Raw genomic sequence first — 144,179 nt, 5'->3', positions numbered from 1 at the left:
TCTAAGGTTAGAGTTTCCTCTAGTTTCTGCCTAATGTTATCACTCGTCTGTGTCTGTAATTGGTTTCCATTTTATGTTTTAAGAGTGTAAGAAGTTATTTATGGGATGATAAAACCACTAGGAGCTACTCCACCACTACCAGATGTGAAAGTTTTTCTCAGTGTAGTTTTAATTTGCATTCTTTTCATATTAGAGGAAAAATACACTACAACATACCTTTTTTTAAATTTAATGGTAAACATTTATTATTCTGTGAACTATTTGTTCATATATTGCCCATTTTTGTATCTTGTGAGTAATTGTCTCTGTCATGTTAAAAGTTACTTATATATTAATGAGACACTTCTGAATCTATAAATCTTATATTTTTATTTTTACTTCATTCAGGATTGTTAGCCACAGTTAGGCTTTTAATAATTATATATTAAATGAATAAATACATAATTAGATGCATTTATCCAATATATGGTGTAGATATTATGTTAATGGAGATATCTTTAAATTCATGAGGAGAGATCTATAACTTCATGGGGAAGTTAGTAGACCTTTAAAGTTAACAGACGTGTTTAATCTTTAAGGTAAAGTTTAAAGCACTTTATTATTGAGCTGGAATTCTGAATTTCCAACTAAATTTTACAGCATTACTGTATCCTGAACTTGATGACATGGTGGTAAATTTCAATTGGGACTTTGACTTTCTGCCTGGCTATGCATATACCATTTAATATTTTTTTGTATGTATTTGCACCTCACTTTCTGATTTCTTAGAGTGAGGGTCTTAGAGGGAAAATAACTTAATTAATGTGCATAATAACAAGCCCATAATATAAAATAAAATATACACTTAGCAATATATAATTCATCAGTCGAGGCTTTGTCCTTTCTTCTAGACTTGTTTTCATAATTATGCTTTCATTATTTCTAATGAGCTGTCAATTACCTACGCAAATTAAGCGCAGCAGACATTAAAAGGTGTTTATATTAGTATTATAATAACAGTGCTATGATTTTATGAGATGGATGTGATTCATGCAAGCTTTTAACAAAGGGCCTATACCTAAGGCTGCTATTTATTTTTGTCAATGACATATCTGCTTTCAAGAAAAATTTGTAAATAGAATTGTAAATCTTTAATAGAAATTCAGAATCTTCCCAATTTTGTATTTTATAAGGCCACACAACTGTTGCCACAATTAGGCTGCTAAACACCCCAAAATGTGGCATTTTGGTTACTAGTGATAAGCTGAGTATGGAACATTTTCCCTTATCCACTTCTAATGTCAACATCTACTACTATGGACTTCCTTGACTCTAGCTTTGCTACTTCTTTTCAATCTATGACTAGTCCTTCATGCTCTCCCTAGGTAGGACTGCCCCAAGGCAGCTAGCCCGTACCTTAGATGACTCTTTCTTAACTTACACTAGACCTGCTAAGGGTTCATCTAACTCAGCCAATTTACTTTATATTTTTTAGGTAAAGAAATAGAATTTATCTTGTGAATAGAGTACTTTGAGATCAAACAGCGATGTGGACCCTGATTCCATCTGTCTTACCTTGTAATTCAGGATATGTACATGGCATAGAATTGTGACTTTGTTTGATTAGATTTCACTATAAAAGGTATACCATGGCTTTTATGCTCATTCACATCCTCAAAGACTTCGAATAGAACTTACAAAATACGACTCAGAGAAAGATAACTGCCGTAAAATATAGAATGTCTATATTGCTTATAGCAGTGTGTTATCTATTTGATAAGGGAAATAGTAAATTTACTTTTTCCGTATATAACCCAAACTGGAGAAATGTGTACATTTGACTTTTGGGGAAGTAAAAGTTGAAAATTTTAGTGCTATGTTAAAAAGTATTACATGACTTATGAAAACTAGCTGTTTTTCACATGCTATATAGAGAAGATGAAAGCTTACAGTTGGAGGTAAGGGGTTTAGTGCAATGTCTAGCCAGAACCAAAAAAAAAAAAACACAAAAAACTTGAGTTTGTATAAAGGGGCACTGCCAAGGCAGTAAAAAGTTCTGTTGAAAGACCACAGCAACATAATGGAGTTAACTATCAAATAGTGTGTGCATGACTGTCCATGAGAACATTATAGATACAGAGAGGAACTTTTATCTTTGGGTAGTAATTTTATTTTAAATACTGATAATATGATTCCACTAATCACTTCAGAAGTAGTGCCAAAAATTATAGTATCTTCAGGTGTGCCACAGACAACTTTCTGGGATTGATTAGTATGAGATGCTATGTAGGCTTGCTTCTTAATGAAACAGGTATAAAAAAATCCACATGTGGATTGAGTGAGCGAGCCTCATTCTCCCCACAGTCACAAGTGAGTGAGCACGATACCATGCATAGATGGCATGGAATGGAATTGCCAGCATAACACCAACATCAACAAAGTATAGACGGGAAAAGTTCCAGTTTAGATGAATGAAAGCTAACGGCTATAACATCAGTGCAGATGATGTAGAGTCTTTGATACAATGTCCTACCTCACCTAAATTAATTGGGAGTTAATTCCAATAGTAATGAAAATCCCCACTGATGTAGAATAGATAAGTCAGTTGAGAAGATAGAAATTTTAGAATCATCCCATTTACAGTGTTAGAAAACATGTATTAATAGTCAAAAATGGAAACTTTGATGGTAATTTCAACAGTCTTTATGCCAGAACAAACAGACCAACGGGAAATCATTAAAGTACTCTTTAGGAAGATGCATAAGCAATATAAGCAAACAAGCTTCTATGTACATGCTACAAAAATAAATGAGCAAGGACAAACCCTAAGTTTCTTGACTGTTTTTCTGGTTAGATATTGAGATTAACTATGAAAATTATAAATTCAATATTTTGGGGATAGTTTATGTATGCAGTGCCTAACTGTGCCTCAGTGTGCGGTAATGTTGGTTAAAAAAGACATGCAGCATTTGCTTTGGTATATACTGATTTTATAATGTCTGAAATATATAATCTAGTTGTCTAGCACAGTGGTGGGTTTGTAAAGTTGATGTGAATTGGGGGCTAAATATAGAAATCTGGGAGTTTTGCTAACAGTAAAATAGTAACTACTATATTTCCCAGACTTGCATAGAGAGAAACTGGGCAAAAAGGGCTTGCCTACTAAGATTAAAATTTATGAAATCTTTAAAACCTACTCACTATAGATAAGTTTCAATGAACTATTTCTTCTTTCATTTGTAGGAGTCTAAATGTAAACAAAATATTCCCCATAAGTAATCCTTCATAGGACATGAAAAAACAACCATAATTTATGATTCATAGAAATGTTCACTTTCTTAGTATGATGTTAATGGATTTTTTTTTGCCAGAGAAATAGAGAGTGGGAATGATGAATCATGGAAACCTGCAATTTACTTAGGATAGGTATATTTCCTTCCAACCATTGTCTTGTAAATGATATACTTGTTTTATAAATAGTGGCCTAATTGTCAAATAAAGACAGCAGGAGACACAGGCAAGGTGATTAGACCATGATGTAATCAAGACAATAAGACACATCAAAAGCATTTCAAAAGAAGGAACCAATTGGATAATTAGATACCTTGGCTACTAAACAGTAAAGTCAAAGAAACACATGGAAAAGGAAGCCATTCAACAAAACAGTTGAGTGTTTTTGTGAATAATAATAACCTACGTGTAATCTGCTTCTCTGAACAAAGGCAATAATTTCTTCTTGTTCATGATAAATGACATTGAAACAAAAAAAACGTAGGTTTGCTTAAGAATGGTGATTGAGATTTAGAGTTGGAGAATAAAGAACAAAGCAAAACATTAAATAATTGGTTTCCATCTGTTTGTGCAAATGAGGAGAGGAAGGCATGGATCTTGCACCCAAGTGAAAGATGGCCCAGGATGGCTAAGAGAAGCTATGTCCAAAAGAACAACAGAGTATTGGAGGGTACGATACTAGATTTTTAAGAAGATTTTAATTCAAAGTTGCTACTTCTCAAAAATCTCAGTTAAGGATCAAATGACGGCTAAATTCATCCTTATCAGGTAAAGCACATTTTGATGGAACTGCAGCTCCAGCTCAAGGAAAAAGCAAGATACCAAAGCCCCAGACCTAGTTCACTACGATTTGGGCTATGACCATGGAAACAACATGAGCATGCATATTGTTGCGTATTTTTTATCTCTTTTTATCTTTTTTGTTTGTCCTGCTTACTTATTTTTGATAAATATAAGCCAAGAGAATTCTTCTTCACATGGTTGTTATTGAACCCACTCAATTATCATTTTATAAAGTTTCTAGAAAAAGCAAAGAATATAAAGTCACTTTCTGAATTAAAAGAATCATAGAGAAGCCTTAAAAAACACACTAAAATTACTAGCTGGGAGCGAATGTTGTTTATAAAATTTACCAAAGGAATGAGTGCGGGAACTGGTAAGTGATATACAGAGGAAAAGTGGAGAGAGGCTACAGTTATAGTGAAAGACCATTATTTAGAGAGGTATTTTGCTGATAAGAGGCAGAGACAGAATCAACAGACCAGGCAAGTGAAAGGGGAAGTGGGTTACTATAATCTGGAAATACGAAGAAACATTTTCTTTGCTAGCTGGTTCATCTTATCCAACTTCTTAAAATGTTCAGTTTCCAGAAATATTGCTAAGGGATCAAGCTAAATACTGGTGCATGTATTAACAAATTCATGTAGGCATTCATATAAGGTTCTGAAAACAAATCAGTAAAAATAGGTTGAGTGTGCGTGTGTAGTGTGTGTGTGTGTGTATACACATGCACATTATTTCTACCCCAGGAAGCTTACTCTGTATTGAGAGTAAAACATGGAAACAGATGACTTGGGGTAATAAATGCTTACCACAATGGTAAGTGATGATTGTGAATACACCAGGTAGCAGGGAGCAGGGGAAAGTGTCTCAAATAGTCTAAGAGCAGAGCAGCCCTAGGGAATGTGTGTGTTTAGGGGGGGAGGTGGCGGGGAGAGAAACGTGTAGTGTATCCACACAACAGACATGCCATAATTTAAAAGGATAATGCCAATTTTGAATCTATGGAAGAGAAAAAAAAAAGGAAAGTGCGAAGCTATTCAAAGATGGACTGAACTGCATTTGGGAGGGTTGTGGACATTGTGAGAAAATGAGGTGGATGGAGAACTGGGTGGAGAAAATTGGTGGGATATGCAATCTTTTTGTTTTGTTTCTTTTTTTTTTTAAGTTTTAACCTAGCTATATTTTATTTGATGTGATGCCTTTCAGCTATCAAATTTATATGAGACAAAAATAATAGTAACAATTCCAAAAATATATAGTATGTGATATATTCCAGCACTGTTATAAATTTATTGAATCTATTAACTTATTTTAATCATCACCCCTCCACAAGATCACTCTACTCTCATGAGGCCCATTTTATAAATATGTTGTCACAGGATTTGAATTATTTGTCCTGTCTTTATTGGTTCCATTGGTATAATGTTATTGAACCTAAGAAAAATATTAAGAGAAACCCAGAAAACCCCCTACATCCTACACAATGACTAATTTGTCCTTGGTAATCAGGATCAAATGACCCTAGCTAAGATAACTCATTTTCCTTAGTAACACAAGAATGCAAGTGGTCAGGGGATATTTTCAGCTTCCATCTAAGGGGCTTCCAACCAATCAAACTCAAGGTTGTGAAGAAGGTGAACAAACATTGTATAAGATAGTTATTATTTGTAATAGTGAAAGAGACCACCCATACATCTCTCCCTAGCAAATGGATTCATGTATTTTGACTAAGAGGAAAATGGCAAGATATACTCACCTATTATGTGTAGCCTGTTCTACGTCCTGTAAAACAGCATCCCAAGTCCTCGGATGATGTTTCTCTAAGGTGATAACTACTAAACCTCACTAGGGCATTTCATTATCCTAACAAGCCAGCTGTTTCTGGTGATGATGTTTGTGATAAGATCAGTGAATCCCATGGGCATCAGTGCCTTTTCAAACTTTGCTTGCTGCAACATTAACATTATTCTCTTGTAAAAAGCAATGTCGAGTGGAAGAACATCAATGTGAATAAGACATACATTGAGTAGCGATGATGGCAGGGGATGTGGGGGCAGGAAAGGCAAATCTATATTTATTCCTGTGAGACAAATCACTGTCCTTAATAGAAGGGGACCAGTGCAATCAGCCTGCTCCCAGATGGCTAGTTAATACACTCATGGTGCATTATCAGGGTTCAGCTTTAGCCTCTGCTTTTGGCAACTCAGGCACTCATTAGCAGCCACATTGTTGAGTCTATGTATAGCACTCTTCTCTGTCTGTACTCAGCACACAGGCCCATATAGCAAATGCCAGAGTGCCACAGGAAAGACCGGCATTTATAGAATGTGTCATTTTTACACCTGCTTATTAAATAAAATCCAGGCAGTTGAGCTGTTGAATTTCAGTTAAGCCTTTTTCAAGGCTTTTATACAGGCATGGGTATTATGTCTACTGTATCTATTCTGAGAGGTGCGTAATTATGGCTCTGGGTCCTACTGTCTTATCATCAATAATCTCATTCTGTTCTTTATAAGCCTTTGATCACCTAAAACAACTTTCATAATATGCAAAGTAGAAAATCCGGCACTGTATCAGAAAATCGACACTGAGAAGACTTTTTATTTTTGCATTCCCTCCGAGTGTGATGTACAGCAGATTGTATTTTCCAAACATGGGGGTATGTATTCTTATACAGTCCATCTTCATCACTTATGGATTCCATATTTGATAATTTGTCCACTTGCTAAAATGTATTTGTAACATCAAAATTAATAATCTCTGTGTTTTCCTTGTTATTGACAAAAAGTTTGAGTTGCCCAACACATACGTTACCAGTGGGGTGAAATGAGGCAATGCATCGCTTTCTTGTTTCTACTCCCAGGCTGTAAACAAGTGTCCTTTTTGATATCTATGCAGTGCTATGTTTCTCTTTTTTATTTTTTGTGCTTTCTGTTGGTGATTTTGCTCTTTAAAATGATCCCCAAGTGCAGGCCTGATGTGTTGCCTAGTGTCCCTAAGCACAAGGCAGTTGTTATGTGCCTTATAGGGCAAAAACACGTTTATTGACATAAGCTTCTTTCAGGCACGAATTATAGAGCTGCTGTCTGTCAGTTTAATGTTAGTGAATCAACAATATGTACTAAACATGGTGTCTTTAAACAGAAGCACACCTAAAACAAGGTTGTGCATTGATCCTTTGATAGAAATGTATGACTTGAGGCTCCCACTATTCTAATGAAGAGATTAGGATCCGTTTCCCTCTTTGAAAATTGAATCTGCTAAGGTCTGATCTTACATAATTACTTCCCTGTATGGATGATACTACTGTGTATATTCAGCTTTATTACGTTTATTTTAATTTTACTGAAGACCTTATACTGCATCCCTATCCAACACATCACATAAAGTACCCTTAGAATCTACTGGATCATGAGGACCATATGTCAGGGAAGTTTGTTTCAAATAATTAACCTGTATTATAGCCCACAAAACTGTCAGATTTGTGGATAATTCTATGGAAAACAGTATAGTGGCTACTCAAAACATTATAAATAGAATTACTCTGTGATCCAGTAATTCTACTTTGACTATATACTCAAAGAGTTAAAAACAGGATCTCAAGGAGATACTTATGCATCTGTCTTCATAGCAGCATTATTTGCAATAGCCAAAATGTGAAAGCAACTCAAGTGACCATCCACAGAAAAATGGACAAACACAATGTAATACACCGATATGATGGGATGTTATCCAGCTTTAGAAAGGAGGGAAATTCTGACACATGCTACAACATAGACGAATCTTGAGGCCATTACGCTGAGTGAAATAAACCAGCCACAAAAAGAAGAACACCATAGTATTTCACTTATATGAAGTACCTAGGTCAAATTCATAGAAAAAGAAAGTAGCATGATGTTTCCCAGAGGCTGGAAAAAGGAAGAGATAGGCGGTTATGGTTAATGGGTGTAGAGTTTCAGTTCTGGAAAATGAAAGGAGTCCTGGAGATCTGTTGCACACCAATATAAACGCATTTAACACTACAGAATTGCACACTTAAAGGAGTTAAGATGGTACATTTTATGTTATATATGTTTTAACACAAGTATTTTGAAAAATGATCAGTGGTTGCCAGGGTTTTGGGTAGGGAAAGATGGATAAATAGCTGGAGCACAAGAGATTTTTAGGGCAATGAAACTTCTGCATGACACTCCAATGATGGATACATGATGTTATGCATTTATCAAAACCCACAGAACATTCTAATACAGAGTGAGCCCTAATTTAAACTGTGGACTTTAGTTAATAATAGTGCATTCATATTGGCCAACCAATTGAAATGATTGTACCACATTAATACAAGATGTTAATTACAGAGAAGATTATGTTGGAGAAAAAGAAATATAATAAAACTCTTTCTACTTTTCTGCTCAATTTTTATGAAATCTAAAAACTCTCTAATAAATAAAGTCTATTAACTTAAATCAATTGTCAGATTTATGAGTTTTTCTATAAATGGAGCAGAGCAGCATACACTCATGTGGTATATCTATCTCCCAAACCCAAATTTCCAAACAAGGATTATACTTTATTTATTTATTTTTTTTGCTATGACAAATGGTGTGGGGTATAGGAAAATGCCATTTACTTTAGAAGCTGTATCCAAACCTGTTTCAGACAATTAACCCCCTAGAAACTTTATTGATGTATAAATACCACTGAAATTTCTCTGGCATAATATCTCCAATTTAAGCATTTAAGGTTTTGTATGTCTCTCTCATATAATCCAATGAGCACAAAATCATACAATCCAATGAGCACAAAATCATTTACGTTATGTAACCAACAGCATGATATACTGGAAGAAATTAATGTGACTAAATTTTTACATAATATATAAAGAAAAAGCATATTAAAGTTCATATAGTCCTAAAATAACAGAGTAAAGAAGTATTGCTGTTCTTGCCTGGTAAAGTGGATGATTTCCAAGTGCATATATTAATTGGGAATGAGAAACAAAACATTTGATAAGTCAATTGGTAGCTGTGTATTTTTTTTTTTTTTTTTTTGCCAGGAGCTGTTGATTTGCTTTGTAAAGAGTTTAAATCTGGAACACATCCTGTGATTAGTGCTAACGTGATAAAGTTTACTATAATTCACAGTCATGCTTCAAAATCAATGTTGGCTTTTACTCAACCTGCTAAGGAATGAAAATGGAAATCCTGTCAGTTGCTAAATAGTTCTATTCCAACTGCACATTGAGAAACTAGGGAAATAACCACAGAATGGACCTACTATGGACCAACTGCATTACCCACTCAGGCCGTGTCCATTATTGCCTGACTTCCATAAGCTCTCACCCTGACCACAAAGGCATTTTGGGTTCTGATGGGTTGGTGTCCCCAGAAGGTCTGGGTATATCTGTTTCTCCAAAACACTTAAGTCCTCACTTAATGTTGTTGATAGATTACTGGAAACTGTGACTTTAAGTAAAATGAGGCATAATTAAACCAGTTTTATCATAGGCTAGTTGATACGAACAAGTGTCAACTTCCTGTGGCATATTTCTGGTGACAAAAACATCATGAAACTTCTAAATAAAGACCCCAAGCACTTCAAATTTTAAACATTTAAATGAATGTGAGCTATACATATATTTAAGATAGATCAATAAAAGCTGGTAAGATAATTATTTACTCAATTTTTGGTGAATCAGTGAGTGGTGACAGTTGTAGTGGTAGTGGGTTAAATCAATGGATAAATGTTTGCAAATCAAAAATTGTAAGGAGCACCTCCTGGCACCATGCATTTCAACATCAAACAATCACAAATGTGGCGAGCTTGCTGAATGCTTTCCTACTGCATCACTTATTGTCGTGCATTTATGCAATTATTGTGGGCTTTCCAAATGTTTAGTTTACAATCATTTGTATTCAATCAATCATCATTTTCCAAACTGTTTATTCCAGTTCAGGGTCTCAGGTGGCTGGAACGTATTCCATAGCTCAAGGCGGGCACCAACCATGGAAGGACATCATTTCATCACAGGGTTCGCTTACACCAACACCCACACTCACTCAGACTGTGACAATGTGGACATGCCAATTCACAGAACATGCACAGCTTTGGGATGTGGGAGAAAACTGTGGTATGTGGAGAAAACCCACACAGATATGGGGAGAATATAAAACCTAGCAAATGCAAAATATACAGCTGATAGAATAAACATCGTAATCGATATAATTCTGAAAATAAGGCAAACCACAGGAGGCTTTATTTTTTTATGGAGGTATTTAGGTTTATATATTACCTGGTAAATTCTCTGTCACCTTTGACAGCACCTCACTGAGCATGAAATTGCCAGAAAGGTGGGAAGGAATTAAGCACTGTGAGTAATATCCTTTGTAATGTCTGATAGAGAAAGGTTAAGGAAATTTTATTTGCTATAAAGAGATGGAAATAAATTAGTTGAAGACACCATGGAAAATCAGGGAGGCAGAAACAGATAGTGATAAGATCCAGGAAAGAAATATGAGATTTTAAAAAATAGGCATTTTAATTCATAGAATAATAAATGTGAGAAGAATTTTAAAGGAGAGAGTTAATGTAAAAAGCATCAAGATTTTTCAACTTAAGTTAGAAAGGGTTGGATGAGTTTATAAGACAAGTCAGTTGTTATGAGATTTTATTATTTATTTATATACTTTAGTGGGCAGGAAACAAATAAACCGAAGCAAACTTAGGACCTAGAAATCTCTTTAACATTCTGAGAAGACAGAAAGTAGAGAAGAAAAAGAGTTTTAAAGGGGTTTTCTGAAATCTTTTCTATAATCTGACTCTCTTACAAGTCATAATGATTATTGAAACATTTATATCAAGTCCTGTTCACCTTGTGTTTCTCTTTTTATGAAAAAGTGGGTTCTTGTTAGCTATTAATATATTATTATATTAATTGAATACAGGCCTTATATATTGGTAATAGAAAGATCACCTTTTGTGCTGGGAAGAAAGCATGAATGGCAGAGCAGAAGTCAATTTTTTGTGCTATAGTCTGATGAGCAGGGCTAAGGCTACATTAAGTTGAAGTCATATCACCTAGACTTTAGACCTGCAGGCATACAGTTTCAGAGATAAACCCAAGAATGAAGAGGAAGGGCAGGTGAGGTCACCACTGATCAATCACATATGTCTTGAGATGGGGGTGTGGACTTGGGAAGGGGCTGTTGGTAGCAGTGGTGGGACATCACACCTGGATGCCTGGGGGAATTTGCGCTTGACTCCACTAAGTGCACTATCCCAGTTTTATGGATCTAAGTTATCCACATCAGTTAGGAAAAATTCTGATGCAAGCCAAAGCATACCTCAAACTGGCTTAAACAATAGAAGTTAGTTACTGGATTTATTGGTTTATTTACTGTACATTCCAGGATTGGAGGTGGCTTTGGTTTGAGAGAAACTCAGAAGGTCAAAAATTCACTTAAGCGTATGATTACTTCCTCTTCCTACTGCCTCCCATGGAGTCATCTTTATCCTAATGTTGGCTCTCCACTGTGGACGCAGATAATTGGCAAGAGTGGAAGAAGGCCTGCTGCTGGAGCTGGGGATGGAGGTGAGCTTATCCCAGCCATTCACCTTCTGCTCACTGGGGAAGATTTCTCTAAGGAATGTTTGTGACATGCAGAAGAATGAAGAATGAAGAGCACAGATATCTGCTCATCCTGAAACTCCGAGTCTATTGTATGAACTCAAAGGAAACATTTTTTAAAGTCACAATTACTAGAGAGTTTTTAGAACAGAGGTCACCTGCTTTCAGACTACACCTAATTCATCATAACATTTTAAAAACATTTGTATAATTATTTACAAATAAAATTACTCATCAATTCCCCTTCTTTCCCCTACTCCCAACTATAAGCCAAGTTCAACATTTTATTCTCCTTTCTTTCCTCAATACAAGCATAGACAGTGCAGAAGCATAAGAATGGGCATAATGTATGTATCATCGGACAAGTGCTACCTTGAGCCTTAACACCTATTAGTGTTTTCATTGTCTTAAAATTATAAGACAGAGTCTATGACTGATTCCAATCTGCAGATAAGAAAAGTGGCATGACATGCAGTTGAATACTGGCAGAACTAAGATACAAACCCTGGCAACTGACTACAAATTCTTTGGTTTTAATACTTTTAAAATACTTTCTTGAAATAAATTAATAAATTGGTTATTTCATAATTACATCAATGAATGACTGAATCAACTAATGAATGAAAAATAAAAAGACACAAAATGTCTCTGTCTGCATATTCTATACATATGTGTGTTCTCCTTACAGATAGTGTGCCAAAAACAGGTTAGATTTTTAAGAAATATGATTTCAAGCTCAAACAGTGTCCTTAATTTTCTGTCAAATTTTAGGGAATTTTTAAACTACTCAGGGTCACTGTCAATAAAACCACTAAATGTGCATTGAAATTCTGTCCTTTCTACTTCAGAGGACATTTTTGTGGACCCAAGAAGACAATACATTGTAAGTACATTGGAAACTGTAAAGCATCGTACAAATATAATGTATACACCTGTAACACTTTTCATGTCGTAAAGTTGTTTCCCCATGATGAAATGTTGAAAATGTTGATGAATAATACTAGAAATATATAGTCTAGAGGTCTGCCATAATCATTACAGTTTAGAATTTTAGAGCTAGAGGCCCTTTAGAGATCATTTATTTTGAGCTCTCATTTTTCATATTGAGATTGACTCAGGGCAATTTTGTCTATGGGGCACAGGATCCTCAATATAAAACAGTCCCTGTTTGTCCTACCAGTCATTATCATGAGTGGATAATTTCAAAACCTGCTCAAATCCTCAGGTATCTTAATGTCATTGCATTAAAAGGTTAGAATGTCTGGCTGCCATCAGAGGCTACTCACATTACCCTGAGCTAATAATTACTTGTATTCAATAAGTACTCAATAAGCTTTTATTCGATGAGTAAATTGTAATTTCTTAGTAATTAGGCAGCTGACTATATCCCTTAATCTGAATAAATTAAAAGCAGCTGCTTCTGGGAAGTATCTATCCCAGACAAGGTTTAGGCTTCCTAACATGTCCTCATTACCTTCTAGCTGAATAAACTTGGCCCATTCTCTTAACTTGTCTCAAGTTACGAAGGGCTCATCTTCCATATGGTTCAAGTAAATATGGCAGTGTTTTAGGTAGATGTGGAAATAATAAGAATTTAAGGGAAAGGCAGATGATTTCGTTGGCCACACCATAATACCGCTGCATAACCAATTATCCCAAACTCAGCAGAAAGCGCTTAGTACCACGCACAACGTTCTGCAACCCATTCAGGGCAATTATACACCTGGCTGCTGGACTGTGATACCAGGTGAAATATCTCTGATACAGTTTGGCTGTGTCCCCATCCAATATCTCATCTTGAATTGTAATCGCCATAGTCCCCATGTGCCAAGGGCGGGACCAGGTGGAGGTAATTGGATCATAGGGGTTGTTTCTCCCGTGCTGTTCTCATAATAGTGAGTGAGTCTCACAAGATCAGATGGTTTTATAAGCATCTGGCATTTCCCCTGCTTGCACTCACTGTCTCTCCTGCTGTCCTGTGAAGAGGTGCCTTCCACCATGATTGCAAGTTTCCCGAGGCCTCCCCAGCCATGTGGAACTATGAGTCAAGTAAACCTCTTTTCTTTTAAATTATCCAGTCTCACGTACTTATTAATGGCAGCAAGAAAAGAGGCTAATACACTAAATTGGTACTGCAGAGAGTGGGGTGCTACTATTGATACACAAAAATGTAAAACCGACTTTAGAACTGGGTAACAAGTAGAGGTTGAATCAGTTTGGAGGCCTCAGAAGAAGGCAGGGAGATGTGGAAAAGTTTGGAACTTCCTAGAAACTTGTTGAATGGCTTTGACCAAAATGCTGATAGTGATATGGACAATGAAGTCCAGGCTGAAGTGGTCTCAGATGGAGATGAGGAACTTGTGAACTGGAGCAAAGGTCACCCTTGCTATGCTTCAGCAAAGAAACTAGTGTCACCTTGCCTCTGCTCTAGAGATCTGTGGAACTTTGAACTTGAGAGAGATGATTTAGGGTATCTGACAGAAGAAATTTCTTTCCTTCTTTCCTTCTTTCTCTCTTTCTCTCTTTCTTTCTTTCTTTCTTTTAGACGGAGTTTCACTCCTGTTGCCCAGGCTGGAGTGCAATGGCATGATCTTGGCTCATGGCAACTTCCGTCTCCAGGATTCAAGTAAGTCTCGTGCCTCAGCCTCCCGAGTAGCTGGGATTACAGGCATGCACCACCATGCCCAGCTAATTTTGTATTTTTAGTAGAGATGGGGTTTCTCCATGTTGGTCAGACTGGTCTCCAACTCCTGACCTCAGATGATCCGCCCGCCTCGGCCTCCCAAAGTGCTGGGATTACAGGCGTGAGCCACCGTGCCCAGACTAAATGCATGATTTGACTCTTAGGAACAAGATTTCTTCCAAGGTTTTTGAGGTCAGTTCCTCTCAAGGTCCTTCCTGAACTGCATTGCCTATTTATAGTTTTACTTGACCCCCTGCAAACCTTCCCCACACATAAGCCAACACACACAAATCAATATGCTTCTACATACACAGGCCTAACATGCATATCATAAGCCATACCAGCACATGCGCGCGCGCGCACACACACACACACACACACTACTTTTTCTTCTTTACTTATATAACACCTATTATACTTTACATTTTATTTTAGTGATCATACTCTTTGAAAGATTTTTATGACCTCCATTATTAATTTACATTACTATATTATTTCACTTTGAGTACATTTTTAGGCTTGAACTTATCTTTACTTTCCAATAGACTAAAGGTAGATACTTAAGCATTCAAAATACTGACATGCTGCTATTATTTTCTCTGTACCTGGTAAACTGTATTATGCACCAGCAGAAACACATAATAAACACTCACCAAAAGCATTTAGTTTAAAAATATGGTAGTTAATATAGTTAGGCTCTGTGTCCCCACCCAAATCTCATCTCGAATTTTAATATCCATGTGTCAAGGGATGGACCTGGTGAGAGGTGGTTGGATCATAGAGGCAGTTTCCTCCATGCTGTTCTTGTGATACTGAGGGAGTTCTCATGAGATTTGATGGTTTAAAACCATTTGGCATTTCCTCCCTGGCTCTCTCTCACTCTGGCAGCCATGTAAGATATGCCTTGCTTCCCTGTCACCTTCCACCATGATTGTAAGTTTCCTGAGGCCTCTCCAGCCATGTGGAACTGTGAGTCAATTAAACGTCTTTTATTTATAAATTAGCCAGTCTCAGGTAGTTCTTCACGGCAGTGTGACAATGGATTGATACAGTAATTAATGAAAATATTGCCAATTTTTATACAGAATATTGCATTTTATTAAGAGTTTATAAGTTTACAACTTCTAGATCTTACACTGATGTAATGAAAAATTTGACCAAGTAATAGCCATTTAAGACATGTATTTAAAATAATAGTAATGAATGTAAATATATTTAAACATCATATCTAAAATCATATTTAGATTCAGTTTCTGTTAATATTTAATGACTTTTCTTCTAGTATGTAATTGATAATTTTATTTTTAATTTTTTGTCTTTTCTTTTCTTTCTTTTTTTTTTTTCTTTTTGAGACAGAGTCTTGCTCTGTCGCCCAGAATGAAGTGCAGTGGTGCTATCTCCACTCATTGCAAGCTCCACCTCCCAGGTTCATGCCATTCTCCTGCCTCAGCCTCCCGAGTAGCTGGTACTACAGGCACCCACCATCACGTCTGGCTAATTTTTTTATTATTATTATTTTTAGTAGAGATGGGGTTTCACCATGTTAACTAGGATGGCCTCTATCTCCTGACCTCATGATCTGCCCGCCTTGGCCTCCCAAAGTTCTGGAATTACAGGCGTGAGCCATTGTGCCCAGCTGATAATTTTACATTACACAGAGTGGAAGCACAATACACACCATTTATTCTCTTATTTTCAATTAATGTTACATGGTGAATATTTTTACACCTTCAAAATTTTGTCAAATATATTTACACATGCATGTGTAAATCAATAATACAATTATTTAGATACCTTAGTGGAACCGTGCAATGATAGGACTAAAATAAATATATTGACAGAATATTTTCTCCCATATGGATACTTCCTTTAAGCCAAAGCTATTTATTACCAAAAAGACTGAGTGCTTATTTAGTAAGCTAAAGTTAGATATCCACAGTGCCTTCTTTATCATAGAAATTAATGAGGTGGGATACTTAATACCCCCACACAATACAGGGCGGCTGATATGTATGATACAAATTTCAGTCCTTAAAAGTTAAACTGCTCTAATATTCACTTATTAGGAGGCTCTGTGAATGAGAAAAAGAAGTTAACATGAGACAAGTTTTCTGCCCTTGGTATATGAGTGATCTATTTAAAGGACCACATATGTACCTATGAAATAGTTACAGAACCATCCCAGGGGATGAGATGAGTAGAAATGCACAGTGTAGACGCACATGGTAGTGTAATGTGGAGGTGGAGTGTCAGTTTGGATGGGTGCAACCCATGGAGGCTTCCTGCAGAAGATGGACTTAGCTCCGGTTTCTGAATAATGGAGTATGGTAGAATAACATTTATTCATGCCCTATTACACATCAGTCTTCATCTTTGGACACCTTCACAGCATCACTGTGAAACCATTCTCATTTGACAGATAGGTCTTGAACACTAACTCCACATATCTGCTCTTGAAGTGACACTGTTAAGACAATTAGAAAGAACAGGGACAACATTGAGGCAGGGAATGAAGCAAGCAAGAGCCTAGGGAGGCATGAGATCTGGGAGTGAGCCCAGGCAGGTCACAAGCCAGGTGTGTAAGAGGTGAGATGCAGTGTGATGTTTTATAGTGGGTTGACAGCATGCCTAAGATGAGATTGAATAGACACCGTGGGATCATGTTGTGGAAGACATCAAATAGCAAAGAGGGACCACTCATGACCATACCCCGTGATGCTGATTCTCCCAGTGAGATCCCATTAATGCTCTGACTGCAATTTTGCATTTGCTTAACTGAAATCTGTTTAGAAAAACAAGCTCAATTCGTTTAGAAATAAGTCTGAGGTCTGTGTACGTTTATATGTGTGTGTCTGTATGTGCAATCACAAAATCTCATCTTCTCCCTTATGGTGAAAATATAATTAATGCATTTTTCAATGATAGTGAACTGAGGGTCCTTTTATATACACCCACCCTTTCATATATTTGTAGTCAAAATGAATTATTTTCTATGTCTATTAAAAGACCTGGCTCTTGCCCTCATAGAGTTTGGGGTCTAACGGACAAGGTAAACTGCAACAGGTGCTACAGAGGAGAGGTACATGGCACCTTGACAATGTCTAATGTTAGCTCCAGGAAGTCTTCCACAAGGAAACATTTACTGATTTTAAATTTCTAGGAAGAATGGGGAAAACCTGTACAAATGCAGAAGGAAAGAATGCTTAAACTGAGGAGATAGCATAGCAGATACCCTGTGATTTGATAGATCAAGGCTTATATTAGGAATAGGAAAAATAAAACCATGTGGTTGAAGCACAGAGATCAAGAGGAAACAGCAAGTCACATGAAACAAAATATTGACAGGGCTGGATCATGCAAGGTTTGCAGGTTGTGGTAATGATCTGATTTTCACTCCCTCCCCCAAAATGAGGAGCCATTGATGAATTTTAAGTGAGTCCTGATATGATCAGATTTGATTTAAAAGAAGGAAATAGGATGAAGAGAAAAATTAGAAACTAAGTGCTAAAAGATCAATGACTGTATGAAGATAAACAAACCAAGAACCACCAGCAATAAGCATTGTTAACAGTATTGGCATGATGTAGAAAAGATCAGAGTTTTGCAGAAGGGTACAAGAGAAATGAGAAGAAAACACAGCTTCTATATCTCAATCTACAGGGAGATACAGTACTTACATTGATGAATGCAGTGCAAAGTGATACATGAGAAACTAAAGTAATTAGATTAAGATCAGAGGTTCTAGAGTCAGCCAATCTAATTTAAATCCAGGTTCTGGCACTTATCAGAGATGAGAGGCACAGCCAATTACCTAGTTGCTATGAACATCTCTCTTTGTTTCCATAAAATGTGAAGAACCATAACTCTCACTGTACAGGGCTTGGAGAAGGATTAAATAACATGATGTGGAATAAAGCATTGAGCCCAGAGCATATACAATCACTAAAGAATCTTAGGTACAACTATTTTTAAAGAATTGTCATTGCTGTTGCTATCACAATGTCATTCTTAAAATCATTGTAATCAACATTGTTTTAAGAGGTTTAATAGACACTTTTTTTTTGTATAGTCAATTTCAGAGATGATAAAAATTTGAGATGGAGTCTACCAGGAATTCTAAGGAGTATGCAACAGTTCAGAAATTAATCTGCTACAACCAACTTTTGTAGAGCTTTAGAAGTAGAGTTAATTCTCAATATAAGATAAGCACTACGATAATTCCCTTTTTACTCATAAAGAAACCGAGGTATTGAGACATTAAGTAATTTCCAGGGATCATTCAGTTTGTAAGAAGAGGAACTCGAATTTGAATGCAAGGGTCTGGCTACAGAATGGGCATGCTTAACCACTAGGCAGCAATGCCTCTATGTTAAAGTGGTCAGTGGTGAGGGTGACTAGTATAATACTGTCCTTTGATTTCCAATTTCTGCATGGTATGGTGTGCAAACTACCACATAAAAAGCCTATTCTTTTGCAAAAAATTACTTGGGAAACTCGTGGAAAAGGACATGACCCAAAGGCCATGTTATCATTTTTTCCTTTATTTAAGATCTCATCCTCAAAGATGAACCCTGGGTCGTGCATATCATGGAGCTTAATGTACTATTCAGTCACCAGGGCAAAGGAAAGCTGTATTCACAGATGGATTGTGTCTGCAGGCAGCCTTGAACTTCTCGTGTTCAGTTGAAGAAATGATTTTCTTTGGTAATGCAACAGTTGATGCAGCTGGATAGCTAGATTATTCCACAGCATCTGAACACCCACCAACAAAATGATGAAAGCTTGAGACAATTTGGTTTGTTCAGAGAAGTGTTATTGCTCAAGCTAGCCAACCGTCACTAACGTTTTTGTATAAAGCCGATAAGTTCAGAGGTCTCTGGGATGAGCAGAGGCATGTGAAATCGGAAGATGCATGCTGTCTGTATCCTTCAAGGCCAGCTCAAATGTCGTCTCCTCCCTGACTACTGGAAGCAGAATAAATGGCTGGCAAAACACTCCATGTACACTTCTATGTTAGCACCAATTCCAGCATATTAGACATGTAGCCCCCATGCCTTCTCAGAAGCACATTTTGTGGATGCTGATGAGAGTAATTTTATCATTCTTTCCTTACTCAAAGACCTTGAGCGCATATGAGAAATTGTTTTACACACGACTTGAACAGTACTGCTGGCAGTACTCTGGTTGCTCCCAATTTCCAGCTTGCTCAACCTCCCTCTCCCTGCTAGCTCAGCTTGTGGCCACCTCCTCTAGAATGCTGCATGTGGTATCATACAATGTTCAACTGAACAATTGCCCCTCTGCCTGCTGCCTCACTCCAATGCCAGTGCCCACCAATTCATCCTTTCGCAGTTATATAACCACAGTCTGGCCATGTCTCTTCATGATCCACCTGTCTCCTCCTCAAAGGGAGACGTCTTTTTTTTTTTAATTCACCAAAAGGATAAAGGATGAGAGTACAAGTGTTTTGTAGCCAAGCAGTTGTGCTTATTAGTAGATTTGTTCCAGGCTTATCAAATATATCAAAGAAGCCTTCCTTAGATCCCAAATCCGTGGCATGCAGGGGACTGGGCAGAATGGGATGGAGTTTATTGGGGTGGGGTAGGTTACTATTTAGACTCACACTTACTCTTGCTTTTCCTTTCACATCAGGCTCTCCATGAGGACCCTCTGTCACCCAACTCTTAATTCATTTATGGTGTTCTTTTTCCCTCTCATGGACTTGGTGTCTCTCACTGATTCAGCTGCCCTTATCAAGCTGTCTGAAGCACATGGATGACAGTTATAATTGAATAATTTAGTCCAGATGGTAGCCAGAGCTACTTAAATGCCTTTGTAGCAGCCACGGTAAAATGTTTTATTTATTGTTTTAATGGAGTTTCCTTTATTTAGAGATAGAAGAAATACTGGTGCAGTCTGTATCTGTAATCTTAAAAAGGAGATTATTTCCAGTCTTTAAAGAAAATCCAATATATTTTGAATCTTAATGCACAGCATCTGTATTGCTTTTGTAAGGCTATGAAAAAAAGTACCACAAACTAAGTGGCTTAAGACACAGAAATTTACTCTCTCACAGTTCTGGAAGCCAGAAGTCTGTGAGATCAAGGGGTGAGCAGTGTTGGTTCCTTAGGAGGCAGGTGAGGGAGAATTTGCCCCATGCCACGCCCCCTGCATCTGGCAATTTGCTGGCACTCTGGCACTATCTGACTTGTTGAAATATCAGCCCAAAAACCACCTTCATGGTCACATGGTGTTCTACCTGTGTGCATTTCTGTTTTCAAATTTCCCCTATTTACAGCACCAGTCATATCAGATTAGAATCCCCCCAATAACCTAACTTAATTTGATTACCTTTATAAAGACTTTCTCCAAATAAAATCACATTCTGAAGTACTGGGGGTTAGGATTTCAACATAGGAATATCTGGGGGACATGTAAAAGTTTTAAGTAAATAAATAAAACTTTGAAAAGGATAAGCAACAGATGGCTGCCCTCCTTTTATTCATATATGTTTCCTAAGGGTTATGTTGCCGTAGCCTACACATAGACACATACACAATAGGAATTTAGGATTTTTAGAAGAAAAGCACAAAACTGTTACCGACATTCCAAACTCTCAGACAAACTTGACAATTCTAGTCTCCTCCATGCAGAGATATTTTTCACAGTTTCATAAACATTGACTTGGGGTTAGGTGGATTTGGTTTTGATAGGCATATTTTTACTTCAAAATTGTATAACCTTGGAAAGTGACCTCGTCTTTTGCATTCCAACTTTCTCATCTATGAAGTTAGAATAAAAATCCACATATTTAAATACTAGATGACATATTTTCAGTGGTGCCAAGGAGAGCAAGTGATAAGTTGAAGGATTGAAATAAAGTTAGCTCTCCACCATAGACCTGTTTTATTAGGGAAGATAATGATACTTAAAGCACTCTGACAGCTCAGCGAACATAAGCGGATTAATTTATTTTTTTACTATGACTTTTAGAGAACTAAATACGATTTAAAAATTTAAACTTTGCCTATATCTGCCTTGATCTGATTATATGAGGTCTTATCTCTTTTAAATGTGTTGGGATCCTAAAGCTGATTTTATTATTTACTCTGTATCAATGTATTTTGAAGTCAGTAGATAAAGGCACAGGAAGGCAATATAGTTTGAACATACAACAAATATCTCAGGCATTTTTTTTTAAATTAGGCAGCATCTTGTAGTAGAAAAAAAAAAATCCTGGATTAGGGATCAGAGACTTGGATTAGAGTTCTGGACTTTCTACCTCCTTTAGGTACATCACTCAACATTTCTAAGTCTCTGATGTCTTTAGTTAAAATCAGATCAAATTACCTCCCTCATAATACTGTAATTGTCAAAATGGAAAATATGGGTGAAGTGCTTACTACATAGTCACCATAATATAATATAAATGTACATAGCTAGTACATTTATATTAAGCCCCACATGCACAATCTATGAAAAAGGAAACCCTTATCACTGCAACTTTCTCTATATATAGGTTTTCATAAGAGAAAATTGGTTTGAATCAGGTGTTTTAAACATTTATGACATATTTTTAGGTATAACAAAGAAGGTGCTAAGATGATTGCAGAAAGGTGTGTGCAATGAAAAATATAACTAGATCAAGCCCCAGAATAAGTAAGAATTTCAGCGCATATTTTCCAATATTAAATTAGTAGATTAAAAGCAGCTATATTGGTTCAACTTTTTATTTTCTAAACCACTTACTCCTAAAATGAGAAGACACAAATTACGCTTATTACACTCCATGATATACCTACTTTTTATAACACTTGATTTCTATATTGTTTGTATGTTTCCTCTACCAAAATGTGAGCAATTTTGACACACAAAAAGTCAGGTCTTGTATTTTAATGCCACAGATAGAAAGACAGACATTGGAGTCACACAGCTGGAATTGCTTCCAGATCTAAATTTACCTGCCGTGTAGCCTTTGGCAAGTTACTGAGGCTATCTGAACTTCACTTTCCTGACCTACAGAAGTGAGGCCAATATTTGTATTATGCCGATAGCACTGTTGTGGAGACTAGATGAATTGTACACACTTAGAACCACAATGGGCACATGGCAAGCAGCTCAGTAAGAGTTAGCTATTACGTCATTCCAAAAGGGCCCAGCAAAATCCTCAAATCTGAAATCCAGATTTCCTGAATTTTCAGATATCCTGCATCTAAAATTTATCCATTCGTGGTTCACTCACTCATTTCCTTACCCATTCTGCATTCATTGAGCACCTACTGTTTGCTGAGAATTTGTATGTCCACATAGTCTCATACCCACTTATATTCATTTTCAGAATCAACTGACATTACCTAAATAATCTCAGACACTCAGACATCCTCTACCTTGATCTTCTAGGATTCTAAAATGACTGTGAGGGTTCTTCATCTGAATATGTGTTTAGTGTTTCCTGATAAAGAAAAAAAATAAGTCTCATCAATTGTCATTACCATTATGTCAGAGACATGTGAACCAAAGCAACTCCATCTTAATTAAACAAGAGCTGGGTAAAATGAGGCTGAAACCTACTGCGCTGCATTCCCAGATGGTGAAGGCATTCTAAGTTACAGGATAAGATAGGAGGTTGGCACAAAATACAGGTCATAAAGACCTTGCTGATAAAACAGATTGCAGTAAAGAAGCTGGCCCAAACTCATGAAAATCGAAATGGCGATGAGTTTGACGTCCGGTCATCCTCACTGCTACACACCCACCAGTGCCATGACAGTTTACAAATACCATGGCAACATCAGGAAGTTACCCTATATGGTATAAAAAAGGGAGGCATGAATAATCCACCCCTTAGCATATCATCAAGAAATAACCATAAATAAATGGTCAACCAGCAGCCTTTGGGGCTGCTCTGCCTATTAAGTAGCCATTCTTTTATTCTTTTATTTTCTTAATAAACTTGCTTTCAGTTTGTACTGTGGACTCACCCTGAATTCTTTCTTGCAGGAGATCCAAGAACCCTCTCTTGGGATCTGGATCGGGACCCCTTTCCTGTAACAATTAGAATGACCTGGGTTTTAGGCCAAATACACATGGGAAAAATTATGTTTAAGACAAAATATTTCCAGAAAAGTGATTTTACAAACTCATATTGAGTAATTGGATATTGCATTTAATCTCTTCTTATGGCATTTTGATACAGTGAGAGAGAGAGAGAATGGGAGGGAGGGAGAGAAAGGGGAAGAATTAGGAGGCGAAGGGGGAGGGGATGGAAGGGGAGGAAGGGAGAGGAGGGAAGGGGAGGAGAGGAGAGAGTTCTTCCTCCAAAGCTATTTCTTAGATATTTTCAATTTTATAAATGCTTTCATTCCTCTGGCAACAGCAAAATGAACAAGCATGTAGTATGGGGAGAAATGCAGCCCCATAAAAACTGCTCCCATTGAGTGGGTGATGGCCTCCCTCGGAACCCATAAATGTTTCATCCGCAGGTACTGCTTCCTCGAAGTCAAGGCTGGGCAAGCCTAGTAAGTGCTGTTGAAATGCTGGAAGAGGCAATCTTATTTGAAGAAGGGGTCAAGGAAGCAATCCAAGCCCTGTTTCAATGACTAGGATTTGCAATGCACAGAGCCCAGTGAGTGGCACTTCAAACAAATTCTGCCACTCCATACTAGGATGCAGATGTCTGCTTTGCTGATGCCTCGTGTCCTAAAGGGGAAAAGCCATTGGCATCTTCATATGGTGAAACTGTTGACAGTGAAAGAAAGAAAAATCAAATAAATAGTGAAAGCAAAGCAAAAAAACAATATGCAGGGGATGGTGCTTGTGAAAAAGATCATTCTCTAAGAATGAAATGGAGCCTTTCCACTATAGGAAAAGGTGGACTTGGGCAATGCCTCGCACTGCTAACCCCCTTCCACTTGATCCTCGAATGTAATTAAAGTAAATTTGGCATAAAACCAAAGTCAATAACAGATTACAAGAGAAGAAAGGGATTCTGTGAACATAGCATACATCAGTTTATCATAGTCTGTATATGTTTAGGCATTAGTGTATTAGTAGTGAGGGAAGATTGAAGAAAATTTAACCATTTGACATGATCTTTTCTATATTAGAAAAATACCCTATACATATTATAGATCATGCTTAGGAAGAAATTATGACTAAAAAGCTGGAAGCAAGGAATACAAAGAGACTACTATTGGGATTGTTCAAACACAATTTAATAATTAAGAGGGTGTCTGTGTCGGGGGCAAAGATGTAGTAAATACTTAGGAGGCACAAAAATATATAAGACCTAGTCATTTGGAATAGAAATTAAGGTAGTGGGAGGTGATGACCAGATGTAAACTGTAAATAGTTTTATTCTGCATCCTATTCTCCTTTTCTTTCTTCCTTTTTTTCTAATATGACCTTCATATTTAAAAAAATGTGTATACCACACATTTGCAGCAGATTGCAATTTCCAAAAGCAATTCTACCACTAAATCTCATCACTCCTTTTATTCCTGCAATGGGATGTTGACACTTCTCCATTAATCAGTAAGATCTCCTTTACCTCCCCTTGAATATGAGCATGAGCTAGCCTTTGCATCCAGGTTCTAATGAATATTATGTGAGGTGAATGACTTTTGGTCACATTTAAGATTAGGCTATAAAAGTGATCGAGTTTGTGCTTGACCGGTTTTCTCTCAGGATAACAGCCATTGAAAGCAGTTGCCATGTTGTGAGCAAGCCCATCCATATGAAGAGGCCAAGTGTGGATATTCTAACCAATGCTTCCATCTCAGCTCTCATCTAATAGCATCAGCTTGCAGGCTTGTAAGTGATCCTTCACATAATGCCACTCTAGATGATGTTGAGGCAGAGATGAGCTATATTCACCTACCTCTATCCAACTTGCACATCTCGCAGTAAAATAAATGCTGTCGTTGCCTTTAGCTACTATGTTTTGAGGAAATACATTAGCAATTACACAGACATTCTATCATATTATGATATTGCAAGGTTGAATATTACTCATTCTTTCTTTCCAATAACATATTCTCATAAATTAGACAAACACTCAATATTAGCAAAATTCGATCAATACAAAAATCATGTTTATGGTAAATGGAGGTATAATAGAAACGTAATTAAATTTCTTAGTGATTGATGCCTATTTCAGGTGCTTATTGCTCCTGTAAGTTCACTCAAAATCTTAGTATCGGCTAGACTAGATTCTTAGGGCAGGATGATTTCAGGATCCCACACTATGTGCCCATGAGCATGACCCTTTGTGACGAAGAACCAGTCACTGCTGAGATGTCTCAACCACAGCAACAAAAAAAAGGGTTTTCCTCTATACTTATACATTATTTGGAAGATACTTTAAATTGTCACTTGTTAGGCCCATGGTTAGTTGAAAAAGACAACTTCAGATACTCTTCCTTTCTAAACTTCCATCTATAGTTTTTTTTACAATCCATCTTTGCTAACAAGTGATTTGTAGAGGATTTGAATGCCATATATGGACATTCTGATATGTAAGTGAGCAAATGACATTTGTGTGACAGTTCACAAGCTCTATGCAGATATGCTTTAGATATTTGTCCATGCCCAAATGTCATGTTGAAATGTATGTAGTTCCCAATGTTGGAGGTGGTGCGAGGTATTTGGGTCATGGGGGCAGATCCCTTATGATTTGGTGCTATCCTTGTGATAGTGACTGAGTTCTCACGAGATCTGGTTGTTGTAAAGTGTGGCACCTCCCCACCACCCCTACACTGCCACCTCTTGCTCCTGCTCCCACCATGTATAGTGCTGGCTCCTGCTTCACCTTCCACCATGATTGTAAGCTTGCCAAGGCCTCACCAAAAGCTGGGGAGATGCCAATACCATGCTTCCTGTATAGCCTGCAGAACCATGAGCCAATTAAACTTCTTTTCTTTATAAGTTACCTAGTCTTGGGTATTTCTTTATAGTAATACAAGAATGCCCTAATACACATAGAAACCACAAAACAGATCTTAATCTTCTGTCAGAGTTTCTGGGGCCAGGCACCATAAATATGTACATAACATTGCTCCTGGGCCATCAGCCTTGAGTTCACTCACTTGACTATATTTAAGGTGACAAGTGTTGGACAACAAATTCGTGGAGCAATGGCAGGACTTCATTTTCATGGGTGTGTGGATTTACTGTCATTGTAAGTAGCATTGTGTTTAAAAAGAACAAACCCTTTGGTTTAAATAGAGTGATTAAGATTATTGTCTTTGCTGTGAATAAACACATAAAGATAATAACACTACTTGGTCTGGGGTGGGAGACATCTTGGACATTAGGATCTGAATCTAATCTTTTAACAGTCTGAGGGATCTAGGAGAGGATAATAGTGTACTTGAGTAAAGAAAACTTGAGAATCTCAAAGCAGATAAACAGACTTATTCTGGCAGCCAATAATTCATGATCACCAGTCATTTCATTGAGTTGTCCAAAGTCTTTACAAGACTTTGTGTCACATAAACATAGATTCAAGTTCATGCTCAGCCATTAACTTGTTAACAATTATTTAAGCTGTAAAGCCTAATTAAATGCACTTAAAGTGTATAACAATGTGCTAGGCATGTAATTAGTACTCAGTGAACGACAGCTTCTAGAACAGCATGCCAACGGTCACCATTAAACTATGAGAACATGGCTAATGTTGTTGTTGTTATCTGAGGGAGCCGGTTTATGTAGGATGTAGTTAGAATTATTGGAGTAGGAGATTCAAAAGGTCCACAAATTAAACTCAAGGAGATCCAGGGATTAAACAAAAAGAGACACAAGAGAATGCAACAGTACTATATATAAGGTTGAGGTAGAAAAGGAAGACACAGAAGAGTTATTGATAGGAAGATATGTAGGAAAAAACAAATAAAATGGACAAGAACCATGGAAACGGAAAAAGAGAGTGTTTTACATAGAATCTTAACAAGGAGACAAAAATTTTGTCATCAGTCCATTCCACTGTATTCCATTCCCTATTTTCAGTGTGTCTGGGGACCTCTGTAGTGTAAGTGGAATATTTAGCCTAGCTAATAACAATCATAAAGCAAGCAATTAATCCTTAATATATTGGAAAGGAGTGGCTTCCCAATAGGTAGATTTTCCCTAGATGAGTGCTAGAACAGTTAATCCTTATTGTAAGTCAGCAGTGTGTTAGAATTATTTCTCTTGGAATGGATTCCTTCAACTCCTGCGGTTTTCTTCCTTATATCTAGTAACTGTCATGCTGAGTGACTAGGTGGGTTTGTTCTGGCTTGGGGAAAGACCAAATTCAAAGGGAAGTGGGGGTTCATTTCTAAAAGAAAGCATTTCCTAACAAAGCCCTGTGTGTGGGGGGGGTGGGGGGGGGTGGTTACCAACAGGGTATCTCCTGAGACAAAGCAGATACCACCTTCATTCATCTCTCAGAAGGAAATCGTCTGCATGGGACTAGAGATATTCTAATCAGCCTGCCTAATGACAAAGCCCTGTGAATCACTTTGAAAGAAAAAAAAAAAAAACTCCCCTACAATAAAGGCAAAAAGAAAGACAAATTGACAATCACTTCCCTCACTAGGGTGTGATAAACCTACCAGCTGGATTGAGACAGAGTGATTCCAGTTTTCAGAGCCCTGAGTGTGAAGACGGATGTTTAAAATTGAGTACTTGCAGATTTCTCATTCCATTTTTTCCCACAGAGATAGGCAGTCACACACACAAAAAAGCAAACCAATACGGTTGGTATTTTATTAAAATATGGATTCTACTAAAAACTGTCTAATTTATTAGATAAACATTTACAGGTCACTTGAGTTGTCTATTGGCTTGAATGTATCTCTTCTAGAAGAAGATGTATGAGTTCAGAAGCTGCCAATATTATTACCACTGTATTTTTTTATTCTTCCATAAGTTTGTGGTTTAAATTAATTCAAAGAAAGCCTTGCACAAATTTCATTTGTAAGAGGGCACATGGCCTAGTGGTCGAATCGTGGCTTTAAGGTTGTACCTAGAGTGACAATGGACTCTGGGATTGAATCTCTGCTTTGGCGTATGCTGTCTGTGCCTCAATTTACTTATCTGTAAAATGGAAGTGATAATAACAGTACCTTTCTCATAATGTTATTTATATGGTTTGGCTGTGCTCCACCCAAAATCTCATCTTGAATTGTAATTCTCATAATCCCCAAGTGTCAAAGGAGAGACCAAGCAGAGGTAATTGAATCATGAGGACAGTTGCCCCCATGCTGTTCTCATGATAGTGAGAACCGTGGAAACTGAAAAGGAGAGTGTTTTACATAGAATTTTTTTTATATATATATACTTTAAGTTCTAAGGTACATGTGCACAATGTGCAGGTTTGTTATATATGCATACATGTGCCATGTTGGTGTGCTGCACCCATTAACTCGTCATTTACATTAGGTATATCTCCTAATGCTATCCCTCCCCCCTCCCCCTAACCCCACAACAGGCCCCAGTGTGTGATGTTCCCCACCCTGTGTCCAAGTGTTCTCGTTGCTCAATTCTCACCTATGAGTGAGAACATGCTAATATCCAGAATCTACAAAGAACTTAAACAAATTTACATTTCGGTATGGTTTTGCAGTGGCTGGTACCGGTTGTGCCTTTCCATGTTTAGCGCTTCCTTCAGGAGCTCTTTTAGGGCAGACCTGGTGGTGACAAAATCTCTCAGCATTTGCTTGTCTGTAAAGTATTTTATTTCTCCTTCACTTATGAAGCTTAGTTTGGCAGGATATGAAATTCTGGGTTGAAAATTCTTTTCTTTAAGAATGTTGAATATTGGCCCCCACTCTCTTCTGGCTTGTAGGGTTTCTGCCCAGAGATCCGCTGTTAGTCTGATGGGCTTCCCTTTGATGGTAACCCGACCTTTCTCTCTGGCTGCCCTTAACATTTTTTCCTTCATTTCAACTTTGGTGAATCTGACAATTATATGTCTTGGAGTTGCTCTTCTCGAGGAGTATCTTTGTGGCGTTCTCTGTATTTCCTGAATCTGAATGTTGGCCTGCCTTGCTAGATTGGGGAAGTTCTCCTGGATAATATCCTGCAGAGTGTTTTCCAACTTGGTTCCATTCTCCCTGTCACTTTCAGGTACACCAATCAGACGTAGATTTGGTCTTTTCACATAGTCCCACATTTCTTGGAAGCTTTGCTCGTTTCTTTTTATTCTTTTTTCTCTAAACTTCCCTTCTCGCTTCATTTCATTCATTTCATCTTCCAGGGCTGATACCCTTTCTTCCATTTGATCGCATCGGCTCCTGAGGCTTCTGCATTCTTCACGTAGTTCTCAAGCCTTGGTTTTCAGCTCCATCAGCTCCTTAAGCAAGAGCAAACACATTCAAAAGCTAGCAGAAGGCAAGAAATAACTAAAATCAGAGCAGAACTGAAGGAAATAGAGACACAAAAAACCCTTCAAAAAATAAATGAATCCAGGAGCTGGTTTTTTGAAAGGATCAACAAAATTGATAGACCGCTAGCAAGATTAATAAAGAAAAAAAGAGAGAAGAATCAAATAGATGCAATAAAAAATGATAAAGGGGATATCACCACCGAATCCACAGAAATACAAACTACCATCAGAGAATATTACAAACACCTCTACGCAAATAAACTAGAAAATCTAGAAGAAATGGATAAATTCCTCGACACATACACCCTCCCAAGACTAAACCAGGAAGAAGTTGAATCTCTGAATAGACCAATAACAGGAGCTGAAATTGTGGCAATAATCAATAGCTTACCAACCAAAAAAAGTCCAGGACCAGATGGGTTCACAGCCAAATTCTACCAGAGGTACAAGGAGGAGCTGATACCATTCCTTCTGAAACTATTCCAATCAATAGAAAAAGAGGGAATCCTCCCTAACTCATTTCATGAGGTCAGCATCATCCTGATACCAAAGCCTGGCAGAGACACAACAAAAAAAGAGAATTTTAGACCAATATCCTTGATGAACATTGATGCAAAAATCCTCAATAAAATACTGGCAAACAGAATCCAGCAGCACATCAAAAAGCTTATCCACCATGATCAAGTGGGCTTCATCCCTGGGATGCAAGGCTGGTTCAATATACGCAAATCAATAAATGTAATCCAGCATATAAACAGAACGAAAGACAAAAACCACATGATTATCTCAATAGATGCAGAAAAGGCCTTTGACAAAATTCAACAACCCTTCATGCTAAAAACTCTCAATAAATTAGGTATTGATGGGATGTATCTCAAAATAATAAGAGGTATTTATGGCAAACCCACAGCCAATATCATACTGAATGGGCAAAAACTGGAAGCATTCCCTTTGAAAACTGGCACAAGACGGGGATGCCCTCTCTCACCACTTCTATGCAACATAGTGTTGGAAGTTCTGGCCAGGGCAATTAGGCAAGAGAAGGAAATCAAGGGCATTCAATGAGGAAAAGAGGAAGTCAAATTGTCCCTGTTTGCAGATGACATGATAGTATATCTAGAAAACCCCATTGTCTCAGCCCAAAATCTCCTTAAGCTGATAAGCAACTTCAGCAAAGTCTCAGGATACAAAATCAATGTACAAAAATCACAAGCATTCTTATACATCAATAACAGACAAACAGAGAGCCAAATCATGAGTGAACTCCCATTCACAATTGCTTCAAAGACAATAAAATACCTAGGAATCCAACTTACAAGGGATGTGAAGGACCTCTTCAAGGAGAACTACAAACCACTGCTCAAGGAAATAAAAGAGGATACAAACAAATGGAAGAACATTCCATGCTCACGGGTAGGAAGAATCAATATCATGAAAATGGCCATCCTTCCCAAGGTAATTTACAGATTCAATGCCATTCGCATCAAGCTACCAATGACTTTCTTCACAGAATTGGAAAAAACTATTTTAAAGTTCATATGGAACCAAAAAAGAGCCCGCATCGCCAAGTCAATCCTAAGCCAAAAGAACAAAGCTGGAGGCATCACGCTACCTGACTTCAAACTATACTACAAGGCTACAGTAACCAAAACAGCATGGTACTGGTACCAAAACAGAGATATAGATCAATGAAACAGAACAGAGCCCTCAGAAATAATGCCACATATCTACAACTATCTGATCTTTGACAAACCTGACAAAAACAAGAAATGGGGAAAGGATTCCCTATTTAATAAATGGTGCTAGGAAAACTGTCTAGCCATATGCAGAAAGCTGAAACTGGATCCCTTCCTTACACCTGATACAAAAATCAATTCAAGATGGATTAAAGACTTAAATGTTAGACCTAAAACCATAAAAACCCTAGAAGAAAACCTAGGCATTACCATTCAGGACATAGGCATGGGCAAGGACTTCATGTCTAAAACACCAAAAGCAATGGCAACAAAAGCCAAAATTGACAAATGGGATCTCATTAAACTAAAGAGCTTCTGCACAGCAAAGGAAACTACCATCAGAGTGAACAGGCAACCTACAAAATGGGAGAAACTTTTCACAACCTACTTATCTGACAAAGGGGTAATATCCAGAATCTACAATGAACTCCAACAAATTTACAAGAAAAAAACAAACAACCCCATCAAAAACTGGGCGAAGGACATGAACAGACACTTCGCAAAAGAAGACATTTATGCAGCCAAAAAACACATGAAAAAATGCTCACCATCACTGGCCATCAGAGAAATGCAAATCAAAACCACAATGAGATACCATCTCACACCAGTTAGAATGGCAATCATTAAAAAGTCAGGAAACAACAGGTGCTGGAGAGGATGTGGAGAAAAGGATGTGGAGAAATAGGAACACTTTTACACTGTTGGTGGGACTGTAAACTAGTTCAACCATTGTGGAAGTCAGTGTGGCGATTCCTCAGGGATCTAGAACTAGAAATTCCATTTGACCCAGCCATCCCATTACTGGGTATATACCCAAAGGACTATAAATCATGCTGCTATAAAGACACATGCACACGTATGTTTATTGCAGCATTATTCACAATAGCAAAGACTTGGAACCAACCCAAATGTCCAACAATGATAGACTGGATTAAGAAAATGTGGCACATATACACCATGGAATACTATGCAGCCATAAAAAAGGATGAGTTCATGTCCTTTGTAGGGACATGGATGAAATTGGAAATCATCATTCTCAGTAAACTATCTCAAGTACAAAAAACCAAACACCGCATATTCTCACTCATAGGTGGGAATTGAACAATGAGAACACATGGACACAGGAAGGGGAACATCACACTTCGGGGACTGTTGTGGGGTGGGGGGAGGGGGGAGGGATAGCATTGGGAGATATACCTAATGCTAGATGACGAGTTGGTGGGTGCAGCGCACCAGCATGGCACATGTATACATATGTAACTTACCTGCATGTTGCACACATGTACCATAGAGCCTAAAGTATAATAATAATAATAATAATAATAATAATAATAATAATAAAGTAAAAATAAAATAAAATAAAAAAACAAAGGATTGCAGAAAAATCAAATTAAATTTATCATAACATTTTGGAAAATGAAATGTTATATGTTAAAAAACTTGCATTAAACATCAGATGTAATGGAAAAAAATAAAAATAAAAAAATAAAAAAAAAAATAAAAAAAAAACAAATTTACAAGAAAAAATCAAACAAGCCCATCAAAAAGTGGGCGAAGGATATATACATAGAATCTTAACAAGGACCCAACAAGTATTGTGAGTGAGTTCATTCTCCTGCATTCATTCTCCCCATTGCCGCCTTGTAAAGAAGGTGCCTTGCTTCCCCTTAGACTTCCACCATAATTGTAAATTTCCTGAGGCTTCTCCAGCCCTGTAAAATTGTGAGTCAATTAAACCTCTTTCCTTTCTAAATTACCCAATCTTGAGCAGTTCTTTATAGCAGTGGGAGAACGGACTAATACAGTTATAAGGTTTATGTGAATTTAGATTTATTAAATATTAGCACTATGTCTAACACATGAGTGTACATAAGTGTTAAGTTCCACAAGCTCATGGTAATTACATTACCTTAAGTTGGGGCACAATTGCCATGGTCACCAGGACTAGTTTTCACACAACACAATTTAGGTATTTTTATTTTTATTTTTAATTTTATTTTTACCTTTCTCGGGTACAAGTCTCCACATGCTCTGCTCTTTGCCAGCCTTGATCTTGTGCTGAAATAAATGCAAACCATTCTGTGGTGTGATCAAGATTTTCTTAAATTTACTGATTGAGTTTATTTTTATTTATCAAAAAAGAAATATCCATATGTGTTTCCTCTCTTGTGGGTCACGAAGTTCGGGGTGATCAATCTTTCCCTGAAAGATTGATAGAATTCAACACATTCTACCACCTTTCTCTCTGCTTATTATTCACCCATTGCTCAAAGTTTCTTTCTCTTGCCGGGGGGCGCGGTGGCTCACGCCTGTAATCTCAGCACTTTGGGAGGCCAAGGCGGGCGGATCAAGAGATAAGGAGATCGCGACCATCCTGGCCATGAGATGGGGTTAAACCCCATCTCTACTAAAAATACAAAAATTAGCTGAGCATGGTGGCGGATGCCTGTAATCCCAGCTACTCAGGAGGCTGAGACAGGAGAATCACTTGAACCAGGGAGTCAGAGGTTGCAGTGAGCCAAGATCGCGCCACTGCACTCCAGCCTGGAGACAGAGAGAGACTCCGTCTCAAAAAAAAAAAAAAAAAAATTCTTTCTCTCCCTTCTTTTAAGAACCTGACACCACTGCAGAACTCTGGGGACTAAAGACATCCCTACATATATATATTCAATAACCTCCCCAAAAACCTCTCTAAAAAGTATCCCTCCTAAAAAAGCCTACATTCTGGTATCCATCTCTCTGAGACACCATGAGTAAAATAATGTTCGCTATAGATTCCCTATTTGTTCTTTGATATGCCAACCAGATAAATAATAGGAAAGAGTCTAATTTACACTTATTCAGTATTCATTCAATGAAGAAATATTTACTGAGCTTTAAGTTATGTGTTGGGGAAAATAAGTGAATATACTTGTATAGTCTCCTATTTTCATATAGGTTATACAAAAGTACACTGTTTCTATACATCGTTTTCTCCCATCATTTTGTCTTAATGATATTTCAAAATTAGTTAAAAAGCTTATGATGATTTCAAAATATGTCTGCCAATATATTATATTCCTGACATCAAAGGTGGGTCAAATTACCATCCTTAGGAATAATGGCAAGACTTAGAGGCTCGCCAATAGAGACTGACAAACAGAAGATGGTGGGAGTGAAATTGTATCCCTTGGATGATAGATTTTCAAAGTCTTCAAAGGTCTTAAAAGGCCACAAAGCTTTCACCATCATTCCTTGGGATGCTTGCTTCTCAAAACCTAGCCATTTTGCTTTCAGAAAACAAAAGATAGGGAATTTGTAGGTGTTCTAGTTGACATTGTAATTAAAGTCCAACCCAGTAGCCAGCATCAAGAATGTGCCATCCCTAGGAGAATCCCAAACCCATCTTTCAAGACACCCAAGGTAATGTCACGTGGAGCAAAAAGGAGCCATCTCCAAAGAGCTCTTGCCTAACTTGTAGACCAATGAGCAAACAGGAGATTGCTGTTGTTTTAAGTCATGATGGTATGTGCTGTTTTGCTGTACAATAGATGACTGGAGCATCTGTGAAACCATTTTAAATATCATTCTTATTTCTTGATCTGTACCCCAAATCTTCTCTTCCAGGATTCAAGTTCCATCTCCAATAAAGAGTCCACATCCAAATTAGCTTAAATATTTTCATGGCAGGTTTTATATATATTTCAGTCAGTGGAAGTTTCTATGTAAAAGTAGTGGTAAAGGTCATAAATGGCCACATAGTTTTTACCTGGCACTCTCAGAGATGCTCCCATTTTTAATGTAACTTTGACTTAGTACTTCATCCTTTGAAAGTCTGTGGCAGGTACTTTCATTCTGACATGGAACGGCAAGAATTATGCACTTAGAGTAAAAAAAACTTTCTGTGAATCAGGTCTACTGTGCATTTCTGAATTTAATATTTCTGAACCTCAATTTTCCAATGTCTAAGATGGTATTAAGCTAATGTATAGTGTTGAGAGCTGATATAAAAGTGTCTTTAAAAGTAAAAAAATGCCAAGCCCAGTGGCTCATGCCTCTAATCCCAGCACTTTGGGAGGCCGAGGCAGGTGGATCACCTGAGATTGGGAGTCCGAGACCAGCCTGACCAACATGGAGAAACCCCGTCTCTACTGAAAATACAAAATTAGCTGGTCGTGATGGTGCATGCCTGTAATTCCAGCTACTCGGGAGGGTGAGGCAGGAGAATCACTTGAACACAGGAGGCGGAGGTTGCGGTGAGACGAGATCACACCACTGCACTCCAGCCTGGGCAACAAGAGAGAAACTCCATATCAAAAATAATAATAATCATCATAATAATAATAATAAAATACAAATTTTAGATATAAATATTACTGCTAAAGACATACAAATCTTAGTGACAGGTTAGCTGCATCAAGGTAATATTTTAGGGCCATTGATTCATCATTGACTGAATAAAGATTCCAAAGTGGCCACTGTGTTTTCACTGTCATAACCCAATCTAATAAATGCTGCAGGTGCAGATCAACTAAGGAAAATTATGTTTAGCCTCTGTTTATATGCTTGCACATTTTACTGGTGCCTTTGAAAACAGATTCTATTTTGAATACGTGTTTGAAATATATATTTTAAAATGAGTTGAACAATGCTTATTCATAGGGTGTTTTGAATCTTATGACAGCTGAAGTTGATACTGACCAACCTGTGTTTCCATACCAGCTTTAAGTATATGAAATCTACAGTGATACTAAAGGTGTCAGTAATTTACTTATTATCATTAGCACAAGACTTTATGGGACATTTTAATTGCAGATCATAATGACAGAACATTTATAACCCTGTTCATTAATACATTATTTAATACAAACCTATGAAAAATTTAATTGCTGTTAAATGAAGTGTACCAGATAACATTTCAAGAGATTCAGTTCGCATTAAAAATAGGGCCGCTTAGTGTTTGATGCTATGGGGTAGTCTAGAGAAATATCACATATGGAAGGGTATTTTTTAATATGAAAATTATTTTAGTACTTAGCAGTTCAGGACATTCATGGCATTAAAAATAATTTCTAACATAGTAGGCATAGTTTTATAAATATTGTTTCGGGAGGAAATTCCTCCATCATTAATTAGCTATCTACTATTGGGCAGATTATTTAACCTCCCTGAGCTAAGTTTCCTCATCCATAAAATTGAGCAATCCTATAGTGCTTACCTGTGGCAAAGGATGTAATTTTCCACATTAAAAAACCCTCTTTCCCTGTAGAAGTCTCTAGTGGCTTCATGATCCCGGACCAGTAAACAACTACCAAATCTCAGGGTCATAAAACAATAACCATTTACTTCTTGCTAGTGCTTGGTATCCACTGGGGCTCTGTTCAGGCCAGCGGCACCCTCATACCACAACCAAGGCTGACAGGGAAGTGTAATTTGAAATATTGGTAGTTGTCGTGTCACAGGGAAAGAGAGAATGACAAAGCACACGTTTATTAAGGATTCCACCTATGCTAACTATATTTCAGTTTTGATCATACTTTATTGAGAAAAACAGTCATGTAGCCCAAGATCAGTGGGGCTTCAATAACCCTGTTTTGGCTCCAGTAACCCTCTTCTTCTTCATTAACAAACCATCATTTTGTGCAACGGAAATATGCCCAGTTACAATCAAGGGCTCCCTTAATGCTAAAGGTAGCCACATGCTCCCCATCTCTGGTATTGAAAAGGAGGTATGTTCTTTTTGCCTCATAGCCTATTGTTCTTTTATATTTTCATAAAGATATCAACTAACAGCATTCCTGTGTCCTTTTGGAATAGTTGTCTCTTGCACCATTTATGGAGGGTCAAAGAGGTGTTCCATTCTCATGAAGGAAAGGTAAACAAGTAACCTAGGCTATACCAGTTATACTCTGTTCTTACATTTGAAGCATGTGTGAATATCTCAGAGAATATAAAAATAAGTCCCAGACAAAAAATAATTTTACTCATAATTAGTTAAATGCAAATTAATAAAATGAGAAGTAAGTTCATGTCAATCAGCTGGTGAAACTTTTACAAGTCCATTAGTACCCAACTATTTATTATTACCTTTACTGTTGCCATACTGGTCCAAACTGTGTTTCCTCTTGCCTGCCCTTCTAACTGATATTTTTCTCCCATCTTTTCCCTCCTAGAATCTCTTCTCAATATGGCAAACAAAGGTGTCCTTTTAAATCTTAAGTAAGATTAGATCACTTCTATGTTTAATAACCTGAAGGATTATTAATGGATCCCCATTCCGTTCTGGTAAAAACTAAAATACTAAGATGGTAAGCGAGACCTGAAATCTTTCACCCTGTTATTCTTTTCCTCTTTTCTAACTACTCCTTGCCTCACTTGTAGCCTCATGGGCATCTTTGCTGTCACAAAAACAAACACCCAAGAAAAATTTCACTTCGGTTAATTTGTTGTTCCCTAGATCCAGCACATGTCCTGCTAGATAAATGAATGGTGAGCTCCCAGATTTCTGTGAAGTCAACAAGTTTTTGCTTGCATGTTGCTTTCTCAGTGAGAACTTCCCTTAGTACTTAAATTAAACATGCAATCTCACCATCCCCCTGGCACTTCCTATTGCTTTGTGTTTTCTTATTTTTCTCTGTAACACATCAACTTCTAAAACACAAAACATTTGTTTATATTGCTTATTGTATGAGTTGCTGCATACACGTACAATACAAAGAATAAGTTTCTACAATACAAAGAATAAGTTTCATAAGGGCACGGATTTTTTATCTCTTTTGTTCACTATCATTGCTGAAAAAAAAATTCAAAGAGTTTTTGGTTTGAAGTATATGGACAATAAACATTTGCTGAAATGACCTGAATTGCCAAGTATTATTAAGAATATAGGGAAATAGGAACTCAGTTACATGGCCAATTAGTGTATTGGTTTTCATAACCACTTTGAAGTACACTTTTGCAAAATCTGTTAAAGTTGAAGTGGATGTGCTCAGTGGTTTGGTAATTCTCTTCTAGAGAAGAAATTATCTACAAAGACATTCAAAGCAGCATTGTTATAGCAAAAACAATAGTAAAAGGAGTTATCTCTTTCTTCAATGGGGGAAGCATCTAAATATGTTGATTCATTCAGTTAAATGCTATGGAAATATTAAAAATATTAAATATCTTAAACTAGATCAGGAAAAATATATATGGATACAATTTTTTTTTTTTGACGGAGTCTTGCTCTGTCGCCTAGTGTGGAGTGCAGTGGGGCGATCTCTGCTCACTGCAACATCCGACTCCCAGGTTCAAGTGATTCTCCTGCCTCAGCCTCCCGAGTAGCTGGGACTACAGGTGGGTGCAACCACACCTTGCTAATTGGATACAAATTTAAAAATAATATTAGATGGATAAAGTTAGTTGAAAAAGCACACAAGCAGTATGATAATATTTATATATATCTTATAAAATACATGCCCTTATTTGATACTTATCAATATTGATACATAATAAAATACAAGACAGGAATGAGGATGCTATAGACCAACTTCAGGGCAGAGATTTCCTTTAGGAAAGGCAACAGGGTGAGGCTTTAGTTGTGTTTTAAATATGTTTAAAGTAAAGAAACTCAAACTATTAAAGTTTATTATATATGGTGAGCATTTGAATGCCAATTTTATTATTTTGGATAATTTGATATGAGCTTGGAACACCTTTTAATAAATACAAACGAATAGAGACATGTCTGAGGCCAGTGAACCTCAATGGCAGTGTAATGCCCAACCTTGTTTTTACTAACCCTGTTTTTAGACTCTCCCTTTTCCTTTAATCACCTAGCCTTGTTTCCACCTGAACTGACTCTCCCTTAGCTAAGAGAGCCAGATAGACTCCATCTTGGCTCTTTCACTGGCAGCCCCTTCCTCAAGGACTTAACTTGTGCAGGCTGACTCCCAGCACACCCAAGAATGCAATTAACTGATGAGATACTGTGGCGAGCAATATCCGCAATAACCAGGAATTCGTCCGATTGATAACGTCCAAAGCCCCCCATCTATCACCTTGTAATAGTCTTAAAGCCCCTGCACCTGGAACTGTTTACTTTCCTGTAACCATTTATCCTTTTAACTTTTTTGCCTGCTTTATTTCTGTAAAATTGTTTTAACTAGGCCCCCCTCCCCTTTCTAAACTAAAGTGTAAAAGAAAATCTAGCCCCTTCTTTGGGGCCGAGAGAACTTTGAGCGTTAGCCGTCTCTTGGCCGCCAGCTAAGTAAACGGACTCTTAATTCATCTCAAAGTGTGGCATTTTCTCCAACTCGCTCAGGTACAACAGCAGTGACCCAACAGCAAGGTTTTGTTGCTTTCTGCTTCTGTTCCACAGATTCCAGGGGCATCCAGAAAGCTGACCTTTCTGAGATTGGTTCTTAATAGCTTTTCCTTGACTTATTTTAATATACTGTTAATATTTTTCCCCATAATTTGCTGAGGTTAGTGAAATTTGTTTTCAGTTATATATAATCAAAAATCTCTAAAAACTTCAGTAACATTAACACCCTGAAGATATGTGCAGAGATATTTGAGAAGTATTAGCAAAATCCAAAACAGGGCTTTCAATCAAGCAGTAAACAATTTATACCTCTTTAAACATCTATTGGCTGTGTGACACTGAGAAACTCATTTTTTTTTTTTTGTATCTGAATATCAGGTTTTTTTTACAAGTAAAATATGAGGATAAATTATTCCTGCTTTATGTGGTTAAAACGTTAATCACTATATTTAATGAAAATTGCACATAGGAAGCATTCAGTTATTAGTTATTCTCTCCCTTTATAAAGTAAATAATAATAGTTACTTTCAGCTTTTTTGGCTTATGGGTCTGATCCCATTGGAAGGAACAGGAATTAATCTCTACACTCTATTGAGGAGACATTTGACACAGTTTATTTTCCTCTCTGATAGAGTTATTGCAGAAGACGTTGGCTCAATTTACATTTTCTATCTATCTCTGTTGATGTCTCTGCTGCAGACCTCCTCAAGTACTTACGGAGTGGTCCTTGACGTTTACAAAACAACTGCAGGAGAGAAGTACAAAGGCAGTCAACATGCACCAGACCAGCTCTCTGAAGAAAGAGTTAATGAACTCACTGTTCCTTGGGGAGTTTGAGGTGATAGTAAGTGGGGAGTCTGAACAGAATTAAACTGCTCTCCTCAAAACCATCAAGGACTCTCATCAGTAAGAATAAGAAGGTTTGAGATAGGGGAACTTGGCCTTGCAGTTTTTATCTTTAAAACTAAATAATTAAAGGAGACGTGGTATAGCAGGAAAATAGTAAACTCGTACTGAAAAAGCATGTTTTATAGATGTGAATCTTTCAAGTCTAGCTATGCAACTCAGAGATATTTTCATTTCAATACCTTCTATAACATGAAGGGGGCAGTCATTTACTTACCAGGTTGATTAGATGAGCATAAGATATTTTTAAAATAGGTGAAATAATTTTTAAAAATATAATCCCCCATAAACAAATTAACACTCAATTCTGGACTGGGTAAAGAGAAATTAAGAGTAGAACATACAGGATGATAAGAAGAAGAAGACAAAGATCAACTCCAAAAGAATGCAAACAGATAAGGCATTCTTCTGCCTGGAGACACCTACCTTCTACACCACAGTACAGACAGATGAATACAAAGGAGAGCACAATAATATTCCTGAATTGAAAAGACAGAGACTGGAATGCAGGGAGGAACAGGAGGAGGCTGCAGGGTACAAGAGAAGAAACTACTCATAGAAAAAGCTGCTGATAACAGCATAAGGTTATATCCTTGAGTTTATAACTCTGAGTTGATGAGCTTTGAGCTACACATGAGTAGGGATCTGTAAGACAAGCAGTTCTAAGAGATTGCTAGGCTGTGGACAAATGAAGGCATACCAGTCCGAACTTGAGTCTTTGTTACTACCAGCACATCTAATAGGAACCCCTAAAGGAACATCCTTTAGTAATAGGAATAAATTAGGCCCTGAGTATAACATCATTAAATTCATTCAAGCAAATTTTACAACTACCTCCAAAAGATTGAGCTATACAAAAGTAACATACCTGCTCACCAGAATAAAGGCCAACACAGTATAAAGAAATACAACAAAATCTTGCATAAACATATAAAATTTAAACTATTTATTATCAAAATAAATTGCTTAACATGTGAAAAAGTAGGAAAAAGTGATCTACATCTCAAAAAAATCAGTAAATAGAAACAGACCTACAGATAACAAAGGATTTAATAGACAATAATTTTAGAATATTTATTATTAATAGATTATGAATAGATCAAAGTATATAAAATAAAGACACAAAGAATATAAATTAAAAGGCACAAAGAAAACAAAGTAGAATCTCTAGTTTTAAAAAATAAAGTACCTGAAATTTAAAAAGTAATTGGATGGATTACCAACAGATTAGAAACTAACAGAAAAGAAAATATCAATGAAGTTGAAGACATAGCAATAGACACCATCCACAGTAAAGGATCAAGGGAAAAAAGACAACAAAAAATTTTAAACAAGCAAAAGCATTAAATAATAATTTATCAGATCCTTAGTAATCTGTAGGAAAATATCAAATATTACAACGTGTATTATTGGGGTACTGTCAAGAGGGAAGAGAGTTGGGAAACTGAAAAAATGATTTAATAAGGCAAAATGATTGTTAAAAACCACATACCTACAGATCCAAGGAGTTCTATTAAACTTAAGAGGAATAAAATCAAACTAAGCCAATTTCAGGTAATCATAATCAGTTGCCTAATACAGTATAAAGGGAAGATCTTAAAGCTCTCGAATAAAAAAAACTATAAACAGGAAAGCAAAGATAAATATATCACAAACTTCTCATTAGAAACTATTCAAATAAGAAAAGGGTGAAATTACATTTCCAAAGTGAATTTTCAAACAACAATTAAAATATGCTTTGAAAATAAACATGAAGCCAAAACTCTTTCAGAAACACTAAAGCTAAGAGAATCTATGAGTAGTGAACCAACACAGCCAGACACACTAAATAAAGTGCTTCAGTCTTAAGGAAATGATACCAGAGAAAAACTTGGACTTATCAGAGAACCCTAAATAATAAATATATGCATAAATGTTAAGTAGTTTTATTTTTATAATTTTATAATCATAATTTATTTTGTAAAACACAATTAGCAACACTGTTTTATAGATTTTATTGCATATTTAGAAGTAGAATGTATGATTTCAAAAGCACACAGGAGAGGAATAAGAAATAAAAGTGTATCCATGTAACTTTTTACCCTACACGAAAAGTTGTTTAATGCTACTTATAAGTACATCATGATTATTTCAAGATACATATTTCAAATTTCAGAGTAATTATTTAAAAATTGAAACATAATGTTATCACTACTATTCCAATGGTAAAAATAAAATGGAATACTAAAAACATACTCAAGTAATCTAAAAGAAGGTATGGGGAGAAAAAAATGTAAAAAATGAAGAAAACAAATAAAAGTATGGTAGATTTAAAGCTAACAACCTAAATAATTACATTAAAGATAGATGGTCTTAACACTCCAATTAAAAAGCAACATGATCAAACTTAATAATAAACAAAGCCCTACTTGACAGGTAGGAAACCAATTTAAATATAAAGATATTATTATCTTAAAAGTACAGGGTTGGGAAAACAAATAGTAATATAATATTAATAAAAATATAACTGGAGTGGCTATAATAACATCACCAGAAATCAGAATTCAAATAAGAAATATTACAGGGGTTAAAAAAGAAGAAAAACATTTTATAATCATACAATTATGTAACACTTTATAAAATTGTTAATTCCTCATGAAGACATAACTATCCTAAACTTCTGTGTACCCAGTAAGATAACATAAAAATGCATAAAACTGAAGCTGAAAAACATGAACGGAAAAGAAAATCTACACATATACTTGGAGATAGCTATAATTCTCTTACAGTAATTGCTAGAACAAGTAAATAAAATATAGTAAGAGTAACTCAAAAAACACTATTAATAATGTTGACTTAACTGACACATTTACAACATTCAAAGTAAGAAAATATGTGCACACACATTACTCATCAAGGTAGATTCATCAAGATAGACCATAAAATGGGCCCCACAATGAGTCTTAATATATTTTAAATGATTGGAATAATAACAGGGTTTTTTTTAATTAAAATGTAAGCAAAGTAGAAATCAATAAAAGTATCTGAAAAATTTTAAAATGTTTTGAAATTAAATATCACAACTTGAAATAACATGTAGGCCAAGTAGGGAATCACATAGGAAATTATGAAATATTTTAAAGTAACTTATAATGAAAGCAAGCATATCAAAATCTATATGTAAAGTTAATTACAATTCTTTAAAAGATTAGTTTTGAGTCCTTATATTAGCAAAGACATAAGTCCCAAATTCAGTTACCTGGGATTCAAGAGTAAGACAAAAAACTAACGTAAAAATTTAAAGTTGGCATTAGAATAACAATAACGATTTAAGAGATCAATGTAATAGACAACAGAAAAACAGTGAAAAACATAAAAACAAAACTTAGTTCTTCTAAAAGAAAAATGAAACTAATAATATACATATACTGATTGAAAAAATAAAAATAATTATCAATATCAGAAATTAAATATTAGTAATCACTAGAAAATCTGCCAACATTAAACAGATAGTAATGGAATATCATGAAAATGTTATCCCAGTATATAAGTTAAACTCCTACTGGACAAACTTAAACTTAACTTGAGTCTATAACAAACTCACAATGGACAAATTCCTGGAAAGACAAAAAATAACCAAGCTTACATAAGAAACCTTATATTTATGAAAAGCTTAGCTAAAAGCCTTCTAACAAATTAAATTAAAGCCCAGATGGCTTCACTAGTTAATGCTAATAAACACTTAAAGGACAATAAATCAACCCTACCTGCACTGTATCAGCACTCAGAGCATGGGAGTACACTTCCCAAGTGATTTTATGGTGCCGACATTAGCCTGATGCCACAACCAGAAAAAATAAGAGACGTTTAAAGAAAAGAGGACCATAGACAACTTTCTCTCGTGAACATAGATGCAAAAGTCATAAAGAAAATATAAGTTAATCAGCTGAGGAACACACTGGTAAATAAGTTACCACATGCTGACCCACTGAGATTTAGCCCGGGAATGCAAATTTAGTACATCATTCAAAAATCAACTAATGTAGCTTACCATATTTAAATCCAAAAAAGAAAAAGGAAAAAAAACACATAATAATCTCAACAAATGAAAAAAAAACACTGAAAAATTTTTCATTCAAAATTTTTGAATTTTCATTAGAAAAACTCTGAATAAATTAGGTATAGAAGGAATATATCTGAACACCATAAAGGCAAACTCATAGTGAGCATCATATATATGACACAAACTCATAGCTAACATCACACCAAACTCATAGCTAACATATGACAAACTCATAGCTAACATCATACAAAACAGGGAAAAGCTGAAACATAACAAACTCATAGCTAAAATCATACCAAACAGGGTAAAGTTGAAAACTTTCCTCTAAGATCTGGAACAAGACAAGGATGCCCATTTTTACCACTTCTATTCAACATGGTGCTATAAATCATATTCAGAGAAATTAGACAAATGTAATAAATAAAAGGTATCAATATTGGAAAAGAAGATGTTAAATTGTTCCTTTTTGCAGATGGCATGATCTTACATTAAACAAAACTAAACTCTACACGAAAAAACTACTAGAACTAATTAATGAATTCAGCAAACTTGTAGGATATAAAATCAACATACAAAAATCAATATTGCTTTTATACATTAATACCATACTGAGAAAGAAATTTTATAAAAACCCTACATACAATAGCTACAAAATATAACAAAATAACTGGGAGTAAATATTAGTTAATATAATTGTTATTATTATCTGTTAAGACACTATCTGAGAACAGAGATGGATACTAATTTTTCTACTTTGCAATCACACAAATTTATCTTTTCTTCCATTTAAACAGGAATACATTTTGTGAGAAACTGGTATATCTTTGGTTGCCCTGGGGAAACTTAAGTAGTTGATTTATCTGTAATGTTTCTCTTTACACATAATGAGATTATTAAGTAGCCCAGGCAGTCTAATCTGGAAAAACATCCCAAAAGATAAGACTAAACTTTCTATTGCTCATTTTGAGTAAATCATCTCTAATCAGTCACTGAATGAGTAGACTTGTAATAATGAGTTCTTACTCTAGGCCGGTTACTCTGTTAAGTTATTAGAGGCAGAAAGATGACCAAAATATCACCTCAATCCTCAGGGTGCTTACAATTTGCAGTGAAAAGAGTATACAGAGATGTAACACTCTTTTTTTTTGTCCAGAAATATCAAATAACAGGAGAACCTTAAAATCAAGAAGGATGAAATCTTCCTTCTTGATTGATGTACCATAATCTAAGCCCAGGGCATAAAACCCCTCGTGGCTTGGATAGAATCCAGGGCTCGCGGCCTCTGGAATGTGTCTAGACTTGCTGGCTCCTTGTTCCTTGCTCTCCCAGGATAGATTGTATCTTCAGTTAAAAGAACCCTTATCTGGATCCCTTCCTTACACCTTATACAAAAATCAATTCAAGATGGATTACAGACTTAAATGTTAGACCTAAAACCATAAAAACCCTCGAAGAAAATGTAGGCATTACCATTCAGGACATAGGCATGGGCAAGGACTTCATGTCTAAAACACCAAAAGCAATGGCAACAAAAGCCAAAATTGACAAATGGGATCTCATTAAACTAAAGAGCTTCTGCACAGCAAAGGAAACTACCATCAGAGTGAACAGGCAACCTACAAAATGGGAGAAACTTTTCACAACCTACTCATCTGACAAAGGGGTAATATCCAGAATCTACAATGAACTCCAACAAATTTACAAGAAAAAAACAAACAACCCCATCAAAAACTGGGCGAAGGACATGAACAGACACTTCTCAAAAGAAGACATTTATGCAGCCAAAAAACACATGAAAAAATGCTCACCATCACTGGCCATCAGAGAAATGCAAATCAAAACCACAATGAGATACCATCTCACACCAGTTAGAATGGCAATCATTAAAAAGTCAGGAAACAACAGGTGCTGGAGAGGATGTGGAGAAATAGGAACACTTTTACACTGTTGGTGGGACTGTAAACTAGTTCAACCATTGTGGAAGTCAGTGTGGCGATTCCTCAGGGATCTAGAACTAGAAATTCCATTCAACCCAGCCATCCCATTACTGGGTATATACCCAAAGGACTATAAATCATGCTGCTATAAAGACACATGCACACGTATGTTTATTGCGGCACTATTCACAATAGCAGAGACTTGGAACCAACCAAATGTCCAACAATGATAGACTGGATTAAGAAAATGTGGCACATATACACCATGGAATACTATGCAGCCATAAAAAAGGATGAGTTCATGTCCTTTGTAGGGACATGGATGAAATTGGAAATCATCATTCTCAGTAAACTATCGCAAGAACAAAAAACCAAACACTGCATATTCTCACTCATAGGTGGGAATTGAACAATGAGAACACATGGACACAGGAAGGGGAACATCACACTTCGGGGACTGTTGTGGGGTGGGGGGAGGGGGGAGGGATAGCATTGGGAGATATACCTAATGCTAGATGATGAGTTAGTGGGTGCCGTGCACCAGCATGGCACATGTATACATATGTAACTTACCTGCACATTGAGCACATGTACCATAAAACCTAAAGTACAATAATAATAATAATAATAATAAAAATTAAAAAAAAAAGAACCCTTATCTCAAGTAGCAGAGCATATGCTAAACCAACACAGCTGTAAATCATGTGCTTAATGCAACGTGCCCTTTTGACCCCCACATTCTCACCACCTGTTTCTTTGATTGATCACCAATAAATAGTCTGGGCTTCCAGAGCTCGGGGCCTTCACAGCCTCCATATTTAGCGATGGCCCCCTGGACCTACTTTCTCTCTCAAACTGTCTTTTCTCATTCCTTTGACTCTGCCGCACTTCATCACCCCCATGACCTGGTGTTTGGTCTGGTCACCCCCATCACCTACATTCTAGGGGATATATGAAATCGCCTGGATGTCCAGGCAGAAGTTTGCTGCAGAGGCAGAGTCCCCATGGAGAACCTCTGCTAGGGCAGTGCAGAAGGGAAATGTGGGGTTGGAGTCCCCACAGAGAGTTCCCACTGGGGCACTGCATAGTGGAGCTGTGAGAAAGGGCCACTGTCCCCCAGACCCCAGAAGTGTAGATCCACCAACACCTTTTACCATGTGCCCGAAAAAGACACAGACTTTCAACCCCAGCTCATAAAAGCTTGTGATAGGGAGGCTGTAACCTGCAAAGCCACAGGGGCAGAGGTGCCCAGAGCCATAGGAGGCCACTTCTTGCATCAGTGTGCCCTGGATATGAGACACGAAGTCAAAGGAGATCATTTTGGAACTTTAAGGTTGAATGATTGCCCTATTGGATTTCGGACTTGCATGAGGCCTGTAGCCCCTTCATTTTGATCAATCTCTCCCATTTGAAATGGGTGTATTTACCCCGTACTCCAGTGTATTTAGGAAGTAACTAACTTTCTTTTAATTTTACAGGCTCATAAGTAGAAGAGACTTGCCTTGTCTCCAATGAAACTTTGGACTTGGACTTTGGAGTTAATGCTGGAATGAGTTAAGACTTTGGGGGACTGTTGGAAGGGCATTATTGTGTTTTAAATTGTGAGAACATGAGATTTGGGAGGAACCAGCAGCAGAATGATACAGTTTGGATGTGTCCCCACTCAAATTTCATCTTAAATTGAAGTTCCTATAATCCCCACATGTTGTGGGACGGACAAGGAGGAGCTAATTGAATCATGGGGGCGGCTTTCCCCATACTGTTTTTATGATAGTGAGTGAGTTCTCACAAGATCTGATGGTTTTATAAGGGGCTTTTCCCCCTTTTGCTCTGCACTTCTCCTTGCTGCCACCATGTTAAGAGGGATGTGTTTTCTTCCCCTTCCACCATGATTTTAAGTTTCCTGAGCCGACCCAGCCCTGTAGAACGGTCAGTCAATTAAACGTCTTTCCTTTATAAATTACCCAGTCTTGGATATGTCTTTATTAGCAGCATGAGAATGGACTAATACACAGCACCACCGCACCAGCCACCCAAAACCCCAAGATCTCAAGATATTTTATCTTTCACAAATACAAAAGTACAAAAAGGACTTATCTTCATCTACCGAAAAAGTGTCAATGTTTTTGTATTCACATGCTATGCTTACACACAAAGTCAACATTGTGATAACGCATTTTCATGGAGTCTCTTTTGAAAAAAATACATATAATGAATTATAATTCTCCAAAAGTTTTAAAACAATTTATACCCTAATTATTGGAAATGATGAGAAGATGATATATATAGCATAGTGAAGTATAAAACAATAGTGGTAACAATGTAAAATATATATATTTTTAATTTTATTATTATTATACTTTAAGTTTTAGGGTACGTGTGCACAATGTGCAGGTTAGTTACATATGTATATATGTGCCATGCTGGTGTGCTGCACCCATTAACTCGTCATTTAGCATTAGGTATATCCCTAATGCTATTCCTCCCCCCTCCCCCCACCCCACAACAGTCCCCAGAGTGTGATGTTCCCCTTCCTGTGTCCATGTGTTCTCATTGTTCAGTTCCCACCTATGAGTGAAAACATGTGGTGTTTGGTTTTTTGTCCTTGCAATAGTTTACTGAGAATGATGATTTCCAATTTCACCCATGTCCCTACAAAGGACATGAACTCATCCTTTTTTATGGCTGCATAGTATTCCATGGTGTATATGTGCCACATTTTCTTAATCCAGTCTATCATTGTTGGACATTTGGGTTGGTTCCAAGTCTTTGCTATTGTGAATAGTGCCGCAATAAACATACGTGTGCATGTGTCTTTATAGCAGCATGAGTTATAGTCCTTTGGGTATATACCCAGTAATGGGATGGCTGGGTCAAACGGTATTTCTAGTTCTAGATCCCTGAGGAATCGCCACACTGACTTCCACAATGGTTGAACTAGTTTACAGTCCCACCAACAGTGTAAAAGTGTTCCTATTTCTCTACATCCTCTCCAGCACCTGTTGTTTCCTGACTTTTTAATGATCGCCATTCTAACTGGTGTGAGATGGTATCTCATTGTGGTTTTGATTTGCATTTCTCTGATGGCCAGTGATGGTGAGCATTTTTTCATGTGTTTTTTGGCTGCATAAATGACTTCTTTTGAGAAGTGTCTGTTCATGTCCTTCGCCCACTTTTTGATGGGGTTGTTTGTTTTTTTCTTGTAAATTTGTTTGAGTTCATTGTAGATTCTGGATATTAGCCCTTTGTCAGATAAATAAGTTGTGAAAAGTTTCTCCCATTTTGTAGGTTGCCTGTTCACTCTGATGGTAGTTTCTTTTGCTGTGCAGAAACTCTTTAGTTTAATGAGATCCCATTTGTCAATTTTGGCTTTTGTTGCCATTGCTTTTGGTGTTTTAGACATGAAGTCCTTGCCCATGCCTATGTCCTGAATGGTAATGCCTAGGTTTTCTTCTAGGGTTTTTATGGTTTTATGTCTAACATTTAAGTCTTTAATCCATCTTGAATTAATTTTTGTATAAAGTGTAAGGAAGGGATCCAGTTCAGCTTTCTACATATGGCTAGCCAGTTTTCCCAGCACCATTTATTAAATAGGGAATCCTTTCCCCATTGCTTGTTTTTCTCAGGTTTGTCAAAGATCAGATAGTTGTAGATATACGGCATTATTTCTGAGGGCTCTGTTCTGTTCCATTGATCTATATCTCTGTTTTGGTACCAGTACCATGCTGTTTTGGTTACTGTAGCCTTGTAGTATAGTTTGAAGTCAGGTAGCATGATGCCTCCAGCTTTGTTCTTTTGCCTTAGGATTGACTTGGTGATGCAGGCTCTTTTTTGGTTCCATATGAACTTTAAAGTAGTTTTTTCCAATTCTGTGAAGAAAGTCATTGGTAGCTTGATGGGGATGGCATTGAATCCATAAATTACCTTGGGCAGTATGGCCATTTTCACGATTCTTCCTACCCATGAGCATGGAATGTTCTTCCATTTCTTTGTATCCTCTTTTATTTCATTGAGCAGTGGTTTGTAGTTCTCCTTGAAGAGGTCCTTCACGTCCCTTGTAAGTTGGATTCCCAGGTATTTTATTCTCTTTGAAGCAATTGTGAATGGCAGTTCACTCATGATTTGGCTCTCTGTTTGTCTGTTATTGGTGTATAAGAATGCTTGTGATTTTTGTACATTGATTTTGTATCCTGAGACTTTGCTGAAGTTGCTTATCAGCTTAAGGAGATTTTGGGCTGAGACAATGAGGTTTTCTAGATATACAATCATGTCATCTGCAAACAGGGACAATTTGACTTCCTCTTTTCCTAATTGAATACCCTTCATTTCCTCAAAAACAAAAAAGAAGGATCTAGAAAAGAAAATAAAACAACTCAAAAACCTAAAACAAAAATTTACATGTGAAAAAACATATTGTAGAAATAGATTACAGGCAATTGCACAGAGACAGTCCATAAGAGCTGGCCAACTTTCACAAACATTAACTATATTTTGAAATCTTCAATCACAGGGAGTAGCTGTTTTTTTTTTTTGTTTTTTTTTTTTCCCTTCTAAGACATTCATTTTCTACTAGGCAGTGCTGTTGCTCTGTTTGAAATTCTTCAATGATTCAATATACACTTACATGAGAATTGCTTATTTAATTTTCCCACTGTGCCACGCTTCTATGTTTCTGGGGATATGTGGACATCTATTCCAAATGCATTCACATACAGACCACAAATTTGGTAGAAACAATATTGGTAATTGAGTGACCACACCATTGCTCAACTGTCTTTTTTTTCTACCACGCACATAATTATTTTCGAGCCAGTTAGTAACTTTACTGATTTATTCAAGCAAATATGGCTTTAATCCATTGAAAACTCCTGGAATGTCATAAGCTGGAAGAAATTCCACTGCAGACAAATAGCACATTTTTAAACTTAAGTTTTCATCCTTGCCATATCATATTGGCTTCCACACATGTGAATTTTTGTCAAATGCATTGAGATAAATGAACAAAACAAATTTTATTGGTAACACCTTGAAATTCACTTTTAGAAGCCTTGATTGCACTTTACTTCAAATCTGTCATTATGGCTTGGGAATTCAATTAAAATCCATTTTCTTCTGCATGAAGACAATAACAAGATAATAGTCGGACATAACATTTTGCAACCATCCTATGATTGTAATTTTCAGTATTTAAGACGGTAGATATTTTAGACTTTAAGGATTTAGACTTTTGGCATTATGGTGTTTGAGGTCGTGTCCTTTGGGATTATGATGCAAACCCTATGTATGGAAACAATCAGTTCAGCTGGTCATTTATAAAAGAAGAATGAAAATTTGTAGTGTTTGTATCTGGCCTTATCATAGGTAAACAAGATGTTCACCTTTGAGTCCCATCCTTCTACGCTAGGTGTAGTCCTTAATTTATCCTCAGTGATTTTGCTGAAAGGATAGAACATGATTATTCAATCCAGATTTTTTTTTTTACTTATTGTCTTCATAAACGTGGTTAAATATCCGAGCCCTTTAGGAGCCACTTTTCTCATCTGTGTATTATGAATAATACCACTTACCTGAAATGGTCATACGAATGTGTAACAGTATCCTTTACATTATGACATATTTATTAAATACCAGTAGTTTTGTAATAGAGAGGAATGCCTCCCTGCCTGGTGTCTCCACCTTGCATGTAAGAGTTAGCAAGTAGTTCAGACTTCCAGGAGAAGATGGTCTATGGATAGTAAAATAATAAATTCAGGAAAAAAAAAACTGACGTTCTGATCAAAAGTCCTGAGTTATAGTACCAGTGCTACCTAATCTTTACCATGTGGCCCTAAACTCATCAAATAACCTGAGAAATAAAATCTACTTTGCTGTCCTTAAATAATTTTTAAGGGAATCAAACACATTGAAAGTAAAATTTTATTCATCTTAAATTTGCTAATATAAATGTCATCGATATTATTTTGCATCAAGAAGGCTAATTTCTTTCTTTATTTTGACAAAGAATCATTTGATTTTTTTAAGCAAGTAACTCCCTATTAAAAAGCAGCAATTTATGCAGGAAAAAATGCATGCTACTATCCCCTATGACTCTTTCAGCAAAAACATTGCTTGTTTCCTCCAATTGGCTAATTGATTTTAAGCAATTAGTCAGCGCAAGTAACATGTAACTAGTTAATTAGCTTGCTATCCAGTGCTGCTCCCTTGAGAGCCATTAGAATGTGAATTTACATCCTTTGATAAAGAAGTAATGGCAGAAGAAGACCAGAGATTTTATATTTTTAGAGAAAATGAAGCTGCAGAAAGGAGAGCTTCAGCAAATGGATTCTGAGAACTGGTTATTTGGAAGTAATTTATGCCACTTTCTTATTATACAAGTTTAGGAAATAAAATAACTATCAATAATTTTAAAAAACATCTGTAATCTTACTACTTATCACTACAACTAATGATTTTATATATTCTGTTCTAAAATTTACATGCACACACATACCCAAACACACACACATTTCCAAATCCAAAATGTATTAATCTGTACAGCATATGTAGATTGAGTGGCCATGGTGCACACCTGGGAACACAAAAGTTCATAGTATGTGATTTCTTGAACAGTAATGGGAAAGACAAATATTAATTATGTAGTTACCCAAATAGATACTCAATCACAAAGAGATAGTTGACCTACATGAAATGTATACATTACTTAGGGCATATCACAAAGAAATTTGACTCAGGACACCAAGAAATTTTTCCTGAGAAAGCAATATTTTGAACTGGTACCTTAACGATGAAAGGGATTAACCTATATGAATGGTAAAAGAAGTGAGGGCTGTTACAGTAGTTTTATAAGATTCAGCCATAGCATTAGGCAGGAACCAGCCCATGAAGCTGCTGTGGACAATACTAAGACACCTAGCCTGGATCCCCAAAGCAATGGGAACCACTGAATTGTTTCCAGCAAAGGAGACATCCACAGTTTTAATGGTCTCAATGTGGAAAATATATTGCACTATATCCCATAAATATATACAAATATAATTTGTCAAAATATAATAAATAAAAAATAAATGGCATAAAATATGTGACCAAAAAATGGAGTAGGGAGATCAAATTGTCATAGCACAGTAGAGTTATTAAGTATCTTCATCTGGAACAAAATAAAGATACAGTAAATAAGATTAGGTGAACTGAGGAGAGATTGCAAATACCGCAGAGGTCTTGGTAACAGAATAAGCATGAGGAGGAAGGAAGAGAAAAGTGTTAGAGATGGTCCTTGGGTCACCAAGTAGGTGGACTGAGTGACATTCAGCGACAACAAGTACCAGACAAAACCCATATGATAGTAGAGGAGAGTCAGAGGAGCATCAGTTAGCGTTGGGTGTGCTGAGTCTGTGATGCCTTTAAGACCTCTGTATGAAGTACTCAATTACGGAGTTGGAACTAGAACTAGGAAAACTGACTGGGATAGCAATATAAATTTGGGTACCGTTCCAAAAAAGGTTTTGAAAATTTTGACATTGATATTGTTGTCTAAGAGAGAGAAAAATTAATAAGAAAGGTTTAGGGGATAATGGACAAGGGATATAGCTGAGACATTTACAAAAGGATAATATGAAAGAGCTAATAAGAATATCATGATATGTTCAACTCCACTGTAATTTAAAAAATGAATATTAATACATAAGTGAAATTCCTTTTTATATCCATCATAATACCAAATAATTAGACAGTGGGATAAAATCAAATGTTGGTGAAGATACAGAGAGACAGACACTTCTTTGAAATTAGAAATTACACATATTTCTGGCTATCAATCAAGTACCAGTTAGTGAATTCCAGTCCGAGTGTGTTCCATAAATGAGAAATCTCACTCCTGCATATATGTATTCTGAGAAACCCCCACTGGTCCATTAGATAACTTCTACGAGGAAGCTGTTCTGTTGCTTTTCATAGCAAGGACTCCGTGACAACTTACCTGTTCAACTCACCTGTTCAATACTGAGGGAGTTTATAAGTAAAATTCATTGACATCACTATGGAACACTCTGCTGTAGTCAGAAGCAACTAACCAGTTGTGCATTTGACCATATGCATGAATCTTAAAGATAGGTATTAGGTAAAACTGGTAGTTTGAAAAGGGCTGAGGAAATAAAGCATATTAAAAGACAAACAGTAATCAAAAATGTCAGGCACTACTGAGAAGTAAGATGAATTCTGAAGTATGCTCAGTGAATCTGGTGCTGTGAACAATTGACACAACTTTCACCACATTGGGAGCTATTTCAGTGAAGTGACTGAAGCAGAAGTCAAAGTAGAATGATTTGAAGAATAAATGAAAATAAGGAGTCTGTTTGTTGGAGCAGAATATGAAGCTGAAATAAACTGTGCTGTTGTTCTTTTAAGATTGGAGATGTTTAGGTTAAAATTCCTGATGGAAGGACCCATATGAGAGAACAATAGCAGAGAGGGAAAACTGCAGGAACGTTCAGATGAAAGGTTTCAGCATGCTGTGTATGCTATGCAGGAAGTATCGCCTATCCCCAGGAATTCTCTGTATATTTGAATCCATGCACAGTTATTATTTCAGCAATAAAGTGAAAAGATTGGCTTTTTATTGTAATTATTTATTTTGTTTCTGTCTTTGTGAACAAGTACCAGGAAAAGAGATGGAACTTAGCTCCAATAAAATTGAGGGTTTGAATTCTGTCCTTAATTAACATTGTGGCCTTGAGGAAGCTCTTCCATTCTTCCTTACATCAGCTTTCTCATCCATAAATGTGAATAAAATGCTATTTTCCCACGGGATGATACAGAAAGTTAGGTGAGTTAATGAATATTACATGCTTAGAAGATTACCTGCAACATAGTACATATTGAATAAAATATAATTGTACGGTTCTCAAAAAAGCATCTGTTCCAAAGCTGGCAGAAACTCTGCTTGGATAAGTCCTATTGAAAGTCAAAGCTCTACTGGTGATTAAGGATCTTTCAAGAATAATTTTGACAATACTTAGTTTTTATTTTAAGAGCTGGCAAAATACTTAAATACTTGCATGTATTCTGGCTTTTATAAGTTGCAAATCTTCACATTTAGGTTTTTATATCACTCCAAGTTTTTTCCTCTTAGCAAAAGCATAAATAAATGCAGAATAAAGGCTGTGTTAATTAGATATGCATATCAAAAACTTTGAGACTTTAGGAAAAGTTGGAATTATTCTCAAAAGGGCCACTTAGGCATGAGGAGGCACCGAAAGGCCTTGGAAAGATGATAAGGGATTAAAATTAGTGGAACAAAAAAATGAAGCCTATACCTATCATGCTTTTTAGTCTCATGTTCTTTGTGAGAAAGTACCCTGCTTCTGCATTTTAGAGCTATGCAAGTTTCTGTGAGATGTACACCTCTGAAGCAGAATCTTCTGACAACACTTGTAAGAGGTTGAGATAGTAAAGGAAAAGTGGCCTGAGAATCGCGGGAACACTGATGTTGATCAGTGGGGGTCCTGGACTGGGGATGTTGCCTGTTAGCCATGATGGGACAGATGTAGAATTAAGAATCATCACATAATGGAGAATATTTCCACGGCTAAAGCATCAACAAAGAATTGTCTAAAATGAAGAAGCATCCTGAGAAGCATTAAACCTTTGAAGTGGACATGTGGGCTTTGATGAGATAGAATTCCAGCAGGTGGAAATAAGAAGGAGGCTTATACATTTTACAACTTATACTCTTAGCTTTATCCCTAGACTCACAAGCCATGAGAAACACTATTACAATAAGTATGCGACTTGTCAAGAAGAAACAACACATCTCAGATGCATACCAAATTACCCTGCTGCTCACTGCTATTATTTAGGATTCATCCCATGGTTAAAAACTCCCATTATAATGAAACTTGAAACAAAATAAATAATGACATCTCAGCTCCCCTTAAAATATGTCAGCCAAGTACATTTTGGAATCCAATACTCTAATTTATTACTTATTAATTTGTAGAAAGTCATTAGTTGTGATGGGTTTTCCTAAAGTTCATGTAATTTAATATGCCTAAATGAGATAATTTTATCATTATATTTTGAACTAGCTTGAAAAAGAGCTGAATTGCAGGTTTCAGAGGTGACTTATGACCAGATAGTGGTAAAGATATGTGAGACAATAGCAGCATCCATTTTGGCTCCTGTATTTGAGTGTATGACTTCTTTAGGAATCTCCATCTCTGTCAATGAAATGTAAGATCTGTAAGATCTATGAGAAGAAAAACCAGCTTTGTTTCTTTGATCATAGTTGCATTCCTAATCCTAGTGCAGTATCCTAGTGCAGTATCTTAGTTATCAAATAAGTAATATTTTAATTAAAATGAAATGAATTAAAAGCGAAAACCAAACCTATTTCATGAAGCTTTAAATTTCTTTTTTTTTTTTTTTTGAGGGGATAGAGATAGCAGGGAGAGGACAGTGAGATTTCAAGGAGTTAAATGCTTGTTTTAAGTTAAACATGGAGCTAGAGAGGCATAGACTATGAGATGATGGGAGTAAGAATGATCAATATCTTGAAGAGTTACTAGGTGAGATTTCAAGCAAATTATCCTTATTGGGATCTCTGACATGCAAGCTATAATGTAATAAAATAAGCTAAACAGTATTCATAATAGTTGATCTATTATTTTTGTTGTATTATAACTTTGATTTAGCACTGCATTATTTTCAGTATAACTATTAAATCTAATAAAGTACAAACTGCCAGTGGTTTACCTAACGACAGTTTATTTCTTTTTTAAATAACTCAAAAATGCTGTTTTTTTCTGATTAGCAGGTCACTGTTCTCTCCATGATGACTCTGGTATCCTGCGGTTCTGCCTACCTAGGGCTTTGGAATCCTCTCCATCTAGTAGGCAGAGGGGGCAAATGCATGGGAAAGCTACACCTGCTTCTTAAAATCATGGTCCCTAATAGGACATGGGCTTATGCTCACATTCTTTTGACTAGAACTCATACATGGCCACAGACAACTGCAAGGAGAATGGAGAAATGTTGTTTAGGGTGAGCACTAAGCCTAATGCCATGAACACAATGAATAGGTAAATATATTTTATCTATTATTTTATCATTACACTTAATGCTTATTAAGCAATTGTCCCCTAGATTGTCAGGGTTGGAGGCCTGAGTCCATCTTTCCATTGTCTTTGCAACTTCAATATGTCATATGAGCCTGTTGTGGCAGAGACCACTAGATGCCCACCAAAGTCTGCTTTATTTGTTTTTTTCTTGGACACACAGCTACATTTACATTCTCCAGCTTCCTTTGCAGGTAGCTGTAGCTATCTGCAGTAGTACATTAACTACTCCTCTCCAGCAACAATGTGAAGGGAAATCATTTGTGCTATTTTATGGCCATGAAAGTAAAACAAAACAATAAAAACAAAATATTGCATGGTACTCCTCCATAAGATCCCAAGTCCGACTGACTGAAGGTTTGATGGACAGGATGATCTTAGCAGCCACTTTGTGAAGGTAGGAAAGCAGCTATTGAGCTCAATCTGTGAATAAGTTCTTAGGGGCTGGAAGCTTCCCTGGACTATTAAACGAAAAATAAATCAAGTTCTTCTTCTTTAAGCATCTAAAATTTTGGGCTTATTTGCTACTGTTACTTGGACTATACTAACTAATACAGCACTAGGATGATGGAAGACTATTGGGCCACACAGTTGGGCACATAGAATTTGGAGAGAGACATGAGGCCTCATTTACTTGCTGGAGATTGACCTTTCATAAGCAACAGAGCTGAATATTAAACACAGTTTTGCCCACTACCAAATCTGTTGATCCTTCCTCTGTCATTACCGCCTCTCATATGCCTGTAGTTTCTCTTATACCACGGTTTCCCATGAGACACCCTTGATGTCTTTCAGCATTGTCATAGAGAAAAATATGATTCTGTTGCTAACTTAAGCTGTTGTTATGGGTAGAACCAATATTTAGTTTTCTGGTCTTACTTGTGAGATTCTCATTCAAAACTTCAAAGGTTGAAGTGTGGGCAGCTGGCATGTTTTATGTCTCTTCAATTTTATACATGATAGAAAAATTTTACTGCTACTAAAAAAGTCAGAGGGCATGTGGCTAATATTTATAGCTTTTGTTATGAAAGTGCATAAATGGTAATTTTGCTAATAATTTAAAGCAAGATGCTAGTTTAAAAACTATGGAACACCTTGAAATAAATGGTGTTTCCCTGAAATGCCCCAACTACTGAATAACTAACTCACCATGAATAAGTTATTTTCCTAAGTAAATTAGGAGAGAAATCCAATTTAATTCTATTTATTCAATAAATATTTATTTAGGGTTCTTTAAGTAAGACCACTTGAAAAAGAGAGTGGAATAATGAATTATTTCTGCTTGAAGAAATACAAATTTTAGGAGGTAGTATAAGAACGTTTTAAGCACATAGAGCTTAACTTGCCTATGGCCTTTCGAGGAAGCATGCACGGTAGCATTGTGTGGGTTACAGCGATGTAGACTAGGAAATCCTGCAGGAAGAAGCTAGATTTGGAGATGTAAGCAGGTGACAGTGCTATAGAATGAAGACAGATAATTCCAGATATAGGGAACAATTAAAACAAAGACATGGCAAAGGGAAAAGAGTATGAGATTTTCTTAGGAAAAATCAAGAAGTTTGATTGTCTTAAGGGCATGACACGTGGAAGAGGAATGGGGAGACAAGATGACTTTAAAAGTTGATTGTCAAAAAAAAAAAAGAAGGCTCATAAATTCCATCCTGAAATGTTTTGAATTATATTTTGATAGTGTGGAGGGTTCACTTAGCATGCTGAGGATGGAGTCAATGTAAATGGAAGTATATACATATATCTCATATATATATGTATATATAGTCTATAAGATATATTTATCTTATAGAATATTTATTTTTGAGTTTTCTGATATATTGATGCTGGGCATGAATGAAGAATAATAAAGATAGCAGGATATCAAATGGAATACCATAGAATATAAAATCGCCAATAAAACATAAAATAAGCACTTTCTAGATTAAAAATGAAGTTTATCATTTTGAAATGATTCATTGCATCTCTCCAGAAAAACATTCATACTCCAACTCCTCCATGGACTATAGGTTTTGTACTACTGAGGGAAAGCTGAATTTGGAAAGTGGAATGTGAAATGAAGAATATTAAATAGATGAAGCTTTCAAGTTCTAATTTTCACAATATATTTTTTTCTAGCCGTCCATCATACCATCAGTGGCATACCCGACTAGATGAACTGAATCATGCTGTAGTAACAGAAGATAGTGAGGTTCTTAGAGATTTATTGGAAAAATAACTTCCTTCCTCCTCCAAAAAACACCCTTGACTCTGAGACTCATTTCTCCACTCAGATGTTTTTACACTATGTTTGAGAGCCATGCACTGATTTAGTTCTAGCCAAAGGCCTTTTCTCAGTTTTATATTTTATTGCTCTTGTTGAGAAGCAGTCACCTCTTGCAACTCTGCAAGTCCTCACATTTCTGGTTTACTTTTATTTCCTTTTCATGATTCAAGCCAAGCCAAGTCTTTTCTCAACTCATCTTTTTCTTATAATAACTTGTCAAATACAATCAGTAGGAACTATCACACTGTATTATGTTTTAATTTCATTTCTTTTCCCTAGAGTTAATACTTTACGAGGAAAGAAACTACACTAAAACTCTAGTTTTAGACCCTGTTTTGAACAAGGCATAAGCCCATTTTTTTCTTGCCTCTCTGCTAAGCATAGCTATAAAAATAGCACAAGAGAAAAAGAAGAAAGCTAAAATGTGCTAAGAAGAATGTAAGCTGTTTTGAGACTTGAGAACGGGAAGAGGATAACAACAGCAGGATCCTCCCACTCCAGACCCTCTAATTTAGAAGAGAAGGTGGGCCAGGTAGGCTTATTCTGCTGCCAGATTGACCATGAGTCCTTCTGACAGCATGTGAGTCTCACACCACCACTGAGGGAAGAGTGAGTGAGTGAGTGGGAGCTTTGCCAGAATTAAGTGGCCAGGGGAGTTCATCTCTTTCCATGCTGTGTCTAAGGCTCATCTTTTCCACTGAGAGACACGTAGGCAGTCTGATGGAATTAGAAACAATCCCCAGCCACAGCAAGTGCTCTGACATAGCAATCTTTCTTTTCCCTAGGAGCCTAAGACCCTCCTGACCACAAGTCATGGAGGTAGCTGGGATATGCCAAATGGGAGATCCCACAACAGTCCTCACTCACTAAGAGATACCTGGAGAAATTGGCCTTGACAACATCAGCAGTAATCAGTGGGAGCCCCAGCAGAAGGAACAGACAAATGAAGCAAGCCAACACAGCAGCGAAGAAGCTCTGTAAATTTAATTGCCTTTGAAACATAGACCACAGAGTTAGGTGAAGACCTGCATGCTAAACCTAAACAGGGTAAAGGCTGACTTAAATAAACTAAATAAATAGACCCACAGTCTCCTACCACAATAGGCAAAATGTTCAGGATACAATTCAAAATAATTAGATATATCAAAATTCAGGAAAATTGGAACTTCAGTGACAGAAAAAATAAATGGATGCCAGCACTGAGATAAATCAGATATTGAATATATTTAATAAGAAATTAATAGGAGGCATCAAAATAGTGTTTGAATAATCCATTACAAATTCTTTTGCAATAAACAAGAATATGTAGAAAAAAATCAAGAAAGAAATTGAGATCTAAAAAATAACAAATGGAAATTATTGAACTAAAAAAATAAATAACCAAACCAAAGCAAAACAATCTTCTGTGGCTGAATTCATGAATAAAGGTCAAATGACAGAGGATTCAAATAGTAACCATGAAGATGAAATAATACAACAGAGAAAATAACGAATAAAGCCACAAGGATCTGTGGGATACTAAGATCCAGTATTTATATCATCAAAGTCCCATAAGAAAATGAGAAATTAAAAGAGAATGAAAGAGTATTTGAAACAATATTGTCTACAAATCTTTCAGCTTTGGTGAAAGAAACAAACATACAGATTCAAAAAGTTGGGCAAACTCCAAACAGAAAAGTTTATAATCATAAATATATGTGCACAAAATATATATTCCTAAAGCAACAGACCATGAAATACATAAACAATCTCATAGAGTTGAAAAGAGAAATAGACAAATCTACAATTATATTTGGGGACTTCAACACACTCGCAAAAGCAAGAGAACTACTAGCAAATATATAGAAGGTCTGAATAACATAATCGACCAACAGTGTCTAACTGGTGTATATAGCACAATTTACTCAACAAAGGCAAAATACAATCTTTTTTATTCCAACAATTATGGAAGATTAATCAAGATAGACAATATTCTAGGCCATAAAACAAACCTAAACATTTTTTAAAGATTTAAAATTATGCAGTTGGTGGGAATGTAAAGTGGTACAACCACTATGGAAACCAGTGTGGAGATTCCTTAAAGAGCTAAAAGTATATCTACCATTTGATCCAGCAGTTCCATCCCTGTATAGCTACCGCCAGGTTATTGTATGGAAGTCATTATACAAAAAAGATATTTGCACACACTTGTCTATAGCGGCAAAATTAGCAATTGCAAAAATATAGAACCCGTCCAAATGCCCAACAATCGATGAGTGAATAAAGAAAATGTGATATATATACACACACACCATGGAAGACTACTCAGCCATAAAAAGGAACAAAATAATGGCATTTGTAGCAACCTGGATGGAATTGGAGACCATTATTCTAAGTGAAATAACTCAGGAATGGAAAACCAAACATTGTATATTCTCACTCATAGGTGGAAGATAAGCTATGAGGATGCAAAGGCATAAGAATGATACAGTGTACTCTGGGGACTTGGGGGAAAGTGTGGGAGGAGTGTGAGGGATAAAAGACTACATATTGGGTACAGTGTATGATGCTCAGGTGATAGGGTGCACCAAAATCTCAGAAATCACCACAAAAGAATGTATTCATGTAACCAAACATCACCTGTTCCTTAGAAACCTACTGAAATAAACAAAAAATGCATTGTACATTTTTAAATAAATAAATAAAATGTTGCAGAGTAAGCGCTCTTCAATAATTGAATCAAACTGTAAATATGTAACATAAAGAAAGCAGAAAAAAATCTCTAAACATGGAAACATTAAACAACACCCTTCTAGATATTCCCCTGGCCAAAGAGTAAGTCTCAAAGGAAATTTTTAAAATATATATTACGGAATGAAAATATAATATATCAAAATGTGTAGGACTTGGTTAAAGAGCAATTGAGGGAAAATATTATAGCACTAAATGCCTGCATTGAAAATGAGGAAAAGTCTCAAATCAGGAATGTATCTACCTCAGGAAACTTGACAAAGAATGGAAACATAAACTCAAAGCTATAATGAAGGAAATATAGATAGGAACAAACTCAATGAAATTGAAAATAAGAAGGAATAAAAATAATAAAAAAAGCTAGCTTATCAATAAAATTAATAAACCTCTATTAATTTTATCAATACAATTATTAAGACTAATAAATAAAATAAGAGAAGATACAATTTCCCAAGAATCAAAATAATATTGTGTATCACTACATATCTTGCATCCATTAAAAAGATTGTAAGAAAATATTAAGAACAATTTTATGCTCATAAATCTGACAAATTAGAAGAAAGGAACTGACTCGTCAAAGACTACAAGCCACCAAACTCAACCAAGATGAAATAGACAGTCTTAGAAGCTCTATAAAGATAATTTTGCAAAATGTAAAAAAAAATTTAAAAGGATCACCATGAATATTGAACAATTTTTTTCCAGGAAGTGTAAGAAGGCACACTTCCCAAATCATTTTATGAGACTAGTATTACCTTGATAACAATATCAGACAAAGACAGTACAATAATGAACTGTACACCAATATCTTATGACTTTAGACACAAAGGTCTTGAATATAATATGAGCCAATTGAATGATAAATGTGTAAAAACAATTATACACTATAGCCAATTAGTATTTATTCCAGGGATACAAGGCTGTTTTAACATCTGAACAACAGTCAATACAATCCATCACTTAAACATGGTAAAGAAGAAAAATCATTTGGTCATATTAATGTCAAAAGCCAACAGCAATTCATAACAAAACTCCTGTTTTAATTAACAAACTTAATTTTTGGAGCTGATTTAGGTTCACAGCAAAATTGATTTGGAAAGTACAGAGTTCACGTATATCTCCTGTACCCATGAAAGCACAACCTCTTCCACTATCAGCATCATGCACCAGAGTGGTACATTTGTTACAACTGATGAACCCACGTTGACAAATCACATAACACAACTCTTAGAGAATTAAGAATAGAGCAGAGTTACCTCAACTTGATTACAGAGCATCTACAAAAACGCTAGAGCTAACATACTTAATGGTGAAAGACAATGATTTTCCCCTAAGATTGGGACAAAGGCAAGATGTTCACTCTCATTAAGTTGATTCAACATCATCCTGGAAGTTGGTTCTAGTTTGTAGTATAAAGCAAGAAGAGGAAATACAGGACATACAAATTGAAATAGAAAAAAAAAAGGTTGTCCCATTTATAGATGGCATAATTGTCTATAGAAGAAATTCCAAACAATCCACTGAAACCTTATAGAACTAATCAGTCAGTTGAGTTAGGTCACAGGATTCAAGGTCAACCACAAAACAATTAATCACATTTCTATGTTGTAACAATGAACCTGCTGTGTAGAAAGCAAAAATAACACTATGGAGTTCACAATTGCTCAGCAGAAAATTAAATACTTAAGTATACACTTAGCAAAACATACATGCTGAAACTTACAGAAAGCTGATTGAAAAAATCAAAGACTTACAATAAATGGGGACAGACACAATAATCATGGATTACAAAACTCTACATAATTAAGATTTCAATTCTGCACAGTTAATCTATAGATTTAGTGCAATTTCTGTCAAAATCTAAACAAGATTTTTATAGATATAGATAAACTTATTTAAAAATTTACGTAGAAACACATAGGCCCTATAATAGCTAAGACAATCTTGACAAAAAAAGTAGGATAAATTATTCTATTGTAATTATGCTTACTATAAAATTACAGTGATCACGTAAAATGTGATATTGGCAAAGGAATAGGCACATAGTTTGCTAGAACAGAAGACTCAGTAATAGACCCACAAAAATATGCTGAACTTGTTTTTGACAGAAGTACAAATTCAATTTAATGGAGAAAGGATAGCCTGAAGCAATTGGTTCTATGTAGGAAAAATAAAAAATAAAAAGAAAAAAGAGAACCTAAAACTCACAAGTTAGACAAAACTTAAAATAGATTACAGAAAATGTAAAACAAAAACTATACAACTATAAAGCACTTAGAAATAAAGATGAGGAAATCTAAAGGATGTAGAATTAGGCAAATAATTTTTAGGCTTGACATTCAGTGCACAATCTATTAAAGAAAAAATGAAATATTGGGCCTTATCAAAATTAAACACTTTTACTTCATAAAGGTACATGTGAAAAAATATGAAAAGATAAACTATACTTTGAGAGAAAAGGTGTGCAAACAACATACCTAAAATGTATAAAACATTTTCAATTCTTAAAAGTAACAAATTTTATAAAAACATAATTTGAAAGTGGACAAAATACATGAACAGGAGTTTCATCAAAGAGGATATACAGATGACAAATGAAGTCACAAAATATTGCTCAACATTATTATCCATTTGCGAAATGCAAATTAAAATACAAATCACATATTGATGGCTGCCTACTCAGAACGTGTAAGATAAAAAACGGTGATACCTTTAAACATTGGCAAGTGTGCAGAGATACTGGATCATTCTAAACATTTGGTAGTTTCTAAAACAAACAAATAATACCTGAACATACAACCAACATATGACCTAGCAAATGCACTCTGGGGCATTTATCCCACAGAAATGAAAACTTAAATTTGTAGAAAAGACTGCATATGTACATTTATAGAAGCTTTATTTGTAATAGTCAAAATCTGTTTCCAGTCTGATGTCCTTGAACAGATGAATGGTCAAAAAAAAAAAACTGTGGTACATCCATATTATGGAATATTAGTTAGCAACAAAATGTAACTATAGATATGCATAACAGTGTGGATGGATCTCTGGGGAATTATTCTGAGTGAAAATTCGGATAGGTTCCATATATATTTTCATTTGAAATGACAAAACTGTAGAAACAGAAGCCAGATTAGTAATTGCTAGAGATTGGAGGAAGAGAGTTCAAAGGGAGTGAGTGTAATTATGAAAAAGCATCATAAGGGATTCTTATGACATTGCATTGTTCAGTATCTTTACTGTGGGAGTAGATATGGGAACATAAGCAGGTGATAAAATTGTAAAGAATTGAATGCATAAACAAAAGAGTAAAACTGGGGAAATCAGAATAAAATGAATATATTATATATCTGTCAATATCTTCATTGTGATATTTTGCTATAAGTTTGCAAAATGTTGTGATGGAAGAAACTGGGTAAAATGTACAAAGGATTTCTCTGTGTTATACTTTACAACTGCATGTGACTTCACAGTTATCTCCATTTATTAAAGTTTATGTTTATTGTCTGCTGTCTGAGGTATGGTAAAATATAGTTTTACTTAAAGCTTATATAACACTTTCCTTTCCTTCTAGCCTCTGATAACTGTGTCCCTAGTGCTTCCTTCCCAGTTCTAAGCTAATGCTACATTGATGTGTATGTGTGTGGGGAGGTGGGGGATGGCTGTCATTATGGCAGCATGTCATTGGTCATCACCAGCTCCCTCACTCCAGGAGGCACTTCTGATATAGTAGTCACCAACTGGAACATTAAGGGCTACCTTTGAATATCAAGCAGTGGCCAATTTGCCCCATGTTGGCTTTATCACTTAGCCTCACATTTTGAGTAACATGATGACATCTAACTCCAGGGAGACAGAGAAGTCTCATCCTATATTATATTGCAATGAGAAGTGGAAATATTTGATAATTTCCCCTTCATTTACAAATATGAAATAGTATTTTTTTGCTATATAATTGTCTTATGGTTTTTGACAACTGTCTTCTTTAATTTAATGTAAAACTTCATTAAGCCAAAACTATTCTAACTTAGCATCCAGGTATGTGAACCACAGAGAATGTGGTGGGTAGTGAAGGGGGAGAGGATGAAGCTGAGAATTCCATTGAGATAAATTAACTCTGATACACAATGAAAGACTAGAGTGGATATGAGTTAAATTCACATAAGGAAATTTTGGGTAGTATAAATGATGGCTCTAACAACGACTGAAAAGATGGGCAGTGACTGGAATCTGATGATAATGTTGAATAGATAAAACCCTGGGGCCTCTCTCTCTCGGTATGTGTCTACATCTGTCTATCTGTACATACATATATACACACACATACACAATTTAAGCCATTATGATTGGGATATTCTTTACATTGCTAAATAAAACACATTAACAAGTAAAGTTTCTTTTTTTTTTGGACACCAAGTCTCCCTCGGCTGCCCAGGCTGGAGTGCAACGGTGCCATCTCTGCTCACTGCGACCTCCGCCTCCTGGGTTCAAGGGATTCTCCTGTCTCAGCCTCCCGAGTAGCTTGGATTACAGGCGCACACCTCCACACCGGCTAATTTTTGTATTTTTAGTAGAGACAGGATTTCACCATGTTTGCCAGACTGGTCTCAAACTCCTGACTTTGAGTCATCCACCCTCTTCAGCCTCCCAAAGTGCTGGGATCACAGGCATGAGCCACCACGCCAGGCAACAGGTAGGGATTCTATTCCATTATCTACTGATGGTCATAAGTATGCATTTCTTAATCTGTCAGGCTTGCCTTTATTCAAAATTGACTGGCAAAAGCCTTTCCTCTTTAAATGCTCAATTTAATTGTGATTTTTCCCATTAATTATTTGGACTACAATTTATCTAGTCTGTTAAACCAGTGTGGTGATTGGAATTATTTGATGCATTATACCATAAATTTAGTATATTTTCAAATAAATTAATGATTATTTTTACTTTTTGACACTTATTAGCTGGCAAAAAAGAGAAATCTTTGTCAATCAGTTATTCAAGAAGGACACAGAAAGACTGAATCTCTGAGCTTTTAATACTTTATTCCTACAGACTTTATTCCATTGGATTCAATTTATAGACATCTATGTCTCCTACTAAATTAAGGCTCAGCCGAGGATTTTGATTTACTAACTTTTAACCTATAATTTTCACAAATGAAGGAAATAAAGTGCACACTCAGAGGAAAGGTAAAATAAGGGAAAGTGAAAGCTATTCCACAATGTATACATATTTCAAAATAACTTATTGTACATTGAAAAAATATATATATATATTCAATTTTTAGTTGCCAATTAAAGCATGAAGAAAGAATTTGAGGGAGAATACTAGGGTATTGTAAGGAGAGAAATACATTTATATGGGGCAATTTCTGCCTTTGAAATAATAATGTTGAGGTGTTGCTGGTCTAAATAATTTCTTTTTATTATTATTATTATTATACTTTAAGTTTTAGGGTACATGTACAATGTGCAGGTTAGTTACATACGTATACATGTGCCATGCTGGTGTGCTGCACCCATTAACTCGTCATCTAGCATTAGGTATATTTCCCAATGCTATCCCTCCCCCTTCCCACCACCCCACAACAGTCCCCAGAGTGTGATGTTCCCCTTCCTGTGTCCATGTGTTCTCATTGTTCAATTCCCACCTATGAGTGAGAATATGCGGTGTTTGGTTTTTTGTTCTTGCGATAGTTTACTGAGAATGATGATTTCCAATTTCATCCATGTCCCTACAAAGGACATGAACTCATCCTTTTTTATGGCTGCATAGTATTCCATGGTGTATATGTGCCACATTTTCTTAATCCAGTCTATCATTGTTGGACATTTGGGTTGGTTCCAAGTCTTTGCTATTGTGAATAGTCTCAATAAACATACGTGTGCATGTGTCTTTATAGCAGCATGATTTATAGTCCTTTGGGTATATACCCAGTAATGGGATGGCTGGGTCAAACGGTATTTCTAGTTCTAGATCCCTGAGGAATCGCCACACTGACTTCCACAATGGTTGAACTAGTTTACAGTCCCACCAACAGTGTAAAAGTGTTCCTATTTCTTTACATCCTCTCCAGCACCTGTTGTTTCCTGACTTTTTAATGATTGCCATTCTAACTGGTGTGAGATGGTATCTCATTGTGGTTTCGATTTGCATTTCTCTGATGGCCAGTGATGATGAGCATTTTTTCATGTGTTTTTTGGCTGCATAAATGTCTTCTTTTGAGAAGTGTCTGTTCATGTCCTTCATCCAATTTTTGATGGGGTTGTTTGTTTTTTTCTTGTAAATTTGTTTGAGTTCATTGTAGATTCTGGATATTAGCCCTTTGTCAGATGAGTAGGTTGCGAAATTTTTTTCCCATTTTGTAGGTTGCCTGTTCACTCTGATGGTAGTTTCTTTTGCTGTGCAGAAACTCTTTAGTTTAATAAGATCCCATTTGTCAATTTTGGCTTTTGTTGCCATTGCTTTTGGTGTTTTAGACATGAAGTCCTTGCCCATGCCTATGTCCTCAATGGTAATGCCTACATTTTCTTCTAGGGTTTTTATGGTTTTAGATCTAACGTTTAAGTCTTTAATCCATCTTGAATTGATCTTTGTATAAGGTGTAAGGAAAGGATCCAGTTTCAGCTTTCTACATATGGCTAGCCAGTTTTCCCAGCACCATTTATTAAATAGGGAATTCTTTCCCCATTGCTTGTTTTTCTCAGGTTTGTCAAAGATCAGATAGTTGTAGATATGCAGCGTTATTTCTGAGGGCTCTGTTCTGTTCCATTGATCTATATCTCTGTTTTGGTACCAGTACCATGCTGTTTTGGTTACTGTAGCCTTGTAGTATAGTTTGAAGTCAGGTAGTGTGATGCCTCCAGCTTTGTTCTTTTGGCTTAGGATTGACTTGGCGATGCAGGCTCTTTTTTGGTTCCATATGAACTTGAAAGTAGTTTTTTCCAATTCTGTGAAGAAAGTCATTGGTAGCTTGATGGGGATGGCATTGAATCTATAAATTACCTTGGGCAGCAAGGCCATTTGCACGATATTGATTCTTCCTACCCATGAGCATGGAATGTTCTTTTATTTGTTTGTACCATTCCTTCTGAAACTATTCCAATCAATAGAAAAAGAGAGAATCTTCCGTAACTCATTGTATGAGGCCAGCATCATCCTGACACCAAAGCTAGGCAGAGACACAACAAAAAAAGAGAATTTTAGACCAATATCCTTGATGAACATTGATGCAAAAATCCTCAATAAAATACTGGCAAACCGAATCCAGCAGCACATCAATAAGCTTATCCACCATGATCAAGTGGGCTTCAACCCTGGGATGCAAGGCTGGTTCAGTATATGCAAATCAATAAATGTAATCCAGAATATAACAGAACGAAAGACAAAAACCACATGATTATCTCAATAGATGCAGAAAAGGCCTTTGACAAAATTCAACAACCCTTCGTGCTAAAAACTCTCAATAAATTAGGTATTGATGGGACGTATCTCAAAATAATAAGAGCTATCTATGACAAACCCACAGCCAATATCATACTGAATGGGCAAAAACTGGAAGCATTCCCTTTGAAAACTGGCACAAGACAGGGATGCCCTCTCTCACCACTCCTATTCAACATAGTGTTGGAAGTTCTGGCCAGGGCAATTAGGCAGGAGAAGGAAATAAAGGGTATTCAATCAGGAAAAGAGGAAGTTAAATTGTCCCTGTTTGCAGACGACATGATTGTATATCTAGAAAACCCCATTGTCTCAGCCCAAAATCTCCTTAATCTGATAAACAACTTCAGCAAAGTCTCAGGATACAAAATCAATGTACAAAAATCACAAGCATTCTTATACACCAATAACAGACAAACAGAGAGCCAAATCATGAGTGAACTCCCATTCACAATTGCTTCAAAGAGAATAAAATACCTAGGAATCCAACTTACAAGGGACATGAAGGACCTCTTCAAGGAGAACTACAAACCACTGCTCAACGAAATAAAAGAGGATAAATAATTTCAAGTTATGTGAAACAAAATGAAAAAGAAAAGAAGATGGTGAAAATCCTATTTTTGATGTGCACAATATGTATTTGTCAGACTTTGTTTGCTACTTATGATTTAGTAATTCTGAGCTACTTTCAGTCTTTCAAATATATTCTGCCTTTCTCCTCTATGCTTTTGCTGAGTTGTTTCACATGCTTCAATGTGCTGGCACGGTGTATCTGTATGTCTGTCACCCTCATTGGATTTCATGCTCTTGTGAGTGGAGATGGTGTCAGACAAATCCTCCCTTTCAAGGCTGGGATACCTTGCAAGTGTGGAGTCTCTAGCTGCAGAATATTTGAACAAATGGCTTCTCTTACTAGTAATTGAAGTCCATGAAACTAAGATGTGCCCTATATTTTCCTATGGATTTCTTGGTGTCTGTATCTATCAGCATCTTTATCCAGCCTCCTACAACCTCATTTGTCATCCCTTTCCTAGCTATGTCATTAAATACATTCATTAAACATACAAACAGGACAGTTAGAGCATACCATACAGAGAAGAAAGGTAATATTTCTTGTTCAGAGGCACCCAAGTTAAGACAGAAATAGGAAATCACTTTTATGTGACAGATTTATAGTGTAATATTCCCTTTTTCTAAAAAAAAAATCTAGGCAGAACAAACTCTTGTCTGTAGATGGAATATTACTGTTACATTTTCCATGGAAATAAAATGAGTGGCTTAAAAAGTGTCTAAAGAAGTGGTCATGGAAAAGGTGAGAGGAGACATTGAGGAATTCTGTTTGGACAGATGTGGGCTAAAAGCGGTGCTTTTGGTTTAGAGTGGGGATAGCTGTTCTGGTCCCAGGCTAGGCCTGCCACCTGGGAAGATATTACTTAGAGTGAAAACGAGAGCTTAGGCAAGACCAGGAGAACACTATCAGTCACTGGACCAAGACCAGTGAGACGCTATAAGAAGTAAATATTGTCTGTGTAAGGCAAGAGGCTGAAAGTCCAATGACACATTATGAATGAAGGGCACATCTGGTAAGAAATAATACAGCTCAGGATGCAGCCTCGATTAAATCATGGCATTTTGAGACCCCCAGTAGCTGGCTCCATGTCCTTGCATGTTTCTCAGTAGGAAAGTATGTAAGCCAGTTTTAAAGGTACAGGGCAAGGCTAGAGATAATTTTGGGAGGAAGGCTGGGTTGTGTTTCAAAAATAATACTAAACAATAATATGAAGCTTCCACTCTGTTTCAAGAATTGTATTAGAGCCTAAGATCCAAAAATGCAAAGACCTTCCCAGAGGTTGCAGAGTGAGTTGGAATTAGGACTCCAATCAATTATGCATCAAAACTATGTTACAGATATATTCTGAAATGGAAGGCAGGAGAATGCAGTTTTGTATCTCACACATTTAAGAAGGCAGAAAAGGAGGACTTTGTTACAGAGAGATGATGCCCAGATATCAGGCTCCAGGTAAGCAAATGTCTTGCCCACATTGCTCCATAGCCAGCTTTCTGTTCAGTCTTATGGGTGAAAAAGACTCAAGACATATCTGATCATATGAAAACCCCTTAAAAGTCACCCCATCTGAGGACTAACAAATATCTCGAGGAACCATCTTTTCAAAAACTCCTAATAATCAAAATATTTTATACACAAAGGTTCTCTTCAGTCAAATTTATAGGAAAAAGAGGTTTCACCTAGAAAGCTATAGTCAATTACAATATATTTATATTAAATCACACAAAATGGTATGAATTTAATATCATAATTAAAAAGCTTACGACTTTATAATGAATAAAATATAAATATAAATTGAATGTATATTATGTTCACAATTCTAAGAGTAACCAAACAAAATAAAATTCAAGCACCAAAATACAGAAATAGAGGAATAAAAAAGATGTCAACAGTAAAGAACAGAACTGTCCAAAAAGACTTACAGTGATGGAAAATTAGCACTGCCTAATATAATAGCAATTGGTCACATGTGGCTACTGAGCAGCAGAATTTGACTGACAGAGTGATGTCAGCAAGATATCAAAATAGGACTTCTCTACCTCATCTTTCCATAAAATCATTGATTTTGACAACAATCATGGGTGAGAGTACCTTTCAGGTAGTCCAGGAATCCAGTGGAAAAGCTCTCACACGCTTTAGGGAGAAAAATCAGAGAATATATTCATTGAAGAGGATACAAAAATAGTTTCACTACCCCCACATCACCCCTCTCCCAAGGCAGCACAGATCAGAACCAAGAAAGACTTCCTTAGCCCACATTTTTCCCATTGGGCAAAGTAAGAGCATAGTGAGTGAGAGCCTGGCTTCTGTAGTCATACAGGATGCTGACCAGAGGCCCATTTGCTTCTCACCCCAACCAAAATTCTGAAATAATCATCATGGCTGAGTGGTTGGTAAAGTATAACAACAGGGAAGAGAGGTGAGGACTCAAAACAATCAAGGCTCTGAACTCAAGAAATGGCCTCAGATCTTACTAATCCCTATGCAGACTTAATCAGGAAACTTGACTATAAACCACTTAGGATGCCTTGCCTTCAGACTCCACCATTTTTTCCATGGGCACCTCTAATGTCCCACACACTTCACATCCCCTTTGTAGGTTGCCACTGATGCACACACTCACAGACAGCAAGTCAGCTTCTGCAAATGGTGTCTGAGCATATACAGATGGCTGCTGGCCCTACTCAGTGGAACTGGAAAAAGACACACAAACCTGAGGATTTGTGGGCACTGCCCTAGTGAAAATAAATTGGAAGCTGTCAGGACCAAGCCTGGCTTTGCAGGACTGAGAGAAAGAATTCCCTACATCCCCAAGAGGGAACAAGAGATGAGAAAACAAGAGATGAGTTCTTTGAGAGCCTCAGAATCTCTAGCTAGGCTGAATAGTGTAGGTGTTTCTCTGAAGGCCAGTTAACAAAGGCTGGAAGAAGAGTCTCTTTCATCAAATGTGAGGGAAGCAACACAAGACTAAGGAAAATCTGAAAAAGGAAAGAAACATGACACTGCCAAAGGAATACAGAAATTTTCCAGTAACTGTCCTCAAATGAATGCAGATCTACAAATGGCCTGAAAAAGATTTAAAAATAATTGTTTCAGGAATTTCAGCATGCTATAAGAAAATACAGTAGATAACTCAAAAATATCAGAAAATCAATATATAAACAAAATGGAAAGGTTTGCAGTATGATAAAAATAAGCAAACAAACCAAAAATAACAACAGCAAACTCCAGAAACCAGAGCTAAAGAATACAAAAAGCAGAAGGTAAAAATTCAGTAGAAGTTGGGCAAGGTGGCTCACTCCTGTAATCTCGGCACTTTGGGAGGTCGACACAGATGGATCGCTTGAGCCCAGGAGTTTGAGACTACCTTGGGCAACATGGCCAAACCACATCCCTACAAAAATTGTTTTAAAAGTAGCCGGGCATGGTGGTACATGACTATATTCCCAGCTACTCAGGAGGCTGAGATGGAAAGATTGCTTGAGCCTTGGAGGTCAATGCTGTAGTGAGCCATGATCGTGCCACTGTACTCCAACCTGGGTGAGATAGCAAGACCCTGTCTCAAATATATTATTTATGTGTATATATACATATATATGTATCAAAAATACTATATATATACATATATATCAAAAATAATATGTATATATATGTAGCATCCAGAGCTGAATTGATGAAGCTGAATAAAGAATTGTGAATTTGAAGACAATTCATTTGAAATTATTTAGTCAGAGGAAAAACAAATTAATAAAACAATTTTGAAAACACTTATGTGATTTATAAGACACCATCAAGGTAACTAACAAATGCATTATGGGACTTCCACAAGTAGAAGAAAGAGACAAAGGAGATGAAAGCTCATTTAAAGAATTAGTGGTTGCAGACTTCCCATATTTAGGGAGAGTACTGACATTCAAGTACATAAAGCACAAATGAAATCAATTAGGTTCAACCCAAAAAAGTCTTTACCAAGACACATTATAATCAAAGTTTCAAAAACCAAATACAAAGAGAGAATTTTGAAAACAGCAAGAGGAAATAGACTTGTCACATACAAGGGAATTTTCATAAATCTCTCAGCCAATTTCTTAGCAGAAACCTTGAGGGCCAGGAGAGAGTGAGATAATATATTCAATGTGCTGAATTAAAAAAAAAAAGAAATAAACCAGTCAACCAAGAATGCTTTATACTAAAGCTTTCCTTAATAAATGAGGGAGAGACAAAGACTTTCTCAGACAAACAATGCTGAGGGAGTTTATGACCACTAGATCTGCCTTATTACAAATAAAAAGACAGCTTCTCAAGCTGAAACAAAAGAAAATTAGTAACATTTAAATATATAAACTTATAAAATACACCGGTAAAGATAAGTACATAGTCAAATTCAGAATAGCATAATACTTAAATGGATATATAAAAATTACTTTTATTTTAGTATATAAAATAAAACACAAAAATATTAAACATAGTTGTACCTATAGCAGTTTGTTAATGGAAACATGATACATCATGATACATAAAATGTAGGGGAGGAGGATAAAAATGGTGAGTTTCTGTATGTGATTAAAGTTTTTATCAGTTAAAACTAATATAACTATAGATGTTTTATATAAGCTTCAGGGTAACCCCAAAGCAAAAACCTGAAGTTGATACTGTAAAAGATAGATAGGAGTCAAATTACACCACTACAAAGTATAATCAAATTGCAAAAGAAGATAGCAAAAGAGGAAGAAACTACAGAATACCCAGAAAACAATTTAAAAATGACAATAATAAGTAACCTATAAATAATTAATTTTCATGCAAATGGATTAAATTCTTCAATCAAAAGGCATACAATAGCTGAATGAACAAGAAACAAATTCTATATGGTGACTATGAGATACTCACTTCAGCTTTAAGGACCCATAGAGGCTGAAAGTGATGATATGAAAAAAAGAAATTACACACAAATGGAAACCAAAGAATAGCAGGGGTACTACACTTGTATCATAAAGTGGACTTTTAGTCAAAATCTCTCACATGAAACAAAGTTCACAATATCAAGATAAAGGGATCAAATCATCACAGGAAAATAACAGTTGTAAATATATAGATATGCATCCAATATTGAAGCACCTAAATTGATAAAGTAAATATTAACATAATTAAAGGAATATATAAAATGTAATAACAGGGCCAGGCATGGTGGCTCACGCCTGTAATCCCAGCACTTTGAGATTGAATTAAAAAGACTCCCAGTAAAGAAAAGTCCAGGACCTGATGGCTTCACTGGAAAATTCTACAAAACATTTAAAGAAGAATTTTCCCCAATTCATCTCATAGTCTTTCAAAAAATTGAGGATGAGAGAACACTTTCAAACTCATTTTATGAAGCCAACATTACCCTCATACCAATGCCAGACAAGCACACTATAAGAAAGAAAATAACAGGCCAATGTCCTTGACTAACATTGATTAAAAAAAAAAATTCTCGACAAAGTATCAGCAAATTGAATTCATAGCATATTAAAAGGATTATACACCATTACCAAGTGGATCTGCCCATAGGATACTAGGATGGTTCAACATAGGCAAATTGATAATTGTGATACACCACATTCATTAAGAGACAAATAATAAAAGTAAAGAATAAAAATTATATTACAATATCAACAGAGGCAGTTAAAGCATTTGACAAAATTTAACATCCTTTCCTTATAAAAGTTCTCAACAAATTGAGTATTGAAGAAATGAACCTAAACATAATAAGGGCCACACATGACAAGCTCACAGCTAACAATCTTACTCAATGGTGAAAAACTGAAAGTTTTTTCTCTAAGATCAGAAAAAAAAATGAGGTTGACAACTCTCACCACTGTCATTCAACATAATACTGAAAGTTCTAGCCAGAGAAATTTTGCAAGAAAGAGACATAAAAGGCATCCAAATCGGAAAAAAAGATAGAATCTCAAGATATATATAGATATCTATATATACGCATATATAGATATCTATATATACGCATAGATATCTATATATACGCATATATAGATATCTATATATACGCATATATAGATATAGACACACATATATGTTTATACACATATATAATTTTTTAAACTATACCAAAATTGATTAAAACTAACAAATTCAGTAAATTTGCAAGGATACAAAATTGACATACAAAAATTACTTGTGTTTCTATACACTAACAACAAATTTTTCAAAAAAATAAAGAAAATAATGTTATTTCTAGTGGCATCAAAAAGAATACTCAAGAATAAATTTAACCAAGAAGTGAAAGATTTATGCATTGAAAACTATAATATATTGATAAAAACATTGAAGAATACACAAGTGAATAGAAACGTATACTGTGTTCATGGATTAGGAGAATTAATATTGTTTAAATGTCCATTTTACTCAGAGTGATCTACAGTTTCAATGCCATCTCTACCAAAATTTCAATGACATTTTTCACAGGAATAGAAAAAAGTCCTAAAATTTGTATGGAACCACAAATGACCCCAAATAGCCAAAGCAATTTTGAGCCAGAAGAACAAAGCTGGAGACACCAGATCTTCTGATTTCAAGTCATATTACAATGCTATAATAATCAGTACAGTATGGCACTGGCATCAAAACAGGCATGTAGACCAACGGAAGAAAATAGAGGGCCCAGAAATAAACCCACACATACACGCTCAACTAATATGTGACAAAATTGCAAAGAAACTTAATAAAAAAGGATAGTCTCTTCAATAAATATTGTTGCAAAAAATGGTTATTTACATTCAAATAATTAAATTGGACTCTTATCTTAACCCAGAAACAAAAAAGTCAACTAAAATTGTATTAAAACTTAATCACAGTACGTGAAACTACAAAACTTCTAGAGGAAAAGAACGAAAAATCTCCCTGATATTGATTTTGGCAATGATGTTTTGAATGTGACACTTAAAGCACAGCCAATAAATGCAAAAATAAACAAGTGGAACTACATCAAACTAAAAAGTTTTTTGCAGAGCAGTGAAAACAGCCAGCAGAATAAAGAGGCAATCTGTGAAATGGGAGAAATTATTTGCACACCACGTATCCAATTAGAGGTTAGTTTCCAAATTATATAAGGGACGCAAACTCACACAACAAAATAGCAAGAATTCAAATGGCCTGAATAAAAAATGCACACAGATCCTGATTAGACATTTTCAAAGAAAACACACAAATGGCACACAGGTGTGTGAGAATATGCTCAACATCACTACTCATCTGAGAACTGCAAAACAAAACCTGTTAGAACGACTGTTATCAAAAAGACAAAAGATAACAAACGTTGTTTGTAAGGATGTGGAAAGATGGAAGCACTCTGTGTTGATCAGATGTAAATTGGTACAATCATTGTGATGGCAGTGGTAGCCCATCTAGCACAGCCACTGAGAAGATGCTGGCTGCAGAGTGGGAGTCGCCCCGCACTCTACCTAGTTGGCGAGGTGGTAGCCTCACACTCCAGGTGCAGCTGCAGCTGCCTAGGGCACCGTGGATGGCATGTTGATGGCAGGAGGCAGACAGGCTCCTGGGTGGAAAGGGGCAGGTCCCAGGTGAAACCTCACCTTCAAGCCAGGGACAGCCTGAAGCCTGGTGGCCAGGCTGCCAGTTCTGGATGAAAATCTGTGGTTTAGAGTGAAAACTCATGGTACTTTTTCCGGGCCTGCTCATGGATCCCTATGGACCAATCTGCACACACTTCCTCCCTGGTGAGCCCATAAAAACCCAGGCTGACTCAGACAGAAGTTGGGAATACCAACTGCGGGAAGGAGCTTCACTCAGGATCTCCTCAACTCATCAGGACAGCCTGCCTGCAGAAAGGAACTACCCACTGCGGGTCCCCTCTCCGCTGAGACCTGGGCACGCGTTGCAATGACCTGCCTGCAGAAAGCAGCTACCTACTTCGGGTCTCCTGCAAGCTGCCCTGCATTCAATTAAGCTCCTCTCCACATGGTTCACCCTACAGTTGTCTGTGAATCTCGTTCTTCCTGAACATGGAACAAGAGTGCAGGACCCGTCTAATGGCAGGACTGAAAGAGCTGTAACACAAACAGGGCTAAAACGTGGCCCCCTGCTCACTACGTTGCAGGCAAGGAGAAGTAGAGAGGAGCTGCGGTCCTTCTGGGAGCCGAAACCTCGGGGCTCCCTAAGCCAGGGCTGTGATGCACTGTATTGCCCTCTTTGGGGGTCTAGGGTTCCTGTCATCTCCAAGCTTTTGGGCATCATGGCAATCCCCTTGTCCAAATGCTGCTGACCTCAGTGGAAGCTGCTTGCATTATGTCTTGTTCAGCCACAGCCTTGCCTGTAGCTGACACCCGTGCTGGTGCCTGGAGCTGCCCTCGTTGCAGCAGCCGCCCGCGTACCTGGCTGTGTGCAGTGGCCAGACCCCATGCTCACTTGCCCACACACCTCTCTCCACTCTGTGCCTGTCTCGTCCTTGGCAGGTGTGGGATCCGGGAGGGTAGCATAAGCCAAGCATAGTGGGTCAGGTCAAGTGGACGGAACAAGCCCAGCAGGCATGAGCAAAACCCAGGTAGAGGCACCACTGGCCACAGAGGTTTCAGCTGCTGAAGCGACACCCTAAGGATCCTGAGACAATTGTAGAGATTCTTCAAAAAACTAAAATTAGAACTATAATATGATCCAGCAAGTCCACTTCTGGATATGCTTCCAAATGAGATAAAAATCACAATCTTGAAGAGATATCTGAACTTCTGGAGTGAAGCATTACAACGGCAGAGTAATGTTGCAGCATTATTCACAGTAGACAAGATATGGAAACAACCAAAAAGTGTCCACTGATGGATGAATCGATAAAAAATTTGGTATTTACATATACTATATACTATGGAGTATTATTCAGCCTTAAAAAAGTAAAAAATCTTGTCATTTGCAATAACTTGGATGAGCCTGAAAGACATTACATTATATGAAATCAGCCAGATGTAGGAAGACAAATGCTACATGATCTCAGTTATATGTGAAAATCTTTTCTAAAGTTATACTCCTAGTAAAAGAGAAGAGAATGGTAGTTATCGGGGGCAGAAGGTGGGTACTGGAAAAGGAAAAAAGTTAGTCAAAGAATATAAACTTTCAAGTTATAACACAAATAAATTTTGAAAATTTAACATACAATATGATGATTCTAGTTAATAACAATGCATTGTATACTTGACATTTGCTAAAAAGTAGATCTCAAGTGTTCTCATTAAAAGAGGTAACTATGTGGAATAAGGGACATATTAATTTGCTTGGTTGTGTTAATTATTTTACAATGTATAGGTATATCAAAACACCATATTGCTCACCTTAAATATTTGTTCACCTTAAATATTGTTCACCTTAAATTTGTTCACCTTAAATATTGTTCACCTTAAATTTTTGTTTGCTAGTCATACCTCAAAAATTTGAGGCAGGCAGATCACGAGGTCAGGAGATCGAAACCATCCTGGCTAACACGGTGAAAACCCATCTCTACTGAAAATATAAAAAATTAGCCAGGCGTGGTAGCAGGCACCTGTAGTCCCAGCTGCTTGGGAGGCTGAAGCAGGAGAATGGCGTGAACCCAAGAGGCAGAGCTTGCAGTGTGAGCCGAGATCACGCCACTGCACTCCAGCCTGGGTGACAGAGTGAGACTCCGTCTCAAAAAAAAGAAAAAAAGAAAAGAAAAAAAGAAAGTATTGATTATGGGGAAAAATTATGGTCAATATGACTAAGACACTACATTTTAACTTAATTAAATTTTAATTCATTTATATGTGATTCAACATTAATTTACTTTTTGCTTTTGATTTAATGTGGCTAGTGTCTAGAATATTGGATGGCATATTTATGAAGTGTGTTTAGGAATGCAAGACTTTTTTTTACCGTCTATACGTAGAAGGAACTCTAAAAAGATACGTACACTCATCTATAAAATGGGACTAATGATAAAACCAACTTTATTCATCTGTTGGGAAGAGTAAATTTAAGAGGTATAAAACAAAAATCATTTAAGAAAAGCTTAACAAGTATAAATTATTTCATAAATAGTAATGGTTACAATTCTGTGGATAAGGATATTATTATTCCATGAGAATAAAACACCATGTCCCCCAACATGGAAGCATGCAATTCCTGTGAGTGTTTGAAAAATGCCCTGTCGTTTGCATAAATGCAATTTTAGGTTTTGGCTGTCTCCATTTTAAAATAGTCAGGAAGCCACTTCAACAGGTGTATGGAGAAGAAAATAGAGTGAATGCATTATAAGAAATTCCCTCTCAGGGCTCTCTAAAGGATTCAGATATTTTGTCCAAATGTATTGAGTAATCATACTTATTTTACAGAGGTAAAGACGCAGGAAGTGTAATTTGATGTGACTACAACGACATGCTTCGATTCATGGAACATGGGAGCAGTACTTTTGTATGGTGGAGAGGAACTAAAAGCTTAAAAAGGTGAAAATCAGCAAACAGCAAAGTGAAAAGCAATGTAATAAAATTCCTCCTACTGTTTATTCTTGGGCTTCCTCTCTTCACATTACCAGCATTCCATCTGGATGCTTCCCAAAGTGTGCTAAAATTCCCATCCCTGAATCCTCTGAAATCAGTACAGGTCTCATTGAGGTTCCAGGTGTTCATGATCCTAGCCTCAATTAGATATCTCAGAGAGTAATAAAGAAAGGCCTATTAAAGAAAGAAAGTTGGGGGAGAAAGCAAAATTCTGATCTAACAAACAAAAACGTGGGACTATCAAACCACTTTCTGCAGTTTTATCTGATATTTTATTAATGCAATAGCTGCATTTTATTTAACAGAATTCTTTATTGTACATGTACCCTGAGGGTGTTTGCAAAAAGGGCATGCTCTTAAAAATCTACAGAGTAGATAAATACACAAATATTGCCTCAGACAACATTTCCCCACATGCACTGGTAATAGGTATTAATTACTGTATTGGGATTTTGCAGAGACAATTTTAGTAATCTAGGCATTTGCCTTCCTGTCCTCAGCTTCAAGGACAGAGATGATCATACTGGAAAGCATTTAAAAGGGAAACACGAAAGCGTTGGGGAATTTAACTAATCTGTAATGACTAAAATACATGAAAATTTCCAGAAATTTCAGATTACTATCTCAATTTGGGTCCTCCTGGAAATGAACCCTGAGGCAAGGATTGGAGGAGCAGTAACTGATTTGAGAGAGAACTCAAGAATCACCAGTAGGGCAGCGGGAAACTGAGATAAGGTAGGAAGTGTGGCCAATAAAATTTGCAAAATTATCCAGTAGTCAACATAGGCAACTAAAACAAAATTCTCCTGAAGAATGCTAAAAGATACCACAGAGCATGCCTCAGAGCTATCCCAACTGTGAGGGATGAGGACATCGGTGAGTCCTCATGCTTTTACCCTGATGTACTTGGATGGAAGATGTATTTCTCTGAAGGTATCTATGCATAAGGCCAGCAAGCTTTCCAGCCAGGATTAAACACACACACACACACACATACACCACACAGAGCTCTCAGGCAGAAAGACACAGGTGCCTGCAGTACGTGCCCCTTGCCATGAGAAGGTGAGTAGTGAGGGGATGTCAGCAACACCAACAATGTCTGCTTGAATCGCAATAGTTCCTATTGAAAAAAGGAAACCTGTGTGTATATTTGTCACTGATTACTTTCTATTGTAGCCAGTATGCACACTTTGGGATCAGAGAAACTTGACTTCAAATCCTCAGTCTACACCTTTAAATGGATGACTTTAGATAGTTTGTATAACAGCCATGTACCTCTCTTTCATCATTGGGAAAATGGGAATAATATAATGTATGTAGCAGTAGACTTATGTTGAAAAGCACATGAGATAATACATGCATAACTACTTAATGCTTTACATGAATATGTCTAATATACACTATATGAAAAAGTATGCAACAACTAATAAATGGCCCATATTATTATTTATAATTACACTTTTCTGGGTTCATGTAAAAGGGCGTGACTAAAAATGACAAAAATACGGTGATTGCAATGTCTTCAGCTTCTAAATGTGCTGATATCTGCATAGTGCATTCTAATAGTCAAGGAATTCATAGCATAGGAAGTCTGATTCCATTATTTAATATTTATAATAAACGCATTCAGTAGATTATTCTATTCTTTGCTTAATTACTGGAAGTACTCACCTGCTCCCTACTTCAGGTTTCATCAGATGAACTCTTCAGCTCAGAAAAGGTGAGGTGCCCGTCTCTTCAATTCCTCAGATTTGTCAAATATTCAAAATTCTGCAAGTTCATGATGTATTAGTCAGAGTTCTGGAGAAATTGAGCCAAAACAATGTGTGTGTGTTTGTACACGTGTGTGCACATATGGTTCTCTCTCTGCATAGATATGTATGTATATAGAGAGAAAGCACATTCGTGCAAGACTTTAAGAAATTAACTCGATTGTGGAGATGCAAGTCAAAGTCTGCAGGGTGAAACCCAGGGAGGTTTTGCTGTTCAAGTGGAAGGCAGTCTGCTGCCCGAATCCCTTCTTGCTTGGGGAGGGAGAAATCAGTCTTTTGTTCTATTAATTAACTGATTGAACGAGGCCTATCCACATTAGCGAGGTCAATCTATTTTGCTCAAAGTCCACCAATTTAGAGAAGAATTTCATGCAGAAATCACCTTCACAGAAACATCCAGAATAATAGTTGACCAAATATCTGCTCATCTGGCCCAGCCAAGTTGACACATAACACTAACTCTTGCACATGAGAACACTAACTTTGTTTCTTCTACTTCTTGTTTCACTGCAAGAGTAATTGTTGAATGGATGTAAACATACCATATATCTTGTTAGTAAATGTGTTTAGACAGCCCTGATCTTACACTGAGTGGCAGTGAGTGATCTTCCATAAAGAACGTCTGCCTTGTCTGAAGCCATGTTTGTCATAACAACCATTCATTCATGGATTTAATATTCATCCCTTCATTCATTCATTCATTCATTTCCTCCGCACTAATTCATGTCTTCTTAGGCTAGGCAGTGTGCTACATTGGAGGACAAGGCAGCAATCATAGTTCTTTTCCTCAAAGAGCTTTTTATTTTTTTGTGAGAAGAGCAACAGTTAAGTGAAAGATTAAAATGCCCTGTGGCAACTGCCATGCCCACAGCTCCTTTGTAATGTGTAAGACTCTCACAGGGAGGCTGCCATCAAGGCCTTTAGGGAGTGCTGCGCTGTCACGACCACAGGGCATTGAAAAGCCACCTGCTGCCAACTGAGACACCTGAACGAGAAAGAGCCCTTTACAGAGAGCTAAGAGGAGTGTGATGAGGTGGGGAGAAGACAGCCTTGTGCTCTGGAAACTGAAAGTAATTTCTTATTTTCATTAGAATTCAAGCTCCTTGAGGGCCATCTCGTCCCTTGCTATCCCTGTGCTAGAACATACTCAGACCAAGCAGACATAGTGGGAAAATGATGCAGTTTGTGCAGACACAGGAAGGCAAGAGGAATAGAGGAAGAGGGGTGGATAGGATGCTTGAGGCTTAGACTCTAATCTGTATGCAAAGGGACATCCAGTAGAAGTGTTAAGCGATGGAAAGACAGGAATTACATAGGAGTATGGCATGTTTTAAACAAAAAGAAACAGAGAATCCTTAAAAATAATAACCAAATATCTAACTATGACATCTTTTCCATTGCAAAGAGAAGGAAGCAATTTTACAAAGGGAAGCAAGTTCCAAGATTGTCTAAAGCCTGGGACTAGTTTTATTATGGAAAAGGATTTTAGTTCTTCCACCAAAAGGAGTGGAAGAAGCTCGTGCATCAGAGTCTGAACCACAGGAGCCTTGGATGCCTGTTCTTTTCAAAGCACTCTCATATTCACTAAAGGAAATAACAGGTACATAACAAGAGATTGTGGTCATAGAATCCAAACACTAATCTTGTAGCTCTAACTCTGCCACAGAATCAGTTGCTGAAAAGTAGCTTCTGGATTTGTTCCACTTCTTCACAAGTAGGCTGTTTTGAATTTTCATAACCTACCATCCTGCTTCCTCCAAACCCAGCCTCCTAAGGACCAGGGACTCCCTGGCAGGCACAGGAGTAAAATTCAGGACGCTAACTCCCAGGCCCAGCCTCTGTCTACTCCTTATACTTCATCCACAGACTTATAAAAGTCATTTTGAGGATGAGTGCTGTCTTTTCTTGTGGATGGTGTTTGATTTTTCTTCCTCCTAAGAGTCATGGGAAGTACAAAAAGAATGGTGAAATAAAACCTAAGTGGGTCATTGCCTCAAGTCAGCCAGCTTCTCCAAAATATAGACCTGGCATTTTTCAGAATTAAAAAAAGAAAGTCAGCATGCTTTTATCCTTTGGTTACTAGAATGCTGAAATGGCTAAGGAAGGATTATTGATGATGAGAAAACACAGATGAAATAAATATGAGCAAGAATTTTCAAGGTTCTGATGTACTCTACGTCCAAGAGATGATCATCTGACAATTCCTGCTGCCCTATACCTTGACTATGGGTGGATATTTCAGGACAAGAAGCCAAATTCATATACACAATTCTAGAGAGTGCAAAGAGAATAATTTTTTAAAAATACAGTTATATGCTCCAAAATAAGCCAATTGGGAAGGGTCTGGGATAATAGCAGAAACTGATTCATAGAGAAGGATCCAATATGTCTTCCAGTCTAGATATTTGGAACCATAAAAACAATTTACATTTGTTTGGTGTATTTTGCAAAGGACTTTCACATCTGTGGTGTTGTCTGATCCTCAGAGGAACCTGTGGAGGGAGTATTATGGTCACTGTTTCACAAATGGAGAACTGGGTTCTTCATACACTTCATATATATGGAAAGAAGAGCTCAATTTTAGGCACTTAACTATTTGCCAAATGCAGTACTTAGAACCCATAATGTAAGTTATCCAATTTGATCTCCCAATGACCTTGGTGCAGATGCTATTGTCATTTACTAATGACAAAATAAACCAAGATTAAATAAATTGTACAAACGACATTTCCATGTCTCCCAATGTGGTACTGACATATCACTAATACTGGATTTGTAATATTTTACTGCAATTGATTTAGTTTATGTAGCTTTTGCCTCTACAGTGTTGCAGCACTTTGAAGACAATCTCTTTGTATCTTAGCTTAACCAGCATCTTAGACACATTAGCGCTACACATTGAAAATGCCATTATGTGCAATAAGTAGGCTATTTAAATTAAAGTAACTTGAGGTACTGACATGGCATTTTTTCAAGTTTCCAAATGATTCTAGTGTACAACCAGGAACGGAACCCCCACTGACCTATGTTATAGTAAATGTTAAGTTACATAAACTCAGTCTTAATCTTGCTCTTAGTCTCTCCATCCATAAAATTGGTACAATGGTAGCTTTGTGTAGAAAAGTTTGAAGACTTTAATGCGGTGGTGGGTATAAAATTGCTTAGCACATTGTCACATAGCAAATAGTGAAGAAATACTAGGTATCATCATTGTTTATAGTATCCTTGTTATTATGAGTGGTAATTATTGAATGGTAAGATAGATAACTTATTTCCTAAAGTGTAACATCATATCAGTGACAAATTTGAGATTATGTCAAAATTTCCATTTTTAATAATACTTTTATCATGAAAATGCCAGCAAATATGTCATTCTCCTAACTGCAACACCATGAGTTCCTTTCCATGTTCTCACATTAAGTAAGGGATTCAACGCGAATGGCAGGCAAGGCAGATTCCAGAGTAAAGACGTCCTCATCACCAATGATCAGTATTCATGCAGTTCTTCCTCACTCTGCATATCTTGAGGATTGAGAAGGGAGGGCAATTGCATATGTGCCAATAGACAAAGCCAACATTACTGGTTGAATTTGAAAGTGTTAAATGATACCCCACAGACTGAATCTAAAGGGGGAAAAGTATTACAAGTAATCTGATTAAGTGAAGATAAATTATACTCCTCAAAGAGGTCAAAAACAGAAGTGTTTTATCCGATCTTCAATGAGGTCAGAAATAAAAGTAGATAAATATTGGGTAGCAACTCTTCCCAGGAATGTTTGGAACTGTTAACCATCAGACTCCGATTTTCTTTGAATCTCGATTTAGCTCCCTACACTATAAAATGATGATGATAATATCATTACTCCTCCCCTTGTTGTGAAAACCTAGTAGGAAAACACTGTATATATCTGGTGTGACAATTATACATCTTTGTGATAATGTGAAGGGGTCATCCCTAATGTCACAAGACCTGGTTTAGTATATGCTTTATTAAAAAAAAATGTGCAGAGTGAAATGAAGGAATTCTTTAGAGAATATTTAGTCTAATGTGCTAATTTTCAACATCAGAAAATCCAGGCTGAGCAATCTTAATAACCTTGACCAAGGTCATAGAGTGCATTCTGGTTGCAGGCTGTGTGCCAGTTTATCGGCTACACTGCCTCACCTACAGATGTGGTGTCATCTAAGGGATTTCCTTCAAAACCCGTCACTTTCATTTTTGGTTGAAGTAATCAGAGAAACAAGGCAAACTTTTCCAGGAATGACTCCTTGCATAAAGTCATGCTTAATGTGATCCTATTTAAGTGGCCACTAAGTTTGATCAAATTATTTTAGCCACAAGGAACATTTCAGGATCCTAGATAATTATAAACTAGTCACATTTCTACAAAGCCATGCTTAACTTATTCAAACATATAACAAGTGATTATATTCTAAGAGCAATTCAGCTAATTACATTGCATTAAAAAATTAGAAATAAATTAATTCTAAAAGCAAAGTATATACTCCAAGTTTTCTGTGTAACAGCTTGGCATAAATATTTAATGCATATGAAATCTTTGATGGGAGTGTTTGGCAAACATTCACTTGGGAAAGAAATCAACAAATTATGTGATAATTGCTTTTGTGAAGCTGGGTTCAAGAATTGGAGGAAATTGAACTTCAGAGTTTTAGGATTGAGTATATTCTCAGATCTAAGTTCCTTAAAATCTTTCACTTCTCTGAATTTTTCATACATATTATCTATATTTCTTTTTGTTCCACTTTTTTTCTTTTCTACCTTTTGAAATTTTTTAAAATGTATTTCTTAATTGACAAATAGAAATGGTATGTATTTATGGTAACAATGTGATGTTTTGATCCATGTATTCATTGTAGAATGGCTAAGTCGAGCTACTTAATATGACCATCACCTAACATACCAATCAGTTTTGTGGTGGTAACACTTAAAATCTATTCTCAGCAATTTTCAAGTGTACAATACATGGTTATTTACTACAGTCACCATATTATACAATAGATCTCTTGAACTTATTCCTTCTATCTAACAAAAATTGTATATCATTTGACCAACATCTCCTCAGTTCCCCCACCTTCAGGCCATTTTACTCTCTGCTTCTATGGGTTTGACTTTTTACAATTTCATATGCAGTAAAATTGAGATCATGATGTGTTTGTCATTCTGTACCTGGTGTGTTTTACTGAACATAATGTCCTTCAGGTTTATCTATGTTGTCACTAATGATAGGATTTAATTCTTTTTTAAGGCTGATATTTCAGAGTATTTCATTGTGTATCTACACCACATTTTCTTTATCCATTTACCTGCTGGTAGACACATAAGTGGAGTCCATGTCTTGACTATTGTGAATAATGCTACAATAAGCATGGGAGTGCAGATATGGCTTCAACACATGGATTTAATATCCTTTGGACATATATCCACTATTGGGATTACTGGATCATATAGTAGTCTTACAGTAAAAAGTAAACAGGATATTATGTAACACATTGGAATCTGCTCAGAAGATGTGTATTCTAGCATATTCGTCTCATACTTTCTGAGTGTGACTTAAGTAGTTTAGTACTCTGAGTATCAATTTTCTTTACTGTAAATTGTATTGATTTGTAATTCATTCATTTATTCTGTTATATTTTAAAGTACCTACTATGTGGAAGGCTCTGCCATAAGCACTAAAGATGTAGTAATAAACAAGACAAATGTAGTCCCTGCTTTTATGTCTTTTATGTTCTACTAAGATATATTTTTAATTAAAAAACTTTGCAAGTTACAAATGTGCTAAAATTGGAATGAAGGCAACGATTGAAAAGCTTGACATGCTATAAAAGAATATGACAAGGTGTCTCATTCCATCTGGAGAGGTCAAGGAATACTTCCATAAATTGAATCCTAAAGAAAAAATATTTCATATACATGAAGTTAGAAGATAACAGGCTAGGGAATACAGTTTTCTAGGCAGCAAAATAAAAAAAAATGCAGCATTGATCTCTTTTTATCTCAGTGAGCTCTTATGAGGCTCAAATAAAAGAAAATATTCAGAATAATTGGAAAATTTTGAACTGTTATACTCACTGCTGCCAGACTCCTCCTAGGAAGATGAGACCTTAATGCAGTTATGGGAATGGCTTGGAGATTAAGATCTATGAAAATGCATTTGGGCAATGCCATATGTTACTTGGCTTAGCGATGCTGGTAGAATAGGACATGTTGAGTCAAAATGCAACCTGAAGTCTGATGTCAGAGCTACTGACACTTCATCTTTTGTTGATCTATTTAACCTTTCCCAATCCTTCCTCCAGAATTCTAAAAGCAATTTTATTTAAAATATTGCCTTATCCTACACATATCCTCGATGATCTCTTAGTGTTTCAGAGGATGGAAGGGGAGAGCCACAAAGAATCATAGACATGAGCCACCATAACCTGTGTGTGTTTCCAGTGGGGTCTCAAGTAAAGTGCTTCAAGTATAGATTGTTTACCTGGGAGTGATCATCAGTATCTTCAGTGACCTTCTCAGTAACACAGTCATACTTTTCTTTCTCACTTGTTCCTTTTTTCTTTTTCTTTTTTTAGCTCCCACAATCTTACTCTTACTCTACCTACTCCAAACTGTAAAGTTTATTCGAATGCTCAATCACAACAAGGTAAGGTCTGAGCTTCATGGTCTTGTTAGCAGAAGCTATGCTCTGAAGATCTCTTTACCTGAAGGAATGGGTTTCTTCAAAACTCCACTTTTAGGATCTCAGGGCCACTCAAAGCCGTAGACTTTAGCAGTCGCAAGGGGAGAGTAGAAAGAGAGGATGCTATTGCTCCACTTTCCATTCTTTTTATTTATTTATTTTTTTTGAGACGGAGTCTCGCTCTGTCGCCCAGACTGGAGTGCAGTGGCGCAATCTCTGCTCACTGCAAGCTCTGCCTCCAGGGTTCACACTATTCTCCTGCCTCAGCCTCCCAAGTAGCTGGGACTACAGGCGCCCGCTACCACGCCCGGCTAATTTTTTGTATTTTAAGTAGAGACGGAGTTTCACCGTGTTAGCCAGGATGATCTCGATCTCCTGACCTTGTGATCTGCCCACCTCAGCCTCCCAAAGTGCTGGAATTACAGGCGTGAGCCACTGCGCCCAGCCCACTTTCAATTCTTATCTCTGCTTTACATACCCTTGCGCCACCAAAACTTTTCTTACTTTTGTGACTGGAAGTAGCACCCCCGTCTCTAATTACTGTAGTAGTGTATCCATATGCTTCTTAAGTCACTTCTCCTATGTAATGTAATATAAATCAGTCAGTACATGTTTAAATAAGGCCATCATCAGCTTCTTGAAAGTAGGATGCATTTCTGGTCATCTTTAAATCCACCACAAAATAAATAGTTATTGCAAAGGGAGAGAGAAGGGAGAACAGCAGAAGGTTAAAAACAGGGGAGGGAAGAGAAATAGAGGAAGGGCAAGAAAGAACAGCTTTAAAGAGAAGAAGGCCAGTGTGAGGAGGTGCCTAACATTTGTCAGGAACTAAGGTATAATCATGTATGATACATTCTAATATATATTTTTACAATTTTAAATATATAACATTGATTTTAAAATGAAGAAATATGAATATAGTGATAATTTTCATTAGAAATCAAGAGTGATCATTGTAATACTGTAAATCTTCAACCCATTCATTTGACTATTTTGTTATATGATTAAAATAAAACTCAAATAGCAGAGATCAGTATTTGCAAATGGATGTGTTTTCTGCAAGTTACATATTGTCAGTTTTTTTTTTTCTATCCGTTTGTGGTCTCAAGGAATGCTAACTAATCCAAAGTCACCCACCTAATATGTAGCAAAGATGGACTTCCCACTCCATAGCCTTTTCTCAGGTTCACAATAAACAGACAATGCAAATTCAGATAAGTGGATAAGTGAGTAAATAATGGATTTCTAGTAAGATGGACCAGGAGAAAGTGTAGAGACTCTAGCTTTTAAACAGAGCGAGGAATCTTGCAATTAATCCCCCATTCTTGGTCATATTAGCACATTCTTTTAACTAATTAGTAGCCATATTACCAACAGCATTTCATTTGCCTAAAGGTGGTTCATCTTAGTATGTACAAAGCTACCCATCCCATTGATGTACAAACTTTCAACATCAAATAATTTTCCCATGACCTGTAAATAATGGGAGATTTGTGTTTTCAAATAATTCAAACAGCATACATTTATTTGCTAGCCTAACAATCCTTATTTTTGTCAAGCTGAAAACAGGTAGCAATACTGCAGCCCATAGAATGCACTTATTTATTTCATTCATTCAGTCACTTATTTATTTATGCTTTTAAATTTCTCTGTTCTTATCCATTCATTTTCTCTCCAAACATTTATTCAGTGTGCATTATTTGCAGATACTGAATTCAACTACAGTCATAGGAAGACAAATGAAAGTAAAAGATAAAAAAGCCAGGCAGGTTTTTTTAATAATATTTTTTGTAAGTACATATATTTTTATGTTAACAAAAATGGAATGTATACTCTTTTAGCAGTAAGAAGTTCAATCTGAGTTTTAGAAGGAAAGCATTAAGAGTTCTCATTTCTCCATTGCTGAGATTCTCTCTTGGGAATTATTCAATTTTTTCAGAATGCTTTGGTAATTCTCCAGACAATGAGATTTTGTTCTGGTTTCTGAGTTTATCTACTCTCAGAGGTCTTGAAGTAAAGACATACTTATGGTAGACTTATTTTTTTTTTACACTAGACAGAATTTTTCCATACCATATTATCTTTAATACAGAGAATTCTTATTTGCAGTTTTCCAAATGCAATTAAAAGTACATGTGAAGTGGGGTGACCAGCTGTCCTGTTCTGATTGAAACTGAGGTGGTTCACAAAAGTCCCAGAATGTGGGACTTTTGGTTTTAAGGTCAGGATGGGCCTGGGCAATCTGTATGAGTTGGCCACTCCAAATTGTGATGCAAATCTTCATTTTTCAGGTGTGTATTTACATATAGGGAACATTTTCCAAGTAGCTTAAGTTTTTCACTTTAAGTAGCAAAATAATGGTTTTGTAACCACAGGTTTTTTAAACACACACACACCTCCATTCATTTTAAAAGATAACACAATTGAACATTCTCTTCATGTTTCAAGCTGAAAAATAAAAATAGAGATGGTCCTATGGTTTCTTACCTTGAGTCAGGAATTATTCTCAAACTTACTTGTCTGAAGTTCTTCACATTTTAAATTATTACTATTTGTTATCATTTTGCTGTCTAATTACCTGGTTACAGAATTTCCTCTTGTCTCCCTTCATAACCTGTGAGCTCCTTATAAATAGGGCCCTTATCTCATTCATCTCTATACTTCTCGCCATGAGCCAGCTCTCACCATCTCAGAGAGAGAAGACCTCTTGGAGCATAGCTCAGAAACAAGGCTTAATTTGATTTGTGGTGAGACAACTTACCCCCTGCCCAGTATTCATCAGCTAGTTGAGCATTTCTCATTGTTTAGTCTTATCAGTGGTGGTTTATTGAACAACACATGATGTTAAGCATCCTGTGGTAAGCATCCTATATTTCATTAAATTATTTTGGTAATTATTTGTTTAATTTCCAGTTCCCCAAATAGGCTTTAAGGTACATAAGGGCAGAGCTCAACCCCGGCTCTATTCTCAGTGCTTTATCAGCAGGCTTATCATAGTGTCTGGGTTATATAAGCACATAATTGTTTACGTAGTGAAAAATATAGAATATTATTGACAGCTAACATTTATTGAGAATCAATATAATCTGAAAACATATTACACATTCTGCATACCTTCCTTTATCCCTTTTAATATTGACCTTTACAGCAACCAAATTGACCTTTACAGCTACCTATTGATAGCACTAAGTGGTATTATTAAGTGAGAACTGAAATAGAATTTTGTTCTGGATATCAATATCTATTGTCTAAAAGTAAATGTGACTGTTGTGGGAATGGTATGAATACAAGGATGCAATTTTTAAACTCATTCTCACATTGTTCTTGGCAGGCCAAGGTCCTCAGTGGCTGCTGGCTGGATACATCAGTTCCTTGGTATGTGGGACTCTCCTTAGGGCTTCTCACAACTTGAGAGCTGACTCTGAGAGAGAGAGGTTGTCAGAGCATAGTCGAGATAGTAGTCACAGCTATATGGTAATCTAATCTCAGAAATGACAACCCCTGCTTCTACTTGGCTGTTATTATAAGTGAGTCAGTAAGCTCAGTCCATACTCCAGGAAAGGAGAACAGTCAAGGAACAAATGCCAGTAGGCAGGGGTCATTGGGGCCATCTTAGAGGCCACCATCATGTTACATACATAGACACACACAAAGAGGATTGTATTCTAAGCAAAGTAAAGCAAAATTCAACTGAGACTTTGGAGGAAGAATGGAATATATACTGGGGCAGATAATTTCTTTCTATGACAAATGAATCATGTAACCACACTGAAAGATAAGAGAAAGAAAGGAGCTGCTTTAAGTAACATTGAAAAAGATTTGTGTGTGTGTGTGTAAATTATGGGTATAAGGACCAAAATAACTGTTTATAAACACAGTATGATAGCTGGTAAATTTGTTTTTCATAAGAGTACAGATGAGAGATTCTGAAACCATATTACATGCATACAAAGTATGAACTAATAAATATATAAATTGTAGATAATGGGATCCAGGCTTCCCATTGTGGGAGTAAGATGCTTCAAATCTTACTTAATATATATACTGATTATATATATATATTTAATATATATACTTTATATATAATGGTAATATATATACTTATATCTATCTATCTCAATAAACATAAATGTATACTGATATAATTTCACTTTAACCAAGCACCACAAGGTTCACCTCTTGGAAGCGAGGATAAACTGAATCCTGTGGTGCTTGGTTAAGGTGAAATATATCAGTATATATTTACGTTTAGTGAGATAGGTAGATAGATAGATACATACATACATACATACATACATACATAGATGGCAAATAGGTAATTAGTTATAGGTAGGTGTGTGTGTGTGTGTGTGTGTGTGTGCATAGGCTAGTATACAGCTATATATTTCTTTTTCTATCCCTGCTTATGCAACCTTAACTAAAAGATCAAAGTTGACATCATCAGAGATAAGTCATGTTGATATCACGTCCCACCCCCACCCTCTGGCATAAAATGATGAGAAGTGCACTTTACCTCTATGTTATTGCTCCTCAGCAACCATAACACTAGGTAAATCACGCGAAAAACACAAACAAACCTCAGTTTAAGGATACCTTACAAAATGCCTGACAAATGCTCTTTAAAATTTTCAAAGTCATGAAAGGCAAGGAAACACCATGGAACCATCATGGATTGGAGGGGACTAAGGAGTCAAGACAAATAAACATAAGGTAAAGTTCCTGGATTGGATTCTTGGTTACAAAAAGGACATTAGTAGAAAACTGATGAAAAGTCTGAACCAGAGTTAATAGTATTATGATATTGTACTATGGTTATTTTCTTACTATTGATAACTATTCTATGGTTGAATACGTGGTGATGGATACATGGAAATTATATTATTTTTGCAACTTTTATAAGCCTAAAATTATCTCGCTATTAAAAGTTTAATAAATCTGAGAGAGAAAAACACTCTTCCGTGGTAACTTGGTTTTCTCTTTGTTCTAGAGCCATTTGTCTATGTTGACCTCAGATAGATGCTGGATTGGTTCATGCTGGATGATTCTATTGAGGAAAAAAGAAGCCAGCAGGGTTTTGGTGGCTGTGCAGGGTATTAAAATCAATTGGATACAAGAGGACTCCTTAATGCAGGTCTAAATCTAAATAAAACATTTTCTGAGTTATTTAGTGATGCGGGAAGCTAGAGGACTGAGCTGGAAAAGCAGAGTGGAGTTTCTGGCACTCTCATACTACTCACAAGCTAGAGGGAGCCTGAAATAAATGAGGCTAGTTTCTTTCTCAAGATTGTTGTGAGAATTTGAAACCAGTGAGAAGTAAGCTAAAGAGGTAAGCCAAAAATTTCTATGAAGCAAAACTTTGAAAGCTGAGGTTGCAGAAATCTGCTAGGCCATTAATAAAAGTTCAGGAGCATATCACTTGAGGAAGAGAATGAATGAGAAGTAACCTGACTTTGATCATCTGTGTTGTCTGTGGTTCTATTATACACTTGTCTGGCATGTAATAAAACTTATTAGACTGTTGATAATAATGAAGAGAAAAGGAAAAACAAACAATACAAACAAATACTGATAATCCAAATATTGGAGTTATCAGATAAGAACTTTAAAATAACTGTGACAATATGGAATAAAGAGGGAAAGAAGAAAAAATGGATGAAAGGGTGGATTTTTAAAAGCAAGTAAGTATTCTACACATAAAACTTACACAATATTCAAAAAAATAATTTATTAAAAGAGTTATCAGCAGACTGGCCACAGCAGAAATCAGGACTTGTGAACTTGAAGATGTATGAGAATAAAATATTAAATTAAACCATAAAAAGAAAACATTTCTGAAACAATAGAATTAGTGATAGAAACATGTGAGACACAAGTGATCTAATATGAAGACTATCCTGAATGAGAAAAATAAGATATAGAAGTGGGGACCATATTTGAAGTGATAATGGTTGGAATTTTCTGAAACTGATGAAAGCCACTGACCCATAGATTAAAGAGATTTCATGCACATGTATTGTATTAGTTAACTTTCATACTGCTATAAAGAACTGCCTGAGACTGGGTAATTTAGAAAAGAAAGAGTTTTAATTGACTCACAGTTCCACATGGCTGGGAGGCCTCAGGAAACTTACAATCATGGTAGAAGGCAATGGGGAAGCAAGGCACCTTCTTCACAAGGCGGCAGGAAGGAGAATGAATGCAGAAGGAGCTACCATACACATATAAAACCATTAGATCTTTTGAGAACTCACTCATTATTATGAGAACAGCATGAGGGAAACCACCCCTAAGATTCAATGACCTCCACCTGGTGTCTCCCTGGACACATGGGGATTATGGGGATTATAATTCAAGATGAAATTCTGAGTGGGGACACAAAGCCTAACCACATCATGTATAGAGCCAGCACCAGGTACCTTGTTCTCTTGCCCCAGGTCCTCTTTGATGTTACAGCATGGAATGTGCTTGGAGACTGGCCTAGCATTTAGTAATATACAATTTGAAACTACATAGAATTTAATCCCAGGGGACTTCTTTCGACCATTGGGGTATTCAGGAAAGGACAAGTAGTATGTCTTTAATCTCAGTAAGTTTAAATGGAATGGAAATATAAATTATGAATTCAAATGTATAATTAAAGGTTGAATGAAATAAATAACAGAGAGGTATAGGATATATGTTACTTTATCAAGATTACCTCCAGTTAGAATAAGGAGGAATATATGGATGTAGATAGATTTTGCACGATTTTTTTTGAAGAATGACTAGAATTTATTAAAGGAGAAGTTGAGGCTGTAATATTGAGATGAGCTATTCCACGCAGAATAACTAAGTGAACTCTATTAGCCTTCTCTTCATAATTGTAATCAAGTTTCCTCTGCCTTTGCAGTAATTGTGGGAGGCACAAAGATAATGATGAATATGTCACAGTTTCAGCCATCAATTAATTTGCAGATTAGTGTTGAATATGAGAAGTATCTATTGTTTTCCAGAAATAAACACAAGTACATTAACATTTGATTTGACATAGCAACTCTGATTTATAGGTGAGGTCACAAAGATTCAGTGATAACTTCTCTTGCCCAAGGTCATACAGGCAGAAATTGGAATGGCTAAAATAGTTTAAATTCAAGTCAGTCATCTCCACACCTAATATGTTCTTTAGTATGCACATATAACCAGAAGGTAAGGCAGAAAAAAAAAGATGTCACAAGAAAGGTATAGATGAAGCCCTATAGGCCTTCAGAAGAAGAAAATATCTCCACAAGAAGAAAGCATTTATGTAATTAGGAATTATTTACCAATGCATACACCATCCAGTGCCATTTGTCTTATCCCTATTAAAATATGTAGGTGTTCATATGAAGTGATTTACAGAAACATAAATACTTTCTACCTCATCCAAAACTGTGGTCAGAGACTTGCAGTTAACAAATTAATTAGGAAACATTGCATTGATTGACCTGAGTATTTGCATATTTTTGCCCATGCCTTTAAAAGGCCATGTTGTATCCCTATGAAAGGAAATTATCCATCAAATGGAGGAAAAAACAAGATTCAAATAACTAGCGGAAAAACTAACCACATCAACAGCTAGGGCTTGTCAGCTTTTAATAAGGCTGAGTTATGATTAAGTTATAATTATGATATAAAATATTATGCAGAGCTGTAAGGAACAAATCTGAGACATGCTTATTGAATTAGACAGTGTAAATGATAAGTACTAGTAATAAAAGAACACTCATTTCATATTCTAGTAAAATATGTTCATCATCCTGTTATTTATTATTCAAAATATTGAGATGCAATTCCCCCAACTTAAAGTGTAAAATAGCAAAAAAATGTTTTATGAATAATTTGATTTTGCTGTCACTGGGAGGTAGTATCATCATCACATAAAAAAGCGTAGAGCCTGTGGGAATCGCTCAAACTCCAGTTCAACTGTCACTATATTAAATACATTGCACTATACCAGATATGTTGCCTCACCTTTCAGCCTTAATTTTCTCTATCATAAAATGAAGAAAACAATTTCTGTCCAATCTGGGTTTTACGTAGATTAGAAATAATATATGGGGAGTGCCTGATTCATAATAAGTTCATGAAAAAACACAGTTGATGGTTTGCATGATTTCTATCTTAATATGTGCCTAAAATAACCATGGTTATTGACATTATTTCTGTTCCATAGGTCTTCATGAGAACTTGCTCTGCCACTCTTTATGATGGGTGCCCTAGTGTAGTGCAAGCCACCAGGAGCTCGAAGCCACGTGGGACAGTCCCCACTAACAGCAGACACAGACCCAGAATGAGACACAAAATAAATGCTATTGGAGCATTTGAAAAAAAAAGAAAGGATATCGATTTACAACTAGAACTTTCTGGAAAGCATTTTGAAGTAGGTGTCATTATTTCGTATGCCAGGAGCTGTTCTTAGCACTGGTGATACATTATAGAACAAGGGAGAATACTGACCTTTAAGTCTCTTAAATTATTTTGTGATAAAGCAGAAAATAAACATGAACATAAAGAAATAGACCTGCAAGTATACTAAAATATAAAATAGAATAATTGAATAAAGAGAAGGAGGAGTTGCTGTATGTGGCGTGACCAGGAAGGGCCTCTTGGACTCAGTGACATTTGAGTTGAGACCTGAACAGTGAGAAGCAGGCATCCATGCACAAACGTGGAGGGCAGGTTTGGCAAGAGGATGGCAGTTTAGAGCCTGTGAAGCAGGAATGAGTTTGGGGGTGAAGAAAGGACAGAGGCAAGGCCAGCATGAAAGAAGTAGAAAAAGAACAGAAAAGTCATTAATGAATTGTAGTCCTAATAAATAATCCTAACAGCTACATTTCATGATTACAGATTAGGATCCAGGTTCAGTGCTAGATTTTCTGTATAACTAAGCAGTTTTTACTCCTTTTAAGAATCCTATGTGTAAGACATCTGCTTAACTCCATTTCTTAGAGCAATAGAGACTTCTGTGTATTAGCATACTTATCTAAGATCTAATTCTAAGAAGTTAAAGAACCTGGGTTCAAGAGTTAGTTTGATCGAATGACTCTGAATCCTGTGTTTATGCATTTATTTTTCATGCTAACGCTGCATTAGTAAGTGTTTGTCAAGATCTTTCTGCAGTGGGAGAATGGATAAGGCATGGTATCTGTCTTTGAACTGTGACCTCTAGAAGGTCAGTCTCAAGAGTTCAGTATTTCCTCTTTTTTTTTTTTTTTTTTGAGATGGAGTTTCGCTCTTGTTGCCCAGGCTGGAGTACAATGGCACCATCTCGGCTCACCACAACCTCCGCCTCCCAGGTTCAAGCAATTCTCCTGCCTTAGCCTCCCGAGTAGCTGGGATTACAGGCATGCACCACCACACCTGGCTAATTTTGTATTTTTAATAGAGACGGGGTTTCTCCACGTTGAGGCTGGTCTCGAACTCCTGAATTCAGGTGATCCACCCACCTCGGCCTCCCAAAGTGCTGGGATTACAGGCGTGAGCCACCGCACCCGGCCCCAGTGTTTCCTCTTACTATCCTCAGATCCACATCCTGGAGTCAAGAACTTTAATCCATTACTTCACAGTGTGGTTATGGGAAGTGAAGAAGATTATTTTGGGCAAATGTTAATCACAATGTCATTACCTGTAGTAAAAGTAATTATTTTATTTTGTTGTTTTTATAGTTCCTACATTACCTAGCCCATATCCCCATTGTGAGTAAACAGTCAGGGATCAGGAACTTCTGTCTGATCCAAGAACAAGGTTTATGCAATCACCTACACGTGATCAGTCATCGATCTGATTCTTCTGCAACCTGGTGTGCAACTAGTGTAAATAGTTCATCAGTAACCAAATGAACTCTGGTGGAGGATGATTCTAGGGGAGGATTAGTTAAGAAAAGTTCTGTATTCCTATATGAACCTGACTGGCGGTCAACTAACTGGGCTGATATTAGCCAACTGCCATGGGCTTTCTTCTTAGTTCTGTTCCTCACTAGTTGTGTGACTTGAATTTAATGTTTTCCATTCATTCATTTATTCATTCTTTCATTTATGTTCTCTTTCATGGAAAAAATACTATGGATCAGATACCAATTTAGGCAGGTAGGAATTTAATATAAATAAAGCAGCATCTCTTCTGACAATGGTACAAGAGATGGAGACATTTTATACATTTTTTTTGTTTTAATATAGCATGTAAACTGCCATAACTGAAGATATAGTAATAGGACAAAATATATAATTCTCAAATCAAGTTGCTGGACATAGAGTAAGATTTTATGGAGAGGTGACACTGGAGCTGAACATGGAAGGATAAGAAAGATTATTTTTAAGGAAAGACAAATAGCCAGTATATGATAAGTAAAGATAAATATTTTTTGAGCATCTATCTTGCTACATTGCTCTTCTAGGCACTAGAAATTGGCAGTAAACAAAAGAAATTATTCCCTGCCTTTCATAAGCTTTCATTCTGTGTAAAAACATAGTGAAATAAAACATTAACACAAAGGCAGCACTCATCATCAATTTTCACTGGATTTGAGGTTCAAAAATGGTCCAAATGGGAAAGGAGACAGGGAGTATGTGAAAAATCCACACATAAATGCCTAGCTATAATGAAACTGAAATATGCCATTAACTTCTTGTCAGTTGCCTGAATACGGCACTCCTTCAATTCAGTAAGTAGCTATTTCCCAGGGCTCCTTCAGTCTTTGCTCATGCGAAGAATCTCTCCATCTTAACTGTGAGCTCTTCAATGAAAAGGGATAAAAATTGCACATTTTATATCCTCAGTCCTATCAATGATCATAGAACAGGTGTTCAAAAATGTTTGCTAATGAGGTTGCTAAATACAAAGCCAACAATAACAACTCTCTCTCTGTGTGTGTGTGTGTAACAGAAATTGTAATGCTAAAAACAATACGATTTAAAATAGAATAAAAGTTACCAAGTTTCTAAAGCTAAATCTAAAGAAAGAATCTAAGGAAAGAAGTGTGATAACACTACATTGAAAGTGTGTACAGGTACAAAAGCATACAACAGTACATTCACACGTGTGTGTGTGTGTGTGTGTGTGTATTTATCCAGAGTAGTGACAACTCTATAAACTCTCTATAACATTTATATCTATGAGATGCTCTTTTATATGTTTATATTGGAACACCCAATACTGTAAAGATATAAATTTTCCCACGTTTGAGCATTAAATATACCCCAATCAATATCTCAGCATATTTATTGTTGTGTGTGTGTGGGTGTGCATCTGGGTGCATTTGTGTCTGTGTACATATGTGGAAATTGGCAAACTCCTTCTAAATTTTATGTGAAAGAAAATGCAAATAACAAGGAATAACAAAGATAATCTTAAAGCAAAAAAGTTGCTGAAGGACTCATACTACCAGATATCACAATTTGTTCTAAAGCAATAGCAATTTAAACCATGTAGTATGATATGAAGATAGATAAGGATATATCCATGAAATTAGACAATTTGAAAACAGATGCTTGTGTATATAAAAGCAACTGCTCTTGGATAAAGGTGAAACTACAATGCAGTGGGAAAGCACGAACTTTCTGTTAAAGGGTGCTAAGTCAATTTGGAATGAATGGGACTTTTATGTGAAAGGGAAAAGAAAACAACATAGGATAATATCTTCATTGCCACGAAGTAGACAGACTATGTTTTTAACTGGCTGCACGAAAAGTACTAATCAAAAAAAAAAATAAATTAAATTGTATTAAAATTAAAAGCCAAAACATACTCTTAAGTTGAGAGAGGAAGGAAACAGGTTTCTGTAGGCCTTGCAAAGTCCTGTGGGACTAAAACATGTTCCCTAGCAGCAAAGCAAGTATATGGCAGAAGCTCAGAATGAATGGATTTCCATAAATATCTGTTGGATTAATCAATGTTTTCATATTTAACACATACATATACAAAACATGAATTCACAGAATATAGGAGAGCATAGCATAGACATAAACTGAGGGAAGATTTAGAGATTCTGAAGTCATAATGACTGGGTTTAAATATTTCCTTAAAAAATTATTAGCTGGTCTTGAGAAAGTTGCTTAATTTTTCTGGTCTTCAGCATCTTCAACTAAGAAGAGTTAAACAACGATAGCATATGCTTCAGAATGACGTAAATACACAAAATGTGTTTTCAGCACAGTGCTGGGCTCTGCAAAACTATTCAGTGAGTGTGAGCTCTCACATCATACACTTTACCCTGCTGTATGGTGTATCAGCATGTGCATTTATTTATTTATTTACATATTATCAACTTTTTTCCGTAAAGCATTTAACATTGCAGTAATGTACTATAAAATTAATTTAATATCCTCCACTTCTGCCTATAAATCTATAGATGTATATAAATTTAGTGTTTTTGTATGTATAATGATGAGTGTATGAAATAACCTTTACTAAAGACCTCTAATAAGCAGAATGTTCAATCCATGGCTAAGGTTCCTAGAAAGTGAAAAGAAGCAAGTTTCTAGTGTACCTGCTGTGTCTCACGCATTTTACATGTATTTTCTTATCTAATCTCTCCAGTAAGCTATGGAAAGAGATATTTCTCTATTTAACGAAGAAGAAAATTGAAGGCAAACACAATTTAGTAATTTACTCAGCACTACAGAGCCAGTAAGTAATGGAACCGTCATTCCCACCTGGATTTATGTGCATTTTCCAGTGTACCATGTTGTCTCTTGACCCTGTAAGAACTTTGTATGTTGCAGATGCCACAAGACCTTCACATTAGTAGGTGTCATAGTGGATAAAACGTTCATAAATGCCATAAAGAGATATGCTCAAAATACTCTGGCAGATTAGATAAAGACGAAAACATTTGGTAGTTATGGGTGTTAGTAAAAGCTTCCTATGTTGGTTATTTGTGCTCAGGATGTTGTTTGTAAGTTATTACACATATTTGCATTCTCTACCTCTAGCTCTTAAATCTAATCTTTTTATTGGGCCAATCAGTGGTATCCTCTATATCCTACTCTGGATCTGTGACAATTTCCACACAGTTAGTCATTACCTTGTAAAGGCTACTATCCTACTGATGAATGAATACTTCTTAAATGAAATAAAGAGATACACAGAAAAAGTGAGTTTCTAAAATATTGTACAGTCCAACCAGAAATGTCTATTTAGATACCATTCCTCTATTTCTAAACCATATTATGCTTTGGCCTATTTATCTACTTATTTTTGAAATCTGGCTGGTCTAAAAATGTACCAGGACTTTATTTGAGCAGGTACAGTAAGACACACAGACACTAAACTGATTTCCATGAAGAAGGAATTATTTTTCTAAATTCAAAGAAGCATGCTACTCTGAGCCACCTAGAGAAGCACCCAACAGAGATGACCTGGCAGACAGAAAAAAGAACTGTGAATTGGCTGGAATCTTCTCACAGTTTTCACAGGAAAGAAATGGGCAGGCAAGATTCAATTATGAAGAGTAGAAACTTACGATTAGAAAGTTTGAAAAATTTTGATGGGCTCTGGGCTATATGGGTGGTGAGTAGGGCAAGGAATAGTGCCATGGACTGTACTAGTCTGATAAAAGGAGACTGGTGAGAAGTGTGGCCTCTGGATTGGTTGGTTTGCTTATCAAATGTGTGGTGGCAGGCAAGTTGCTTGTCATTTCCAGGAATTAGTTAACCTCCAGAGAAGCGGTTCCCTAGGCATTTAAAGGGCCCAAATGCTAGAGCATCAAAAATGTAAAAATAAGAAAACATAGCTAATCCACAGGCCCTACAAACTTGTTTAGTGTTTAATCAGAGAAAGGCGGATAACTATCTAGTGGGTGAGTCACTGTAGGATAACATCTGTGCTAGGTGCCAAGAAAATATTATTAAAACATATAGTGGAATAAAATTGCACTATCTGACATACTCAGGGTAGTCTTTGTTTCAGATTATTCTTCTCTTTTGGAGAATTTGTCAGCCACTTACTGAAAACAGTATTATTTAGATCTGTATTTAGCATGTTCCTTTTCGTTTATTTTCTTTCCTGATACTTCCATGACCATATGTTCTTTGGCATTCTTTTTAATTAGCGACAGATGGATGAAGAAACTTTAGATCCTACCTTGGATTCCATGCTGTTTTGGTGCTTTCAAACTGGCAAGACCACAAACCTAGCAGCAATCTCTTAGGCAACTTTAACTGCCCCTAAACTCTGCCTAATAATGGTCATTTTGAGGTTGGGTGTTGGGTTTGAGGCTGGGAGTGTCTTTACGTAACTAACATGCAGCTCTTGGGGGAGTATAAACTAAAGCTCTCTGAGTCTCTGCAGCCACACCCTTTGAACACCCAACTTCTCCAAGAACATAAATGCTTGCCTGACTCAGTGTCAAATGTGTTGCATCTTTAAGAGTATGGAAGAGTTATGCATTAGAGGAAGGGAATAAAGTTTTATTATATGACATTTCAGCAAGCAAAACAAAGAATATCTAAATCCCACCTTGGCCCAGTCATGGCTCATTGTCAAGGAAAATATATCAACAAGGAGAAATGGCCATTAAACATTAAGGCATCACTTCATTTTCAGCCACACCTGTGAATGGAAATGCAGTGAACTGCACTCTGGTCACGTGTATCACACCACATCCTTTAAGACTGGGACCTGACAGGCTGAACCAGGGACATAGCTCTCACCTCCCTTCTCTCCAAACATGGAAGAAGTAATGTCCTTCACACTTGCCACCAATCCAGATATTTTATGCATTCTCTATCTCTCTATCTTTTTGCAAGTGATGAAAGAGGAAGCAAAATTATGCAAACCCCTCATCAGGTTGACCTGGACAGACACTCCATGATGCTGAGTACCCATGAGCCTGGTACCAAAGAGGAGCTAGTGCCATTCCTTCTGAAACTATTCCAAACATTTGAAAAGGAGGGATTTCTTCTTAACTCATTTTATGAAGCCAGCATCATCCTGATACCAAAACTGGGAAGAGACATAACAAAAAAAGAAAATTTCAGGCCAATATCCCCGATGAACATCAATGTGAAAATCCTTAATAAAGTACCGGCAAACTGAATCCAGCAGCACATGAGAAAACTTATCCACCATGACCAAGCTGGCTTCATCCCTGGGATGCAAGACTGGTTCAACATATCCAAATCAATAAATGTAATTGATCACACAAACAGAACCAAAGACAAAATCCACATGATTATCTCAATAGATGGAGAAAAGGCTTTTGGTAAAATTTAACATCGCTTCATGTTAAAAACTCTCAATAAACTAGGGTATTGATGGAACATATCTCAAAATAAGAAGAGCTATTTGTGATAAATCCACAGCCACTATCATATTGAATGTGCAAAAACTGGAAGCATTCCCTTTGAAAACTGGTACAAGACAATGATGCCCTGTCTCACCACTCCTATTCAACATAGTATTGGAAGTTCTGGCCACGGCAATCAAGCAAGAGAAAGAAATAAAGAGTATTCAAATAGGAAGAGAGGAAGTCAAGTTGTCTCTGTTTGCAGACAACATGATTTTACTTTTAGAAAACCCCATCATCTCAGCCCCAAAACATCTTGAGCTGATAAGCAACTTCAGCAAAGTCCCAGGATAGAAAATCAATTGTGCAAAAATTACAAGCATTCTTTTACACAAGCAATAGGCAAGCAGAGAGGTAAATCATGAATGAACTCCCATTCCAATTTCTACAAAGACAATAAAATACCCAGGAATACAGCTAACAAGGGATGTGAGGGACCTCTTCAAGAAGAACTATGAACCACTGCTCAAGGAAATAAGAGAGGACACAAACAAATGGAAAAACATTTCATCTTTATGGATAGGAAGCATCAATATCATGAAAATGGACATATTGCCCAAAGTAATTTATAGATTCAATGCTATTCCCACAAAACTGCCATTGACATTCTTCACAGAATTAGAAAACAACTATTTTAAGTTTCATACGAAGTCAAAGTCCCCCTATAGCCAAGACAATCCTAAGCAAAAAGAACAAAGCTGGATGCATCATGCTACCTCACTTCAAACTATACTGCAAGGATAAGACTGTTTTAAATGCAACCAAGATGCTGCTACTTTCACACCTGGTTTTCATTGACCTGCTACCCAGCATCAGCTTTCTCTAGAGCATCTGTATCACCAATCACAGGCTACCCAGTCCATTATCCTTATCACCATGGTTTTCTCCATGCATAGTGGATGTTTTAAGAAGTGGACTGCCACTTTGTGAGGTATGAGAACATTCACCCTACCATCAGTGATGTGGTCTTCATTGCCTGTAGGAGAGTGATCCAACTTCAAAATTGAATCTTCTCACTTCTTTTCTCAAACTGTGTTCCACATTGAGTTTACAGGTTGGGTTATCTGGAAGCAAACACTGAGACAGAGTTTGATGTGTGAGACATGATTTATTAGGGATCATCAGCTGTGAATGGAAGAGGGAGGAAGCAAGATTGGACAGAGGCAAAAGTCAAATCGTGATAAAGACTGGCTTGACAGCCTTGGCCAGTCTGCAGGCAGCTCTGGTGTAAGGATTGCTCATCAGAGTACTGTACCTTGGGCCAAACGGACAGGTGTTTATCCCCACACTGTCTGAGTCCCTGGATTTGGACTTCTCCAAGAAGGACACAACTTCATGTTATGTGAGGTGGCTTTAAGCAGCTGAGGTACAGCTTGAAGAAGCTGATAACTGGAGGTGTCTGCTTGCTGACTGGGCAGCAAATCTTTCCTTGAGGGGAGATCTGAGGGGACCTGCACTTGATTAACACACTTATGTAACTGCAGTACAACTGCCAAAATTAGGAAATTAGCAGAGTTAGCATTAAATTTTTAATGTGGTATACATTCAAATTTCACCAGTTGTTCCATTCCTTTCGATTGGAGTGCAGAGAATGTTACCCCAAAGTATGACATTTTACCATGCTCAACACTGAATTTAAAGAAATTTGAAGGGCTTAAAAGCTGCCTCAGAACCAATAACTTTCCAACCTTCTCTTATTTCTTCTTCCCACAAGCACAGGGAGGGACTTTGGAGTTTCCCTATCTGACTAAGGAGATTTCTTTCCAAAAGAAATGCAATTGTCTTTAGAACTCCTCTCTAAGAGTCTCATCAAATAACCAAAAAAGTTGAAACCAGCGACTATGACGAGAAGAGACTAAAAGTCATCACTGTGTCCAGATAGACTTTTCATGTATTCTTCTGAGGGCTGCTTCCGCTTCCAGAAATTACCCAGGATACCTTATCTACACAACAAGACAACTTTTATTCCCAATGTAGTTTCACCTCTCACCTTCTAATAATTTCCTGTTGCCATTAAGCTTCTTAAGAGAATCATGTGCAGGATAATGTCTGCCTCCTGGGCCCATTTATTTTCCATACAATTATGTACTACCACTCTAAAATGCCCACAGTCTCCCACCTCCTTCTCCCCTTTGAAGGAGGTGTTTGAGCCTCAACTATCTGGCCCTATTTGGAATCTCATATTTGTGGGATTCCCAAGTCCCTGTGCATGTTAATACATTTGTATGCTTTTTCTCTTCCTAATCTATCTATTGTCAGTTCATTTTAACAATGAACTTTCCAAGGGCAGAGGTGATGCTTTCCCATCCACATCTAAATTCCTTTGATAGCATTTTTTTCCTAGTTGAATTTCCCACCCAGGATGACACAAAGTATCCTATTGGCATGCCTTTTTATACTCCTTTAAATCTGGAACGATTCAAAGTTTTTTGTTGTCTTTTATTATTTTAATTTTCTTTTATGGACATAATAACTCTGTGGTTTTACAGAATGACAATTTAGATTCATTAGATAGCTTTTTATGATTAAAATACATTTTATAAGAAATACTATATAAATTATGATGTCTTTCATTAATTCTTATCATATATATTGTGCTGCACTTTTTTTTTTCTCAAAACAGAGTAGACTAGTATTGTTTTCCTCTTGTACAGATGGGAGACCGATGCTGAGAGGTTAAAATGATCTAGCAGTGCATGGAAGAAGTAGTAATGTCATTCAGTTTAAGCATTTTAAAGTCTGTCTTCTTCACAAGACTTCTCACTTCAGAAAACTGTGCCTATTTTTTTTCTTTACACTTCCCAGTTGGGGAGTTAGTTAAAAATATATGTACCCAAAGTACACAAATTATAATCATCAGACATTAGAGAAAGATATCTGTGTTTTTAACAGGCATTCCACTCTGAATTTAATCCACAACAAATCCTGAGATGTTGCAACACAGGTGATTGTGTCAGTGGCTGACTAGGTGGATTTATCTGGCTTTGGATAAAAAGGCTTTACTCCTACCATTATGGGCTGTCTGGTGCTCCTCACTTTCACAACCCTGGCTGCTTCATCCATTATCAGACTTATCCTCACTCCCAGACTTGAGATTTTGGGAAACAAAGGAGCACAGGCTACGTCCAAATTGTGGCTTTGGCAAATCCCTTAACCTCTCTGAGCCTCAGTTCCTTAACCTCTCTGAAGTTAATGATACATGTCTTCTATGGAGTTTTAATAATATATTAGAAATTGGCAATCAATAGTCAAATAATAAATCTGAGACACTCTTATTGTTTTTTAAAAATGTTTTCTCTACACTCATCCGTTGGTATTGAAGGAAGATTGTTTCATGACCCTCCCCCTCAAAAAACTCTACAAATGCACAAATCTGTTCCATAAATTGGCAATGGCATGACATTTGCATATAATCTATGCACATTCTCTCATATACTTTAAGTCATCTCTAGATTACTTACAATATGTAATACAATATAAATGCCACATAAATGGTTGTTATTCTGTATTGAATCTTTATTTGTATTCTTTGAATTTTTAAATTTTCTGAATAGTTTCAATCTGTGGCTGGTTGATTCTGTGGATGCAGAACTCTTAGATATGAGGGCCTACTGTATTTAAGTTTTACATTTTACTCAGAGTATGAAAAGCCTGGACCAGCCTCTCCTCTCTGCCAGTTCACCACATTCACACTCAAAACAAGAGTCCTAAAGTACAGAGTTGTCTCTGGGCCTGCACACACCTGCACTCTCATTTTCCCCCGTTACATCCATTTCTGACCAGGTGTTTAGGGCTACAGAGAATTCTTTCCTTTTCCTCATTGAATTATTGCTCTTCCTCTTAAAGAACTGATTCATTCTCTCACCTTCTGCTTCCAAATAAAAACCTAAGAAATGCCCGGTCATCTTTGGGAAATAAATAACAATAGATAGATAAATAGATAGATAGACAGACGCATAGGTAGATAAACTGATTTAATATTTACTCAGAACTCCTTATTAAATTAGAGATTCCCTAAGGGGTAAAACAGTCAAAGTGCTATTTTCTGAGTACAAAAAGCTTGTGGTTTACCCTACAGCCCCCACCCAACAGAGCAGCAAGCTCCCCTCACAGCATGCCTATCTTTGATGCTGATTTTAACTTTCTGTGTAAATATCACAGGTTGGGTGGCATTTAGTTTTGCATGAACATGATGTTAACCTTTAACTCACATTAATCTAGCAACTACAGTCATGTGCTGCATAACGACGTTTTCATCAACAGTAGACTGTATATATGACTGTGGTCCCATAAGATTATAAAACTATTTTTACAGTGCCTTTTCTATGCTATATTTAGATATGTTTAGATACACAAGTACTTACCATTGTGTTACGAAGCCCACAGTACTCAGTAAAGTAACATGTTGTACAGGTTTATACCCTAGGAGGGATCTGCTATTCCATACAGCCTAAGTTGGCAGGAGGCTGTCCCATCTAGGTTTGTGAAAGTTAAATATATGATGTTTGTGCAAAGATGCAATTGCCTAAGACACATTTCTCAGAACTATACCCTTCTTAAGTGAAATATGACAGTAGTTTTCTTTTTAATTTTTAATTTTTGTAGGTGCATAGTAGGTATATATGTTTACAGAGTGTATGAGATATTTTGATAATGACATCATGGTAAATGGTGTATCCATCACCTTAAGTATTTATTCTTTGTGTTACAAATAATTCAATTATAGTCTTTTAGTTATTCTATAATGTACAATTAAATTGTTATTGACTATGGTCACCCTGTTGTGCTATCAAATAGTAGGTCTTATTCATTCTTTCTATTTTTTGTACCCATTAACAATTCCACTTCACCCCACCCCCACTACCCTTCCTAGCCTCTGGTAACCATCATTCTGCTCTGTATCTCTATGAGTTCAATGGACTTAATTTTTAGCTCCCACAAATAAGTATAGTTTTTTATTATTTCTCTATACAAAGGACTATGTTAGCTGTATAAGAAGAAATTCAAAAGAGAGAAAAAAAAACTTAGTCCCATCCCTGACAATTTATGTTTATTAGAAATTTGCTGGCTCCTATATTGAGCAATAAATAGGGGTACAAAGATGGATATGACAATAACCTAACCCATGAGTTGTGAACAATCTCATCAAATATATTATTTGGACTATATTTGTTGAAAACACAGAACACCAGACTAGCAGGCAATATATTAGTTTCAAGGGCTGTCCCTGAGGCTGAGAAGGTGTTTGATCTCTAGTAACACTATTAATTTTGGGGAAAAAAAGAATAAATAAAAGCAGCATTGAGCTATCTTGTCTGTTATAAATTAAAAATATCTTCTTATATGATGTAATTAATTTTCTGATAACATTATTTAATGGTGTGTATACAATGTTTTCAATTAAAAATTAAAAAAAATATTGTGGAAAAATGTTTTTAAAATAAATGATCTACATTCTAGCGATAAAAACGATAAATAGTTGGATATGTTTCGTTCTGTTTATTATTTTTAATTCTTTACTTAGATAGGTATACATCTATATCTGTATCTCTATCTGTAAATAATTATCACTCTGTGCACAGTTTTATGTTCCATATTTTTTTACTTATTTGTATATTATATACATTTTCTGGTGACCTCAAAAAATTTTTAAATACTTATTTTCAACAGTTCCACTATATGGTTTTAGTGTAACTTATTCAGTCATTTTTTTATTTCTGGAGATACACATTTTATATTAAGTTTATAAATAAATATGAAGTAACTTTTATCTGTTTCTGATTATTTTCCTCAGTAGTATGGGGCAAAAGAAAACTTTGCTGAAAATCAATGGTAGTGTAGGGGAGAAAAACAGGTTCACTGAAAATCAACTGACAAAAGGTAGATTAATAGAAGGAAACATATACAAATATATTAACGTGCATATGGGCATGGGAGGCATACTAATATTAAAAGCTCAAATAAATGGCCAGACAATCGATGCTTTTACACAAACTTGAGATTACAAAAGAATAAGAGCTCAGAACATGGCCAAACAGGTTATGGGAGAGAAAGGAGAAGAAAGGCCTGAGGAAAAGGTGGTCGTGTTGTGAAGATGAAACCTGTCAGGCAGCAGACCTCAAAAGGAATAGACGGTAGCCAGTGAGCAATGTTCCTGTCAGAGCTTTAAAGGTTTCTGACTCTCTTAATCTTTCCTAGTTATGAATAAGGGAGGGCTTCGCAAAAAGCCTGTGTGCATCTGTTGTTTATTTCACTTTATCTCCTCTACATGTGCAAATCTGCTCCTGAAAAATGACAATATTTTAGCTGTTCTTATGTTTCTAGCCCCGCTGAATAGCCATCTTGAAATATGTCAAATAAGTATATATGGGGTCAATTTTTTTTTTTTTTTTTTTTGAGACAGAGTCTCAGTGCCACCAGGCTGGAGTGCAGTGGTGTGATCTTGGTTCACTGCAACCTCCACCTCCCAAGTTCAAGCAGTTCTCCTGACTCAGCTTCCCGAGTAGCTGGGACTACAGGCACGCACTACCACGCCCAGCTATTTTTTTTTTTTTTTTTGTATTCTTATTAGAGACGGGGTTTCACCACGTTGGCCAGAATGGTCCTGATCTCTTGACCTCGTGATCCGCCCGCCTCAGCCTCCCGAAGTAGGGTAAAATATTTTTAGTTTCCTTCAGTAATTTTTCCTATTTAATTATTTTTCCCCTTAAATATTACCTTTAATATGCTCAAGGAATTTTAGCAATCATATCATAAGGTAAATTCCATTATCATATGATTTAAATGAGGAAGGAAGGAAAGAAGGAAGGAAAGGAGGAAGGAAGGAAGGAAGAAGGGAGGGGAGGGAGGGAGGAAGGAAGGAGGGAGGGAGGGAAGGAAGAAAGGGAGGGAGGAAGGAAGGAAGAAGGAAGGGAGGAAAGGAAGAAAGAGAGGGAGGGAGGAAGGAAGGAAGGGAGGAAGGAAGGAAGAAGGGAGGGAGGAAGAAAGGAAGGAAAGAAAGAAGGGAGGAAGGAAGGAAGAAGGGAGGGAGGGAGAAAGGAAGGAAAGAAGGAAGGAAGGAAGGGAGGGAGGGAGTTGGTTAAGCTCAAATCCAGTTCTAATGAACTCTATTTCAGCGGCAAGCCTGGAGTTAAGAAGTGCAGAGCAAGCAACCTGGAGCATTTTAAGTCTTGAGTTGATCTGTTAATGCAGTTCTGAAGAGGGGTTGATCAAAGGCAACAGGACACAGGGATTCAGCTTCCAGAATAAGTATAGGATCAAGAGGAGCTTAATTGGCCCTAACTAGGCCTGAACGCAGAGAAGAAACGAAACGTCCCCTGGTTTAGTTGGCCCCCAAACACAATGGTCCAGGAAATGCTACCATCTCACAAGATTGTGTTCTTTAACACAGAACCTCTTTAAGGCAGAGGTTATTTGTATACGTGATGAGAACACACAAGACTACATTTTATGGGAACAATTAAAACCTCATAAACATTCACATGTTTTACCTAAGCCTTGCACATGGTATACTTTCAAGAAATATTAATTTAACCCAATTTTTCTATCATTTATTCCCTGCAAATAATACACTCTATATACAATTGTTTTCAATTTGTACAACTGTTTTCAATTTGTACAATTGCATATTATCTGCTACTTTTCTTTTCTTTTTCCTTTTTTCTTCTGTTTTTGTTTGTTTGTTTGTTTTTGTCTCTTTGACCACTCATTAAACCACATGGGGGAAGAAACTTAATATATTGTATTCATTATTGTTTTCTTAATATTTGTTAAAGTGATGTTAAATTAAAATCCTTTGGGATTCTTTTACCATCCTGGATGATTTAAGTATAATTGGCTTAAACACTAAAGCATTTCATAGCTTGAAAGACTAAGAGTTTTTTACAAGTTTTCCCGATTCTTAGATATTGAAAATTCATGTTTTGTATCTTCTTTGCAGGCTTCCTCTCTTTATCAAAATGCAAAAATAAACTCTTTCAAGAATCCACTCACACTAATAAATTTATGAGACTATTAACCTTAAGGACAAGATCTCATAGCAGCATCTCACAACTCTTGTACTATCTGTACCCCAGCTACTCCTCCTCTCTTCTCCTCAGGAACAAAGAAAATTTTTCTTCTCTAAACACAAAAGCTTTGTATTCTTTTCTGGAGTTTTATACCCTGTGAGTGACAATTTTTATTTAATTTTTTTAAAGATACTTTTGCCTCTGTAAAATGAGAAGAAAGTAAGAAATAGAAAAGTTATGGCCACAGAAGTTCCTTGCCTCAGGACAAGTAGCTAGCTTGCTGTTGAGTAAATAAAGCATTGGAAAAAACAATCTGTAAGACAAGTACAGAATTAGAAGGGAAGGGTATTTGTGCAAAACTAGTGTTTCAGAGTATATATGGGCAAGGTTTGACACTGACTCCTAGATTCATTGGTATAATTATTCAACATTGCAATGAAAGTCTGAGGGACAGAGAATAGATGGATATTGCAAAGTCAAAGCCATATTCCTGTACTTTTGAGACACAAGAAAGAACTTGACCAGCTCCTGTGGGCGATACAAGGAGCACCAACCATGTGATTATTATCATCTTTCTTTTGTCCCAGTGTTAGTAAAGTCTGAGAAATAACTGACAAATATTTCATTGCATTTGTGGAATTACTGTTCTTTTTTATCTTTGTGTCTGGTAAAGCAGATTCTTGCATCATGGCTATAGTGCAATGGTCTGGAAATTTGCCCCTGCGCTTCAGTTAATTAAGGCTGTGGTCACTTAAGTTGGCGTGGCTCAAAGTAGGTGCTCCATAAATGTTAGCTGAATGAACAAATATGAATGAATATTGTGGCTGAGGCTGCTCTATCATAGCTCTATTTGTAATAATAATAGTTGACCTGTGAAGTTGCAATCAATACAAACTCTTAGGGGCATCATATATAGATCTCTTCTCTTCTATTTTTGAATTTATATGTTCTAAAACAGGGACTAGAAAGTTTTATTTATGTCGGTCACTAATTCATGAGGGAAAAGTATCCATTGAAGTGTGAAATGACAAAACAACTTGTTATACTTAGTTTTTAGAAATATGGAGTTTCCTACTCACCTGCTTTTTTAATATAAAATAATTCAGCAAATGGGCAGACAGCTATTGATCATATACTGCATGCACGGAGCTATGCTATTCCAGGCTACTAGAACCAATGAGAATAGCTAAAGGAGACACATTGCTATTATAAATTAATCCTTGTTCTAATTCTTTTGTATGTGTACATGCATATATACATATATATATGTATGAAGGATGAAGTGATCAATGACTAAGTAAGAACATTCTTTTTTTTATAATTCACAATTAACATAAAGGAAGAAAAAGTTCAAAATCATTAGCAAAATCTCACCTAAATGTATAATTTTTTTGCAATTCTTTCTTTCTTATTCCATACTCGAGGCATTGTGAGTCACTCACATTACATGACAAGATCTGTACTTTGAACCTCGTTCTATGTAGTTAACTGGATATTGTTATTTAACTCACCACATAGAGAAAGGCTCTATTAGACACGTACACATTCAGATCCAAATTGTGTCTAGCTTCATGTGTGGTTTCAAATTTTTAGATTATCTTTGTTTTGCTTTTTTAAAAAAAATCTTGCCAGAAACTCTTCTAACTGAGAAACGGTATCCAATTTAGTTTATACCCTCAAGCACTTACCAGTTTGATGGGCCAAAAGCACAGGCTGATTAATATTTGATGAATAATTGGGAGTATATACACAATGTCACGCTTCTGTATCTCTCTCTACATAATACTATGAATATGTGTGATTTTATTTTTCTAGTCAAATCTCAATATTTATTAATAAGAAAACATTAAGGGGAATAGTATTACATATTGGAAGAACAAGGTATTGAGGTGTCAAGCTTAGACACAAAGAGGTATAAGTAGAACATTTCAGGTTCTCTACTGAATAGTTTCATCCCTCACACTTCTGCCAGAATAGACTTTATAGAAGGCAAACACAATATCTGTGCAACTGCCAATAGTCCCCACTGTAAAAGGTTCCTGTCACTCCATGTTCTTTCCAGTATCGTTTGTCCAGCATGATCTTAAATATATATTTTATTTCTTGGTATAAATCTATTTCCCTATGATACCAAATTGTGTTTTCCGAAGTAGTAATGTTAAACCTCTTTTGGTTTTTCCTTTTTTTTTTGAGACAGAATCTCACTCTGTCACCCAGGCTGGAGTGCAGTGGAGCGATCTCATTGCAACCTCTGCCTCCCAGGTTCTAAGGAGTTCTCCTGCCTCAGCCTCCACAATAGCTGGCATTACAGGCACACGCCACCACACCCAGCTAATTTTTGTGTTTTTAGCAGAGACAGGGGTTTCACCAGGTTGGCCAGGCTGGTCTCAAACTCCTGATTTCAGGTGATCCACCCGCCTCAGCCTCCCAAAGTGCTGGGATTACAAGCGTGAGCCACTGCTCCTGGCTGCTTTTTCCATTTATTTTTAATTAAAAAATATAACATACACATAGAAAAGATAAAAAAGGCTGAATTAAACGCATAGAAATAAAGTAGGTACTATGTAGTCATCACTGAGAGGGGAAGTAGTATATTGGCAGTGCCCGGTATCCCTCCATGTGTCCCTTCTGATCACATTCCCCTCCTTATCCTGTAATATGTACATGCATATCTATATTAATATTGATATAGGTAAATATTTACAATTAAATCTTATGTATAAGTACATAAACATATTCATATATAGAAGTATGCATTACTTCAAGGCACTGATTTTATATTTATATGTATGTATGTGTTTCATTTTTATTTTTTAACCTTACACAAGGGAAATAAAGTATGTGTTCTCTTGATTCTTGCCTCTTTTAGACAGCCTCATGTTTATAAAATCTGTCTAGTTTTTTTATGTAGCTGCAGTTCATTCTTTTATATCACTGGATGATAGCTCATCGCATCAATACGTAAGAGTTTGTCTTTTCTACTGGTGATGAACATTGGGTTATTTCCAGTTTGGCGTTACTGCATACTAATAATTCCATGTGGGCACCCATTCTGTTGAATATTTATCTAGAAGTGGAATCAACTTATCACAGACTATGCAAACCTTTGCATTCAGTAGATAATGCCATTTTTTTAAGTGACTATATGAAACTACATTCCCAGAGGCATTATATGAGAGTTTCTATTACTACACATGCTGACCAATACATGGTGGTATAAGACTGTTTTAACTTTTGCAAGTATGCTGAGAATATAATTTTATCTTATAGTGGTTCTAATTTGCAGTTCCCTGATTAATAATGAAGCTGAACAGCTTTTCATGTTTATTGACTATTTGGGTAAAATATCTGCTAAAGATGTTTGCCCATTTTTCTATTGGTTTTTCTGCCTTTCTTTGTATTGATTAATAAAATAATGTATATAATTATGAAACCAGTCCTTTGCCATTACAAATATATGCAATATATAACCCAGTAGATTTTCTCTTTTTTCAGCTTTATTAAGGTATGCCTGATGAATAGGAATTGTATATATTTAAGATGTACTAATTGATGTTTTAATGCATGTATACATTGTGAAATGATCACCCAATCAAGCTAATTAACATATCCATCACCTCACATAGTTGTTTCTCTGACAGTTTTGCCACACAAACATAATTTGGGGTATGGGATAATTTGTTGTTCCAGCTCCATTTATTGTAAAGACCATTCTTTCCCCTGATGCTCTATGATGACACTTCTGTAATACATGAGGGGTACACATACATGCATAAATTGAATCTGTTTCTAGCATCTCCTTTACCTTCAATTACTTTGTTTATTTCTACCTGTGCAAAAACTTCACTATCCTAATGATACGGTTTTTGGCTTGGTTTCCCCACCCAAATCTCATGTTGACTTGTAATCCCCAGTGTTGGGGCAGGGACTGGTAGGAGGTGATTGGATCATAGCAGAAGATTCCCCCCTTTCTGTCCTCATGATAGTGAGTGCACTTTCTCGAGATCTGGTTGTTTAAAAGTATGCACCACTTCCCCCTTCACTCTTTCTTTCCTGCTTGGCCATGTGAAAACATGCTTGCTTCCCCTTTGCTTTCTGCCATGATTGTAAGTTTCCCGAGGCCTCCTACTCATGCTTCCTGAATAGTCTGCAGAACTGTGAGCCAATTAACCCTCTTTTCTTCATAAATTATCCAGTCTCAGGTAGTTCTTTATAGCAGTGTTAGAACAGACTAATACACCTAATTAATGTAATCTTTTAAATCTTGAGGATATCTTTTAAATTTTTTTTTTTTTTTTTTGAGACAGAGTTTTTCTCTTGTTGTCCAGGCTGGAGTGCAATGGTGTAATTTCGGCTCACTGCAACCTCCACCTCCCAGGTTCAATAAATAACTTGTCTCAAGTTTCACATCCAGATATCATTAAATATCTGTTTGATGCCAGATATCACTAAGTACCTCGATTTATAATTGTACTGCAGACCAGAGACTGATTTTGTCACCATGGCCATTAATGCTGCTTCATAGATATTTGAATAGGGTTATGTTTCATTTCTTGAGAACAAAATGGTATCCTTTTGAGCTACTTTTTTTTTTTTACAAGTCTATATGTGTTGTTTTAAAAATCCTGTGAAAGCTCATACAAAACAAATTTAGTATAAATATAAATATGAACCTATAAGTATTTTTAAATTTTTGATAGAATTTCTGACAAAAACATGCAGGCTTTGAGTTTTCCACCTGGCAAAACTTTCAACTCTTCATTCAGGTTTTTTCCAAAGATTATCATGCTAAGACTGTATATTAATTTTTGAGTTGAAATTGAAATGTTATCATTTATATTATATTGTTTTAAAGTAATTTATTTCATATATCTTCTAATTTATTGATATAATGGTTTTATAATATTCTTTGAATATATTAATTATGTCTGTGTTATTTATAGCAATGAAAAATTTAATAATGACTAGATCCACTCGATTGCTTCACATTCCTTCATGGGGAGAAGAAAGGACAAGGAGAGAATGCTTGACCTCAGGCAGAGTATGCCTGGAAGTGCATTTTACTAATGCTGTGTTCCGACCTTCTGTCAGAGTCCTCTGGTAATAAAAGCTGAACTTGCCCCAACACTTAGTTGTTTCCTCCTCCAGAGGAACTCACTGGTTCACCATGAGTTTATTTGATAAACTTGGTGGGTTAAAAGAACATACATTTGGGGAACAGTAATGGATGAAGCAGTTTCTTTCCTCTGAAACTTCTTTCAAAGGCAACTATAACATCTTCTAACTTTTTTTTTATTTTTGTGGAGTATAAGAAACCCCTGGAATTTTCTGTATTGGTAAACATGAAAGGCAAACATCCATTGAGACCTGGTTCTGTATGAAGTGGGGATGAGTATTCCAACCTCCTCTGAATCTCCTTGAAGCAGCAGAACTTTAAACGGGGCAGGCTCTCATTGTGTATTCTCTGAACCTGTTTCCATACAGCGGGCATGGTGGGGTCACAGCATGCATTCTACTTATTGAATTCATATTGTAGGTTCATCTGAAGTATAGGCCAATAACTTTAAGAATAAAGGGTCTATAACAGCATGGTTGATTTTGTCTCTTTTGTGGTATAAATAGTACCTAGGTAGTCGCAGGCACATAGGAGACACTCAAGAAATATTGAAAGAAAATTTTAATAAACAAATATGCTGCAGACACAACATTTACGATGAATGGCCTCAAAGTTGTGGATCTGGGGAGTGATGCAAGAAGTCTGTTTTGGTCTTGGATGTAATCCTTATTCGCTAATCCGGATTTGTCAGGATAAAACAGATAGAGGGTTTAATTCCTATCAGTCTCCAGTGTATATTTCTAAAAGGATTCAAAATGTAGAGAAAGATTGATTGATGTCCAGAAATATCAATAAAAATTCCAGACTAGGCATGAAACCTATAAAAAATGAGGTTAATCCATAATAGCCAGAATATGTAGTCTGTGTGAAATGCAGAGCAATAATCATTACCTCAAGAGAAAAAATCTTTCTCAAATACATAAGTGCCTTTCCTGATATTAAAACAGATACCTAGAGATATTAGTGTCATAATTGTTTTAGGTCACAGAGCTATGCAATATAAGATTTGAGACAAAAACTTACTACAACTGACTACTACTTTATTTATCTATTTTATATTTATACTATATTTATCTAGTATGAGCTTTCGCAGGATTTTTAAAACAACACATATAGACTTGTAAAAAAAAAGTAGCTCAAAAGGATCCCATTTTGTTCTCAAGAAATGAAATATAACCCTATTCAAAATCTATGAAGCAGCATTAATGGCCATGGTGACAAAACAAGTCTCTGGTCTGCAGTACAATTATAAACTGAGGTATTTAGTGATATCTGGCATCAAACAGATATTTAATGATATCTGGATGTGAAACTTGAGACAAGTTATTTAATCTCTCTGAGGCTCAGTTTTCTCATTTCTAAATGGTTGTAATATTGCTTACCTTCCAGATAATGGTATAACATTTTAGGTAATGAGGTAATGTATATTCAGAATGTCAGACACACAAAGGGAGAACTTGATAGGTCAAACTTATCTCAATAAGATTCATGAAAATTGCAATCAGATGTTTGCATTTTACCTTCTTTCTGTTTGCAAGAAGGACTACCAACATTGGAGCATTAAAAGTGAAGGGAGCAGTCAACTGGATAAGAGAGGGCTACAAGAAGTTTATATTTTACCTGCCGAGTATTTTTCCAAATGTAGTTTATATACCACTTCCATCAATTAGAACTACCTTGGGGATGCTTCAAGAGGTATATTACTTTATTTTCTTTGTATCTGTCAGTCCACCCACATGGAAAAGCCTATTACTTTCAGGAAAGTATTCATTCTGATTGGAGCACTTTCTGACTGGAGCATAGAATATGATGATGGGGACATGAAAGAGTTAAACTGAAAAATATGCAGGTTGAGCCTACTATATCATAATAGAGGAGAAGCTTTTTATCATACAAAAAAATGGAGAGCTAATTAAGGAGTTTCTAAAGTAAGGAAGTACAGGATTATATTCATAAGATCATTCAGAATTGAGCAAAAGCATATTTAATATTTCTCCCCAATCATAATAGAGTGACAAGTCACTTATATTACAAAGACAAGAAGCACAAATGCACAGAGACACCAATGGCAAATGAAGTCTCTTGTGTCGATGCTTATGTCCTGCATTTGTATTATTTTTAGTTATGGCATGCAGGGCTCATTTGCTCAGTTAAACATACAGACCTGTATTGAATTCCACCAGGCAGCAGTTTCTCTTCTTGGCAGTGGAAATTGGAAAATTGAATTTTCCTCTGCATTCTAATCTGATTCAAAATTTATTTTGTATTTAGACCCTTTATATAATTATTGCCATCATCATTATTTAGCAGCTTTTGTTTAATCTATTAATGAAAAATGAGTATTTTCAATTTGGGTGCTCTGCAAAGTCTATTAGGGATAGTTATTGCTAGAAAAATGTGTAGGCATAATGAGTGAAACTTAGGAACTGCAGCATAGTCATACGTACTGTTCTGAGCAGCCAAGGCAAGGAGTGAGAGATGGAAAAAAACTCCATGGAGGAGCAAAAAGAAAATTGGATCAGTATACTTAAGGTCTGACAGTTCAACCTCAGCTTTTCATTTAACTGGCTGTATGATTTTAGAAGAGAAAATTTCTGAACTTAGTTATCACATCTGCAATATAAGGAATTGGGAGAAAATAAAATATATGTTGACAGTCTCTTTCAGCTTAGGTCCTCATGAACTTAACTAAACAGAACAGCATTTTGAAGATCGTGAAACTGCCCTGGCATATACTTTCTTCCTGTTTGTGACTTCTGGCACTCCGAGGGCCCACCCTGCTGCTTAATTATGCCAGTCCTAAGTACTTCAGATCCCTAACTTTATAGAATCAAAAGTAGTGCCATAAAATATAATTCTCAGTGCCATTAAAGTTTCTTCTGGTGTTTCCAATTAAAAAAAAAAAAGAACACTAATAAGATCTCATTATCCATGATATGATTATTTCACATTGCATGCCTGTATCAAAACCTCTCATGCACCCTGCAAATATATACACGTACTATGTATCCACAAAAATTAAAAATTACAAAATTACAAAAAATAAGGAAAGTAAATTTAGATAATCATTTCAAGGGTGAAACTGAGGGGACATTGGGGGAACACTTGTTCTCCATTCAGCATTGTCAGATTTAAGAAATAAAAATGCAAGATGCCCAGTTTAAATTTGAATTTCAGATAAGCCACATTTTATTAAGTATGCCCCAAGTATTGCATAGTCAATCTCAGCTTTTATTGTACTCCACTCATCCTGTTTCTAAATTGAGCAATTCCCATTACAATAACACCCTGGGCTTCTTTCTCTCCACTCATTTCACTATAGGAACAAAAAGTGATTCATCTTACTTGTGGCTTGGGACAAGGAACAGGGGATAAGTGACGCTCAGTCCTTTCTAGTGTCTCTTATAAGCTCCTGACTCCCAATGTTCCCTATTCCATTCTCAACTATGTGGTTATCTCAGCAATAAAGACCCTGACATGATTGTGAATCTCCACTGACTAGGAAACAATAGAGAAGTCTCTACATCTAGGATGTAGTTATATGGAAGCCTTTTTTTTTTTTTTTTGCTACTTCGAAGGCACATTCTCCATTGGCTCAGTTAATAACAAAATATGCCATTTTTATTTCTATATGTTTACTTTTTTGTACCTCTCAATTGGTTCAGAAATTAGGTGGGAAAACCAAGAAGAATCACACACTATGAAGAAAAAAAAAACATACTAATCCCTTGAATCCTATCATCCCACATGACAATAAGGAGGTTCATTGAGAAAGCTGTTGTGAAAATACAAATACTATAATTTTCTGAGAATAAGGTACACAGAAGAATTCAAAAATTTTAATTCATTCTTCTTGATAAGTTATTTGGAGACTGAAATTATATGAAACTTCACAAACTGAAATTGACAAGCCAAATGTATTGAATTATCTTCCAATTTTTGTTATTTTTGGATGCTATGTTTATTTAGGTAAATGCAAGGAATACCATTTCCTAAATTAGTTCACATAAAACAACAAAATAGAATGTGCTTTTATAGAGTATAAATTATGGGGCTAAATTGAAACAATACGTACACAGATATAGCAGATGACATAGTCCAGGAGTAACACACCTGACTTTCTGATACAAAAAGTTGATAGTTCTTATGATCTATCATAAAAATATTTAAAATAAGACATTAATTCTTTGCTTTTGTGGATGCAGCTAATTAAAAACAAAATAAAAAATTAAAAACAAAAAACATTTTATTTAGCTAAATCACTCTAACAGAATAGAGTTACACAGATAATTTGCCTTGTGGCTACTCACGATTAGGCGAGTGAGCTCACTTTGGCAAGGCATGGCCTTCATGTTCCTGTCTTTGTAACCGTGAACACAGGCTAGGGCTAGGCTATGGCAAGCCAGGCACCAAGCAGACAAAATGTAAGGAGGCCATCACTCTCAACTGCTGACCTGTGCACACACAACACCGACAGCGAGTGTCTCCTTAAGCACCTGGCTTGACTAATTCTAGCACCAGCATTGCTCTGCGTGGATTAAGGTGCTAATAATAGAATAAAATTGTAAATTTTTAATCAACTTTTAACTTAAAATATGCAAAACAAAACATACAACAAGAAATTTAAATAAAAGTAAATATTTGATAAAGACATACTCAAATTGCTGATATTTTGTTTTAATTTCACTGTTGAACACTTCAGAGCATTAAAGACTATCCGAAAAATGTTTTATAGGAAACAGTAAACATTTAAACTGACCATGGAAACTATTCATTAGCTTTATTCAAGATTTATACTGGCTTTATGATTTGAAGAGTTTTTATATATTATTGATCATTCACATTTAAAATAAAGGCCTACCTCATCCAAGCACCTAGAGTACCTATAAAACAACTTTTTACAAGCAAAAATACTGAAAACACACCTTTTTAAGTTACTTATCTACACAAAAAAAGAGAAAGAAATTATAGGATCTTTTAAGACAGAGCTGTATTATTTATAATCCTCCATTGGTATATTTTTATTAAAAAAGATACCCTTTTTATTGTTTTTTAAAATTAATATTTTGACTATATATTTATTAAATATCTCCTCTTTGCAAATAGTATTGTACTGAGTGTGGTCCCTGTATATAACACTTGCACTGAGACACAGTGGGAATTAGACAATAAGCTCTATGTCCCCATAGAGTTTGCATTCTAGGGATACAAAAAGATTATAAGCAAAACAAAAAATACATGCACATTTTTATTTGTGATAAATGCTATAAAAAGCATAAACATAATAATGTGATAGAGAATACTTGTAAAAAGTCAAATGTAAAGTCGACTCAAAAAGCCCATCTGCAGAGATGTCCTTTGAAGGAAACCTGAAGGATGAGAATAATTCAGCCACTGGACAAGCCCAGGGGAGATAATTCCAGGCAGACAGAAAACCAAATGAGCCTCACATGTGCAAGGTCTCATTCACTACCAATGAAGCTAGCTAGCAGTCAGTGAGGCAGAGTTGCATGACATTGCCAATGGGTAAGAAACAATTCATAAAACAGTCTGAGCACATTACAAGGAGTTTAAGTTTTATGTTATTTACTAAATTGAAAAGCCGTTTAAATGCTTTAGGTAGAAAGCAACACTATTAAATTTGCATTTATCAAGAATAACCAGAATAAATCAGATGGTAACAGAAGAGGAAAAGCAAGATTTAGGAGACTCATGCAATATTCCTGATGAGGGATGTGGCAGCATGAACTGCATGGTGGCAGATAAAAGAAAGGATAAAGAGAGGCAGAGGTACTCTTCTGATTTCCCCCATTCACAGATGAGTCACTCAAGGATAAAGAGTTTAGTTTCAGTGGCCTGATGACAACCTGAGCTCCCGAATGCCAGGCTGGAATTCTTGCAGGATTCTGAATCATAAAGAACAAATTTCTCTTTTTCTTTCTTAGTTATAATACTTTATGTCACATACTTTTAAATACAAGTAGAAACTCATGCATTTTTACCAATAAATGCATTTAATAAATTAAGGGACACATGAGAAATGAATGGAAGAGTTTGAAAACTTTACAACACAGCATATATTTTCCTTCCACTTAACATAAAAAGATCATTAGACAAAGTACTATGCATCATAGATACGTTCTGGTTAAAATTTGTATTCTTTTTCATCTGAGTAACTAACTTCTGGATACATACATGTCTTTAGAGAATTCCTTTTAGAATTTTGTTTTTACTTTTAAATTCATCTTTGTAGAGCAACAAAATTATAGAGCTTCTGAATTAGAAGGTGCTGTAGAGATTACTAAACTATCCCACCCTTTGTTTTACTGATGAGGAGCTTGACAGAAAATGTGCTATAGAGAAGTGTACTGAATAGTCTGAGGTCATTCTTTACTCAGCCGGTGACAGAAAGAGGAAGAAATTCCTTCCTAGTAAATACCGTGAGCACATGGAAATTTGCATAGTTAATTACAAATAATGTCTCCCAGGGAGAAATAAGCTTTTCCACTCTCCTTAGCTACTTGAACTTGAAGAAGTGTAGAATAATAAATTTAAGATAAGTGCCCAGGAAAAAGTGACTTTCCAAGGCAGGCCAACATTGCAGGCAAAAGAAAATAATAAAATATGAAAGAAGATGACTTTGGAATTTGGTTTTCTTAATTCTTCTTCTTTTAGAAGTTATATAAACACAAATTGAAAGTTTAAATTATTAACATATTTTTTATTGTTTTCTGGTTATTGCACACATTTATGACGATGTTAACATATAATAAAAATCTGCACACTTTGTATTCCATAAGTATCCAGTCATTTCTTATGCATTTTATTATTCTTATTAAATAAGGAGGTAAAAGAAAATCATGCTACTTTAGGTGCTGTTCTGGGTAAATATCTAGTCTGTGTATATAATATCTATCACAGATGACATCTGGCGCGGGATAGTAAACAGGCATCTTACTATATGCAATTTTAACAAGGCCAATATCTTCCTGGGATATATTTCATACATTAAAAGCAGTGTGAAGCAGACGTGGGATAAGGTGATGGGTGCTGAGCCGAGTGTGGATTTTGTTAGAGTCTATAGTCAGCTATTAGGCAATAAAATAATAGCCACTCACTCACTTTTACCACCTTGGAGTAATTCCAAAGCAGTGAATCTAATAGAACCCCGTGCATTGCTGGTTTCAGTGGTTTCATTTGGTAATGAAGAATTAGGTTGAAGAAATATGAGTTAATGGTGTTTGCTAAACTCCACCAATAAAAACTCAATAGCTTTATTTTCTTCTGTGGAGAATCTGATATTCAATTTATATTCATGGGTTTCAAAGGAAAAAGAGTGAAAGTGAGGACAATCTGATATAAAAATGCTAAAAAGATTTCTTCTAGTATATCATTGAATTTTCAATGCTTCTGTCAGTCTGAGAACAGTCAGAACAAAAATATAATAGTAACAAATAGCATGTCAGATGCTCAGCTGCTTTTTCCATCACAGGTGTGCCAGCCAGCTGGTGATGTCACAAAGAGCAGGTTCAGATGGTGCAGTGATTTCCAAAAGAGCAGAAGGAGTAGCCAGCATTTTTTCAAACAACGGCTGCAAATTTTAATTGCTTAGGTAAATTTTTTTTTAAAATATGTATGTCCAAATGTCCAGAGAATCTGATTAAATAGTCTGCAAGTGGGAAATGAGTATTCTTTAAACTTTCCAAAATAATTATCTAATATGTAGTTAAAGGGAGAACAAAATATTCATATAGGAAGATGCAGATCAAAGATGTCAATTATATTCCATTTTAAAGAAAAACTAAATTAGACATTTAAAATAATTGTAAGCTCTATGTAGATCTCCTGACTGATATGAAGTAAATATGTTGGTGCAAATTAATTTACATCATTTAAAATGGCAAAATTGACAGAAAAAAATGACAAACAAATACGCCAAGAGCTTTCACATACATTGCGATGACTTGCTTGGCTTTTCAGTGTATAGTGGATACCTACAATTCCATAATTATTTCCTATTTAAACACATTAGCAGGATAATTAAAGATGGGTTATAGCAACAGTGACTCCTGTTGCTATTTTACTGACTTCTTACAACTTGAAATCACACATCCTCTCATCTCAAACTTTTAAATGTCTCAAATACTCGACTAACCTATATTAATGTCAAAACATGTGGCTGGATATATATGACGATCCAGATTGATAGGAATCTGTTATAACAGGGGAATGTCTTGGAATGGATCCAGTTAGCCACAGAGAATCAAAGGTGAGAACATACAGGAAGCAGTGGGAAATGAGTGGGAGAAGATAATGTGGATATACAAGAAATATGTGGCCGTCCAGGCAAGAGACAATCAGGGCCTGGACTAGTTAAGTTAGGCAAGAATAAGAACGAAAGACCGTGTTTATAATAGACTTTTGAAGTAAAATTTCTAAAAAACAAAATGGTGATATCAGATATAAAGACCAAATAAAGAGGTAAGAATAATTCTAAAGGTTTTGGTGAATGCTGAAGAGATTTTCCAAAATCAAAAACAGAGATTGTGATATAAGGTCATTTGCAAGACAGTGGCACAGAAAAGAGAGGGAACACAGAGAACTAGCCTACACAGATGAGCAAAAATACAAGTCCATCCCTCACCAGACAAGGATGAGAAAGCATCCACCATGCTAAGATACGAAAAGGTCAAAGCATGAACAATATATCATTAATAAGTAGATATAACCATCATGGCTGTAGACCCAAAGTGCTTCACAATGAATTGTTATCACTCTATGATCTCTTGTTTGCAGACAGCATAACAAGAGAGAATATTAATTAAAGCCATAAGCAAAGAGGTCCACAGTTACAGTGTGTTTTTGGCATACCTGGGATTTTAGGGTGAACCATGAGTGACACAAACATAAAAGGTCTGTGGTGAGTTTCATTTTGAATACCAATGTTAAGTTTGGACTAAATGCAGAATCTGTAAAATCTGCAGAAACTTATCCTATGGCAAGAACCATTAGCAGAACAAAGGATGAAAATGATACATGAAAAAAAAAACAAAACCCTGCATAATTGTTGAAAAGATTTAAATTGGTTTCTGGGTAAAGAATCCCCCCCAAAATCTGTAGTAATAAGCATATAAGCATTACAAATAATAAAATGATATAAATAAAAATATTTCTGTTAAATTCAGGAACAAGCAAGAATGCCCATTGCCAATAAAACTCTTCAGAGTTTATCCTGGAGACCACAGATAAAGTAACAAAATGAAGAAAAAAAAATAGAAAGTATAAAACAATCAATTTTGGTTAAAATTAAACTTTTTAGTATGTAAATCTTAAAATAAGCTTGTTCAGCTGGCGGCCTTTGGGTCACATGTGGCCTAGGACTGCTTTGAATGCACCCCAACACAAATTCATAAACTTTTTAAAAACATTATGAGATTATTTGTGATTTTTAAAAATAGCTCATCAGCTATCATTAGTGTTAAGTCTATTTTATGTGTGGTCCAAGACAATTCTTCTTCCACTGTGACTCAGAGAAGCCAAAATATTGAACACCCCTGCCTTAGAGGATTAATTCAAGAAGGACAATACATAAAAAGTGTTCAAAATTTGGATTTCTTCAAAAGCAGAAACCAAAAAGAACTAGTATTTTGGTAGTTTAATTAGAGGTTGATCCTAAGAAACAAGAAAAATAGCCCTCGAAGAACAAGACAGAGAAGGAAGGAAACTCAATACAGAAGCATCAGGTAGGTTGCTGCTGAGTTTGGTGGGGGCTCTATTCCACACAACCTCGGGAGGATTATATAGAATTGATACCAAAAGAGTAAACCACGAGCACAGGTGTTGGGAGCATCATTATCAATCCCCACTCCTCACTGGCTGAGAGCTGCTTCTGATGGTGTCACATCCACATACTTACAAGCCAGGCATGAATCCAGGCTGTCCAAGTTCCCGTTGGCACTGTGACACCGGAAGATTCCCTAGCAAGAAGTGAAAATGCTTAAGGCGGATGAAGCCTGAAGTAGGCATCATGAAGTGAGGCCATTCGTACAAGGGACTATCCCCTCAGTGAAGGTGGAATCAGAAATAGGGTCAAGGAGTCAGAGGCAGAGCTCCAGAGGAGCTGGGTACTATCAACAAACAAGCACAATGACTCTCCTTTCTTTACATCAGCAATACCAGTTAGAAAGTGTAGAGAACAAAGGGGAGACTTCATTGCTGTTCGCAGATGATTTATCTAAGAATAAAGATTGTATTTGCTATTGTGGTTTCCTACAAATGTCTCTTTTCTTGTTTTCCTAACCACGCTTTGAGTAATGCAATAGATTCATTTACATGGGGCATTTTTCTCACCAGTCTACACTGCCCTCTTGCCCCTCAGCACCAAAACTTTTGTCAGGACAAATTTTAAAATCCTATCCATGCTTTAAGACTCAAGACAGAACATCTGCTTTAGGACATCTTCATGATCCCCCAGTTAAAATTCATTCTCATGTTGTCTTCTCTGATAAAACTGGTCTAGCTTAACTCACTACAGTGTATTTCTTTTCTTTTCTTTTTTTATTTTTTATTTTTGAGACCGAGTCTCATTCTGTTATCCAGGCTGGAGCACGGTGGTGCGATCTCAGCTAACTGCCACCTCTGCCTCCAGGCTTCAAGCCATTCTCATGCCTCACTTCCCAAGTAGCTGGGACTATAGGTGTGCACCACCACTCCCAGGTAATTTTTATGTGTTTTGTAGAGATGAGGTTTCACCATGTTGCCCAGGCTGGCCTCAAAATCCTGGCCTCAAGTGACCTGCCCACTTCGGCTTCCCAAAGTGCTGGGATTACAGACGTGAGCCACTGTGCCCAGCCACGCACTGTATTTCTTTTACAGTCAGACCATCAACAACTTTAAAAGGAGTCTCATCTACATTACTTCTATACAGCGCTGGCTACATAATAATGGGGTGCAGTACAAAATGAAAATGCAGAGCTCCTTGTTCGAAAATTAGGAAAACAGTGCTGCAAAAGATACTAAGATATGAAGCTTTTTCATTCCTTTCATAGTATCTCTTGACTTGTCATGGTGCTTTTTACTTGCTATTTGATATCATTTTAAATATGTGAAAATAAAATTTTAAATTATTAGCCAAAATTGTACACTCCCCTTTACATATTGTGAAAGTATAGTTTGAAAACAAAACGTAAGAACATTTGACTCATATGTGGAATCATTAAAATTACATAATTTATATTTCATAGCTTACACATGCACATGTATTTTATTCTCACTAGAATAATGTAAACACTGTGCAAAATAAAATCAACTGTTTTTGTTGGATTTGATATGCACCTTTTCTGGCAACACTTTGTACTTGTGGTTTAATAATGTGGAAGACAAAACTGAAAAGAAAATAGTAGTTTGCCCTTTTCTTCTACATCATCACTTCAGCTAAAGTGATTGGCTAATACAGAAAAGGAACATGAGTAACAAAGAATATAAAAGTTCCCTGGTCACTTCATGCTCTTAGAACACAATTGCCTTCTTTCTGCAAGTTCAGGGTTGAATAGAAAGCTAGGCTTCTTGGTGTCATCAGCAACCTGCATAGTCCTACATGGAACACATGCTTGTCTTGTACTTGCTTTGAGGCTGGTTAAACTCCTTCATGTCTTGGAGGCATTGGCATTCCATGATCAAGGTGCATTGTAAGGTAAAGCTTAATTCTGTGTTTACACACTTGCTCCCTGGACCTATGGGACTTCATTTAAGAAATGTAAGTTCAAAGATAAAATAAAAATTGTAATACAGCTACAGCAAAGCACAAACCAATTATGGGGCCTGCTGAGCACGGGGCCAGTGTGACCACACGTGCCACCTGCTCATCTGTAGAGCCAGTGCTGCTTCCATGCATGGTTCTGTAGCAGAGGCCCATTTTCCTAAAATGTCTGTTCCCTGACCTGAGAGCAGGAGGTTGAAGAAATCCATTACATGGCCCAGCATTTTAGAGGAAAGCTTTGTCTCCAGAAAATACAAAGCAAACAACAACAACAACAACAACAAAACTCAAGTTGCAGATGCTGAGTTTCTGCCTAGAGTCTCCAAGAATAAACGGCCAATTTGCCGAAGGCACTATTTGACCTGGGGCTACAGCTCCAGTCTGCATTGATTAGTGAATGTTTTTCTCTGTTACAGTGAGTTAAACTGGACACTTGCCTTTTTCTTCCTGTTTTCATTTGTAAGTAATTGGTATTTAAGTAGCTACTTAAATTCCTTTTGGTCAACTATTGATAGAAATTGCCAAATCTTATTAAGAAAGTCATCATTTTGCTAGATTTTCCCAAACACTTTGCTCAACTGAATACAGACCTTTCTGAACCTTTTTTTGTGCATTTGTGTGTTCTGAGATTTTTAGTTCAAAGTGTGTTGGAGACTTTCTACGTAATAATATAAAATTGAATTCACTTCACTTCCACTTAATTAAAAATTTAGAAAGCGAAGGCCTACAATATATTAAGTTGCCTTAGATTTGTAAGTCTTGATCATTTTCTATGAATAATGAGGATCTAATATTTAAGAGAATTACCATGATAGTTACTAAAAACTCAAACTATAAAAGCACCTAACACAATTGCTGACTCATGGTAAATACACACCTGAAAGGCGTGTGCAGAGGCCATGGGGCAATGCAGAGTGGATGAAGGCACTACCTCTAGTCTTGAGTGGCTTCCAATTTCAAATCTGGTCAGTGAAAAATATGGCATGATAGTGTAGTGGTATCGAGCAAATGTAACTTCATAACTTTATATGAAGGTCTGCCACTGAAAGTAGCTAAGGCTCATTTTATACATGCATGCTTACATACATACATGCATATACACTTCTAGTTGACCCTTGAACAATGCAAGGGTTAGAGGTGTCAACCCCCAGTGCAATTGACAATCCTCATATTGTTACAGGACCCCACCACTTACCTAAAGTTGGTGGTTTCCTCACTACAGTCCCTTCTGTGCTCACCAGAAATATGTTACAGGATCCCACCGCTTACCCAAATTTAGCTGCTGGGTCGAGGTTTCTGCACTATAGTCCCTTCTGTAGTCATCAGAAATATGTTACAGGAAAGGGATCCCAATCCAGACACCAAGAGAGGGTTCTTGGATCTCACACAACAAAGAATTCAGGAAGAGTCTGCAGTGCAAAGTCAAAGCAAGTTTATTAAGAAAGTAAAGTGGTGAAAGGACAGCTACTCCACAGACAGAGAAGGACGCTCCCAAAAGTAAGAGGAGGAACGCGTCCACCCTAGGAACAATGCTTGTATATATCGGGAGATGTGCTCTGTTACAAGGGTTTGTGATAAAGGATTAATTTTCTTAATTAATATATTTTGCAAGAATCAATATTATTATCTTTAAAGCAAAATTAGGAATGCCTTTGTTCTCTGGATATCGGGATATCTGGACACTCCCAAGTCTGGGTCAGTTTAGTAAACATTATTAATTTGTTCCTTTACCTGTAAACATCTAGAGGCTCAGAATGCTTAACTTTCTGGGAATGCAGCCCAGCAAGTCCTAGACTCATTTTCCTAGCCCTTACTCAAAATGGAGTCACTCTGGTTTAAGCACCTCTGATATTACCTTTGACTTTCCAAAAAACTAAACTACTAATTGCCTACCATTGACCAGAAACTTTACAGATAACAAAGCAGCTGATTAGATACATAAGAATACATATGACACATATAAATATATTATATTTATATGTTATATGTACTAGATACTATCTTCTTACAATAAAAATAAGCTAGAGAAAATATAATGTTGTTAAGAAAATCCTAAGGAAGAGAAAACATATGTACCATACGTTATGTGAAAGTGAAGCAATGTCAAGGTCTTCATCCTTATCTTCATGCTAAGTAGGCTGAGGAGATGGAGAAAGAAGAGATGGTGGAAGAAGGGGGAAGAAAATCCTCCTATACTTGGACCTGCATGGATCAAACCCCTGTTGTTCAAGTGTCAGAGGCATTCGAACCAGAGTGATTACATTTCGAGTGAGGGCTAGGAAAATGAGTCTGGGACTTGCTGGGCTGCATTCCCAGAAAGTTAGGCATACCCAGCCTCTAGATGTTTATGGTTAAGGGAACAAATTAATAATGTTTTGTTTTGTTTTGTTTGAGACGAAGTTTTGCTCTTGTTGCCCAGGCTGGAGTGCAATGGCATGATCTTGGCTCACTACAACCTCCACCTCCCAGGTTCAAGCGATTCTCCTGCCTCAGCCTCCCGAGTAGTTGGCATTACAGGCATGCACCACCATGCTCAGCTAATTTTGTATTTTCGGTAGAGATAGGGTTTCTCCATGTTGGTCAGGCTGGTCTCAAACTCCTGACCTCAGGTGATCAGCCCTCCTTGGCCTCCCAAATTGCTAGGATTACAGGCATGAGCCACTGTGCCCAGCCTAATGTTTGTTAAATAGACCCAGACTTGGGAGTGTCCAGATATCCTGATATCTGGAGAAAAAAGGCATTCCTAATTTTGATTTATAGATAAAAATATTGATTCTTGCAAAATATAGTAAATAAGAAAATTAATCCTTTATAACAAACCCTTGTAACAGAGCAAATCTTCCTATATATACAAGCATTGTACCTAGGTAGGGCATGTTCCTCCTCTTACTTTTGGGGAAGTCCTACTCTGTCTATGGAGTAGCTATCCTTTCACCACTTTACTTTCTTAATAAACTTGCTTTTGTTTTGCACTGTGGACTCGCCCTGAATTCTTCCTTGCCTGTGATCCAAGAACCCTCTCTTGGGGTCTGGATCAGGACCCCTTTCCTGTAACACAAGGGCCAACTGTGTATACATATAACATACACACACTCTTTTGTGCCAGGAACTCTGCTAGGCATTGGGGATACACTAATAAACTAGAGAAACAAATTCCTGCCTTCATGTACAATAAACATGTTTTTGCATGTATATTTCTCATCTGTAAAACTGATAGAATAATATGTACCACTCTCATTTTCACTGTGCAGTTAAAACAAAAAACAAGAGGACTTGGGCAAAAACTTTACAAAGTGTTTTTCTTTTTTTTTTTTTTTTTTACTTTTTTTAATTATTATACTTTAGGTTTTATGGTACATGTGCACAAAGTGTTTTTCTTTCAAATACTCATTGATTATTTATTGTGTGTCAGTCATTATTTTAGAGACTGAGAATGCAAAACAGTAAAATATGCATCCCTTTAAGAGCTAAAACCCTAGGAAGAAAATGGGTAGATATGAAAAAAGTAATTTCTATAGAATGAGATAATCAAAAGCACAGAATGCATTGACAGGTAATAAGAATGTTTAGTGCTGTGTAATAGGATTTGTATTCCGAAATGCTTGACAAAGGTGTCTGATATTTGAACAGAGCTTGAAGAAAGGTTTGCCTGAGGGATCAAGGGAGAAGAAGTACTACAGATAGAGGAAATATTACAAAGAATCTCATGTGTATGTGTGTGTGTGTGTGTGTGTACAGAAGGTCCTAGATACCTAGACAGAGTGAAAGAGTTAAAAAAGAGAACTTTTTTTAAAAAAAAGACATCAATCTCTTGTTAAATTTAAAACCTATCAGTCTCATGGATTCATTATAATGGGCATAATGTTTCCTTGTGCAACTATCTCCCTATGAAACAAGGTTGGTCTCTATTTTCTCATATGATCAACATATATTGAGTGTCCAAGATGTCAGATGTCTTGTCAAGTGTTTGGTTACAGAGATAAGTAAGACACTGTCTTCAGTCATTCTCCCATCCAGTGGTGAGAACAATAAATAATTGATATAGAACAGTATATTTTTCAATATTGTTTTACAATTACGAGAGAGAATTTCAGCTCATATTAGCCTTAGCAAAACAAAAACCAAAACCAAAACAAACAAACAAAAACACAGAAAGTGTAAGTCACATTAAAGGGCAGGGTGAGGGTATCTTCAGAGAAAACTGGATCCAGGGTCTTGAAGATCAAGAATTTCTCTCTCTTTTTTTTTTTTTTTTTTTTTTTTTTGAGAGTTATCTTAATTGTCTCTAACTGCCACAGAACAAGACTATAGGAAGAAAGGCTGATACTTTCATCAAGCTCCAGTTTGGAAAGCCCAGGGAATATCTCTGATTAGCTGAATTTGAGTACATGCACAGATCATATTTATCAACCACTGTGTCCAACGGAGATGCTTTCTCCTGGATCAACAGCCTACCACACAGATGCTGGAAGAAGCTTCAGAATTTTTCCATATTAAAGGGATTCAGGCATAGATCCACTTAGAATCATGGTTAGAAAGAGACTGGCTTGGGAGAGGGGAGGTTAAGGGAAGTGGCTTTGCAACTCAGCATTAAGATTATGTAAGACTTACGCAAGCGAGGTGGGGCAGGATGACGAGATTTAGGAGGTTAGGGCAGTTTGTACAGAAGTACCTAGAAATATACACCATAGTGGCTCCAATAATTGATCATAGACCAGGAATAAGATGAAAAAACTGCACCCTTGAAAAAAATGAGTAATACCATAATAAAGTTAGTAGTGCATTATTAATGTGCCTCTCCCAAACAAACGCAGACTGAAGATAAGACAGTATTATTAATGATATAGTTTATTAATAATCAACATTTGAAATATGCACATTCTAAATATTTTACACAATAAACTCTTCAAGTTTAAATTATATTTAATGGCAATGTATTGATTTTAAATAGCAAAGCTAATAACAAAAGAAAACAGTAATATTAATAGTGCTTTGATATAGACTTTGTCTGCATATGATTACAGATTTGATTAGGAGTTTTCAAATCCAAATCCCATTCAAATTCTATTCAACTTCTCTGCATCACAGTAGGGTCAGAGCATAGTATTGGCAATAATTTATGAATACACCTCCAACTGTATTGATGTTAGACAACAGCCAGGCATTCAGTTTGGAATTTCTTTCTTCTTATCTAGTCACTCTGACTCATTTCTCAGATTCAACTCAAATAGTACCTATGCTGTAATTCTATTTTTAATCTGCTTACGCATTTTTCAACCCTCAGATAGAACAGATGACTTTGCCTATTCTACACTTTCAAGGTAGTACTTAATGCAATAATTTCTAATTTCTTACTTACTATATTTTATTATCAGGCTGTTGCAGCCCAATTGGTTCTTCTTGCCTAGTGACCCCAAAAGCCAATATAATGAGAATAGCTGGTGTTGTAGCAAAGAAAGAGTCTAATAATATCACGGCCAGCCAAGTGAAAGGACGAGAGTTAATTCTCAAATCTACCTCCCCAAGAATTCAGAGGCTACAATTTTTCAAGGACAGTTTGGTGGGCAATGAAATAGGGAAGGTGAATGCTGATTGGTTGGGTTAGGGATGAAATCATAGGGGTTTCAAGCTGTCTTGTGGTGAGTCACTTCCTGGGTGGGTTATTGGTCCTGGTGGCACCAGTTGGTCCATCAGAATGAAAGGTCTAAAAGATATCTCAAATATCAGCCTTATGTTTTACAATAGTGATACAATACAAGATTGTAAAATCTTGTGACTTTTGACTACATTAATCCTGAACACTAATTCTAACCTTGTGACTAATGTGTTAGTTCTACAAAGGCAGTTTCAGTTCCTGAGCAAAGAGGTTATTCATTTTGGGAAAATACTATTATCATCTTTGTTTTAAAGTTAAACTATAATCTAAATTCTTCCTATAGTTAGCTTAGCCTGTGCCCAGGAATGAGCAAGGAAAGCTTGCGATTTTAGAAGCAAGATGGAGTCAATCGTGTTAAACTTCTCTCACTGTCATAATTTTTGCGAAGGGTTTTGAAACTAACACTTCCTGGACAATGCAATCAACTTATTTATCTCTGGATCTTATGACATAGGACAGAACCTGAAATACATTTATATAATAAATACATGTCTACAAATTTACAAATGAACAAATGAATCAGTTTTGTTCTGATTTACATGCTTTAGAGAAAAAGATATTTTTCATTGAGATAGGTTCTGCTCCCTTTCCCTCCACTACTAACACCTCCACTGTAGCTAGTATACAGAAAGGTCAGGACGGAAATTATGAGAAATAATATTGTAGTTCCTAATCTAGAAGAATAAGTTAAAATATCTACATTGCAAGGCTTTCCTGAGAGCTTTGAGTTAGTAAAATCATCAGTGAGAACTCACAGTTTCCTATGATGGACAAACAGAATAGAGTAACTGACACCTTCATCCAAGCAGAGACTGAACTGGTAGAACTTAATTTGTGGTTTTGTAAAGCTATGTCTACCTCTAGTCTCCCTAACCCTGGAGCATAGCACTTTAGGTCTTTCAACTGAAAGGATTACTAGGATCCCCCTACCCCTCTCCAATCAGAGTTGGAGGAAATTCTCTGTCTATTCTAGCTCTCTGAGCTTTAAACATTGTCACACCTGCCTGGACCTTCTGCCAAACATTCTACACCCCTCTCTGTCTTAGAGCAGCCTCCCTGTGCTGGTGGAAGCCCAGATACACAGTTTCTTACTTCCTCCACACACAGCATTGGCCAATGTCTCCAGTCACAAGTCTTCTTCTAATTACAACTTTGTCTATACTCTTCACAAGTTTAGTCATTGCTTGTGTAGCTCTCTGATATTTTTAAATGGATTTTTAAAATCCTATTCAATTTTCTAGGTGTACTCGGGTAGAGCATTTTTTTACCTTGCAAGCTACTCTACCCTACCTTGAATGAGAAGCTCTCAAGTGACATTTCATAAGTTTTTATGAAATGCCTTCAGAAGGAAGACAGCTTTCATGATACTTTAATTTTACCCCAGTGAGACCTATTTCAGGCTTCTGAACTCCAGAAGAATAAGGTAACAAATCTGCATTGTTTTCAGCAACTAAGTTTGAGGTAGTTCGTTACACCAGCAAGTGGAAATTAATACAGGCAGACTGCATTTTCCAAAGATAATGGCAACAATTTCTCCTAAACCATGTGCTAATCTTCCAGTGATATTTCAAATCTCTTCCCATCAAAAGTTAAGTTTTCTGTACCCTCACCACTATAGTGGAAGTGATATTATATATAAGAATTAACAGGCTAGGTTTTCAGAGGTGATGTAGCCTCCTCTTGGTTCTCTTGGGACGTTTACTTTTGTTGCCCAGCTGCTATACTGTGAGGAAAGCCAAATTTACCCATACAAGGACATCACATGCATAGGCCATGTATAGATGCTCCAGCTGACAGTTCAGCTGAGGTTCTAGAGTGCAGGTGAAATCAACTGTAATCACGTGAGGGAAAACACCTCCAGATGTCTCCAGCCCGGGCTGCTGATTCACTCGCAGTCTTCAGCCTCCTCAGCTGAGGACCCAGGCATGGTGACACAGAGACCCATCCTCCCTAAAATCCATGCCTAAATTTCTAAACCACTGAATCCATAAGAATAATAAAATGCTTTTTTATACCACTGCGTTTTGTGAGGGTACGTTACACAGCAACAGTAACTAATACACAAGAGAGATGATGCAAAAGTGGAGAAAAAAGTAGGTACACTACAACAAAAAAATATTTTCACTCAAATTAACAACTAGAAGATACAATTGAGGGATCACAAATAATAGTCTATCATACCTACATCATTTAGGCATTTGGGGGTCAGAAAAGACAACAGCTATGATGTGAGTTAAATCATCCCAAGCCTGGGTTCTTATTAGAAAATACAACTTGGGCCAAAAGTCCAATAATATTATCATGCAGAAGACAAGGACAGGATAGCTAAATAGTAGAAAGGAGAGCTTTTGGTGATATCAGTTTCCAAAAATGGGAAGAGACAGTCTCCATCAGGTGCTGAAAGTGCTCTCTCTTCAAAAAGCAAAAGGACAGGTTGAGTTTTATGCCACATGGAGCCTGTATCATATTACAGAGTAATACATATGCAACAGGTTTGGGGAGAAAGCTACACATATTTGGAGGGAGATGCAACGCATGTACAATGGGTAAACATATACATAACATACATCCCATGTTCACATTGGGGTGGGGTTTTAGCATTAAAATGGGGAGAAATTTGGCTCTTTACATCAAAAGAAGAACTATAGGACAAAAGGTCTGTTTGTGCACAGCCTCTATAAACTGATTGAAACAGGCTTAACATCTGCAGTTGCTTATCAGAAAATAATGTTTGTAAGACTGGTCCTCTGTCCAGTCATAACTGTAGTGGTCTGGGTTGCAAATTGGAGCTAGGAGGGGTTTGATAATTTGTCTAATAGCTCCTACTGTGAGGGAATTTAGCAAGAGTGTGATTTTTCTTATAGCCATAGGAACTTAAGAAGTTGCCATGCCAGCAACTCTGAACCTTGAACTTAATTGTGTCATTTTTGTCCTCCTAACCTTAGGGTGTGTTTTAGTGGATAAAGTGTCTATTTTGGTCATCTGTCAAATTATAATATGGAAAAGGCCATAGTCAGGAGATGAAACAAAGAGCTGCCACAGATTATGAATAAAGCATAAAGAAAGGCAAAGGAAACATGCTAAGACTGAAACAGGACAAGGGTGCCAGTTCCTTTGGATAGAGATTTTAAGATAAAGAGAATCGAAGCTGAACAGCAGCTCTTCTATTGGAAGGATTGTGTTTGTGTGCTTTTCTAAATCCACCATGTTATTCTCAGCCTTCATATTCTTAAAGATGTCTCAGAGCTGTACTACCATCCTAGGCCATTAAGAAAGCAGTTTGTTTCCTACAAGATACAAATTAAATAAGTGAATTACTGTAAGCTTCTCAAATTATTTTAAGCCACTTCTTCAAATGTCCCTTCTACCATATCCCCTCTACTTTATGGCCATGGAGGGATTCTCATAGTATCTCATATTCTCTGTATAAGGTCACATATAATTTATTTTCACTTTCCTACAGATGTATATGTCCTATGGATGTAGGAATTTTTTCTTCACTGCTCATCCTATGCAGAGTCCTCAAGCCCTATTTTCTATATCTACCTGTCATATGGGTTCTCCCCAAAGCATTCTATACCATAACTAGATTACATACCACCTTAAGTAAAAAAGTGAGATGTGAATGGTCATTGTTCTCCCCTCCAAAAGTATCTGGGTCCCTGTAGGACCACGGAATCAACCATAAACCAATTTTGCAAAGCTAATATTCTGAAATATGGTATTTGAAACTTAGCAGAATATCTTGCATATAGTAAGTGCTCAATGAATAATAGATCGCACTATTTATTTTTATTTTTATTACTGATGGAACCATTGCAACCCTAAAAGTAGTCTGTCTTCACAGCTAGACTGTGAAAAGGAATCCTGTCTCATTCATCATTAGATCTGCCTCAGAGCTCAGCACAGGGCCTGATGCATAGTCAATGGATGCCCAGACATCCTCCTCTGGGCATATCTGAAAGATCTCCTTTTTACAACATGCCCACATCCACCTACAGGCAACAATCAGTAGAACAATAGCCTGGATGCAGCAGGCTGTTAAAGATCTGTCTCCAAGGTAATACTGCCCAGTACTAAAATGACTCACCACCAAAAGGTGTGTTTTATGGTGTCATTTTTCCTCTGTGATATTTTGTGCCACATTAAATTTTATCCATATCAATTGAATTCTAAATCCAAGCTTAAAGGCAGAAGGCCAGGGAGGGGGTTATCATTACCGTAATACTGGGAGCAGTGATTGCATTCAGCAGTGAAATGAGGATACAGCTTCAGTGTTAACATGTGGTAATTAACCGGGAGAAAGCTTCCTCCTAGCCCCAGGTGAAACAGTTAAATTCTGAGTTAAGATGCCGGGCTGGAGAGAAGATAGAATAAAGATGCCTCCAGCTCTCTTATCTATCACGTTAGCGAGTGCTCTCTGTGGAAAAAAAAGTTAAGAGATCATTCTTTGAGGAGCTGGAGGAGGGATTTGGTTGTACTTCCTTTTTGGTTCATTCAATCATTAAATCATTTTATCTGCATAGAGATGAGTATCCCCACATTAAATTTATCTTCTACCCTTGCCTATTCCCCAAAGTTTTCCCTTGAGTGCCCTGTAATGTACCACACATAAAACATAACCAGCAAACTCCATTCCATTCTTCTTTTCACTTGTAAATGAAAAGCAAACACCTGGATCACTCCTGAGGACTCCACTTCTCCTATAGCCCTGGTCTGCAGAAGGGACAGGTGATTTCTTCCCTGTTAGGAATTCTAGAAGATCCCTCCTCTTCCCTAAGAAACATTCTGAAGTTGTAAATTATTTCACTCACTACCCCTCTTGGTCCCCATCATTTATGTATTTGTTGCAAATATTGCAGCTATTTCAATACTTGAGGCAAATTCTCAATTCCTTGAAGATTTCAGCATCTGCAATGATGTTCCTCCTCCCATACTGTTTTTGTCCATAATGTACAGTGATTTCAGTATCCCCATCAACAATTACTCCAGTACTTTGGCTTTTTGCTTCTTGATCTGTCGTGCAATGATCTTGCTCTCCAACTAACTACTACCCAAGCCCATGGTCACACCTCAGAACTTGTTATTGCCAATAAGTGCCTAACTTCAGCTCTCCTAAATTTAGAGAGGCAGTTCTAATTCTCTCACTCTTCAACCTGCCTAAAACAATTACTTGATCATGAAGGAAATTTCACTGAACCTACCACATTTCTGTTGTCTGCCCTTTATCTCATTATGTTCTCCCTTCACTCTGTATTCAGATTTATATTTTATTTATTTATTTATTTATTTTATTTTTTTTTTTACATGGACACAGGAAGGGGAACATCACACTCTGGGGACTGTTGTGGGGTGGGGGGAGGGGGGAGGGATAGCACTGGGAGATATACCTAATGCTAGATGACGAGTTGGTGGGTGCAGCGCACCAGCATGGCACATGTATACATATGTAACTTACCTGCACATTGCGCACATGTACCATAAAACCTAAAGTATAATAATAATAATAATAATAATAAAAGAAAAAGAAATATTTTATTTATTTTATATGATATTTGTTAGAGTAGGAAGACAGACAGACATGAGCAGGAGCCCCTGAGAAAAGAAGGTCTGGAAAGTCTCACACTCCACAGACCAGCCGAAACATGCATACTAGATAGTAGCAGAGAGGAGGGGAAGTACCTACACAGAAAGGAATGCCCCCAAATGCCTGATAAGATGCCCAGTAATTGCTCACCCTGTAAAACCTGTCAGAATGCAGCTAGCTACATGCTCATAAGAATAAAAGAGGACAAAGGGCAAATTCCTAAGAGATATACAGTACATAAAGTACAGATTTAACCACTATATGACCATCCTGGGGTGGTGGTAATGAGCAAAGTCACCATTAGGTAGGATTCGCATCCAGCATGGGGCCTACATGTCCCATCAACTGACAGTAAGAGTGAATCCCAGGAACCTGGGACAGGACTAGGGAGGGACTAGGCAGAAACTTAGGACAGAAGTGGTAAACGAGACACCAACAAAGGCAGAGACTTGAGACAGAGGCAGGAACTTCAAGAGTCCAACAAAACAAAAACCTCAGTGCAGAACTCTCATGGCTGCTGGCTGGCTCTTTTCCCAGCAGCCTGCTCTGCCTCATCTTTGAGTGTACTCTCTCTGTGTCTCTTTGAATAAACTCAGCTACTACTTAATCCTAGCTGCTACTGCTGTTCCCAGCGGGGCCAGCCCACTCCTCTCTTGGAGTGAACTCTTATCACTTTAATGAGTCTTTGCTTACTTTAATAATTGCTCTCTTGGCCATATCTTTTCTCCCAAGAAGACTAGCACCAAGGACTTCACACTTCTTGGTACACACATAATCACATTTTTGAAACACATCTTTTTTTTTTTTTTTTTTTTTTTTTTTTTTTGAGACGGAGTCTCGCTCTGTCTCCCAGGCTGGAGTGCAGTGGCATGCAACCTCCGCCTCCCGGGTTCAAGTGATTATCCTACCTCAGCCTCCCGAGCAGCTGGGACTATAGGCGCATACCACCATGCCCAGCTAATTTTTGTATTTTTAGTAGAGACAGGGTTTCAACATATTAGCCAGGCTGGTCTCGAACTCCTGACCTCGTGATCCACCCGCCTCGGCCTCCCAAAGTGCTGGGATTACAGGCATGAGCCATCATGCCTGGCCTGAAATACATCTTTAACACTTTTGTTGCTTCCCCTTTATCTGACTTAAGTAAGCTAATTTTTGGCCCTTGCCAAATTCAATTGTGCCACCTCTGGATCTGCATCTGGACAACTGAATGTGGACCAAAAAAACAATCCTTAAAATCATGTCGAGTGCACCCAAATTAAAATCATGACCACTACATAAATAAATAAAGGTGGAAGATAAAGCTGTTGAAGAGGCAAATTGAATGCAGTGCTAGAATAGATCATTAACACTCACACAAGGCATTGTCATGCTGGAACACTGTTGACTCCAAAAGGGATGACATCATGTCCAAGAGGCCAAAGAAGATACCCAGAGACAGCAGACTAGACATAGCATTTATTGACAGGACTTACGTTCAAAGACAGTCCAGCAGAGGTGTGCTGGACAGGAGAACCACATTCACTTGTGAAAAACATGCAGTTTACATCACATTTTTACTTGGCATCCTCCAACTAGAAACCTCCATTTAACTCAGAACAAAGGGCCTCGATTCCCTGTAGGGACTGTGTTCCAAGAGATGGGCCAAGAGCTCAGGTGTCCTTCGTAGATATGGAGTGAATCTTCAGGTCAGCCACTTAGCTAGGAATTCCTTAGCTCAGAACTCAGAACACACAGTCTTCATAGACCCTGAGGTCATTCTCAAGGTATGCTTAAGTTAAGTTATTGCTGTCCAGTTTGTTTGCCATATAGGCATTATGTATCAGGCATTTATTCTAATTGATTTATACATATTCACTTTTTAAATTAATACATTCACCTTATGGATAAGGAAATAGGTAAAGACCTACTCTCTGACAACAGAGAGGAATCAAGACAGGAGCCTATAACAGAAAACACAAGTTAAAAATAAGAAACTTCATTCTCCCTGTTGTTAATAAAAAGACTTCCTCCTCCCTCTCTTTTCTCAGAATATTTACTTTGGAAAATATATGTTATTTTTCTGTGACTTTGAAATGTATGTAACCGTTATGAAATAGTAAGTAAACCTCTTTTCAGTGTCAAACCCCAGGAATGTCTTTCTTAAGGACCAGAAAACCACCTCTTTAAAATGAAATTTTCAAGGAACACAGCAGCATTATATCCCAGAGGGTGCCTCTCTTTAAGGCACAGAACTACCTTCTCTCACAAAGATGTGAGAAGTTTATGTTTCCTTTGGATAATGCCAATTAGCTAACAAAAATTGGCCACCCCAATTACCAAGAGAATCTAATATAAACATGTGTGACAAATGGCACCTCAAGTTTCCTTACTTGACTACTAGTTATTGCTTATCTTGAGAACATGTATCTAATAGATTCTATTTGCTGGGCTGTATAAAAGAACAAGATTTAGTTTTGGTCTTTGCAGTCTCTAAGCAGATTGCCCGTGATGTGCATCACATTCTGGTTTATTGCTTATTCAACAATAAAATTGTTCCCCTTTTCTTCTCTCTTCCTGAAAAGATTTTATGGATTGGAAAAATATTTTGTTTTTAATTATATTTTCAAAAGAAAAACATTTAAAATGGGATATGATAGAATGAACAAGATTGGTAGTAAAATTCGAACCTCATTCTATATTTTTCACCATGGCTACCCCCTAAAAAATGCAGGAAATGAGAAGAGTTGTAACTTTAACTTTTGACTTTATATATTTGTCAACTGATTGATTTCTTGCAATGAGATTGATTCTTTGTGGAATCCAAGATATAGAATCAATGCAAGCATTCATCAGCAAATGTGTGGATAAAGAAAATGTGCTATATATACAGCATGATAACCATAGTTAATAATATTGCATTATATACTTGAAATTTGCTAAGAGAGTCAGTATTAAATGGTTTAACTACACACATACACATGCACACACACACATACACACACACAAACACAAAGGTAAGTATGTAAGGTA

Source organism: Pongo abelii, chromosome 7, assembly GCF_028885655.2.
Source record: "Pongo abelii isolate AG06213 chromosome 7, NHGRI_mPonAbe1-v2.0_pri, whole genome shotgun sequence".
Lineage (NCBI taxonomy): Eukaryota > Metazoa > Chordata > Mammalia > Primates > Hominidae > Pongo > Pongo abelii.
This window is presented reverse-complemented; position numbering follows the sequence as displayed.